The sequence below is a fragment of the Saccopteryx bilineata genome, chromosome 6, assembly GCF_036850765.1.
Source record: "Saccopteryx bilineata isolate mSacBil1 chromosome 6, mSacBil1_pri_phased_curated, whole genome shotgun sequence".
In the NCBI taxonomy this organism is placed as follows: Eukaryota; Metazoa; Chordata; class Mammalia; order Chiroptera; family Emballonuridae; genus Saccopteryx; species Saccopteryx bilineata.
This window is the reverse complement of record NC_089495.1, coordinates 206,984,500-207,119,282: the sequence shown is the minus strand read 5'-3', so window position 1 is coordinate 207,119,282 and position 134,783 is coordinate 206,984,500. Positions and strand designations below refer to the sequence as shown.

The 134,783-nt window shown below is 47.4% G+C and overlaps 5 protein-coding genes and 2 long non-coding RNA genes across 12 annotated transcripts in view; 5 read left to right on the top strand and 2 right to left on the bottom strand.

Annotated features, from left to right (window-relative positions):
* The first annotated feature begins 27,933 nt into the window (after nucleotides 1–27,933).
* On the top strand, nucleotides 27,934–113,293 carry LOC136309451 (zinc finger protein 343-like). Its single transcript, XM_066237590.1, has 7 exons — nucleotides 27,934–28,106; nucleotides 28,539–28,792; nucleotides 48,096–48,154; nucleotides 51,567–51,693; nucleotides 110,818–110,955; nucleotides 111,136–111,194; nucleotides 113,255–113,293. Exons 2-7 carry the CDS (start codon nucleotides 28,690–28,692, stop codon nucleotides 113,291–113,293), a joined length of 525 nt encoding a protein of 174 aa, XP_066093687.1. The 5' UTR covers nucleotides 27,934–28,106; nucleotides 28,539–28,689.
* LOC136308221 (zinc finger protein 343-like) lies at nucleotides 29,732–37,210 on the top strand. The gene is made up of 3 exons (XM_066235483.1): nucleotides 29,732–29,800; nucleotides 31,594–31,720; nucleotides 35,565–37,210. Exons 1-3 carry the CDS (start codon nucleotides 29,735–29,737, stop codon nucleotides 36,932–36,934), a joined length of 1,563 nt encoding a protein of 520 aa, XP_066091580.1. The 5' UTR covers nucleotides 29,732–29,734; the 3' UTR covers nucleotides 36,935–37,210.
* Nucleotides 67,201–76,682, bottom strand: LOC136308218 (zinc finger protein 343-like). 3 transcript variants are annotated; one of them, XM_066235473.1, is made up of 6 exons: nucleotides 76,621–76,682; nucleotides 75,719–75,973; nucleotides 75,483–75,541; nucleotides 72,047–72,173; nucleotides 67,855–68,979; nucleotides 67,201–67,774 (listed from the first exon to the last, which is right to left on the bottom strand). In XM_066235473.1, the coding sequence occupies exons 2-6, from the start codon at nucleotides 75,819–75,821 to the stop codon at nucleotides 67,479–67,481; spliced, it is 1,710 nt and encodes a 569-aa protein (XP_066091570.1). In that variant the 5' UTR covers nucleotides 75,822–75,973; nucleotides 76,621–76,682; the 3' UTR covers nucleotides 67,201–67,478. The 3 variants fall into 3 exon arrangements, with proteins under 3 accessions (XP_066091570.1, XP_066091568.1, XP_066091569.1); XM_066235471.1 differs by having other exon boundaries at nucleotides 67,201–68,979; XM_066235472.1 differs by lacking the exon at nucleotides 76,621–76,682 and adding an exon at nucleotides 76,405–76,480 and having other exon boundaries at nucleotides 67,201–68,979.
* Nucleotides 67,856–69,953, top strand: LOC136308233 (uncharacterized). Its single transcript, XR_010726076.1, has 3 exons — nucleotides 67,856–67,915; nucleotides 68,814–69,044; nucleotides 69,142–69,953. It is a non-coding gene; the product is annotated as an uncharacterized lncRNA (long non-coding RNA).
* Nucleotides 79,159–92,966, bottom strand: LOC136308225 (zinc finger protein 343-like). Of its 4 annotated transcripts, none has more exons than XM_066235493.1 (6): nucleotides 92,882–92,966; nucleotides 91,987–92,238; nucleotides 91,750–91,808; nucleotides 88,265–88,391; nucleotides 82,811–82,996; nucleotides 79,159–82,302 (listed from the first exon to the last, which is right to left on the bottom strand). In XM_066235493.1, the coding sequence occupies exons 2-6, from the start codon at nucleotides 92,018–92,020 to the stop codon at nucleotides 82,289–82,291; spliced, it is 420 nt and encodes a 139-aa protein (XP_066091590.1). In that variant the 5' UTR covers nucleotides 92,021–92,238; nucleotides 92,882–92,966; the 3' UTR covers nucleotides 79,159–82,288. The 4 variants fall into 4 exon arrangements, with proteins under 4 accessions (XP_066091590.1, XP_066091591.1, XP_066091589.1 ...); XM_066235494.1 differs by having other exon boundaries at nucleotides 79,159–81,966; XM_066235492.1 differs by having other exon boundaries at nucleotides 79,159–81,966; nucleotides 82,879–82,996.
* LOC136309141 (uncharacterized) lies at nucleotides 100,989–103,027 on the top strand. Its single transcript, XR_010726238.1, has 2 exons — nucleotides 100,989–102,688; nucleotides 102,791–103,027. It is a non-coding gene; the product is annotated as an uncharacterized lncRNA (long non-coding RNA).
* Nucleotides 113,294–128,934: 15,641 nt separating the features above from the next.
* LOC136308217 (zinc finger protein 343-like) overlaps nucleotides 128,935–134,783 on the top strand; it is a 15,801-nt gene continuing 9,952 nt past the window's right edge. The window contains exons 1-3 of the mRNA XM_066235470.1: nucleotides 128,935–129,030; nucleotides 132,002–132,067; nucleotides 133,494–133,593. The gene's annotated coding sequence lies outside the window, so the exon portion shown is untranslated. The remainder of the gene's footprint in view (nucleotides 129,031–132,001; nucleotides 132,068–133,493; nucleotides 133,594–134,783) is intronic.

Here is a 134,783-nt window from a genome sequence, read left to right as displayed (position 1 = left end):
ATTTCTCCTCTACCTTCCAAGAGGACTTTTTTTTTTTTTTTTTACAGGAACAGAGTCAGACGGATAGACAGGGACAGACAGACAAGAATGGAGAGAGATGAGAATAGTTGTTCATTGATTGCTTTCTCATATGTGACTTGACCACGATCCTTCAGCAGACTGAGTAACCCCTTGCTCGAGCCAGCGACCTTGGGTCCAAACTGGTGAGCTTTTGCTCAAACCAGATGAGCCCGCTGTCAAGCTGATGACCTCAGTGTCTCGAACCTGGGTCCGCTGCATCCCAGGCCGACGCTCTGTCTACTGCACCGCCACCTGGTCAGGCCATGAGGACATTCTTGATCCCAGGAATCACTATCTCAGTTGTCAGTCACCTTTGAGGGGCTTTCAGAAGTCTTGAGCCCTCCCCCCTCCTCTGTGTGAGAGTGAGGATGACACTAACTGCTAAATAGACATTTCTTTATTTTTTTACTCTTTCTAAATGGAATAAAGAAATAAAGTTTTATTTAAGTCACCTAAGAATGACCACTTTTATATTTGTGTCGGGTAAACAGATGTATTTAGGTTGCTCCTTTGTGTTGGGGCAGCGCCCTGTGTGTGTAGTGTATGGAAGGATGCAGGTGCTGCCCTCAGGGAAGGAGATTGCAAACTGGATTGCCTTCCTCCTTGGGAGGGGCGATTGTTTTTTGTTCTTTGCTGGAGAATTTTTTTTCCCCCAGACTGTTTTTGGTGGAGAGTGCATAGGGAGAGAGGGAGTGGTGAGGTGGGGGCCCAGGAATCCTGAAAATCCTGAGAATGAGTCTGGGTTTGGGAGCCTTGAGTGAGAGGGAAGGGGTCTCCACTTCCTGTTTGCTCTTCTGCATTTTAAGATTAATAAACAGAGTGGCCCACCATTTCCTGTCTCCACTGTTCTTTACCTTCTGCGGGAATCCAATGTGAACCTGCATCTCCATGGCCATGTTCGGGGCCACCAGCTTTACAATTTTCATACACAGTTCATCCTCATGTCTTCTTGTCCTTCTGTTCCAGTAAACTCTTTCCTAAACTCAGTCTGTGCCCCTTAGTCACACATGCATCTGGAAAAGAGTTCACATTCACAGCCCAGGTTTCCTGCATGAATCCAATCCCTGAGAAATAAGTCCCAAATAAATTTAGTAGACTTGTTGGGGAATCTTGAGGCTTTTCATGGAGAATGTGATCGAGGTTCCAGAGAGGAGGGACTTCCCAGGTCACCAAGGCCTGGATGGCTGCGGCTGCTTCTCCTAAATGATGACTCCCATTGGCTGCAGTGAAGGCTCCTTCGCCTGGGTTTTCTTCCTCCTAATCTCTACTTAGGTCTCTGCTGAATACCTCTCATCCCCATCAAGACATCACTGTCCATTAACAGTATTTTCAAGTTCGGCAGTTTCACCGACATTTTATATTCTATATTCTAAGTGCAGGTCTTTTAACCGTGACCACTCTTCCCATCACGAATCATTGCTTTGTGTCCGTTAGGTCCTCATGGGTTTAAAGACCCATCAATGCAGCTGCAATGCCAAGTCACCTCAGCTCTCCAATCCACAGTTCTTGCTAAGAGATGTCATCCTACTAATTTATCCAAAACAGCTTCGTCACACCCCAGCTGTTGTTCCTTAGTCCCTGGTCTGGTGCTTTAGCCGCTCCCTTTCCTACTCCTCCTTCCCTGAGCCCATGGAGCCCAAAGGGACAGTTCCAAATATGAGAAAAATCTATAAACAACTGAGGTACTGGAATAAAGAATTGATGCTTCTCATCTCTGAAAGGAAGGAATTAACCCTGAGATCTGGAGCTGTGAGGTGCAGTGAGCACGAACAAGTCTGCAGCCTGGAATTAACATTATGACACACAAGGTGGCCATTTCAGGGGAGAAGCCCTGTGTTTGCAGGCAGTGTGGGCGAGGCTTCACACTTAAGTCACACCTCCTCAGACACCCTGAAGTGCACTTGTCGATGGAGAATCCTTCCCTGTGTGATGAGTGTGGCCAAAGATTTGGTGATAAATGTAAAGTCACGATACAGTAGCGAACTCACCCGAGGGAGAAGCCCTTCGTGTCTGTTGATTGTGGAGGAGGATTTGGTTACAACTAACACCTCAGGAGACACCAGAGAGCTTTACGTGTGTGGTAGGTGTGGACGAGGATTTTGTTATGTCAGACCTCAGGAGACACCAGAGGACTCACTTGGGGAAGAAGCCTTACCTGTGCGGTGAGTGTGGGTGCCGCTTTGTCCGGAAGTCATCCCTCATCTTGCACCAGAGGAAACACTCACAGGACATGCACACTTTCAGGGAGTGTGGGCAGAGCTTCAGACGTAGGTCAGACCGCATTCGGACTCAGTGCTCTCACTTAGAAGAGAAGCCCTAATTGGGTTTGGAGTGTGGACGAGAATTTCCATATAAATCACACCTCAAGAGACAACAGGTGACTCACTCAGGGGAGAAGCTCTACATGTGCCCAGTGTGTAGATGAAGATTTTGTGATAACTCACAGCTCAGGAGACACCAGATGTCTCACTCAGGGGTGAAGCCCTACATGTGCCCAAAGTACAGATGAGGACTTTGTGATAATCCAGGCCTCAGGAGACACCTGAGGACTCACTCAGGGTAGAATCCTTTTATGTGTGGTGAGTGTGGATGAGGCTTTAGCTGGAAAGGAGCACTCCTTAATTAGAGAACATATCGAAGGACAAGTATGATATTTGCAGGGAATGTGGGTGATGCTTTATTTACACGTCAGGTGTCATCGGACACCTGATAACAGAAGGAGGGGGAAAGGTTTGCGTATGCAGGGATCACGGTCAAGACTTCAGTAATCAGTGAGACCTCATCTTACACCAGAGAGGCACCAAACCATCTGTGTGTGTGTGTGTGTGTGTGTGTGTGTGTAGTGAACCTGCAGAGGTGTGTCAGATGTCATCAGGCACCAAGGACACATTCACCACAGCAGTCACATGCATGCATCATGGAGGTAGCTCTAGCCATAAGTCCTCCCCCATTGTACAAGCTGAAGGCACTTAGGCAGGAAGCGTGTGTGCAGGAACTGTGGGTGAGGCATTAGCAGTACTTCAACATTGACCAAACAGTCAGCGGCCAACCGGCAAGCACATGAGGGCATACTCAGGGAGGGGCCGTGTGTTTGCAGGGATTGTGGACAGGGATCCTGTGATCATGCATCTTTGTTCTCATGCCTTGGGGAGATCCTTCATGGAGGATGTTCTGGAGCTCTGCCCAGATCACCTGATCAGGACCCACACCCCTACAGCTACCGATGACTAACTACTGTTGATGAGCATGGTGATGAATTCTTTTATAGGACTTGCTCTCAGCCACAGAGAACGGCCTCCTCACATAAGGTTTTTCCTGGTCAATGGCTAATTGAAATGGGGAGACAAAACCTCACCCCTTGACTCTTTTGGCTTCAGAGGGTCATCCTGAATCTGAAAATGCCCGTGAGATGTCAGTTGTGAACCCATTGAAGGTCAGCTACTTCCTCTGCCCACTCCAGCACTCATTCATCAATAAACTACTCAACTCTCCATCTATTGTCTCTCCATGGACTCCACTGTGAGACACATTAAGTGTATAAGGAGTATAGACATGACTGGCCATGAAGCACCCTGAACACAGTGCGGCATATACATTCTGTGTTTGGGCAGAATGGGCAGTGATTTGGGAAAAGCTCAGCTCAGGATACATCATAGAACAGCTACATTAGGAGAAACTTTACAAGTCTTTGGTTTCATTTCTTTCACCCTGCCAGTAAGTCTCGTTTCACGGTTTGTGGCAGATGATCAACCACAAAGGAATGTCTGATGTCACAAGCCAAGAAGCCCTGGATGATTGAAAACTGCTAGAAGTTAAACATACTCAAACTTCCATAAAAGACCATCCTTTGTCCAGCAGCCTATCGGCTAAATGCCCCACGACCCTTCCTACTCCCCCTCCCCTAAACCCTTAAAAAGCTCGACCTAGCCTGTGCCTGGCGTGACTCTTCCTTACAAGTGTGCCCTGGAGACTTCCTTTCTTTTTTTTAATAAAGCTTGTTTCACTGGTCTTTTCGGACTCCGATGGATTCTAACATTTTGAGCCAAAACCTGGGACAGGGTACCGGATGCCTGGACAATTCTCTTCACCAGCCCAATTTACTACCAGGGAAGCAGTGGGCAGCGGCAGCTCGTCCCGTACTTACTCCCTGATTTTGTTTGGCTGTGTGAACATAGGTTGATTGGCCGGCTACCCAACCCTGTCTCAAACCCCTGCCCGGACCAGAGGTAAGGAATTTCTGCTCTTTCCCAATCTCCAGTAGGATCCTCTCCTTCCCTCACCCTCATTCTACTCTTCTGATGTTCAGTTTTGGAGGCGTCTACTCCAAGCACCCTGCTTCTATGGACTTCCTCAAAAGTCAAGGTGCCTAGCCTGACCTGTGGTGGCGCAGTGGGATAAAGCGTCGACCTGGAACACTGAGGTTGCCGGTTCGAAACCTTGGGCTTGCCCGGTCAAGGCACATATGGGAGTTGATGCTTCCTGCTCCTCCCTCCCCTTCTCTCTCTCTCTCTCCTCTCTCTCTAAAAATTAATAAATAAAATAAAAGAAAATAAAAAAAAGTCAAGGTGCCTAGGCAGGTTGCTTTCACTTCCCTGGAACTGCGGTCTCCGGTGACGATCGGTTTCCTCACATCCCGCACACTCTACTCTACTCTACTCAGAATAATTGAAAGAGTTTGAGAACGCTCTTCTCTTTCTTTATTCTCAGCCTAACACGGGCTCCTCCCAATCTCAGGCCTCAGAGACTCCTCCTTCAGGACTCCTCCTTCAGGATGCCTCTTAAAAAAATCTCATCAAACTTGGCCCCGTGGACGGTGTGGCCTCAATATAAACACTATTTTCAATTATAGTACACTCAGAGATCTCAATCATTTCTGCCACCAGACTGGAAAGGCCTCAGAAATTCCTTACATGCAGGCGTTCTCCTACCTTCAGTCTCGCTTTTCGCTCTGGGTTTCCAGGCTCTGCCTTTCTCCTCCTCGCCCAATCCCCCTCCTCGCAGGCTCTAATCTTTTCGACTCCTCTGACCACGTGGCGCCACCACCAGCACTTCAACCTCCTCCTCTTCCTCCCCCTGCAGATTCTGACCCTCCTTCTTTCCATCCAGCTGTTCACGCTGTCCATCCGTCTGCTTTCTCTCTTCCTCCCCTCTATGCTGACAACTCCCTGCCATCTCCAAAAGCTTTAAAAGGCAGAGTTGTCCATAAAGCTGTGTGAGTAAGTGATCTGTTTTGTCTCTCTGTTTGTCAGAAAATATCTCTAGTATAATTTTAATTGAAACAAGTAAAGCCCACTTATTTAAATCTCTTAATTTATCATTTATATGTGAAATCTTTCTTTAATGTGTGACTGTGTCTGTTTCTAAAGCCTTAAACCAATAATTACCCAGCTCTTAAATCAAGGCTTACTTCTCCCCATGAATTCTCCCTGCAATACCCGCATCCTTCCTGTTCAAAATTTTCAAGGGCTTATCTCATACAAGACATACGCCTAATCAATGAGGGGTAGTTCTCCTCCATCCAGTAGTCCCTAATCTCTACAGGTTACTGTCACACATTCCCTCAAACACCACTCACTTCACAGTCCTAGACTGTGCCTCAGGAATGCCTTCTTTACCATTCCTCTACACCCTGACCCTTACTTTCTGTTTGCCTTTACTGGGACTGACCCAGACACTAATGCAGCACAGCAACTTATGTGGACTGTCTTACCCCAGGTGTTCAGAGACAGCCCACACCTGTTTGGGCAGGCACTAACTCAGGATTTAACGGCATGCAGTCACAAAACTAGTACTCCCTTACAATATGTAAATAACATACTCCTCTGCAACTTCTCCCTGCCTGCCTCAAGGAGACATACTGCCAGCCTTCTTAACTTACTCGCCATGAATTGATATCGCATCTTTACTTCTAAGGCTCAACGTCGCTCTTAGTTTGTAGTCTATCTGGGCATCACCTTAACGCCCACTACCTGAGGTCTCTGCCTAAATCAAACTCAGACCCTCCGCAGTCTCCAACCACCTACCACTGCAAATCAAATTCTTTCTTTCCTCAGTCTAATAGGCTTCTTTAGACACTGGATTCCCAATTTTGCTCTCTTAGTCAAGCCCCTCAGTGAGATCTTCTGAGTATGGCTTTTAAGGTCTGTAATGGCCAAGAGAGTAACAGAAAAGGAAAATAAGGCCCAAAAGAGGTCAGGAATACCAGCCTTTGGCATACGCTCTTAAAGGCTTCAGCACCCAGAATGGGCTTCATAGGATTCCATCAGGGCCCTGTTTCAAGAGTAAAAAGAAAGGTCATTGAAATGAAGCCTGCCAGGCTTCTCGACCCCACCAAGGGACACATCTTTTCTGTGGAAAGAGGAACATGAGAAGGTAAGCTGCCCCCTTGCTCCATGGAGGGAGGGTTCAGTCTCTTCTATCCTGCTCCAGCTACCTGTGACCTGACATTGCCCAGCATGCTGGGAATTGCCACTGAAGGCTCAAGGACATCATTCACAAGCCTAAAGTATTTCTTCCAATTAGCAGATAAACTGATCTCATTTCCTGTGAACACGAAGGCCATCTACTATGCCTTGCTTGAATATTTGAGTTTTATTTATCCCTCGAAGATCTCTACTGTGGGTATTAATAGTCTGATTTTGTTGCTTAATTTAATGTATAGTGTTTCTTTTATTCCTTTTGTCTCAATGTCCCATGCCTGTTGTAGGCTGGAACCTGCTGCTAATTGCAGGAAGAAGCAGTGGTCACTAGGACTTATACTTTAGCTGCAAAGTGTAGAAATGTGACCACAACTTCGATGCCTTGTGGACTTTTCTGAATATGTGTAACTCTTGTTCTTTAGGATGTTTCTCAAACTTAGTGAAATTATATTAACATGTTAAGAAATTGCTTGCCCATTCTAGTATTAATTAGAAACTAATTTTTTTTTTGTATTTTTCTGAAGCTGGAAATGGGGAGAGACAGTCAGACAGACTCCCGCATGCGCCCAACCGGGATTCACCCGGCACGCCCACCAGGGGCGACACTCTGCCCACCAGGGGGTGATGCTCTGCCCCTCTGGGGCGTTGCTCTGCTGAGACCAGAGCCACTCTAGCGCCTGGGGCAGAGGCCAAGGAGCCATCCCCAGCGCCCGGGCCATCCTTGCTCCAATGGAGCCTTGGCTGCGGGAGGGGAAGAGAGAGACAGAAAGGAAGGAGGGGTGGGGGTGGAGAAGCAAATGGGCGCTTCTCCCATGTGCCCTGGCCGGGAATCGAACCTGGGTCCCCTGCATGCCAGGCTGATGCTCTACCGCTGAGCCAACCGGCCAGGGCCAATTAGAAACTAATTTGAAGTTACATTGTGCCCACAGGTACTAAAAAATCCAGGAAAATAAATTACATGAATCAAATAGTAAAAGAAACGTAACCACCCTTTCCCTGAGTACTTTCAGGATTTACAGGTTACTCAGAAAACTGTTCAAAGACTGTCCAAGAGACGCTTCCAGCATTACATCACCCAAAGACTGACTTTCACGTGGACAGGTCCACACACTCTGATCTTGACAACTTCCACTGCTGCTAAAGTAGAAAAACAGCATGCCTTACTCAAACCACAAACCAGAAGCTCATTGGTCTGCATATGGTGAGTATATAAAGAAACTAAAGACTCTTTTAGTCAGGTTTTGGGAAAAGGAAAACTAGGATAAAAAGAAATTCAACTTAATTGTCACTAAAGGTTAAAGATTTTTAAATCAAGAGTTCTGACTAGAAAAGAATTGTATGGTTTTGATAATAGAAGGTATAGGGCATGGAAATACTTTTGAAAAAAAAGGAAAAAGCAAGTTGTTAGGAGAGCCAGTTATTTCTGGATAAGAAAGTTCATTAAAGCTGAGGGTTTATGTAAGTCGTAGACGGTTTGTGCAGGTTGTAGGAGGTTCGTACAGAAAAAAAAAAGAATTTGAACAGTCAGAAAACTGGTTTTTGAAGAATGTTTAATTAGTCACCCTAGCTAACAATCCTCTACTCTCCACACTTATTGGGGCAGCTCTTTCCTGCACCCTGACAGTCTGGAGCTCAGAAACAGAAAAACAAAACTGACTCCTTGTTCTTCTATTCTCTATTCACCTCTCAGCTTGTCTCACCCAATCAGGGGCTTTCTATTTGTGTGGAACGAAGACCTATATGTGTCTCCCTACTTATTTGACAGAAACCTGTACCCTAGTCTATCTCCTCCCAAATATCAACCTAATCCTACCCCCTGAGCCTCTTCCAGTTCCTAGTACACTACCCATCAATCTAAAGACCAAACAAGCTATACAGGTAATTTCTTTTCTTGTTGCTTTAAACATTTCTATGATAATAGGTCTAGGGGCAGAGGGACTGACACTGCCCTGTCTTATCCCCCCCCTTTCTGAAGCCCAGCAAATTCATAAAAAAAACCCAAATCAAGTCATGGAATCAGTGGTTTTGCCCAAACTGGGTGTCTTGTCTATTGCTTTTCATTGGCCCAATCACTCTTTTACTTATTTTTCTAATTTTTGGACCTTACCTCTTACATTTTTTTCACTAGTTTCTTACAGAATGGCATGCAGACCTTCACCAATCAGAAAATTGGAAAAATCTACCTAATCCTACACACCAATCCTGAAACCTGCCCTCGTGAAACAAAATATTTAGGATCCTATAAATACACTCCTACCCGACAAGAAGCAATCACTGCATCTCTCTGCCCCTCAATAAGAGTGATCCTTAGAGAGGTCATAACCCTTTATCACCCCTACTTAGCAGGAAGAAGTTACAGAAGATAATGACCTCCGTCCCTTTCACTTTAGGCCTCTCTATGAACCACTATCATTCCTTTATATATATATATATATATATATATATACACACACACACACACACATATATCAAATAGTCGGGAAACTTAAGTTTCATTTCTTTCACCCTGCCAGCAAGTCTCATTTGAGGGCTTGTGGCAGATGAACAACCGCAAAGGAATGTCTGATGTCATAAGGCGAGAAGTCCTGGATGATTGAAAACTGCTAGAAGTTAAACATACTCAAACTACCATAAAGGACCATCCTTTGTCCAGCAGCCAATTGGCTAAATGCCCCACAAACCTTCCTACTCCCCCTCCCCTAAACCTTTAAAAAGCTCGTCCTAGCCTGTGCTAGGCACGACACTTCCTTACAAGTCAACCCAGCAGTGTTCCTTTCTTCCTTTCAATAAAGCAAACATGGGTGAGTGTAAAGGTGGAACATTCTCGAGAAATACTGGCTGGATATATTAGTGGTTTTAAGATGGAAACACCCAGAAAGGAGTAAGAGAAAGGGAGCACGGGAATAAACATTCAGGAGAGCACAGCTACTCACAATGCCCATGGCTGTCTCCCAGCAAGAACCCCAGTTATGTCAGTAGTGTGCATGCATTGCCAGGAGAAACTCTCATTTTAGCTCGAAGAGTTATAATAATTGAAGAGAATCCAGTGATTGATGTTCTTGATCGCCTTTATTAGAAAGTTGGAATAGAAGATAGAGATGTGGGGTTGGGAGGAACAGGGATAGTCTGACTGTTTCTGTAGGAACAACAATTAAAGCCACCATCTGCTACAATATTACCACCTCATCTCTGCCCCGCCCCAGAACATTGAGCCATCCCCCAACAGAAGGTGGCAATTGGCTGAAGTCCTTGAGTCTTTTCCATGAAGTTATCTTTCATGCATCCACCATCCATCTATCCATCTATCATCCATCCATGCAATCATTAATTTTTCTGAGAAAAATATTTTCAAGGATTATTCTGAACATATAAGTCAGCAGTGACACAGTTCAGTGGTAGTCAACCTGGCCCCTACTAGCCACTAGTGGGCGTTCCAGCTTTCATGGTGGGTGGTAGAGGAGAAACCAAAGTATAAATAAAAAGATACATTTAACTATAGTAAGTTGTTTTATAAAGATTTATTCTGCCAAATTTAGCAAAAATCCGACATAAAGTACTTCATATTTATTATTATATGCTTTAACTTGCCATAACTCTGCTGTATAAATTTTATAAAGTAAAGTTACTTCCATACTTTATAAATCACCACTACTGTGGAAACAGTGGGTGGTTAGAAATTTTTACTAACAAAGATACAAAAGTGGGTGGTAGGTATTGTAAGGTCAGTGAATAATGGAGGATGGTCACGTGGGGAACCCAGACCCGTGAACTTTGGCTAGGACCACCCATAACAAAGCACACCAAAAGAAGCTTCACGGGAACCCTTTGGAAAAAAGCGACCATCTGCCAGCCAGTGAGATTTCACCACGTCATATTAGCTCGACTTCCCTAGAGGGGCCCTTTAAATATCTTCCATGCGGTTTAATCCTTGCGACTTCCCTGGCCTCCATCTCCTCCATCTTTCTTTCTTCGGGGCCAGGGAACCTTGCCAGGCGGGATGCGCTGTACTCAATAAAGCCTTTTGTTATTTCACACTTGGTAGCTCTGGCCCCTTCCTTCCTTCTCAGTGGGGAAAAATACCTTACATTTTGGTGCTGAAACCCGGGAGGAGTTGAAATCCACAAGGACCGCTCCTCTTCCTCATCCCCTCCGAGAAAGAACCAGGATCTCCGTCCTTCCACCCACTTTGGCGCACGGTGTGGTAAGTCCCCTGCCTCCAGCCACCCTTGAGTTCTTTCTGCCGAGACTCCCTGTTCGACACCGTAGCTACGTCAGGGAAGTCTTTTCCGTTCTGAATGAGTGTGTGCTTGTGGAGACGTCCTGAGCATATCCACTTTACCTTTTACATCCGTGGCCAAAGCTTGAGTTTTAGGATGCTAATACTCATATCTGACCACTCAGAGGACTGAGGGCGTCTTTGGGGGCACGGGAATTTTCCTCCATAAAGAAGAAGAAACTGTTCTTCTTCTCCACTGTGGCCAGGCCACAGAACCCACTGAATTAGTCTCCTGAAGGGACTTTCGGTTTTAACACCCTCACCAATTTAACTATCGCCAAAAAAGCTGGGAACTGATTGGAGATCTCTTACATTTACGGCTTCTAATTATTCGCGCACTTGTCCTTAATCTCTATGCCGCCCGTTCCACCGTACAGGTCTTTTTCTGGTCAGAGAAACCTCACCTAAAACCTCCACTCCTGATCTTTCCTTTTCCATGGACTCCCAACTCTCTCTCCCTTCTGTCTGATCCCCATGGGCGCCCCTCTGTTGGGACTTTTCTCTGGTCCCTCTGAGGACTTCTTTTGTGGTCGGGTCTCTTCCTTCTGAGAGCCCCCTCCCCTCCCTTCTCAAAAACCTGTTTCTTATTCACCACTACCACTCTCTCTCTTCTCCTGTGCTGGCCAGGGGCCCCTTCCTTCTCCACTGTATTTTTAAGCCTCTCCTCCATCAGGCCATTCTCAGCCTGGCATTGGCTCTTACACCAGTTTTCAGGACATCCAACCCTAATTTTCTTGCAAGAAGTTCTGGCCCTGTCTTGCCTTTGGCTCCAGCATTTCCTGCAGGATCTGGGTGCCGGGCTCCCCACGAGCCCTCCTCCTCTTATTCCCAATCCCCAAAACCCCTATCCAGAACCTGTGAACATGGCATTTAAAGTTTTTAATGGTCCCAACTAGTAGAAACAGGCCAAGGTTGTTTGGCAAGCCCACATGCAGCAGAAAGTAATGCTCCAAACCCCAGCTCTTGTGGCAACTCTGAGACCAGCAAAGCCACCAGCAGCTTGCTTTAAGTGTGGCAAGCAGGTTCGTTGGTCCCAGCAGGGCTCCTGCCCATAACTGCCCACTGAGCCCTGCCCTGAGTGCAAGCAGCCCAGTCACTGGTGGAGCAATTGCCCCTTTGGGCAACAGGCTTTTCCTTGGCACCTCTACATGGAGGACAAGCCACCCAAATGGGAGGCCAATCCAGCCAGGTGGGTGTATCGCTCGAACTCCTAGGACACAGCCTGGACTCGGAGAACCCAGGGTATGCTGCAAGTAGTGGGTAAGTCCATCTCACTTCTTGTGGACATGGGGGCTACCTTCTCTGTTTTGCCATCACACTCTGGACCTCTAGTTCCCTCACAGGTCTAGGTTATGGGAATGGATGGTACCCCTTCCTTTCCTCTTTTTATGCCACTCCTGACATGCAGTTTTGCCTCAAGCTTGCCTCCTTACAGGACCACTGGCAGTCGGAACCACTGGACCCCATTCATCTCCAGCTCACCAAAAGGCTGGACCCTACAAATCCCCCTATTACTCCTCTTTTTTTTTAAATCCTCACAGGACCGCATCCGTGAAGTTTCTCCAATCACGGCCACACAGATGTTCCTCCTGACACCCCTCAAAGCCATGACCTTCCAATCTCCCCCTCCCCACGATTCCCCTAATCAGCAGGAAGTAGCCAGACAAATAAACAGCACCCCTTTTCTATTTAACACAAAAGGTCAGAATGTAAGGTCGGTGAATAATGGGGGATGGTCACGTGGGGAACCCAGACCCGCGAACTTTGGCTAGGACCACCCACAACCCAAGCACGCCAAAAGAAGCTTCGCAGGAACCCTTTGGAAAAAAGCGACCGTCTGCTAGCCAGTGAGATTTCACCACGTCATATTAGCTCGACTTCCCTAGAGGGGCCCTTTAAATATCTCCCACGTGGTTTAATCCTTGCGACTTCCCTGGCCTCCATCTCCTCCATCTTTCTTTCTTCAGGGCCAGGGAACCTTGCCAGGCGGGATGCGCTGTACTCAATAAAGCCTTTTGTTATTTCACATTTGGTGGCTCTGGCCCCTTCCTTCCTTCTTGGCGGGGAAAAATACCTTACAGGTATAAAAAGGTTGACTACTCCTGCTGTAGATAGTGCATTTTTCAGAAAGGACACAGTCTCATAACTGACAGCTCTGAACAGACGAGGACAGATTAGAACGGCAAGAGCTCTGGGAATAGTTCACTGGGGATCAAGAAAATTTATATCAGACAATGGGCTCAGAGGAGACTTCCTGGAGGCAAAGAAACCTGAGCCTACACCTCAGGGAGGCTGAGTCCACTAAGTAAACATGGGGAGAAGGCTGGAGAGAGAGAGGCAGGGAGGGGTTTACCTCGAGGAGAAAATGCGAGGTCTAGGAGGGTGGAACTGTCTACTGGAGTAACGAGGAAGACAGAGATGAGGATGGAGCGGTAAACAAGGGCCAGGTCCAGTCACCTCCATGCTTAGACCCTCCTTAGAGCTTCCCTGTTCATCTAAGGAAACACTTCATGTGTCTCTGTCATGTGGAAGGAGGAGTAGGAGAGAGGAGCCTCATGATAATTTGGGGGAACCTGGCTTCCCCACGTCCCCATTCAGTTTCTACATCGTGTCCTGTACTCTGTTGTTAAGCCACAAGCTGCCTTGGAGAGAGGAAATCGATTGCACAGCATCCACAGTGGGGTGAGCGATTTGCATTCCTTCCATGGTTTTTCTGCTAGAAACATAGGCTGCCCGCAGGGGTGGGCCAGTAGCATGGAGCCACACTCACAAGGTAGGCAGAGAAGGAGGCATGTGTGCTAGTTAGCTTAGACACAGTGAATTACCCTGGGTCACGAGAAGAGAAACACATGCAAAATACAAGAAGAGCCTCGCAGCCTGCGTGCTAGACAAAGGGGACTCGGAAACCCTGAAAGGCTTTATCTGAATAGAACACTGGAGAGAACTGTCTGGATTGGAAAAAAACGTCAGGAGAGACTGCCACAGAGACCTCTGGGAATTGTAGGCTTACCTTTAAAACCCTGGTAAACCCAGATTTCTTTCCAGAAATATTGTATGTTTTATACTCGAGTATCTTAAGAAAAGAGATGGGTAGACCTGGCCCATTTGTTCAGTTGGTTAGAGCATCGTGGAATATGCAAAAAGATTGTAGTTTTCATCTCCAGTCAGGTTACATACAAGAATCACCAAGGAATGCAAAGATAAGTGGGACAAGTTATCCATGTTTCTCTCTCTCTGTCTTTCTGAGTTCCACTCTCTCTCTCTCTCTTTCTCTAAATCAAAAGATGAAAGGGTTGAAAAACGGGTCTGATGTCACTAGAGTATACAATGTTCAGGTATATTAAACTCTTGGTTTAAGTTCTCTCTGTTGTGGCCAGTGAGAGGCAGAGCCTCCAGGGTTTCTGGGAATTGTAGTTCTTTCACAAATGATCAGGGAGACCACATGGACCTCTGTCTGTAGGTCTGGTAAGCATGGGCTGCGGGGATGACTACCGTGCCGGAAGGAGGGACGAGAGAGGCAGTTCGTAAGGTTAGGAGCGGTGCTGGGGAGCTGGTGGATTGGCCCAGGTGGATTGAAGGCTGGCGTGCAGTAGATGGAATGGGAAATGGTGGGAGGTTTCAATCTGGAAGCCAGGACACCGCCCCAGATGTTTATTTAAGAACGGGTGAGTGGGTTATGACTCATCTTCATTGGAGTTTCTTCTTCTTTTTTTTTTTTTTTTACAGGGACAGAGAGAGGTTTAGATAGGGACAGACAGACAGGAATGGAGAGAGATGAGAAGCATCAATCATCAGTTTTCCGTTGAGACACTTTACGTGTTTATTGATTGCTTTCTCATATGTGCCTTGACTGCAGACCTTCAGCAGACCGAGTAAACCCATGGTCGAGCCAGCGACCTTGGGTTCAAGCTGGCGAACTTTTTTTTTTTTACTCAAACCAGATGAGCCTGCGCTCAAACTGGAGACCTCGGGGTCTCAAACCTGGGTCCTCCACATTCCAGTTCGATGCTCTATCCACTGTGCCACCGCCTGGTCAGGCTTCATTGGAGTTTCTGAGTAGTGGGGCTCTTCCAAGGTCTTTCCGTCTCCTGCTGAGGCTGGTGAGCAAAAACTCACATATAATTTTATATATATATATATATATATATATATATATATATATATATATATATATATATACTGACAGAGAGTCACAGGGAGGGGTATATATGGACAGACAGACAGTAAGAGAGAGATGAGAAGCATCAATTTTTAGTGACGGCACTAGTTGTTCATTGACTGCTTTCTCATATGTGCCTTGACCGGAGGGGTGGGTTGGAGGGGGGCACTACAGCAGGCTGAGTGACTCCTTATTCTAGCCAGCAACTTTGCTTCCAAGCTGGTGAGCTTTGCTCAAAGTAGATGAGCCCATGCTTAAGCTGGCGACCTTGTTGTTTTTTATCAGGGTCCTATGGTGTCCCAGTCCTTCGCTGTATGCACTTTGCCACGGCCTGGTCTGGCTCATATAATTTTTTGGAGGAGCTGGGATGATTCTGGGACATACAATTTCCATAGGGAGATGGTTGCAGAGGTGAATCTTGGATGGTTAATTTGTGCTTTGGGCACATGAGTTCAGCCAGAGCTAAATAGACAGGCATTCCCTGTGGTGGGTGGGGGAGCAGAGCTGACCACATAGCCACCCTGCTTTTGACAAGTGAACACCTACTAGGTGATAAATATATGAATTTACCAAAAATTCCAACTGCCCTTTGGTTGTTCTGCCTGACTGCCTGACCTCACCCTTACTTACCGGATAATCAACCCTGAGGCAGAAGAGTTCCAAGAAGCTGGTCGACCACCCTAAAGAGGAGCATTCCAGAAAGCTGGAACCTTAAATCTGCAGGAGTCGACATACCAGAACTTCTGACTCAGTACGTCTTCAGGCTCTCCCAAACCCGATAAAAACTCGCCCCCTAGTCTGTACCGGTGACCTTCTCCTTGGAGAATTGCCCGGTAGAGTTCCTTTCTTTTTTTTCAGTAAAGCCTGTTACAATGGTCTTTTTGGACTCCCATGGATTCCAACATTTAGTGCCAAAACCCAGGACAGGGTACTAACTTCCTGGACGATCCCTCTTTGCTGTCCCAATGAAGCCTGGACAAGCAATTGTAGTTTGATTGGCCAGCAGTCTAACATTGTCCTGAACCCCTGCCGGACCAGAAGGTAAGGAGTTTCTCCCTTCCCCTTTCCTGGTCTTCTTCTCTTCTCCACAGATTTTTCTCTCGTCAGACTGTTCTTTCTGACACACCTCAGCTTTTGAGGTGTTGGACTTTCAGTCTCAGTAGACTGCACGAAAAAACTAGGTGCCTAGCAAAACCTCCCCACTCTTTCTCTCTCTCTCTCTCTCTCTCTCTCAGCTCCCTGACAGGTGGTGACAACTCCCCCACATGAAGATTTTCTCCTCCTGGGACGGTGACAAAATGTGGAGAAGCCCCTCTTGCTCACCTGTCTCCACTATGGGCTCTTCAGGGTCTAAGCCTTCTGACCAGACCCCTCTAGGATGTCTCACAAAAAACCTCACTAAGTTGGGCCTCTCTGACCTTAAGCCAAAAAAACTCATTTTGTTGTTGTGAGTTGGGGGCGCAGAGAGAGAGATCAGCAGACGAAATTCATCATGGACTAGCAAAGGACCACCGCTCGCTCAGGCAAATGGCCCCGAGTTTGTGCTGTGTCCTACTTTTATTCACAAGACTTCAAAAAGCTCGTTTACTGAGAAATTGGCATAACATCAAGCGTAACTTTTACTTAAAGATACACAGAGTACACCTGTATGATAGCTTAATAACAATATAATATAAAGAAGCATTAATTGCTATTGCTTCTATGGTTCCCACAACATTTCTCTCTTTATTTCAAGGGATAACCTTGAAAGGAACAGATATATTATGAGAATGTTTTACTGAGAAAAAAGTCCAGCAACTGCCTTCAGTCACATAGACCTGTTTCAGTGACCCACCTTGAAGTCACAAAACAGTTCTCTTGGCAAAACATTCTTTTCTTATTGGCTGTGTTCCCATCCAAGGCCATGCAATGGATTATTCCACTACATCATTTTCTTTTGTAATGGCATGGCCACAATAAAAATTAGACAATGACTCCCATTGGCCGGAAAACGCGACATTTGATTACAATATTCTGAGGGACCTAAATAATTTTTGCCACCGGATTGGAAAGGTCTCAAAGATTCCTTACATGCAGGCTTTCTTCTCCCTTCACTCCTGTCCTTAATTTCAGTGCCACTTGTTCTACACGCAGGCCGTTCTTAGTCAGAGAAACCTCACCTAAAACCTCCGCTCCTAATCTTTCCTTCCTCATGGACTCCCCACTCTCTTCTCCACCTGCCTGACCCCCAGGGGGCACACCTCTTTTGAGACCCCTCTCTGGTCCCTTGGCAAATCTCTGCCACTTGAGTTTCTACCCTCCAGAAAGCCCCCTCCCCTCGCTTCTCTGAATCCTGTTTCTCATTCACTTGCAAATACCAGTCTCTCTTTCGCCTCCCCTGCCGGCCAGGGCCCCTCCCTTCTCCACTGTGTTCTTGAACCCCTCCTCCAACCTCACAGAAGCGCAGCTCTGTCTCTTTTTCTTCTTTGACCCATTTTCCCCTTCCCACCTGCTTCGGCTTCAGCTATGCCCTTCTTTTCCTCATTCTCTCTCCTCTCTTCAGAGCTCTAAATTTTATTTACTCCTCTGACCACATGGCACCACCACCAGCACTTTAACCTCCTCCTCCTCCTCCTCCTGCAGATTCTGACCCTCCTTCTTTCCATCCAGCTGTTCACACTGTCCATCCATCTGTTTTCTCTCTTCCTCCCTTCTATGCTGACAACTCCCTGCCATCTCGAAAAACTTAAAAAAGCAGAATTGTCTATTAAGCTATGTGAGTAAGTAATCCATCTTATCTCTTTGTTGGTTAGAAAATATCTCTAGTATAATTTAATTGAAACAAGTAAAGCATGCTCATTAAATTCCTTAATTCATTATTTCTATGACTGTGTCTGTTTCTAAGGCCTTAAACCAATAATTACCAACCTCTTAAATCAAGGCATACTCATCCCCATGGATTATCCTTGAAATACCCCCATCCTTCCTGTTCAAAAGCCTTCAGGGGTTACCTCATCAGGCAGTGGTGCAGTGGATAGAGCGTAGGGCTGGGATACAGAGGACCCTGGTTCAAGACCCTGAGGTGGCCAGCTTGAGCACAAGCTCATCTGGTTTGAGCAAAGCTCACCAGCTTGAAACCAAGGTCGCTGGATCAAGCAAAGGGTTACTTGGTCTGAGGAAGGCCCATGGTCAAGGCACATGTTAGAAGACAATCCATGAACAACTAAGGTGTCGTAACAAAAAACTGATGTTTGATGCTTCTCATCTCTCTACGTTCCTGTCTGTCGGTCCTTATCTATTTCTCTCACCGACTCTCTTTCTATCTCTGTAAAAAAAAAAAAAAAAGAAAGAAAGAAAGAAAAATGAGTAATATGCTGATAATTAGAGGAGAACCTAGGATAGGGGTAACTCAGGTGAGGATGGGTGACTGTCATCAGGAGTTAAGCGGGTTGTAGGAGGAGAAATTCTTGTGAACTTTTCTTCCATCAGGCAAGTCTTATTGAACATCATTGCTTCCTGCTTTAACTCACTCTAGCAGCAGGTTCCCGGTGGGAGGGACGGGAGCAACAGGAGGATCTGCAGGGCCCAATCTTTTAGTGAGTCAGAGACGGGTAGGGCCCAGTGGTTCCGACTGCCGGCGGTCCTGCATGGGGGCAGCTTGAGGCGAGAGGCATGGTGCCAAGGAGTTCGCCCAGGAGCTTGGCTGCAGTAGGAGTAGTCACATTACCGTATGGGGGCCAGATGGGAACTGGGAGGAGCTTGGCTGCAGTAGGAGTAGTCACATTACCGTATGGGGGCCAGATGGGAACTGGGAGGAGCTTGGCTGCAGTAGGAGTAGTCACATTACCGTATGGGGGCCAGATGGGAACTGGGAGGAGCTTGGCTGCAGTGGGAGTAGTCACATTACCGTATGGGGGCCAGATGGGAACTGGGAGGAGCTTGGCTGCAGTAGGAGCAGTCACATTACCGTATGGGGGCCAGATGGGAACTGGGAGGAGCTTGGCTGCAGTAGGAGCAGTCACATTACCGTATGGGGGCCAGATGGGAACTGGGAGGAGCTTGGCTGCAGTAGGAGTAGTCACATTACCGTATGGGGCCAGATGGGAACTGGGAGGAGCTTGGCTGCAGTAGGAGTAGTCACATTACCGTATGGGGGCCAGATGGGAACTGGGAGGAGCTTGGCTGCAGTGGGAGTAGTCACATTACCGTATGGGGGCCCGATGGGAACTGGGAGGAGCTTGGCTGCAGTAGGAGTAGTCACATTACCGTATGGGGGCCAGATGGGAACTGGGAGGAGCTTGGCTGCAGTAGGAGTAGTCACATTACCGTATGGGGGCCAGATGGGAACTGGGAGGAGCTTGGCTGCAGTAGGAGTAGTCACATTACCGTATGGGGGCCAGATGGGAACTGGGAGGAGCTTGGCTGCAGTGGGAGTAGTCACATTACCGTATGGGGGCCAGATGGGAACTGGGAGGAGCTTGGCTGCAGTGGGAGTAGTCACATTACCGTATGGGGGCCAGATGGGAACTGGGAGGAGCTTGGCTGCAGTGGGAGTAGTCACATTACCGTATGGGGGCCAGATGGGAACTGGGAGGAGCTTGGCTGCAGTAGGAGTAGTCACATTACCGTATGGGGGCCAGATGGGAACTGGGAGGGATTCTTCAAGCGGATGTGAACGGGTGGGTGGTAGGCAGCTACTACAGGGGTAGAAGTGTCCCAGACTTGAGGGTGACAATATCTGGTGGAATAGGGGTGTGACCGGGTTAGGGTGATCTGTGGTAGTGGGAGAGCCTTCAGTCAGCAGTGGTAGAAGTAAGTGAGAAGATGTTGTCAGCTGGATAGTGGATTCGAGACTTTGTAGAATGTCCTGACACAGAAGGGGTACAGGGCATGAGGGCATAACTAAGAAGGAGTGCGAAAGGAGATTTCATCTAAACTTCATGTCAGGGGTGGCATGCAAAGGGGAAAAGAAGGGGCCCCATCCACTCCCATAACCGAGACCTGTGAAGAAACTAGAGGTCCAGAGTGTGATGGCAAACAGAGAAGGTAGTCTTTGTGTTTACAAGAAATGAGATGGTCTTACCCGCTACCTGTAGCATTATCTGGGGCGGGGTGAGGGTGATTTATAGGGTCAGTAGGGTGATGATGAGTTAATATGATTTGATGAAATTTCATTGGCTGACAGTCTTTTTTTAAAAAGTACTTCTGGGAAGTTTCTTTGGGCGGGCATGGGTGTGGGCAGTTCCAGCCAAAGTCCCGGACCCGGTTTCTCACATGACCTTCCCCTATTTCCAACCGACCTCACAAACAGTATTTAAAAAATATGTGAATTTGAACTCAATTGAACATGGGACATAAGGGTCACAAAAAAAGAAATGGTTGAGGGAATGACCTAGTTATTGACTCTGGGTTGAGAGGTCCTGCCCTAGCATCCCCTAAACTGGGAAGGATGTTCTTAATCACTTCATTGCCTGCCTAGTTAATTATTCTGAATGTAGTGACCTTTCTTTGTTTCTAGAAGCTATGCAGGAAAAGCCCTCATAAAAAAGCCTCCAGCCAAACTCTTCCCATAAAAACTGGTAGGGCTCAGACACACCTGAATGGGCCGTTCTCTCTAGAGGACTCTTCCTTATAAATACGCATGGTGGGAGGCCCATTTTGCAGCCCTGGGTAAAACTTTCTGCTCTGGTTATGTGTTCTTCCAGGTTTTGGTGTATTTGTACAATCTTATAATGCTATTTTTACTTTCTTTTTTAGTTTATTGTTTTAAATATCTATTACTTCACCTGACCAGGCAGTGGCAAAATGCATAGAGTGTTGGACTGAGATGCAGAGGACCCACGTTCAAGACCCCGAGGTCACCAGCTTGAGCGCAGGCCCATCGGTTTGAGCAAAGCTCACCAGCTTGGACCCAAGGTCATTGGCTTGAGCAAGGGGTCACTCAGTCTGTTGTAGCCCCACAGTCAAGGCACATATGAGAAAGCAGTCAATGAACAACTAAAGTGCCGCAATGAAAAACTAATGATTGATACTTCTCATTTCTCTCTCTTTTCCTGTCTGTGTGTTTCTATCTATCCCTCTCTCTGACTCTCTCTGTCTCTGTAAAAAAAAATAGCAGGTGTGGCAGGAGGGCACTTGTTTTCATGAGACCAGGAGTGACTGCCCTGCAGCCCTGTTGTGGCTTCTCTTACCAAACTTTCTTTCTCCAGCAGAATTGACACCAAAAATGGACCCCCACTGCTTCCAACTTTCTACCTTGTCCCAGAGCCACCGCCCAGCCAGCAGGTGCTTCCCATGTGCTGGGTCATGTGTGCCGTATATCTGGGGGATTTAGGCCTGTGGCGTCAGGAGCGGACATCTTATTTTCAAAGTTGCCGGAGAGAAAACACAGAAGGTGAAGGCACAGAAGGAAGCTTGAGACATTTTCTTGTGGAGACTGAGAATGGGGAAACCTTAGGTGCGTTCCATAGTTCACCTAGAGGACCTTCTAGGGAAGGTGGTGCAGTGCTAGAAATAGAGCCCAGCTCAGCCTAAGGGGTAAGCCCTGTGCAAACAGAAAAAAGGAGAAAGGAATTAGAAACCCCGATATCCAGATCTGTAAGTTGTAGTGAGAATGAACCAGACTGCTCTGTGGAGTCAAACGTTATGGCAGACAGGGTGAACCCTCAGGGGAGAAGCCCTACATTTCCAGGCAGGGTGGGCGAGGCTGCACACTCAAATCACACCTCATTGGACACACATGGGTGCACTTATTGACAATGAATCCTTTCTTGTGTAATGAGTGTGGCCAAAGATTCGGTGATAAATCAAAAGCCACGATATACCAATGGACTCATTTAGGAGAGAAGCCATTTGTGTGCCTGGAGTGTGGATGAGGATTTAGTGCTAAGCCAAACCTTAGGGTACACAAGAGGACTCACTCAGGGGAGAAGCCATACCCGTACTGTTAGTGTGGGCAACTCTTTGTCCACAAGTCATCTCTTCAGTTTCACCAGAAGAACACTCATAGTATATGCAAGCTTTCAGGGAGTTCAGACTGCATTCAATCACAGAGATCTCCCTGGGTAAAGCAGCCCTACCTATGCCAGAGTGTGGACAAGAATTTGGTCTTAAGTCACACCTCAGGAGACACCAGATGACTCACTCGGAGGAGAAATCCTTTGTGTACCCAGAGTGCTGATGTGGATTTGTTGATAAATCAGACCTTGAGGAACACCAGTGGACTCACTTGGCAAAGAAGCCCTACCTGTATCCAGAATGTGGATGAGAATTTGGTGATAAGTCTGTCCTCAAAATCACCAGAGGGCTCTCTCAGGGAAGAATCCTTACATGTATGGTGGGTGTGGATGTGGCTTTAGCCAGAAAGCACCACTCCTTAATCACCAGAGGACGTATTGAAGGAGAAGCATGATATTTGAAGGGAATGTGGGTGAAGCTGTAGCTACAAGTCAGATGTCATCAGACACCTGAGGACACACGGAGGGGGGAAACCTTACATATGCAGGGATCTTAGTCAAGACTTCAGCAAACTGTGAGACCTCATCTTACACAAGAGAGACACCAGACTATCTATGTGTGATTGTGTAGTATTGAACCTGTAGAGATGTGTCACTTATCATGCATGAAGGACAAATTCACCAGAGGAATTGCATGTATGCATCATGTGGGTAACTCTAGCCATAAGTCAGCCCCCATTACACCAGGAAAATGCTCTTAGGGAGGAAGCGTGTGGGCAGGGAATGTGATTGAGGCGTTAGCAATGAGTCAACACTGACTGGACACCAGTGGCCTACAGGTAGGCGCGTGATGGCATACTCAGGGAGGGACCGTGTGTTTGCAGGGATTTTGGAGAAGTGTCTTGTCATGAAGGTTTTTTTCTCAAGCCATCTGGAAATCCTTCTCTGGGGACGTTGTGGAGCTCTGCCCAGATAACCTTATTGCAGGACTCACACCCCTGCAGCTGCTGATAACTGCTGCTAATGGCCATGGTGAGAAATTCTTCTCTAAAACCTGCTCTCAGCCACAGGGAACAGACCCTTTAATCGGGGTAGCTCCTGGCCAATGACTGATTGAGATGGGCACAAGCTTACAACATTTGTTTAGGGGATACACAAAAACATTAAGACTTTCAAGGGCAACACAATCTAAGACATTTACAATCTTTCAGGGTTCATCATTCCTCCCTTGCCTAGAGTTATGTTACTCTCAAGATTCCAGGAAGGGGGAAGAAACTACAATCAATGCAAGGTGGTATGTAAATTCTGCCTCCCATTGAAAGAGAAGTTTCTCAGTTAACCTTTATTTTAGGTTTAAAACTAAATGACACATTGTTCTTGCAAGCCAGAAACTTCTACATTCTTCTCCCTCCTCCCCAAAGAAAGGATGGGACAGGAAAGCCTGACCTTTTCTCCGTAGAATATCAATATTAATTTTGCAGCTTTTTGGTATAAAGTAATGCACCCCAGATTCGGAAAGGCACCATACCTCACTTCATCGAGTTCATGTAGAGACACCCAGTTCAGATAAATTTTGAAGGGTTTTATTAAAGGAGGATATTTTAGGGCCTGACCTATGGTGGCACAATGGGATAAAGCATCGACCTGGAACACTGAGGTTGCCGGTTCGAAACCTTGGGCTTGCCTGGTCAAGGCACATATGGGAGTTGATGCTTCCTGCTCCTCCTCCTTCTCTCTCTCTAAAAATCAATAAATAAAATATTTAAAGGAGGATATTTTAAATATGCCAGATACATATGGCTGACATGGGGCATTTTCAGGCTCAAATTGTGCAGTCACCAATATAGATAAGGGGCTGGTTTATATACCCTTGATCACGCACAGGCAGGCGAGAGCATGACATTATGACACAATCATTAACAAGATTATAATATTTGTCTAGGGGATATACAGAAATATTAAGACTTTCAAGGTAACACTTTCAAGGATATTTTCAAATGTTTCACAGTTCCTCTTCCCTCACTACCCTAGAGGTATTTTACTCACGAGATTTCAGGAAACAGAGGAACTACAATCAATGCAAGGTGGTGTGTGAATTCTGCCTCCTATTGAAGGAGAAGTTTCTCTGTAAACCTTTATTTTAGATTTAAAAGTAAATGATCCATTGTTCTTGCAAGCCAGAAACTTATACATTCTCCTCCCTCCCCTTCCTAAAGGAGGGATGGGACAGGAAAGCCTGACCTTTCCTCCCAGAATATCAATATTAATTTGCAGCTTCTTGGTACCTTACAACAACTACAATATTTTAGTCTTTCAAGCATCTGAAAAGGACTTCACATTCACAGCCCAGGTTTTCTGCCTGAATCCAACCCATGAGAAAATACAATCTCAAAAAAATCTAGTAGATTTTTGGGGAAATCAGAACCTTTCTATAGAGACAATGATCGAGTTTCCAGAAGGGAAGAAATTCCTAGGTCACCAAGTCCTGGATCATTGCTTCTCCTAAATGATTACTCCCATTGGCTGCTGTGAAGGCTCCATCCCCTGGGGTTTTTTTCTCCTAATCTCTACTCAGGTCTCTGCTGAATACCTCTCATCTTCATCAAGACATCACTGTTCTTTAACAGTCTGTTCAAGCCTTGAATTTTTCATGGAGGCTTCATAGGCATACTCCCTTCAGGGTGTTGTATTCTATTTTATTTATTTATTTTTTTACAGAGAAAGAGAGAGTCAGAGAGATGGATTGATAGGGACAGACAGACAGGAACGGAGAGAGATGAGAAGCATCAATCATTAGTTTTTCGTTGCGACACCTTAGTTGCTCATTGATTGCTTTCTCATATGTGCCTTGACCATGGGGCTATAGCAGACCGAGTAACCCCTTGCTCAAGCCAGTGACCTTGGGTCCAAGCTGGTGAGCTTTGCTCAAACCGATGGGCCTGCGCTCAAGCTGGTGACCTCGGGGTCTTGAACGTGGGTCCTCTGCATCTCAGTCCAACACTCTATGCATTTTGCCACTGCCTGGTCAGGCCAGGGTGTTGTATTATAGATGCAAGTCCCTTAGCTATGACCTGTGTTCCAGCCATGAATTATTGACTTGGGCCTGTTAGGTATGCATAGATTTAAAGACTCATAAATAAACCTTCAATATTGAGTCCCCTTATTTTTCCAATCCAAGGATGCTGCTTGTATACATTATCCTGCTAATTGGTCCAGGATAGCTCATTCTTACACCAGGTGTTGTTTTTTAGCCCAAAGGTCTGGTACTTTGGCCCTTTCCTACTCTCTCTTCCTCTTAGCTCACATGGTCCAATTTGACAGTTCAACAATTGACAAAGCAATTAATGAAAAATTAAGGTGCAGAAGAAAGAATTGATTCTTCTTATTTCTCCATTCCTCTCTCTCTGTCTCTGTCTCTCTGTCTCTGTCTCTCTGTCACTGTGACACACAAAAGTTGTTTTTTGAGACTGTAATAAGAACTTAATTCTCTTTACAGAAAAATGTACAGAAGAATATACACGGAAGGTCCTGCATTCCACTTTTAGGAGTACTTATTCATGATTTCCATGGAGAGAACCTTAGTTAGGCTTTCATTGAAGTTTACAGGTAAACAGGGAATAAAGTCAGGTGATACCAGGTTGATGAACAAAGCAGAGGTTTAGGTGAAACCCAGAAAACATGGTTGAGTGTAAAAGTGAATTTTTTCTGGTAAATACTGGCTTGAGATTTTGGTGGCTTCAACATGGAAACACCGAGAAAGGGGTAACAGGAAGGGAGTGCAAGAATAAACATTTCAGGGGAGCACAGCTACTCACAATGCCCATGGCTGTCTCCCAGAAAGATCCCTGGGCATGTGAGCAGAGTGCAAAGGTGGCAGGAGATACTCTTATTAAAGCCCGAAGAAGCCTGACCAAGCAGTGGCGCAGTGAATAGAGTGTTGGACTGGGATGTCGAGGACCCAAGTTTAAGACCCCAAAGTCATCAGTTTGAGTGCAGGCTCATCTGGTTTGAGCAAATGCTCTCCCGTTTGGACCCAAGGCTGCTAGCTTGAGCAAGGGGTTACTCAGTTTGCTAAGGCCCACAGTCAAGGCACATATGAGAAACAATCAATGAACAACTAAGGTGTCGCAATGTGCAACAAAAAACTAATGATTGATGCTTCTCATCTCTCCATTCCTGTCTGTCTGTCCCTGTCTATCCCTCTCTCAGACTCTCTCTCTCTCTCTCTCTATCCCTGTCTCTGTAAGAAAAAAAAAAGCCCGAAGAGTTGTAGTAATTGAACAGAGTCCAGTGAGTAATGTTCTTGATCATCTCTTCATTGGAAATCTGGAAAAGAGGTTGGAGACGTGGGGATGGAAGGAAGAGGGTTGGTACAAATGTTTCTATAGGAACAACAAAAGCACCATTCCATTCAAACTTGCCACCTCATCTCCATTCTGGCCCTGAACTAATTGCCACCCTCCAACAGAAGGTAACAATTGGCTGAAATGCTTGAGTCTTTTATATAAAGTTATCTTCCATCCATTCATCACCCATCGTCCATCCAGCAAATCATTAATTTTTTCAAGACTATTTTCAGTGACTACTCTGAACATATAAGGCAGCAATGCCACAGTAGATGGTGCATTCCTCAGAAAGATTAGTCTCCTAAGTGACAGCTATGAACAAAATAGGACAGAATAGAATAAGTACTTTGTGAAATTTTCTCTGAGAATCAAAGAAATACCTATCAGACAAAGGGACTAGAAGAGATTTCCTGGAGGCAAAGAAATTTGAGCCTACAGCTCAGGGAGGATTAGTCCTCTAACCAAACATGGGGAGAAGGCTGGAGAGAGAGGGAGGGAAAAGTTTACCTCGAGAAGGAAATGCGAGGTCTAGGAAGGTGGAACTGTCTACTGGAGTAGGAGGGAAACTAGAGATGAGTCTGGAGCGGTGAGCAAGGGCCCGGTCCAGTCACCTCCATGCTCAGAACCTCCTTAGAGCTTCCCTGTCCATCTCAGGAAACACTTCATGTAGCCCTATCACATGGAAAGAGGAGTAGGAGAGAGGAGTCTCATAATTTGCGGGAACCTGACTTCCCCACGTCCCATTTCAGTTTTCACATCGTGTCCTGTACTGTGTTGTTAAGCCGTCCTGCATTTCTCTGCCACCAGCTGACTTGGAGAGAGGAAATCGAGTGCACAGCATCCACAGTGGGGTGACCCCTTTGCCATTTGTGGTTGTCCGACTAGTAACGTGGTGCTGCCCACAGGGGCGGGCCCTTAGCACGGAGCCACACTTAGTAGAGGCTCACGGAAGGAAGCATGTTTGCTTTCCTGCTTAAACTCTGAATTTCGCTGCGCCATGAGCAGGGAAAAACATGGCAAAGCGCAGAACAGCCCCGGAGGTTGCGCACTAGAGTTACTGGACTTTCCAAGCGGAAATGCCTTCTCCGCATAGAACCCAGGAGAGGACTGCTGTACAGGAGAAACTTCAGGAGACGCTCCGCAGAGTCTTCTGGGAACTGTAGTCTTTCCGGCGATTGGAACCGAGAGAAAAGACTTCATTTGGGAATCATTGTCTGTTTTATACGTGGGTATCTTAAGAAAAGAGATGGGTAGAGCTGGCTGGTTTTTTTAGGTAGTTGAAGCATCGTGGGAAATTCCAAGATTGCAGTATTAACCTCAGTCAGGATTCATACAAGAATCAACCAATGGATGCATAAATAAGTGGGACAAATCCATGTTTCTTTCTCTCTCACTCACTCTCTTTCTGCCTTCCATTATTTCTCTCTAAAATGAATCAACAAATATTGGATACACAGGTCGGCTGTCGCTACAGTATATAATGTTCAGGTATTTTAAACTCGTGCTTCAGAGGTCGTTGTGTTGCAGCCAATGGAAGACAAAAAAAAAAAAAAACCTCTAGGAATTCTGGGAATCGTAGTTCTTACTCAGATGAGCCGGGAGACCACGTGTACCTCTGCTGCTGGTTCCAGTGAGCGCGGGTTGCCGTGGTGACTACCGATCTGGGAGGAGGGACGGGAGAGGCGGTGCGTAGTGTTAGGAGCCCTTGTGGCAGCTGTTGGTTTGGACACGGGATGAGTGAGGCTGGTGTGCGGTAGAAAAAAACGGGAAATGCGGAAGGTTTCATTTTTGGACCCGGGACGCGGCCCCAGAGTTGTATTTAGGGGCGGGGAAGTGGAGTGAGACTCAGTTTGTTCGGAGTCCCTGAATTGCGGGGTGCACCTGGGGTTCTATCTTCTCCCACTGTAGCGGGTGAGCAGGAACTCTCATATCATTTTTTGGGAAGAAGTTGGGATGATTCTGGTCCGTTTAATTCACATATGGAGGTGGCTGTAGACGTGCATTCCCGAGTTTACTTGGGCTCTGGGCACACGAGTTCAGTCAGAGCTAAATAGACAGGCGTTCTTGTGGTGGATGGGGGTGCAGAGCCGACCACATAGCCCCCCTGCTTTTGGCAAGGGATCACCTACTTGAGTCAAGCGTGTGTGAATGGTTGTGGGAACCCTGGACTGAGTGTGAATATCGAGTTCTGGTTTTTTGGGCTTGTTTTGTTGGGGCTCAGTATGGCCCAAGTCTGTGCGTGATTGGAGATACAGTTGGGGTGGGAGCTCTCAGGAACTAACTGCAGTGCCTGATTTGTACAGTAAGGAGTGTGGAAACGTCACATTGCTGCTCCACCCGCAGGTGCTGGCTTCATGTAAACACGGTGGGCTTTCACAAGGACGGTTCGGAGAAGTCACCTGGGGCAGATGCAGAAATTGATCCTGTGATGAAATAATGTTTACGTGGCTAGGTGGTAGCATTTCAGGGGAAACGGTGGTCTGACTTCGATGCCATGAGGTTGCCTGATCCTTCCACCTTGGGAGAGCAGGACCAGGAGGAGAACAGGGAAGACGTGGAGACCATGAAGAATCTGACCCTAAATCATGAGGCTAAAGGTGAGAGTTGTTGAGAGTCTGGAGAGGTGAGGAGGAGGAGTAAGGCTCTGGGCTTAGCTGAGAGCACTGTAGTGACCCCGGCTGAGTAAAGGGACTGCTCCCTCTGTCCTGGGCTCCGAGGAGCTGCTCCCCGGGGCATTCTGGGAGGCCTGCACCCTCAGAGCTGTGTTCTTCCCCTAGGTCTGCCTTCCAGCTGCACTGACTCGCTCCAAGAAAAGGAGGGAAAGCCCAAAACACTGGTGAGTCGAGGTTACATTTTTTTCTTTTTCTCTGAAATGCTGGCTCATTTTCCAGGGAATAGGCAAAAGGGATATTCTTTTTCTTGGGAAGGGAAAAAGCAATCAACATTAGACACTTCATGCCTGTGTCAGGCAGCATGTTTTAGAATGACTACTGCATTTATGTGTTTTATTTTCTTTGTTGGAAAATCTACACATGATGTGTAAAACCTAGGAAAGTGCCAAATATAAGGCATATTTTTGAAGAACTGAGATGATTAAAATTTTAAATGTAGTATTTAATTTTACTTCACACTACTAAGATACTGTCTTTTGCAGTGAACATCTTTTTACTTTTTAAATTTTTGAAAAATCAGTGAAGCAGAGCATAGTATTTAAAAAATATGTCAACTTGTACTCAATTAAACATGAACAGTAAGGGTCACAAAAAAAGTTATTTTTTCAGGAATGACTGAGTTATTGACTCTGGATTGAGAGGTCCTGCTGTTGTTTCCCCTAAACTGGGAAGGATGTTCTTAATCACTTGATTGCAGGCCTAGTTAATTATTCTTAATGCGGTGACCTTTTTTGTTTTTAGAGGCTATGCAGGAAGGACCGTCATGGAATAGCCTCCAGCCAAACTTTCCCATAAACACTGGTAGGGGCTTAGACAGGCCTGAATGGACGGTTCTCTGTAGAGGACTCTTACTTACAAATGCACACGATGGGAGTCCCAACTGCAGCCCTGGCTGAAGCTTCCTGGTCTGGTTCTGTGTTCTTCCAGGGTTTGGTGAGATTTGTACATACTTACAATTTTTTTCTTTCTTTTTTAACCTGTTTTTTAAACAAGGTATTACTTTGAGACTCAGGCTGATGGTTTTGTTTTGTTCTTTGTCTGATGATGTGTACAGCTACAACCCAGTCGGATGTTTTTTGGTGTGGTAATTGTTTCATTGATTCTTTTTCATTTTATTTTATTTAAAGTTACATAAGTGGTTCTGTGAGAATAGCCAGGAGAGCCCTGCTATAAAGAGTGTTATTTCTGGAGGGGGAGGGTCAGCATGACTGTGCTGTCCAGGCCTCTCCTCCTGATTAGCCACATATTCGGGGGCAGTAGCCTTTACTGAACTCGCCAAGAGGAGTCAGAAAACATGAACAAGTGAGGAGAGCCAGAGCCTGAGAGGGAGCTGGGTTGGTCTCCAGAGTTCCTACAATGTCTTGCCTAAAATGCTCAGTATATAGCAAAAAAGAAAGAGTATTGAAGGGGAGAGATGCAGAGTGAGAAAGAAAATAAGATAGAACATACAAATATAAGAATGAGAGGAAGTCTATTCTTTTTTTTTTTTAACAGAGACAGAGAGAGTCAGAGAGAGGAACAGACAGACAGGAACGGAGAGATGAGAAGCATCAATCATTAGTTTTTTGTTGCGCGTTGCGACTTCTTAGTTGTTCATTGATTGCTTTCTCATATGTGCCTTGACCACGGGCCTTCAGCAGACTGAGTAACCCCTTGCTGGAGCCAGCGACCCTGGGTCCAAGCTGGTGAGCTTCGCTCAAGCTAGATGAGCCCGCGCTCAAGCTGGTGACCTCGAGGTCTCGAACCTGGGTCCTTCCACATCCCAGTCCAACACTCTATACACTGTGCCACCACCTGGTCAGGCAAGAATGAGAGGAAGTCTAAATTAATTTTTCTGTTATGTAAAATGAAGACAACTTTTCAATTCTATGCTGAGTTACAATCTCCTTGGAATGTACATTCATCCTTCCCTTACTGGTTATGAGTTCTGTGTTGGGCAATTTGTTGTGGACACCAAGTCCCTTTCAAATTGGAACTTTTCTGCCTATCTAGAACTCTTTCATCTCAGTATTCCTCCATAGTGTGTCCTCACGGTCACCTTCCTGAGCACTGCTTCAGGTTTCAATTTCTTTTTTCTTTTTTTTTTTTTGACACAGGTGGAGAGTCAGAGAAGGACATATAGGGACAGACAGGAAGAGAGAGAGATAAGAAGCATCAATTCTTCATTGCAGCACCTTAGTGTTCAATCATTGCTTCCTCACTTGTGCTTTGAGGTGGGAGGTACAGCAGAGCAAGTGACCCCTTACTCAAGCCAGTGACTTTGAGCTCAGAGCAGCGACCATGGGGTCATATCTATGAACCCATGCTCAAGCCAGTGTCCCCATACTCAGGCTTTGGAGCCCATGCTCCAGCTGGATGAGCCTGCTCTCAAGATGGCGATATTAGGGTTTCAGACCTGGGTCCTCCGCATCCTAGTCCCACGCTCTATCCACTGTGCCCCTGCCTGGTCAGGCCAGGTTTCAAGTTGATTCATAAATCACTTCTCCAAAGAAATCATAAATGTCCAGGGCCCAGGAACCGGGTGTATGTGTTGACTCTGTGCCCCTTCGATTTCAATACAAAGTCATGGACGTGGGCAGTAGAATTTGGTACATAGAACTGTGTACTTGGAAACAAACTGGACCAAGTTTTTGTAGATCCAAACCCTCCAGGGTGACGATATTTACTCATCATGCTTGAAAAATTGATGGTGACTTGCTGTTTATTAACGAATTGCTTCTTATTAGGTACCGATCAGGTTCAGGGATGTGGCCGTGGTCTTCACAGAGGAGGAATGGAGGATGCTGAGCCCTGCGCAGAGGAGCCTGTACAAGGAAGTGATGCTGGAGAACATCAGGAACCTGCTCTCGCTGGGTGAGGCTGTGTTCTGTCCTTCCTTACTGCGGTAGCGGGATGGACCACCTACCGTGGGCCAGAAGATGTTCTAGACACTTAGAGCCTCACAGAAGTGAAGGAATAGCAGCCCCGCCAATGGAAGCTTACTTTTCATGATATATTGAGACAAATAAGAATAAAGTAGCCTCCCGAGCAGGGATAAGATGGTACGTTAGACAGTGATAAGCATTCCTAGTCAAAAATAATGATTAAATGAAGAGGGATAAAGGAGTTTCGATTGTGACAGAGCGGCAGGCTAAATTTGAAATCAGTGAGGAGATAACGTGAACAGGGACGTAATGTGGTGATGGAGTTAGACTCTCTGTGAAAGGAAATAGCATTTCAGGAAGAGATGTGTTGGTGCTTCGGCCTCAAGGAAGGGATGTCCCTTCCGGGGTAAATAATTGTAAGGAGCCTGACCAGGTGGTGGCACAGGATAGAGCATCGGACTGAGATGCTGAGGACCCAGGTTCGAGACCCCGACGTCGCCAGCTTGAGCGCAGGCTCAGTTGGTTTGAGCAAAAGCTCACCAGCTTGGACCCAAGGTCATTGGCTCAAGCAAGGGGTTACTCGGTCTGCTGAAGGCCCTCGGTCAAGGCACATATGAGAAAGTAATCAATGAACAACTAAGGTGTCACAATGAAAAACTGATGATTGATGCTTCTCATCTCTCTTCATTACTGTCTGTCCCTGTCTATCCCTCTCTCTGACTCTCTCTCTGTCTCTGTAAAAAAAAAAAAAAAAAGAATTATAAAGAGGCTGGTGGGACTGGAAGAGCTGTTTGCAAGTGGCAAAGTAGTGAGAAACGCCTTCAGCAATCATCAGAGGTTTGTGTTTTATACACTGTTTTTTGTCTTATTTAGAAATTTACCCTGGCCGGTTGGCTCAGCGGTAGAGCGTCGGCCTAGTGTGCGGAGGACCGGGGTTCGATTCCCGGCCAGGGCACACAGGAGAAGCGCCCATTTGCTTCTCCACCCCTCCGCCGCGCTTTCCTCTCTGTCTCTCTCTTCCCCTCCCGCAGCCAAAGCTCCATTGGAGCAAAGATGGCCCGGGCGCTGGGCATGGCTCTGTGGCCTCTGCCTCAGGCGCTAGAGTGGCTCTGGTCGCAACATGGTGACGCCCCGGAGGGGCAGAGCATCGCCCCCTGGTGGGCAGAGCGTTGCCCCTGGTGGGCGTGCTGGGTGGATCCCAGTCGGGCGCATGCGGGAGTCTGTCTGACTGTCTCTCCCTGTTTCCAGCTTCAGAAAAATGAAAAAAAAAAAAAAAAAAGAAATTTACATTGATTCTTTAATCCTAGGTTGATAAATATTTTCTATTACAACATTACCCTGTGTCAGCCATTGTCCACTTTTCCTGTAAAGGGCCAAAGAATAGCTATTTTAGGTGTTTTGTGGGCGATGCGATCTCTAACTGCTCTGAACTCTCCCTGTTTCGCTAAAGTAGACAGGACGCTACGTGGATAAATAAGTATGATTTTGTCTCAGGAAGACTTTTTCTTTGGACATCAGAGTTTGAATTCTATATCAGTTTTATGTGCTATATACTATTATTCTTATGACTTGTTTTCATCATCTTAACAATTTAAAACTGTCCTGAGCCTGTCAACTGTACAGAGAGAGAGGGGAGGATGAAATAGGTCTCAAGCTCTATTTCTCCCACCCCTTGTTCTAGGTCAGTGCTGTGCCGTGCAAATACAGTGTGAGCCACAGGGATGATTAAAAGTTTTCTAGTAACTACATTTTTTAAATGGTAGACATAAAACGGTAAAATTCACAATCTTATGTCATACAATATTTCCAAATATTTCACACATATTGAAAATATTTAAAAAATTTTTAAAGGTTTGTTTGTTTGTTTGTTTGTTTTGTATTTTTCTGAAGCTGGAAACGGGGAGAGACAGTCAGACAGACTCCCGCATGCGCCCGACCGGGATCCACCCGGCACACCCACCAGGGGGAGATGCTCTGCCCCTCCGGGGCATCGCTCTGCCACGACCAGAGCCACTCTAGCGCCTGGGGCAGAGGCCAAAGAGCCATCCCCAGCGCCCAGGCCATCTTTGCTCCAATGGAGCCTTGGCTGCGGGAGGGGAAGAGAGAGACAGAGAGGAAGGAGGGGGGGGTGGAGAAGCAAATGGGTGCTTCTCCTATGTGCCCTGGCCGGGAATCGAACCCGAGTCCCCCGCATGCCAGGCCGACGCTCTACCGCTGAGCCAACCGGCCAGGGCCTAAAGTTTTTTTTTTTAAGTGAGAAGCAGTGAGTCAGTGGGAGAGATTCCCAATGGGGCCCTGAATTGGATCAACCTTCAAGGCCTGTACCAAGTGATGCTCTGCCCCTCTGGGGCCATTGCTTTGTTGCCAAGCAACAGAGGTACTTTAGCGCTAGAGGCAAGGCCATGGAGCCATTTTCAGCCTCTGGGTCCCAGTTCCTTCAACTGAGTCATGGCTACAGGAGATGAAGAGAGAGATAGAGAAAGAGAAGGGAGATGGAAAGGTGTGGAGAAGCAGATGGTCGCTTCTCCTGTTGCCCTGACCAGAAATCATACCCGGGACACCTACATGCTAGGCCGACGCTCTAGCACTGAGAGGATGGGCCAGGGCCAAATGTTCATGTCTTCTGTTGCCTCTTGTTCAGCACTGTTAGTTTTGGAATCTTAGAAAAGACCTCCCTCTATTTTGGTCTGGTATTTTTATGTGTGTATGACAGAGAAGGGGGGGGACAGATAGGGACAGACTGACAGAAAGAGAGAGAGAAATGAGAAGTAGCAATTCTTTGTTGTTGCACCTTAGTTGTTCATTGATTTGTCATATATGCCTTGATTGGGGGGGCGGTGACAGTAGAGTGAGTGACTTCTTGCTCAAGCCAGTGACCTTGGGCACAAGCCAATGAACCTTGTACGAAGCAGATGAGCCCGTGCTCAAGCTGGCAACCTTGGGGTTTTGAACCTGGGTTCTCTGCATCCCAGTCTGACTATCCACTGCGCCAGCGCCTGGTCAGGCTGGGTCTGGTATTCTTAAAGAAGAAGGGGGAATGAAGTAATGAGGAAACCACATTGTGGCTTTTAAAAACCTGTTTCAAAGTTGCAGTAACTTTTCACCAATCTCTGTTGGCCCAAGGAAATTCTGTTGGCAAGTGTGATGTCAGTGTGATGAGATTGGTCTGGGTGCAGGGTTCCAAAATCCTGAAACATGGACCGTATCTTTCTTGTCCATGGCAGAAGTCACAGTAGTACCTAATAGAGAATTTAGTACTTAGAAATTATTTCTTCTAAGTATTTGTTTGCAGATGGGCAACCTGAAATTCAGATTCAGTTGTTATAAACTCTGTTCAACCGCTGTGTAATGTACCGTTTCATTTGTTTGGAAGTCCTCCTGATCAAGTAACTATTCCTGTGTTGAGTTTTTTATTGTTTTGATTTTTTTAAATAAGTACACTCATGAAAAATATTTCCACATAGATCATAGAGACTGTCACCTCCAAGTACAACAGAAGTGTAAACAGGGCACAAGTGGGAGTGTCATGGCTTGGCTGACTTACTAGAAAGAAACAGCTGGTGGTATTGAAGGTATTTACAGGGCAGATTGCTTACCTGGAAGCCGCCTAGTCTGAGTGACATGTAGAAGATGTTTCTGGGATGGTTCCACTGGATTGCCATAGAAAAGGGACTGTGTAGAAACAGAACCTAAAGAAATCATTAGTGGAAACAAATGATGTTGTACAGCTATGATTAAAACAGGAGTGGCAGGAGGGCCCTAGTTTACCTAAAAGAAGGAGGGACTCCCTGCAGTCATTTGGGGGCTTCTCTGACCGAACTTTCTTTCTCCAGCAGAATCAAAGCCAGAAACAAACCCCTGCTCCTCCTGCCTTCTGGGTTTCTCCCGGGAGCCACTGCCCAGCCAGCCGGTGCTTCCCATGTGCTCAAATATGTGTGACTTCTATCCAGGGGATTCGGGCCTGTGGCGTCAGGAGCAGATGTCTTTTTCTCCAAGTTGCTGGAGGGAAATCACAGAAGGTGAAGGCAGAGAAGATGGCTGGAGACTTTGGTTTGTGCAGACGGAGGAAAGGGAAACCTCAGGCGCATTCCGCAGCCCACCCCGAGGACCTTCCAGAGAAGGAAATGAGGTGCTAGAGCCCAGCTCAGTCCAAAGGGTAAGCCCTGTGCAGACAGACAAGGGGAGGAAGGAATTAGAAATCCCGAGATCCGGAGCTGTGAGGTGTAATGAGCTTGATCTTGACTGCAGCCTGGAATCAAACGTTATGACAGACAGGGTGACCCTCTCAGGGGAGAAGCCCTACGTTTGCAGGCAGTGTGGGCGGGGCTTCACGTTTCAGTCACACCTCCTCACACACCCTGAAATGCACTTGTCCATGGAGAATCCTTTCCTGTGTGAGGAGTGTGGCCAAAGTTTTGATGATAAATCAAATGTCACAATTCAGCAGCAGACTCACTCGGGGAAGAAGCCCTTCTTGTGCCCAGAGTGTGGACGAGGATTCAGTGATAAGTCAAACCTCAGGAGACACCAGAGGACACACTTGGTGGAGAAGCCCTTCGTGTGCCCGGAGTGTGGACGAGGATTTGGTTGTAAGTTAGACCTCAGGAGACACCAGATATCTCACTCGGGGGAGAAGCCCTTTGTGTGCCCTGAGTGTGGACGAAGGTTTCGTGATAAGTCATACCTCAAGACACACCAGAGGACTCACTCGGGCGAGATACCTTACTTGTGTGATCAGTGTGGGCGATGCTTTGTTTACAAATCATCCTTTCAGTATCACCAGAGGAAACACTCACAGGACACGCACGCTTTCAGGGAGTGTGGGCAGAGCTTCAGACATAACTCAGACCCCATTCGGTCGCAGCTAACTGAGTTGGGGGAGAAGCCCTTCGTGTGCCTGGAGTGTGGACGACAATTTAGAGTTAGTTCAAAACTCAGGAGGCACAAGTGGACTCACTCGGGGGAGAAGCCCTTTGGGTGCCTGGAGTGTGGACGAGGATTTCGTGATAAGTCAGACCTCAAGACACACCAGAGGACTCACTCGGGGGAGAAGCCCTACTTGTGCCCTGAGTGTGGACGAGCATTTGGTGATAAGTCAGGCCTCAGGAAACACCGGAAGACTCACTCAGGGAAGAAGCCTACATGTGCCCTGAGTAGTGCAAACAAGGATTTCCTGATAATCCAGCCCTCAGGAGACACCTGAGGACTCACTCAGGGTAAAACTCTTTTATGTGTGGTGAGTGTGGATGAGGCTTTAGCTGGAGAGCAGCACTCCTGAATCAGCAGAGGACATATCGAAGGACAAGTGTGATATTTGCAGAGAATGTGGGTGAAGCTTTAAGTACACATCAAGGCCTGACCTGTGGTGGCGCAGTGGATAAAGCGTCGACCTGGAACGCTGAGGTCGCTGGTTCAAAACCCTGGGCTTGCCTAGTCAAGGCACATATGGAAGTTGATGCTTCCTGCTCCTCCCTCCCCATTCTCTCTCTCTCTCTCCTCTCTAAAAATTAATAAAAGAAAAAATTAAATATTAAAACATTTTTTAAAAAATAAATACTCATCAAATGTCATCAGACACCTTAGGACACAAGGAGGGGGGAAGGTTTGTGTATGCAGGGACCTCGGTCAGGACTTCAGCAATCAGTGAGTCCTCATCTTACACCAGAGACACCACCATCTGTGTGTGTGTGTGTGTGTGTGTGTGTGTGTGTGTGTGTGTGTATAGTAGCATGCAGGTAGCTCTAGTTGTAGGTCAGCACCCATTGCACAAGGAGGAGGCACTCAGGCAGGAAGCGTGTGTGCAGGGACTGAGGGTCAGGTGTTAGCAATAAGTCAGCATTGATCGAACAGCCAGTGACCAACAGGCAGGCCCATGAGGGCATACTCAGGGAGGGAGTTTGCAGGGATTGTGGAGAAGGATCCTGTGATCATGCGTCCTTGTTCTCATGCCGTGGGGAGATCCTTCAGTGAGGATGTTCCCGAGCTCTGCCCAGATCATCTTATCAGGACCCACACCCCTGCTGCTGCTGATAGCTGCTGCTGATGGGCACAGTGATGAATTCTTCTATAGGAACTCCTCTTAGCCACAGAGAATGGCCTCTTCTCACATGGTGTTTTCTGGGCCACGACTGATTGAGATGGGGAGATAAAACCTCACCCCTTGACTCTTGGGTTCAGAGGCTCATCCTGGATCCGAAGATGCTTGTGAGCTGTCATTTGTGAACACACTGCCGGTCAGCTTTTCTCTCTGCCCATTCCAGCACTCATCCACCAATAAACCACTGTAACTCCAGTACTCATCCACCAATAAACCACTGTAACTCCAGCGCTCATCCACCAATAAACCACTGTAACTCCAGCGCTCATCCACCAATAAACCACTGTAACTCCAGCGCTCATCCACCAATAAACCACTGTAACTCCAGCGCTCATCCACCAATAAACCACTGTAACTCCAGCGCTCATCCACCAATAAACCACTGTAACTCCAGCGCTCATCCACCAATAAACCACTGTAACTCCAGCGCTCATCCACCAATAAACCACTGTAACTCCAGCGCTCATCCACCAATAAACCACTGTAACTCCAGCGCTCATCCACCAATAAACCACTGTAACTCCAGCGCTCATCCACCAATAAACCACTGTAACTCCAGTGGCCCCGGCCACCATCACAGCAGCCTGGCCAATGCAGGTTCGCATTGGATTCGGATAGTCCGTAAAGAAACAACAGAGCCAAAAACTGGTGGGCCGTCATCTTTAATCCTAGCTTGCACCCGGAAAGGAAGTAAAAACACACACTGGGCTCCAAAACCAACTCATTCAGTGCTCACAAAGCTACTGACTTATCCGAGTTTCCTAGAATTAAAGGTTTCTAGCTCACCAGACTTATTCACCTCTGTTCCCCATCTCCCTCTCTCTGTACAAACTCTGCACAAACTGGCTTCTCACTTAGCACTCCACCATCTTGGCTGCTTCTCCTGGCCTCCTTTACGTGGCCTTTCTCTGCGCTCTCCTCTAATGCTAATCTCAGGAACCGACAGAGCAAGCTCCTGGTCTGCCCCACTGTATAGTGCAGAAATCAAAACCTTTTAAACCAATATACAAAATAGGGAAGTCTGCAATACAAAGTCACTTATCTGAGACATGATGGGATTGTACCACCCCACATCAAAAAGGCTGGGAAAGGCTTAATCCCAAAACCAAGCCCCAGGCTACCAGGATCCTGCCTGCCCACAGCCCACCCCCAACACACATTAATATCACCTAGGCGACGGCTTCCATGTGGGCAGCACCATCTTTAACAAAGTGAGCATAATATATTTTACCTGCCTAACACCCATACTAGCCCCATCTTCACATCAGCACAAAGGCCCTTATTCATTCATTCTTTCCCCTTAAAACCGGATCTTCCTCCCCTGTAATCCTGTTGCCTTTGTTCTTGTAAAGAACAGGCCTCTCCCTCTTCCCCTTGCAGTCAGTTTGTGCCTGGAGTAGGTTTTTTCACTGCGACGCTGAATGTTAGCAGTTCTGGTTGGGCTGCACTACTACACTAAGTTTGGAGAAACTTTAGGTGGCCTGGGAGGGGTTCTGTGAGAGGCTTTAACAGTCACACCTCATAGGGCACCAGGGGACACTCGGGGCAAAGACAGACGTGAGCAGGGTTTGTGGGTTGAGCTTTATTCTGTTGTTTCTCCTCAACCTTGCAAGAGGACATTCTTTTTTAATTTTATTTTTTAAATTATTCCTATTATTTATTTATTCATGTCAAAGAGACAGAGAGCGATAGTGGGGATAAACAGGAAACATCAATTTCCATATGTGCCTTGACCGGGGAAGCCCAGAGCTTCAAACCAGTGACATCAGCACTCCAGGTCGAAACTTTATCCACTGTGCCACCACAAGTCAGGCCAAAAGGACATTCTTGTTCCCAGGAATCACTACCTCAGTTATCAGTCACCTTTGAGGGGCTTTCTGAAGTCTTCACCCCAACCTCCTCCTCTGTGAGAGGGAGGATGGAACTAGCTACTACATAGACATGTTTATTTTTTCACTTTTTGTAATTGGAATAAAGAAATAAAAGGTTTCATTTAAGGAACATAGAATGTCCATATCTATGTCTCTGTCAGGTAAACAAATGTTTTTAGATTTGCTCCTTTGTATTCGGGCAGCGCCCTGTGTGTATAGTGTATGGAAGGATGTAGGTGCTTCCGTCAGGAAAGTAAATTGCAAACTGAGTTGACTTTCTGCTTGGGAGGGAGGAGTGTGTCCTATTGTTTGCTGTAGAAAGGTTTATTTCCTCTAGCCTGCTTAGCTACAGACTATATAGGGAGAGAGAGTGCTCAGTGCTTAGGAGCCCTGCTGAGTTTTGGAGGGGGGGGCAGGACTCCTGTAGAGCCTGAGAATGAGTCTGGGTTTTGGAGCCTTCAGTGAGAGGAAAGCAGTCTCCCCTGCCTGTTTGCTCTTCTCTGTTGAGACTAATAAACAGAATGGCCCACCATTTCCTGTCTCTACTCTTCTTTACCTTCTGCAGGAATCTAATGTGAACCTGCATCTGCAAGGCCATGTCCGGGGTCACCAGCTTTACAATTTTCATACACAGTTCATCCTCATGTTTTCTTGTCCTTCTGTTCCAGTAAAGTCTTTCATGAGCTCACTCTGTGCCTCTTAGTCACACATGCATCTGGAAAAGAGTTCACATTCACAGCCCAGGTTTCCTGCATGAATCCAACCCCTGAGAAATAAATAAGTCTCAAATAAATCTGGTAGATTTGTTGGGGAATCTGAGCTTTTGCATGAAGAGGATGATGGAGTTCCCAGAATGGAGGAACTTTCCAGGTCACCAAGACCTGGATTGCTGCTTCTCCTAAATGATGACTCCCATTGGCTGCAGTGAAGGCTTCATTGCCTGGGTTTTCTTCTCCCAATCTCTACTCAGGTGTCTGCTGAATACCTGTCATTCCCATCAAGACATCACTGTTCCTTAAAGTCTGTTCTAGTCCTCCTTTTTCTCGGACCCTTTATTGGTACACTCTCTTTAGACTTCCACATTCTAAGGGCAGAGCCTTTATCTGTGACTTCTCTTCCCATCATGAATCATTGCTTTGGGCCTCTTAGCTTCTCATGGGTTTAGACACCCATAAATACAGCTTCAATGACAAGTCACCTCAGTTCTCCAATCCAAGGGTCCTGCTTAGACACATCATCGTACTAATTTGTCTACGACAGGTTTGTCATACCCAAGGTGTTATGTGTTAGTCCAAAGGCCTGGCGTTTTGGGCACAGCCTTTTCTACTGCCCCTTCTTCTGAGACCAAGTAACCCAATTTGACAGTTCTACATATGAGAAATCAATTGATGAACAACTGAGGTTTGGGAATGAAGAATTGATGTCGGTTGGCAATGGGAAAAAGTCACGTGAGGAACCAGGTCCAGGAACTTTGGCTGGAACCGCCCACACCCATGCGCGCCAAAAGAAACTTCCCAGAAGCCCTTTGAAAAAGAATGACCATCAGTCAGCCAATGAAATTTTTCCACATCATATCAACCCAACCACCCTACCGACCATATAAATTACTCCCTTGTGGATGAATCCACGTGACTTCTCTGGCCCATTTTGCGGATCAGAGAACCTCGTCCGTGATGCGCTCTACTAATTAAAGCTTTTACTATTCCACACTTCATGGCTATGCCTTTCTTTCTTCCTCGGCAAGGAAAATACCTTACATTTGGTGCTGAAACCTGGGAGGAGCTTGAAGCCCACTGGGGCCACTCCTCTCCTCTTCCCTTCCGAGGAAGAACCAGGACCTCCAACCTCCCACCCACTTTAGCACATGGTGCGGTAAGTCACCTGCCTTCAGCCTCCCTTCAATTCTTTTATATATTTTTTTATTTTATTTTATTGTATTTTTCTGAAGTTGGAAATGGGGAGGCAGTCAGATAGACTCCTGCATGCTCCTGACCGGGATCCACCCGGCACGCCCACCAGGGCCGATGCTCTGCCCATCTGGGGCGTTGCTCTGCTGCAACCAGAGCCACTCTAGCGCCTGAGGCAGAGGCCACAGAGCCATCCTCAGTGCCCGGGCCAACTTTGCTCCAATGGAGCCCAGGCTGCGGGAGGGGAAGAAAGAGACAGAGAGGAAGGAGAGGGGGAGGGGTGGAGAAGCAGATGGGCACTTCTCCTGTGTGCCCTGGCCGGGAATCAAACCCAGGACTCCTGCACACCAGGCCGACACTACCACTGAGCCAACTGGCCAGGGCCACCTTCAATTCTTTTCGCTGAAACTCCCTGTTTATAATCGCAGCTGTGTCAGGAACCTCTTTTCCATTCCGAGTGTGTGTGTGCTTGTGGAAATGTCTCAGACACACCCACTTTACCTAACTGTCCAGTGGCCAGAGCTTGAGTTGTGGGACGCCAGTTCTCATCTCTGAACACTTCGAGGCTGAGGGTGGCCCTGGGGCCACAGGAATCTAAACCTGACTCAAAAACACTCCTGGAGTTGCCTTATTCGAATCTCTCCCTCCCTAAAGAAGAAGAAACTGATCTTCTTCTCCACTGTGGCCGGGTCACTATGCTCACTGGATAATCAAACCAGGTGGCCTCTTGAAGGGACTTTCAATTTTAATACCCTCACCAATTTAACTAATTGCCAAAGAATTGGGAAATGGTTGGAGATCCCTTACATTCAGGGCTTCTAGTATTTGCACTCTCGTCGTAATCTCTGTGCCGCCTGCTCTACAGCGCAGGTCTTTTTTGGCCAGAGAAACCTCTGCTCCTAATCTTTCCTCCTTCACTTTCCCCCTTGAGAAACTCTCTCCCCCTCCTGCCTGACCCCCGGGAGTGACCCTCTCTCAGGACCCCTCTGTGGTCCCTCTGCGGACCTCTTCCTTAAAGGAAGCCCACCCTCCCCTGCTAGCCAGAAGCCCCTCCCTTTGCTGTGTTCTTAAGCCCCTCCCCTGTCAGGCCCTCCTCTGCCAGCCATTGGCCCTCAGATGGGTTTGCAGGGCTTCTGACCCCATGGCCCAGCTCCAGTTTTCTTGCAGGAAGGCCTGGTCCTATTCAGCCTCTGGCTCTGGCATTTCTGGGTGGATCTGGGTGCTGGGCTCCTCAGGAGCCCCCCTCCTCTTATTCTCACCCCCAAACCCCTATCCGAGACCTAATGAACACGACGTATAAAGTTTTTAATGGTCATAACTAGTAGAGAAAGTCTGAGGCTGCTTGCCAGGCCCACATGCGGCAAAAGGTAAGTCTCCAAACCCAGGCTCTTGTGGCAGCCCTGAGGCTGGCAGAGCACCAGGGGGTAGGCATAGGAGCTGCCCCACCCAAGTCCCTACCGCAAAGAGGAACCCCATCAGAAGTTTGCATTAAATGTGTCAAGGAAGGTCACTGGTCCCAGTAGTGAGTGCCCCTGCCTGAGGCCACCCACTAAGCCCTACTCTAACTGCAAGCAGCCTGGTCACTGGCAGAGCGATTGCCCCCTTTGGGCAACAGATTCTTCCTCAGCACCTCTACATGGAAGACAAGCCACCAAATAGGAGGCCAAGCCACCCAGGCAGGCCCATTGCTCAAACTCCTCAACCTCATGGACAACTGACGTGGCCCAGACTTGGAGACCCCCATCACCCTCACCAAGCCCCGGGTAACGCTACAGGTAGCGGGTAAGACCTTCTCACTTCTTGTGGACATGGGGGCTACCTTCTCTGTTTTGCCATCGCACTCTAGACCTCTAGTTCCCTCACAGGTCTCGATTATGGGGGTGGATGGGACCCCATACGGTAATGTGACTACTCCTACTGCAGCCAAGCTCCTCCCAGTTCCCATCTGGACCCCATACGGTAATGTGACTACTCCTACTGCAGCCAAGCTCCTCCCAGTTCCCATCTGGCCCCCATACGGTAATGTGACTACTCCTACTGCAGCCAAGCTCCTCCCAGTTCCCATCTGGCCCCCATACGGTAATGTGACTACTCCCACTGCAGCCAAGCTCCTCCCAGTTCCCATCTGGCCCCCATACGGTAATATGACTACTCCTACTGCAGCCAAGCTCCTCCCAGTTCCCATCTGGCCCCCATACGGTAATGTGACTACTCCTACTGCAGCCAAGCTCCTCCCAGTTCCCATCTGGCCCCCATACGGTAATGTGACTACTCCCACTGCAGCCAAGCTCCTCCCAGTTCCCATCTGGCCCCCATACGGTAATGTGACTACTCCTACTGCAGCCAAGCTCCTGGGCGAACTCCTTGGTACCATGTCTCTCGCCTCAAGCTGCCCCCATGCAGGACCGCCGGCAGTCGGAACCACTGGGCCCTACCCATCTCCGGCTCACTGAAAGGTTGGGCCCTACAGACCCTCCTTTGGCTCCTGTCCTTCCCACCGGGAACCTGCATTCAGAGTGAGGTGAAGCAGGAAGCAATGCTGTTCAATGAGACTGGCCTGATGGGAGAAAGCATCAATATCCTCAACTGTCTGCAAGAGAAACTGCTCAAGGGCCTCTCTTCCTACAACCCGTTTAACTCTTGATGGCAGTCACCCATCTTCACCTGGGCTGTCCCTATCCTAGGTCCTCTTCTAATTATCAGCATATTACTCATATTCACTCCTCTTTTTAAAATTCTTACAGAATCGCAACTGCGAGGTTTCTCAAACCAAATTTTCCTACACCCATATACACAACTCCCATCAGAGCCACCACCTTCTGACCTCCCCTACCCACAATGCCTCTAACCAGCAGGAAGTAGCCAGATGAATACCGGCACCCTTATCTAACATAAAAGGTCAGAATGTGAGGTCGGTTGGCAATGTGGGAAGGTCATGTGAGGAACCAAGCCCAGGAACTTTGGCTGGAACAGCCCACATTCACGCATGCCAAAAGAAACTTCCCAGAAGCCCTTTGAAAATAATGACAGTCTGTCAGCCAATGAAATTTTGCCACGTTATATCAACCCAACCACCCTACCGATCCTATAAATTACCCCCCAGTGGAAGAATCCGCGTGGCTTCTCTGGCCCCCTTTCATGGAACAGAGAACCTTGTCCGGGATGCGCTCTACTAAATAAAGCTTTGACTATAAAACTTATAATGCTCCTTGCAGAAAAATGTACAGATGCATCTACATGCAAGGTACTATATTTAACCTTTGGGAGTATTGCTTTCTTCATGATTTCCAGAAAAAGATACTTAGGCACTCACTGAAATTTGCAGATAAACTGGTAATAACTTCAAGCGATAGCAGATTGACAAACCAAGCAGAGAGAGGTGTAGGTGGACCCAGCAAACGTGGGTGAGTGTAAAGTGGAATGTTCCCGAGAAATACTGGCTGGACATTTTAGTGGCTTCAACATGGAAACACCAAGAAAGTTGTAATAAGAAGGGAGAGCAGGAATAAACATTTCAGGAGAGCACAGCTACTCACAATGCCCACGTCTGTCTCCTAGCAAGAACTCCGGGTAAGTCAGCAGTGTGCAGGGGTTCCCAGGAGATACTCTCGTTTCAGGCTGAAAAGTTGTAATAATTGAACAGAGTCCAGTGATTGATGTTCTTGATCGTCTCCACTGGAAAGCTGGAACAAAAGATGGAGATGTAGGTTTGGGAGGAACAAGGATGGTCCAACTGTTTCTGTAGGAACAACAATAAAGCCACCATCTGCTACAACCTTGCCACCTCATCTCTGTCCTGCCCCTGAACAGAGAGCCATCCCCCCACAGAAGGTGGCAAATGGCTGAAGTCTTTCCATCATTTCCATGAAGTTATCTTCATGCATCCATTTATCCATCATCCATCCAATCATTTTTTTTTTCAGAGAATAATGTTTTCAGGGTTTATTCAGGACATATAAGGCAGCGCTGCCAGAGTAGATAGTGCATTCTTCAGAAAGATAACAGTCCCTTAAGTGACAGCTCCGAACAGACTAGCACAGAATAGAATGGTAAGAGCTCTGGGAAACATTCTCTGGGGATCAAGGATATTTCATATCGGACAATGGGGCTAAAGGAGCCTTCCTGGAGCAAAGAAATCTGAGCCTACAGCGCAGGGAGGATGAGTCCACTAATCAAACATGAGGGGAGGGGGGAGCGAGAGTCATGGAGAAATTTATTTCTAGGAGGAAATGCGAGGTCTAGGAGGGTGGAACTGTCTACTGGAGTAGGGGGGAAGCCAGAGATGAGGATGGAGGTGTGGGCAAGGGCCAGGTCCAGTTATCTCAGTGCTCAGACCCTCCTTAGAGCTTCCCTGTCCATCTCAGGAAAGAATTCATGAAGCTCTATCACGTGGAAGGAGGGGTAGCGGACAGAAGCCTCATTATAATTTGGGGGAACCTGGCTTCCCCACGTCCGATTTCGGTTTTCACATCGTGTGCTGTACTCTGTTGTTAAGCCATCCTGCATTTCTCTGCCACCAGCTGACTTGGAGAGAGGAAATCGAGTGCACAGCATCCACAGTGGGGTGACCGCTTTGCATTCCCTGAATTTCCTGCTAGTAACGTGGGGCTGCCCGCGGGGGCGGGCCAGTAGCGCGGAGCCACACTTAGATGGCGCTTAGGGAAAGAGGCGTGTGTGCTATTCAGCTTAAACGCAGTGAGCTACCCTGAGTCACGGGAAGGGAAAAACTTGGCAAAGCGTAGAACAGCCCCGCAGCCTGTGCGCTAGACAAGCTGGACTCGGAAACCAGATACGGCTTCTCCGCATAGAACCCGGGAGAGGACCGTGGAAGACCGGATAAATCTCAGGAGATGCTGCCGCGGAGACTTCTGGGAACTGTAGTCTTTCCGATTGAAACCCTGAGAACAGACTTCTTTCCCAAAATATTGTCTGTTTTATACATGGATATTTAAGGGAAAAGATGGGTATAGCTGGCCGGTTCGTTCAGTTTGTTAGAGCATCGGGAATGTGCAATAAGAATGCAGGTTTGATTCCCAGTCTGGGTACATGCAAGAATCAACCAATGAATGCATAAATTAGTGGAACAAGAAATCCATGTTTCTCTCTCTTTCCCTCTCTGTCTCTCTGCCTTCTACTCTCTCACTCTAAAATCAATAAATAAAAAATAGGAAAAACAGGTCGGCTGTCACTACAGTATGTAGTGTTCAGGTATGTTATACTCGTGGGTAGGAGGTCATTGTGTTGCTGCAGTCGAAGCCTCCGGGGATTCTGGGAATCGTAGTTCTTGCGCAGATCACCCGGGAGGTCACGTGGACCTCTGCTGCAGGTTGCGGTGAGCGGGGGCTGCGGGTTGACTACCGAGCTGGAAGGAGGGATGAGAGTGGCGGTGCGTAGGGTTAGGAGCCGTGGTGGCAGCTGGAGGGTTGGACCCGGGATGAGTGAGGCTGGTGTGCAGTAGATGGAACGGGAAATGCGGCAGGTTTCATTTTTGGAGCAGGAACGGGGCCCAGACGTGTATTTTCGGGGGGAAATTGGGATGAGACTCAGCTTCGTCGGAGTGTCTGAGTTGCGAGGCGCTACCGGGGTCTTTCCGACTACGCTGGGGCTCGTGAGCAGAAACTCTCATATCCTTTTTTTTTTTTTTTTTTTTAAGTTGGGTTGATTCTGGGCCATACAATTCACATAAGGAAGTGGCTGTAGGCGTGCATCTCCGAGGTTTATTTTAAGGACTCTGGGGACACGAGTTCAGCCAGAGCTAAATCGACAGGCGTTCCCTGTGGTGTTTGAGGGTGAGAGGCCGACTATATAAGACCCCCTGCTTTTGGCAAGGAAGCACCTACCTGGGTCATCCGTGTGTGAATGAATGGTTGTGGGAACCCCGGACTGATTGTGAATATCGAATTCTCGGTATTTTGGCTTGTTTTTCTGGGGGTGACTCTGGCCCCACTCGTTGAGTGAGTGGGGATGCGGTTAGGTGGGTGGGAGCTCTCAGGACCTGCAGTGCCTGATTTGTACAGTAAGGAGTGTGGAAACGTCACGTTGCTGCTCCACCCGCAGGTGCTGGCTTTCTGGAAACACGGTGGCTTTCACAAGGAGGTTCGGAGAAGTGACCCGGGGCAGGAGCAGAAGTCAATCTTGCAATGAAATAAGGTCTACCTGGCCGGGTGATAGAATTTCAGGGCAAACACTGGTCTGCACCCGAGGCCTTGACGTTGCCTGATCCTTTGGCCTTGGGAGAGCAGGTTCTGGAGGAGAACATGGAAGACTTGAAGACCATGGAGAATCTGACCCTAAATCATGAGGCTGAAGGTGAGAGTTGTTGAGAGTCTGGAGAGGTGAGGAGGAGGAGTAAGGCTCTGGGCTTAGCTGAGAGCACTGTAGTGACCCCGGCTGAGTAAAGGGACTGCTCCCTCTGTCCTGGGCTCCGAGGAGCTGCTCCCCGGGGCATTCTGGGAGGCCTGCACCCTCAGAGCTGTGTTCTTCCCCTAGGTCTGCCTTCCAACTGCACTGACTCGCTCCAAGAAAAGGAGGGAAAGCCCAAAGCACTGGTGAGTTGGGGTTATTTTTTCCCCGTTTTTTCTGAAATGCTGCCTCATTTTCCAGAGAATAGACAAACTGGATATTCTCTTTTCTTAGGAAGGGAAAAAGCAATCAACATTAGATAGTTTATTCCTGTTTCAGGCACCGTGTTGGTCAGTTTAGAATGACTTCTGCATTTGTGTGTTTTATTTTCCTTGTTAGGAAATATATCCACAAAGAAAACCAGATAGAAGTTGGCAGAAGACAATTTGACTTTGGGTGATGAGTATGCAACTTAATTAAATGTCAAAATAACCTGGAGATGTTTTTCCTGAATTATGTACCCTGATTTATTAATGTCATCTCATTAAAATTAATTTTAAAAAAAGAAAATATACCTGAGAGTATAAGAACCTAGGAAAGTGTAAATTATAAGGAATATTTAAAAAATACTGAGATAATTAAGAATTTTAAATGTATTCAATTTCATTTCACATCACACTAGCTAAAGATAGTTTTTTTTGCAGTGGACATCTTTTTACTTTTTTACTATTGAAATTTTTTTTTTTTTTACAGAGACAGAGTCAGAGAGACGGATAGATAGGGACAGACAGACAGGAACAGAGAGATGAGAAGCATGAATCATTAGTTTTTCGTTGCGACACCTTAGTTATTCATTGATTGCTTTCTCATATGTGCCTTGACCGTGGGGCTACAGCAGACCGAGTAACCCCTTGCTGGAGCCAGCGACCTTGGGTCCAAGCTGGTGAGCTTTTGTTCAAACCAGATGAGCCCGCACTCAACCTGGCAACCTTGGGATCTCAAACCTGGGTCCTCAGCATCCCAGCCCAATGCACTATCCACTGCGCCACAGCCTGGTCAGGCACTATTGAAATTTTTGAACGAGAAGCAGAGCATGGTGTGAAGGAACAGTATTTAAAAAATATGTGAATTTGAACTCAACTGAGTATGAACAGTAAGGATCACAAAAAAAGGAATGGTTTTAGGAATGACTGAGATATTGACTCTGGCTGAGAGGTCTTGCTGTAGTTTTTTCTAAACTGGGAAGGATGTTCTTAATCACTTGATTGCCAGCCTAGTTAATTATCCTGAATGTGATGACCTCTTTCATTCCTTGAGGCTGTGCAGGAAGGTCCCTCATGCTATAGCCTTCAGCCAAACTCTTTCCATAAAAACTAGTAGTGTCTCAGGTACACCTGAATGTACATTTCTCTCTAGAGGACACTTCCTTGCAAATGCGCAGGGTGGGAGGCCCGTTCTGCAGTCCTAGGTGAAGCTTCCTGGTCTCCTTATGTGTTCTTCTATGGTTGGTGATATTTGTACATACTTATAATTCTCTTTCTTTCTTTCTTTCTTTCTTTCTTTCTTAGTCTATTGTTTTAACTAGCTATTACTATAAGACCCAGGCTGATGTTGTTTTCATCTAGTGTTGTTGCATAGCTCATCCTTGTGTTGATTCTTTTTTTTTTTTTAGTACTTAAGTTTACAGAAGTAGATCAGGCAGAACTGCCAAGTGAGCCCTGCTAAAAAGACAGTCATTTCTGGAGTGGGAGGTGTAAGGTATTTTTCCCCGCCGAGAAGAAAGGAAGGGTCCAGATCCACAAAGTGTGGAATAATAAAAGGCTTTATTGCGTACGGAGTGCATCCCGCCCCACGAGGTGTCCTAGCCCCGGGGACACAGGCTAGGCAAGTCTCAAGGGGTGACCCATGTGAGAGATATTTAAAGAGTTCCTAGGGTGGTCGAGCTAATATGACGTGGTGAAATCTCACTGGCTGACGGAGGTGTCACTCTTTTTCCAAAGGGCTCTTGGGAAGTTTCTTTTGGCACACTTGGTTGTGGGCGGTCCGAGCCAAAGTGCCCCCATTATCCACCGACCTAACTAACAGGAGGGTCAGCGTGATTGTGTATGCCCAGGCCTCTCCTGCTCATTAGCCACATATTCGGGGGCAATAGTCTTTACTGAACTCACCAAGACAAGTCAGAAAACACGAACAAGTAACGAGAGCCAGAGCCTGAAGCGGAACTTAGGTTGGTCTCCAGAGTTGGTATAATGTTTTACCTAAAATGTGCAGTGTTTAACAAAGACAGTGTTTTGAAGGGGGAAACACAGGATGAGAAAGGGAGGAAGGGAGGGAGGGAGGGAAGGAGGGAGGGAGGGAGAATGGAAATACGAATATGAGAAAGAGGAAGTCAAAATAAATTTCCTGTTATGTAATGTGAAAATAGCTTTTCAGTTCTGAGCTGAGTTACAATGTCCCTTGACGATACATTTATCCTTCCCTTATAGGTTATGAATTGTGTGTTTGATGATACATGGTGGACAGCAAGTCCCCTTCAAAATAAAACTTTTATGCCTATCTGTAACTCTTGCATCTCAAAATTTTTTGATAGTGCATCCTCAAGGTCATGTTCCTTTTTTTTTAGGGTGACAGAGAGTCAGAGAGAGGAATAAATAGGGACAGACAGACAGGAATGGAGAGAGATGAAAAGCATCAATCATCAGTTTTTTGTTGCAATACCTTAGTTCATTGATTGCTTTCTCATATGCGCCTTGACCGCGGGCATCCAGCAGACCAAGTAACCCCTTGCTTGAGCCAGCGACCTTGGGTCCAAGCTGGTGAGCTTTGCTCAAACCGGATGAGCCCGCGCTCAAGCTGGCGACCTCTGGGTTTCAAACCTGGGTCCTCTGCATCCCAGTTGAACGCTCTGTCCACTCTGCCTCCACCTAGTCAGGCTCAAGGTCACGTTCCTGTTTCAGGTTTCAATTTTTTCTTTACACAGACAGAGAGAGAGAGTCTGAAAGAGGAACTGATAGGGACAGACAGGAAGGGAGAAAGATGAAAAGCATCAATTCTTCATTGTAGCACATCAGTGTTCATTCATTGCTTACTCACTTATGTTTTGAGGTGGGAGGTTTTTAGCAGAGCGAGTGACCTGTTGCTTAAGCCAGTGACCTTGGGCTGAAGCCAATGACCAGGGGGTCAAATCTCTGATTGCACACTCAAGCCAGTGAACCCGCACTCATGCTGTTGACCCACGCTCCTGCTGGATGAGCGTGAGCTCAAGACAGCGACATTGGGGTTTTCAAACCTGGGTCACTGTGTCTCAGTCTGATGCTCTATCCACTGTGCCCTTACCTGGTCAGGCCAGGTGTCTAACTTATTGACAAAACACTTCTCCAAGGAAATGATAATTGTCCAAGGCGCAGTAATGGAATGTATGTGTCGGCTCTGCACCCCTTAGATTTTAATACAAAGCCATAGTTGTGGCCAGAAGAATTTGGTACAAAGAACTGTGTACTAGGGAAAGAACTGGACCAACTTTTGTAGATCCAGACCCTCCAGGGCCACAAGATTTGTTCATCGTGCTTGGAAAATTGATGGTGACTTGCTCTTCATTAATGAATTGTTTCTTAATAGGTACTGATCACATTTAGGGATGTGGCCGTGGTCTTCACAGAGGAGGAATGGAGGATGCTGAGCCCTGCACAGAGGAGCCTGTACAAGGAAGTGATGCTGGAGAACTACAGGAACCTGCTCTCGCTGGGTGAGGTTGTGTTCTGTCCTTCCTTACTGCGGTAGTGGGATGGACCACCTACCGTGGGACAGAAGATGTTCTAGACACTTAGAGCCTCACAGAAGTGAGGGAATAGCAGCCCCTGCCCATCAGGGCTTACTTTTCCCATTTTTTTGAGACAGTTAAGAAACTAGAAGCATCCCGTGCAGGGATAGGATGGTATATTAGATGGTGATAAGCACTTCCTTGTCAAAAATAGTTATCAAATGAAATAGGATAAAGGAAATCTGTTGTGACAGGGTGGCGAGCTGAATTTGAAATCAATTATGAGGTAACAGGTGACCAAAATCATAATGTGGTGATGGAGTTAGACTCTGTGTGTCTAAGGCAAGCACATTTCAGCTGGAGACGAGTTGGCGCTAAGGCATTAAGGGAGGGGTGTCCCTCCCAGGGGTAGGGAATTGTAAGGAGGCCGGTGGGAGTGTATGTGCCGTTTGCACATGGGAGAGTAGCGAGAAAGACCTTCTGAAAGTTTCAGAGATTTGCCTTTCAGAAGCTCTTTTTTTCTCTTTTATTTAGAAATGTACATTGGTTCTTTAGTCCTAGGTTGATAAATACTTTCAACAGCAACATAACTGTCAGTCAGTTATTGGCCAATTTTTATGCAGAGGGCCAGAGAATAGCTAATTTATGTGTTTTGTGGGCGATGCGACCTCTAAATGCTTTGAACTCTCTGCCTGTCGCTCAGAAGTAGCCAGGACGGTACGTAGATGAGTGAGTATGATTGTGTCTCAGGAAGACTTTTTTTGTGGACACCAAAGTTTGATTTACATATTATTTTTATGTGTCATGAAGTATTATTTCTTTGTCTTGTTTCCATCTTGTTAACAAGTTAAAAACCATCCTGAGGTTGTCGACGGTACAAAGAGAGAGGGAAGGATGAAATAGGTCACAAGCTGTATTGTTCTCACTAATTGTTCTAGATCAGTGCTGTGTTGAACAAATATAAAGTGAGCTGTAGGGATATTTTAAATTCTTTTGTAACCATATTTCAAAAAAAGTTTTCAAAACCCTGGGCTTGCCTGGTCAAGGCACATATGGGAGTTGATGCTTCCAGCTCCTCCCCCCTTTCTCTCTGTCTGTCTCTCCTCTCTCTCTCTCTCCCTCCGTCTCTCCCTCTCCTCTCTAAAAAAAAAAAAAAAAGTTGACATAAATGGGTGAAATTAACAATCCTATATTATCCAATATATCAAAATATTTCAACACATAATGAAAATATTTTTAAAAGTTTTTAAAAAGTTTTTCTTAAGTGAATAGCAGAAAGTCAAAGAGAAAGACTCCCGCATGGGTCCCAACTGGGATCCACCCGCGAGTCCTCTGCAGGGAGATGCTCTCCTCACCTGGGGAAATTGCTTTGTTGTTTGGCAACAGATATATATCTGTGCCTGAGGCGAGGCCATGAAGCATCCTCAGCACCTGGAATCCAACCCGGGACACCTACGTGCTAGGCCGGTGCTCTCCACTGAGCCGACAGGCCAGGGCCGGATGTTCATGTCTTGTATTGCCTCTTGGTCAGCTCTGTTGGTTCTGGAATCCAGGGAAAAGAACCTGCCTCTGTGTGTGGGATTCTTAAAGAGGAAGGGGAAAGACAGCAATCAGGAAACCACAGTGTGCCTTTTCAAAATGTGTTTCAATGTGGCACTAAGTTTTTTTTTTTTTTTTTGATATTTTATTTATTAATTTTTAGAGAGAGAGGAGAGAGAGAGAGAGAGAAGGGGAGGGAGGAGCAGGAAGCATCAACTCCCATATGTGCCTTGACCGGGCAAGCCCAAGGTTTCGAACCGGCAACCTCAGTGTTCCAGGTCGACGCTTTATCCCACTGCGCCACCACAGGTCAGGCTTGGCACTAAGTTTTCACCAGTCACCGTTAGCTCAGGGAATCCTGTGGACAAGTGTGATGTCAGTGTGATGAGATTGCTCTGGGCGCCGGGTACCAGAATCCTGAAACATGGACCGCGTCATTCTTGTCCATGGCGGAAGTCATAGTACCTAATAGAAAACTTGGAAGTTAGAAATTATTTCTTATAAGTGTTTGCGGATAAACCTGAAATTCAGATTCAGTTGTTATACACTCTGTTTAACCACTGTGTAATGTACTGTTTCCTGTGTTTGGAAGCCGTCCTGATTAAGTAACTTTATGTGTTCAGTATTTTTTTTTTTTTTTTGGAATAAGTGATGTCAGGAATGAGATTTCCTCGTGGGTCATAGAGACTGTCACCACCAAGTACAACAGGCGTAAAAAAGGCACCAGTGGGAGTGTCGTGGCTTCTCTGACTTACAAGAAAGAAACAGCTGGTGTACTGAAGGGATTTACATGGTAGAATGCATACCTGGAAGGCTCCCAGGCTGAGAAGATGTTTCTGGGATGGTCCCCCTAGATTGCCATAGAAAAGGGACTGTGTAGAAATGAACATAAAGAAATAATTGGTAGAAACAAATGATGTTGCACACATAGTATTAATAGCAGGTGTGGCAGGAGGGCCCTAGTTTTCATGAGACCAGGGGGCAACTCCCTGCAGCCCTGCTCGGGCTTCTCTGACCGAACTTTCTTTCTCCAGCAGAATCAACACCAGAAATGGACCCCAACTTCTCCCAACTTTCCACCTTATCCGAGGAGCCACTGCCCAGCCTGCAGATGCTTCCCATGTGCTCAGACATGTGTGACTTCTATTCGGGGCATTCTAGCCTGTGGCATCAGGAGCAGACATCTTTTTTTCAAAGTTGCCAGAAGGAAAACACAGAAGGTGAAGGCAAAGAAGGCGACTTGAGACATTTTTTTGTGATGACAGAGGAGGGGGAAACCACACGTGCATTTCATAGTTCACCCAGAGGACCTTCCGGGGAAGGTCATGCGGTGCTAGAAATAGAGCCCAGCTCAGCCCAAAGGGTCACCTCTGTGCAGATAGACCAGGGGAGGAAGGAATTAGAAACCCCAATATCCGGAGCTGTGAGCTGTAGTGAGCTCGAACCAGACTGCAGCCTGGAATCTAACGTTATGACAGACAGGGTGACTCTCTCAGGGGAGAGTCCCTACATTTGCAGGCAGTGTGGGCGGGGCTTCACACTTAAGTCACACCTCCTCATACACCCTGAAGTGCACTCGTCGATGTTGAATCATTTCCTGTGTGATCACTGCGGCCAAGGACTTGGTGATAAAACAAATGTCACAATACAGCAGTGGACTCACTTGGGGGAGAAGCCCTTCTTGTGCCCAGAGTGTGGACGAGGATTCGGTGTTAAGTCAAACCTCAGGACACACCAGAGGATTCACTCTGGCGATAAGCCCTTTGTATGCCAGGAGTGTGGACAAAGATTTGCTTTTAAGTCAAAACTCAAGCTACACCAGAGGATTCACTCTGGGGAGAAGCCCTATGTGTGCTCTGAGTGTGGACGAGGATTTGCTTTGAAGTCAACACTCAAGATGCACCAGAGGATTCACTCCGGGGAGAAGCCCTTTGTGTGCCCAGAGTGTGGACGAGGATTTGCTTTTAAGTCAAAACTCAAGACACACCAGAGGATTCACTCAGGGGAGAAGCCCTATGTTTGCCCTGATTGTGGTCGAGGATTTTGTGTTAACTCACACCTCAGAAGACACCAGTTGACTCACTCAGGGGAGAAGCCCTACATGTGCCCAGAGTGTGGACGAGGATTTCGTGTTAACTCACACCTCAGGAGACACCAGATGACTCACTCAGGGGAGAAGCCCTACATGTGCCCAGAGTGTGGACGAGGATTTTGTGATAACTCAGATCTCAGGAAGCACCAGAAAACTCACTCAGGGGAGAAGCCCTACGTGTGCCTAGAATGTGGACGAGGATTTTGTTTTAACTCACACCTCAGGAGACACCAGATGACTCACTCAGGAGAGAAGCCCTATGTGTGCCCAGAGTGTGGACGAAGATTTTGTGATAACTCACACCTCAGGACACACCAGAAGACTCACTCAGGGGAGAAACCCTTTGTGTTCCCGGAGTGTGGACAAGGATTGTTTTCACGATTTATTCAAGACATATAATGCAGCAGTGTCACGGTAGATGGTGCCATTCTCAGAAAGATCACAGTCACCTGAATGAGAGATCTGATCAGGCTAAGATTGAGTAGAAAGTTAATTCTCTGGGCAATTTTCTCTGGTGATCATAAAAATTCTTATCAGACTGTGGGCCAAGAGGAGACTTCCTGGAGGCAAAGAAATCTGAGCCTACACCCTGGGGAGAATGAGTCCACTAATCAAACATGGAAGAAGGGTGGAAAGAGAGGAATAGAGCAATTTACCTCCAGGGGAAATGCGAGGTCTAGGAGGGTGGAACTGTCTACTAGAGTAGGGGGGAGACAGGGAAGAAGATGGAACTGTTGGCAACGGCCACGTCCAGTCATCTCTGTGCATAGACCCTCCTTAGAGCTTCCCTGTCCATCTCAGGGAAGACTTCGTGCAGCTCTATCACGTGGAAGGAGGGGTAGGAGAGAGGAGCCTCATTATACTTTGGAGGAACCTGGCTTCCCCACGTCCAATTTCAGTTTTCACATTGTGCCCTGTACTGTGTTGTTAAGCCGTCCTGCATTTCTCTGCCACCAGCTGACTTGGAGAGAGGAAATCGAGTGCACAGCATCCACAATGGGGTGACCGCTTTGCATTCCCTGAATTTCCTGCTAGTAACGTGGGGCTGCCCGCAGGGTCGGGCCAGTAGCTCGGAGCCACACGTAGATGGCGCTCACGGAAGGAGGCGTGTGTGCTATTCAGCTTAAACGCAGCGAGTATCTCTGTATCACTTGAAGGGAAAAACATGCCAAAGCGCAGAACAGCCTCGCAGCCTGCGCGGTACACAACTTGGACTCAGAAACCAGAAATGCCTTCTCCCATAGAACCTGGGAGAGAACTGTGGGAACCCGATAAAATTCTGGCGATGCTGCCGCAGGGTTTTCTGGAAACAGTAGTCTTTCTGATTGACACCGTGGGAACAGACTTCTTTCCAGAATTACTATTTTATATTGTGCATCTTAAGAGAAGAGATGGGTAGTGCTGGCCGTTTTGTTCAGTTGGTTAGAGCATCGTGGGATATGCCAAGTTTGCAGTTTTGATGCCCAGTCAGGGTACGTACAAGAATCAACCAATGCATGCACAAATAAGTGGGTCATGAAATCTGTTTCTCGCTTTCTCTCTTTCTTACACTTTTTCTGTCTCTGTCTGTCTTCCTGCCTTCCACTCTCTCTCTCTCTCTCTCTCTTTAAAATTAATAAATAAAAAATTTAGAAAAGTGGCCTGCTGTCATTGCAGAAAGCAATGTGCAAAATATATTGAATTCGTGGTTTGGAGGCCATTGTGTTCTAGCCAATGGGATGCGAAGCCTCCAGGGATTCTGGGAATCGTAGTTTTCGGTCAGATGAGCCGGGAAACCACGTGGACCTCTGCTGGTTCCGGTGAGCGCAGCGGCCTGGACAAACTACTTATCTGGAAGTAGGGGTGAGAGCTTCGGTGAGTGGAATTAGGAGCTGTGGTGGGAGCTGGTGGGTTGGACCCGGGATGAGTGAGGCTGGTGTGCAGTAGATGGAACGGGAAGTGCGGGAGGTTTCGTTTTTGGAGCCGGGACGCGGACCCAGACGTGTATTTTAAAGCGAGGAAATGAGTTGAGGACAGGTCCTGAGTCCCTGAGTTGCGAGCCGCTACCGAGGTCCCTCCTCTCCCTCTGGAGCAGGTGCGCAGGAACTCTTATTTTTTGGAGGAATTGGGCTGCTTCTGGCCACACAATTTACATAGGGAGGTGGCTGCAGAAGTGCTTTCCTGAGGTTTACTTGGGCTCCCGGCACGTGGGTTCAGCCAGAGCTAAATAGGCGTTCCCTGTGGTGGGTGGGGGTGCAGAGCTGACCATATACCCCCCTGCAAGGGGGCAAAGGGACACGTACCTGGGTCATGCGTGTGTGAATGGTTGTGGAAACCCTGGACTGAGTGTGAATATAGAGTTCTGGGTGTTGGGGCTTGTTTTGAGTGGGGCTCAGTATGGCTCAAGACGGTCAGCACGTAGGGATGCGGTTGGGGTGGGAGCTCTCAGGACCTGCAGTGCCTGATTTGTACAGTAAGGAGTGTGGAAACGTCACATTGCTGCTCCACTCGCAGGTTCGTGGAAACACGGGGGCTTTCACAAGGAGGTTCGGAGAAGTGACCCCGGGGCAGGAGCAGATATCGATCTTGTGCTGAAATAACGTCTATGCCAGACTAGTCAACCTTTTTATACCTACTGCCCACTTTTCTACCTGTTAGTTGTAAACTATTCTCACCACCCACTGGTTCCTCAGTCATGGTGATTTATAAAGTAGGGAAGTAACTTTACTTTATAAAATGTATAAAGCAGAGTTACAGCAAGTTAAAGCATATCATAATAATTACTTACCAAGTACTTTATGTCAGATTTTTGCTAAGTTACTCTATTAGTATGTAATCGCGGCGCCTTTTGATTGCTCTGCTATAGCCCACCATGAATTCTGGAACGCCCACTGGTGTTCAGTAAGGACCAGGTTGACTACCACTGGTCTGCGCAGCCGGGATGTAGAATTTCAGGGAAACACTGGTCTGACCCCAGGGCAGTAACATTGCCTGATCCTTCGGCCCTGGGAGAGCAGGACTGGGAGGAGAACAGGGAAGACGTGGAGACCATGAAGAATCTGACCCGAAATCATGAGGTTAAAGGTGAGAGTTGTTGAGAGTCTGGAGAGGTGAGGAGGAGGAGTAAGGTGCTAGGTTTAGCTGAGAGCACTGTAGTGACCCCAGCTGAGTAAAGGGACTGCTCCCTCTGTCCTGGGCTCCGAGGAGCTGCTCCCCGGGGCATTCTGGGAGGCCTGCACCCTCAGAGCTGTGTTCTTCCCCTAGGTCTGCCTTCCAACTGCACTGACTCGCTCCAAGAAAAGGAGGGAAAGCCCAGAATACTGGTGAGCCGGGGTTACTTTTGTTCATTTTTCATTATGAAATGCCGGCTCATTTTCCAGAGAATAGACAAACAGGATATTCTCTTTTCTTGGGAAGGGAATAAGCAAGCAACATTAGACAGTTCATGCCTGTGTCAGGCACCATATTGATCAATTTAGAATGACTCTTATATTTGTCTGTTTTATTTTCCTTGTTATGAAGTCTACACAGGTTTTGTAGACTTTTGAGCCCAGGAAAGTGCAAAATATAAGGAATGTTTTTGAAAAACTGAGATTATATAAAATTTGATAATATATTTAATTTCACTTCACATCACACTAGCTAAAAATACTGTCTTTTGCAGTGGACATCTTTTTACTTTTTTACTATTGAAAGTTTTGAGTCAGTGGAGAAGCAGAGCATAGTGTGGAGAACAGTGTAAGGTATTTTCCCTGCCGAGGAAGAAAGAAGGACTTAGCCACGAAGTGTGGAATACCAAAGCTTTATTCAGAGTGCATCCTGGATGAGGTCCTCTGGTCTGTGAGACGGGTACCAGAGAAGTCGGGCTGATTGTTCCATGCAAGTGTCAGGGGTGATTTATAGGGTCGGTAGCGTGATGGTGAGTTAATATGACATGTCAAAATTTCATTGGCTGACAGACAGTCGTTCTTTATCAAAGAGCTTCTGAGAAGTTTCTTTTGGCCGGCATGGATGTGGGCGGTTCCAGCCAAAATCCAGGACCTGGTTTGTCACGGGACCTTCTCCCATTGTTAACCGACCTCACATTCTGACCTTTTATGTGAGATAGGGGTGCCGGTATTCTTCTGGCTACTTCCTGCTGGCTAGGGGCGTCGTGGGGAAGGGAGGTCGGAAGGGGGTGGCTCTGAGGGGAGTTGCGTATATGGATGTAGGAGCATCTGGTTAACCGTGACTTGAGAAACCTCGTGGACGCGGCCCTGTAAGAATCTAAGGAAGAGGAGCAAATATGAGTAATATGCTGATAATTAGAGGAGGACCTAGGATAGGGGCAGCCCAGGTGAGGATGGGTGACAGCCATCAGGAGTTAAGCGGGTTGTAGGAGGAGAGATACTTGAGCAGTTTCTCTTGCAGTTGGTTGAGGACATTGATGTTTTCTTCCATCAGGAGAGTCTCATTGAACAACATTGCTTTCTACTTTAACTCATTCTGGTGACAGGTTTCCGGTGGGAGGGACGGGAGCAACAGGAGGATCTGCAGGGCCCAACCTTTTAGTGAGTCAGAGACGGGTAGGGCCCAGTGGTTCCGACTGCCAGCGGTCCTGCATGGGGGCAGCTTGAGGCGAGAGACATGGTGCCAAGGAGTTCGCCCAGGAGGTTGGCTGCAGGAGGAGTAGTCACATTACCGTATGGGGTCCAGATGGGAACTGGGAGGAGCTTGGCTGCAGTAGGAGTAGTCACATTACCGTATGGGGGCCAGATGGGAACTGGGAGGAGCTTGGCTGCAGTAGGAGTAGTCACATTACCGTATGGGGGCCAGATGGGAACTGGGAGGGATTCTTCAAGCGGATGTGAACGGGTGGGTGGTAGGCAGCTACTACAGGGGTAGAAGTGTCCCAGACTTGAGGGTGACAATATCTGGTGGAATAGGGGTGTGACCGGGTTAGGGTGATCTGTGGTAGTGGGAGAGCCTTCAGTCAGCAGTGGTAGGAGTAGGTGGGAAGATGCTGTCAGCTGGATAGTGGTTTTGAGACTTTGTAGAATGTCCTGACCCAGGAGGGGTACAGGGCATGAGGGCATAACTAAGAAGGAGTGCAAAAAGGGGAATCCGTTCAAACTGCATGTCAGGAGTGGCACGCAAAGGGGGAAAGAAGGGGCCCCATCCACTCCCATAACCGAGACCTGTGAGGTCCAGAGTGAGATGGCAGAACAGAGAAGGTTGTCACATGTCCACAAGAAATGTGATGGTCTTACCCACTACCTGTAGCATTACCCGGGGCTTGGCGAGGGTGATGGGGGTCTTTGAGTCCAGGCTGCGTCAGTCGTTCATGAGGCCGAGGAGTTTGAGTGGTGGGCCTGCCTAGCTGGTTTGGCCTCCCATTTGGGTGGCTTCTCCTCCACGTAGAGGCACTGGTGAAAAGGCTGTTGTCCAAAGGGGGAATCGCTCCACCAGTGACCGTACTGCTTGCAGTTAGGGCAGGGTTTAGTGGCCATGATAAGTAGATCATGGAGAATGACCACGGGAGTCCAGTCAAAAGGACTGTCATTCTGGAGGGGGAGGGTCAGCGGGATTGTGCATGTCGAAGGCCTCTCCTGCTGATTAGACACATCATTGGGGGCAATAGACTTTACTGAATGTCCAAGACGAGTCAGAAAACATGAAGAAGTGAGAGGAGCCACAGCCTGAGCAGGGAGCTGGGTTGGTCTCCAGAGTTGCTACAAGGTTTTACTTAAAATATCCAGTATTTAACAAAGAAAGTGAATTGAAGTGAAGAGACACAGGGTGAGAAAAAAAAAGAACATTCAAATAATATAGGAGTGAGAGAAATTTTAAATAAATTTTCCTGTTATGTAAAATGAAAACTTTCCAGTTCTGTTGCTGGAGAGAAAACACAGAAGGTTGTCGTGGTTCAGCCACAACAAGTATATACCGGGGTCCTAAACAGGAAAAGGTATGGAATTGAAATAAATTATAGACAGTGCCATATATATATATATATAGGTTTGGGAGGATGCCACGGCAAACAGTCTCTACTATTTCTTAGCTGTAACCCCACACTCCTAGAAGCACATTCACTTTTATTCATAGGAAAAAATGTGATGCATTAGCAATTCAGTTAAGTTTCCAAGGCTACTCAAAGACAACCCCCACCAAACCATCCAAATCTACTTTATACTAATAAAAAAACTAGCTTCCAGCCTCCTCCGGAGAACATGGGTGAGACAAATGAGAATGAGGTATAGCTCTTTGCTAACTAGGCAAATGAGGTGGGGTTTGGGCCCAGCACCTCTGCCCAGATTGCAAAAATACTCTATTTATTTGATCCCCAACATATTCCCCCCCCCCTCTATGTGTGTGTGTGTGTGTGTGTGTGTGTGTGTGTGTGTGTATTTAAACTTCAATTCATGTGCTGTGATTTATACTCATCTGAATTCCCATGTTCCGATTTGGAGGCAGACTGGAAAAATATAAAATGAATGACAAAATTGAAATAGCCAATGCTAACAGATACTATAACAAGTGTCCTAACACAATTTAGTGGTTAAGGCTTATTAGATTATCAAGCAGTCTCAACCAACACAAGAGGATCTACAAGAAAATTCTTACAGTCTTAAATGTCCTTAACACGTTAATGTAATTTCACCAAGTTCATGTTGACACCATCATCGCTTCATATTATTTGTAAATGTAACCCAACCCCACTTCAGTCTGAAAACTTTCCCAAGGAGCAGGAGTCACACACATTCAGGGAAAACCCACAAGGCACTAGAGTTGTGGTCACATTTCCACACTTTGCAGCTTGAGTCCAAGTCCCAATGACCACTGCTTCTAGCTGGTAATGGTTGAGATAGACTGGTAAAGCCATCTGCAGCATGTATAAAGATGGAGCTTCCATTTTTTTTTAAACTGGAGAGATGAACCCAGGGTGCCTTTTTCTCAAGCTCTGCAGCCGTGGCATGGTAAAGAGAACCTTTACCATGGGATAAAGTATGCTGGGTGGCAGAGGTAAATTCATCTAAATTAAGAGCAGGTCCCAGCCTAAAATAGGCATGGAACATTAAGGCAGGAGGAATAAAGGAAACACTATATATGAAAGCAGCAGAAAATAAGACAACACCCACAGAGAGATCTTTGAGGGATGAATAAAAATCCAAATATTCAAGGAAGGCATAGTAAGTGGCCCTTGTGTCCACAAGAAACAAAATCACCTGCTACTTGGAAGGAATACCTTAGGCTTGTCCACAGTGACGTGAGATGGGGCTGATGGTCCTGGACACCTTTAGCCTTCACTGGCAAGTCCCAGCAGGCTGGGCAAGGTCAGGTCACAGGTGGTTGGAGCATGGCTGGAAGAGACTGAACCCTCCCTTAGAGGAGTGAGGGGGCAGCTTACCTTCCAGTGTCCCTTTTTTTCCCACAGCAAAGGTATGTCCCTGGTAGGTGCAGAGAAGCCTGGCAGGCTTTAGCTCAATGATTTTTCTTTTCCACTCTTGAGCAGGGCCCTGATGAGTCCTATGAGGCCCCTCTGGGGTATTGGAGCCTTTGAGGGTGTATGCCAAGAGCTGGTATTTTGCCTGATCTCTTTTGGGCTTTGTCTGTCTTTTCTTTTCCTCTTGATCATTACAGACCTTAAAAGCCATGCTCAGAAGATCTCACTGAGGGTTTTGAGGGCCCACATCCACCTAGGTAAACTTTTTTTGTATATCTGTAACTATTTAGAAAAAGAGAAAACAGCATTACTAGCTAGATCAAATAAAAGGGGGTAGAAGTTTGCAAAAAAAAAAAAAAGTTTGCCGTCTCCTGAAGATCAGCATTCAAAAGAAATTTTTAAAAGTAAATAGATTTCAGGAGTTCCAGGACATGACTCCTCCCCCCTCTCTTTTTTTTTATATTATTTACAATTGACCCTTAAGCATTTGTTGAGTACACTCCACAACACCTTGACCTCAAAAACTGCAAGAAACACCCATCTCAATGCCAACCTCCAACAAAATACAGCAAATGCACTTTCAAGCAACATTTCCACACCCATCAAAACACTTCAACCCAGTCAATCCACAGGTAAGCAAATCCACCCTGCTTCAAGCTTTGCAGCTGCAGCAACTTCAGCTTGGAGCAGTTTGGCCAAATTAGGAAGTCTTCAGGATCTACATTTCATTTTATTTAAATTTTAATGAGCATGCTTTACTTGTTCTAATAAAAATTTTTTTTTTAATTTGTAGGGGTGATATTTTATTTTTACAATATTAGAGCCAGCATTTCCAATTTTTGCACGCATAAATTTAATTCAGGCCTTGAAGACAGACACATTTAGACATTAAACAAAGACTTCACATACAATTACACAAATCAAGAGTGAAGCCCAGAATTTTAGAGATTAGAATGTGGCCTGCTTGATCTTACATAGGGCCATTTTAATAGAAATGTGGTAAGGATAAATACTAAACAAATCTCTCGTGAAAAATCTCAAGTCGGCCATATGAGATTTTTGTTTAGGCATCTCCAAACAGGCTCCCCCTTCGCTCTCTTTCCAGGCACAGAACAGGAAAGAAATAAAATAATCTAGAACAGGGGTTGGGAACCTTTTTGCTGAGAGCGCCATGGACACCACATATTTTAATTTATTATTTTTTTTTACAGAGAGAGTCAGAGAGAGGGATAGACAGGGACAGACAGACAGGAATGGAGAGATAAGCATCAATCATTAGTTTTTTGTTGCGCATTGCAACACCTTGTTTATTTATTTATTTTTTTTCTATTCTATTTTTTTATTATTCATTTTAGAGAGGAGAGGGAGAGACAGAGAGGAGAGACAGAGAGAGAGAAGGGGGGAGGAGCTGGAAGCATCAACTCCCATATGTGCCTTGACCAGGCAAGCCCAGGGTTTCGAACTGGCAACCTCAGCATTTCCAGGTCGACGCTTTATCCACTGCACCACCACAGGTCAGGCAACACCTTGTTTATTGATTGCTCTCTCATATGTGCCTTGACTGCGGGCCTTCAGCAGACTGAGTAACCCCTTGCTCGGGCCAGCAACCTTGGGCTCAAGCTGGTGAGCTTTTCCTCAAACCAGATGAGCCCTCACTCAAGCTGGCAACCTTGGGGTCTCAAACCTGGGTCTTCCACATCCCAGTTCCACGCTCTACCGCTGAGCCAACCGGCCAGGGCCTAGGTTTCATTTCTTTAACCCTGTCGGCAGGAGTTCCAAGAGTTCGTTTCAGGGCTTGCAGATGACCAACCGCAAAGAAATGTCTGATGGCAGTATCCAAGAAGTCCTGGGTGACTGAAGACAATCCTTTGTGCAGCAGCCAATTGGCTAATGCCACACCTCCCTTCCCACTCCCCCTGCCCCAATCTTTAAAGCCGATGTTGGTCCGTACCCGGTGTTGGTCTGTACCCAGTGTTGGTCCGTACCCGGTGTTGGTCCGTACCCGGTGTTGGTCTGTACCCGGTGTTGGTCCGTACCCGGTGTTGGTCTGTACCTGACGCTGCTTTTCCCTCACGAGACAGCCCAGCAGGTTCCCTTTCAATAAAGCCTGCACACTGGTCTTTTCCGACTGCGATTAATTCCAACACTAAGCACTGAGCACTCTCTCTCTCCCTATTCACTCTGTAGCTAAATAGGCTGGAGGAAATAAACCTGTTCTACAGCAACAATAGGAAGCACTCCTCCCTCCCAAGCAGGAAGTCAACTCACAGTTTGCAATTTGCTGCCCTGAGGGCAAGCACCTGCAGCCTTCCATACACTATACACACAGGGCGCAACCTAAAAACATTTGTTTTCCCAACAAAGACATAAAAGTGGTCATTCTTAGGTTACTTAAATGAAACATTTTATTTCTTTATTCCAATTACAAAAACTGAAAAAAATAAACACAGGTCTATATAGTAGCTAGTTCCATCCTCCCTCTCATACAGAGGAGGGGAGGGTTCAGGACTGCTGAAAGCCCCTCAAAGGTGGTTCATAACTGAGGTAGTGATTCCTGGGAAGAATGTCCTCTTTGAATGTTGAGGAGAAACAACAGGATAAAGTTCCACCCACGAACCCTGCCACCATCCATCTTCTCCTCGAGTGTGCCCTGGTGCCCTAGGAGGTATAACTGATTGCTAAAACTCCTCACAGAGTCCTTTGCTGGCCACTTAAAGTTTGTCCTAATGTAGTGTATAGCTTTGCAGCCCAATCAGCACTACCAGTATCTGGCGTTGCCAGAGGGGGTGGGGACCTACTCAGGACACAAACTGATTGCAAGAAAAAGGAGAGGCCTGCAGGGACAGGCAATGAAGCCTTATCCATAGTAACTACACAGGTAACGATTCTGTCCCAAGTACATCCTCTGGTGTCTCCTAACTCATCATCAAATCCTCGTCCATGTTCTAAGCACACGTAGAACTTATCCCATGAATGAGTCCTCTGGTGTCTCCTGAGGGCTGACTCATCACCAAATCCTCGTCCACACTCAAGACACACAAAGGGTTTCTCCCCTGAGTGAGTCCTCTGGTGTCTCCTGAGGACTGACTTATCACGAAATCTTCGTCCACACTCAGGGCACATGTAGGGCTTCTCCCCTAAGTGAATCCTATGGTGTATCTTGAGCTTTGACTTACCACCAAATCCTAGTCCACACTCCAGGGACACGAAAGGTTTGTTGCCCGAGTGAGTCTTCTGGTGTGTCTAGAGCAGGGATCACCAAATCTTTACACAGTTCACTGTCCCTCAGACTGTTGGAGGGCCAGACTATAAAAAAAACTATGAACAAATCCCTATGCACACTGCACGTATCTTATTTTAAAGTAAAAAAAACAAAACGAGAACAAATACAATATTTAAAATAAAGAACAAGTAAATTTAAATCAACAAACTGACCAGTATTTCAATGGGAACTATGCTCCTCTCACTGACCACCAATGAAAGAGGTGCCCCTTCCGGAAGTGCGGTGGGGGCTGGATAAATGGCCTCAGGGGGCCGCATGCGGTCCGCGGGCCGGAGTTTGGGGACCCCTGGTCTAGAGGACTGACATCACCAAATGCTCATCCACACTCTGGGCATACGCAGGGCTACTCCCCCAAATGACTCATCTGGTGTCTCCTGAGGAGTGACTTAGGAACAAATGCTCGTCCACACTGAAGACACATGAAGGGTTTCTCCCTTGAGTGAGTCCAACTGTGCCTCCTGAGGACTGACTTATCATCAAATCCTCGTCCACACTCCAGGCACAGGAAGGGCTTCTCCCCCAGGAGAGTCAACCGGTGTCTCCTGAGGAGTGATTTATGAACAAATGCCTGTCCACACTGAAGACACACAAAGGGCTTCTCCCTCGAGTGAGTCCAGTTTTGCCTCCTGAGGACTAACTTATCACCAAATCCTCATTTACACACCAGGTACACAAAGGGCTTCTCCCCCGAGTGAGTCCACTGCTGTATCTTGACTTGATTTTATCACCAAATCTTTGGCCACACTCATCACACAGGAAAGGATTCTCCATCAACGAGTGTACTTCAAGGTGTCTGAGGAGGTGTGACTTAAGTGTGAAGCCCCGCCCACACTGCCTGCAAACATAGGGCTGGTCCCCTGAGAGAGTCACCCTGTCTGCCATAACGTTTGATTCCAGGCTGCAGTCTGGTTTGAGCTCAGTACAGCTCACAGCTCCAGATTTCGGGGTTGCTTATTCCTTCTTCCCCTTGTCGGTCTGCACAGGGCTTTCGACTTGGACTGAGCTGGGCTCTATTTCTAGCACCTCATGACCTTCTCTGGAAGATCCTCGGGGTGGGCTGCAAAATACGCCTGAGGTTTCCCCCCTCCTCCGTCTACACAAACGAAAGTCTCAAGCCATCTTCTCTGCCTTCACCTTCTGTGTGTTCCCTCCAGCAACTTTCAAAAAAGATATCTGCTTCTGACACCACAGGCCTGAATCCCCTGAACAGAAGTCACATGTGTCCGAGCACATGGGAAGCACCTGCTGGCTGGGCAGTGGCTCCCGGGAGAAAGCCAGAGGGCAAAGGAGTGATGGTTTGTTTTCTGGCTTTGATTCTGCTGGAGAAAGAAAGTTTGGTAAGAGAAGCCCCAACATGACTGCGGGGAAATCCTCATCCACACTCCAGGCACACGGAGGGCTTCTCCCAAGCGAGTCATCTGGTGTCCCCTGAGGACTGACTTATGACTAAATCCTCAAAAACACTCAGGGCACACAAAGGGTTTCTCCCCTGAGTGAGTCTGCTGGTGTCTCCTGAGGTGAGATTTATATGCAAATCCTCGTCCACACTCCAGGCACACATAGGGCTTCTCCCCTGTGTGAGTTGTCTGGTGTCCTCTGAAGAGTGACTCACGACTAAATCCTCGAAAACACTCAGGGTACATGAAGGGCTTCTTCCCAGAATGAGTCTGCTGATGTCTCCTGAGGTGTGATTTATTTGCAAATCCTCGTCCACACTCCAAACACAGGTAGGGCTTCTCCCCCAAGTGAGACCACTGTGGCTGAATGCGGTCTGACCTACGTCTGAAGCTCTGCCACACTCCTTGAAAGCGTGCATGTCCCGTGAGTGTTTCCTCTGGTGCAAGAGGAGGGATGACTTCCGGACAAAGCGGCAATCACACTCACCGCACACGTAAGGCTTCTCCCCAGAGTGAATCATCTGGTGTGTTCTGAAGGTTGACTTATAACCAAATCCTCGTCCACACTCAGGACACACGTAGGGCTTCTCCCCTGAGTGAATCCTCTGGTGTCTCCTGAGGTCTAACTTACAAGCAAATCCTCGTCCACACTCAGGGCACATGTAAGGCTTCTCCCCTGAGTGAGTCCTCTGGTGTCTCCTAAGGTGTGAGTTATCATAAAATCCTCGCCCACACTCACGGCACACAAAGGGCTTCTCCCCCGAGTGAGTCATCTGGTGTCTCCTGAGGTGTGAGTTGTAACCAAATCCTCGTCCACACTCACCACACAAGTAAGGCTTCTCCCCCGAGTGAGTCCTCTGGTGCTGCCTAAGGTCTGACTTATAAACATATCCTCGTCCACACTCTGGGCACAAAAAGGGCTTTTCCCCCGAGTGAGTCTGCTGCTGTATCGTGACTTTTGATTTATCACCAAATCTTTGGACACACTCATCACAAAGAAAAGGATTCTCCATCGACAAGTGCATTTCAGGGTGTGTGAGGAGGTGTGACTTAAGTGTGAAGCTTCGCCCACACTGCCTGCAAACGTAGGGCTTCTCCTCTGAGAGGGTCACCCTGTCTGCCATGACGTTAGATTCCAGGCTGCAGTCTGGTTTGTGGTCACTACGGCTCACAGCCCCGGATCTCGGGGTTTCGAATTCCTTCCTCCCCTTGTCGGTCTGCACAGGGGTCACCCCTTGATCTGAGCTGGGCTCTATTTCTAGCACCGCATGACCTTCTCTGGAAGATCCTCTGGGTGGGCTGTAGAATGCGCCTGAGGTTTCCTCCTCCTCCGTCTGCACAACTGAAAGTCTTAAGCCATCTTCTCTGACTTCACCTGTGTTTTCTGTCCAGGACCTTTGAGAAAAAGATGTCTGCTCCTGATTCCACAGGGCCGAATCCCCTGGATAGAAGTCACACATGTCCGAGCACATGGGAAGCACCTGCTGGCTGGGCAGTGGCTCCCGGGGGAAGGTCGAATGGCAGAAAAAGCGGGGGTCTGTTTCTGGCTGTGATTCTGCTGGAGAAAGAAAGTTCAGTCAGAGAAGCCCCAACAGGGCTGCAGTGAGTCCCCCCTTCTCTCAGGTAAACGAGGGCCCTCCTGCCACACCTGTTATTAATCATATGTGTTCAACATCCTTTGTTTCCACTAATGATTTCCTTATGTTCCGTTTCTACACAGTCCCTTTTCTACGGAAATCCAGAGAACCATCCCAGAAACATCTCCACATCACTCAGACTGGCAGCATTCCAGGAAAGCAATCTGCCCTGTAAATAGCTTCAATACCACCAGCTGGTTCTTTCTAGTAAGTCAGTCAAGCCATGACCCTCCCACTGGTGCCCTGTTTACACTTCTGTTGTTCTTGGAGGTGACAGTCTCTATGACCTATGTGGAAATCTGCTTCATGACTTTACTTATTAAAAAAAAAAAACTGAACACATAAAAAGTTACTTGATCAGGAGGGCTTCCAAACACAGGAAACGGTGCATTACACAGTGTTTAAACAGAGTGTATAACAACTGAATCTGAACTTCAGGATGCCCATCTTTATAATTTTTTTTTTAATTTTTATTTATTTTTTACAGAGACAGAGAGTGAGTCAGAGAGAGGGATAGACAGGGACAGACAGACAGGAACAGAGAGAGACGAGAAGCATCAATCATTAGTTTTTCATTGCGTGTTGCAACACCTTAGTTGTTCATTGACTGCTTTCTCATATGTGCCTTGACCGTGGGCCTTCAGCAGACCGAGTAACCCCTTGTTGGACCCAGCGACCTTGGGTTCAAGCTGGTGAGCTTTGCTCAAACCAGATGAGCCCGCGCTCAAGCTGGCGACCTCGGGGTCTCGAACCTGGGTCCTCTGCATCCCAGTTCGACGCTCTATCCACTGCGCCACCACAGGTCAGGCTGGATGCCCATCTTTCAACACATACTTAGAAAATAATTTCTAAGTACTAAGTTCTCTATTAGGTACTGTGACTCCCACCAGAGACAAGAAAGATGCTGTTCATTGTTTCAGGATTTTGGAACCCTGCGCCCAGACCAATCTCATCACACTAAACATCACACTTGCCAACAGGATTTGCTTGGGCCAACAGAGATTGGTGAAAAGTTACTGCCACTTGGAAACACGTTTTTAAAAGCCACAATGTGTTTTCCTCATTGCTGCTTTCCCCTTTCTTTTTGAAGAATACCAGACCCAGCCCGACAGGGCGCTGGCGCAGTGTATAGTCAGACTGGAATGCGGAAGACCCAGGTTCGAAACCCCAACGTTGCCAGCTGGAGCGCAGGCTTATCTGCTTTGCACAAGTTCACTGGCTTGTGCACAAGGTCACAGGTTTGAGCAGGAAGTCAGTAACTCTACTATCACCACCCCCCTAGGTGAAGGAATATATGACAAAGAAATCAATGAACAACTAAGATGCAGCAACAAAGAATTGATGCTTCTCATCTCTCTCTTTTCCTGCCTGTCTGTCCATATCAGTCTCTCTCTCTCTGTTTCTCTCTCTCTCTGTCACACACACAAAAAATTCCAGACCCAAATGGAGGCAGGCTTTTTCTAGAATTCCAGAACTGAAAGAGGTGAACAAGAGGCAACAGAAGACATGAGCATTTGGCCCTGGCCTGTCCTCTCTGTGCTAGAGCGCTGGCCTGGCATGTAGGTGCCCCAGTGTTGACTCCTGCTCAGGGCAACAGGAGAAGTGAGCAGCTGCTTCACCACCCCTCCCCATATCCCTTCTACTTCTCTATCTCTCTCTTCTTCTCCTGCAGCCATGACTCAGTTGGAGGAAGTGAAATCCAGACACTGAGGATGGCTTCATGGCTTTACCTCAAGCGCTAACATAGCTTTGTTGCCAAGCAACAAAGCCATGGCCCCAGGGGGCCAGAGCATCATCACCTGGTACAGGCCTTGCGGGTTGATCCAATTGGGGGCCTAAGCAGGAGTCTTTCTCACTACTCACTACTTCTAACTTAAGATTTAAAAACTTTTTTTATATTTTCATTACGTGTGAAATATTTTGAAAGATTGGATGACATAAGATTGTGAATTTTACCCATTCATATCTACTTTTTTAAAAATGTAGTTATTAAAAAAGTTTAAATCATCCCTGTGGCTCACACTGTATTTGCACGGCACAGCACTGACCTAGAACAAGGGGTGGGAGAAATAGAGCTTGAGACCTATTTCATCCTCCCCTCTCTCTCTGTACAGTTGACAGGCTCAGGACAGTGTTTAAATTGTTACCAAGATGAAAACAAGTAAAAAGAATGATAGTTCATGACACATAAAACTGATATAAAATTCAAACTTTGGTGACCAAAGAAAAAGTCTTCCTGGGACACAATCGTACTCATTCATCCACATACTGGCTACTTAGGATGACAGGGAGACTTCAGAGAAGTTAGAGATCACATCGCCCACAAAACACTTAAAATAGCTATTCTCTGGCCCTTTGCATAAAGACTGGCCAATGGCTGACTCAGGATAATGTTACAATGGAAAGTATTTATCAACCTAGGATTAAAGAATCAATGTACATTTCTAAATAAGATAATAAACATAGTGTATAAAGCACAAACCTCTGACTGTGGCAGAGGGCATGTCTCACTACTCTCCCACATGCAAACAGCTCTTCCAATCCCACCGGCCTCCTTACAATTCTTTACCCCGGAAGGGACATCCCTTCCTTGAGGCCGAAGCACCAACACATCTCTTCTTGAAATGCTATTTCCTTTCACAGAGAGTCTAACTCCGTCACCACATTATGTCTTTGGTCACATTACCTCCTCATTGATTTCAAATTCAGCCCACTGCCATGTCACAATCGATACTCCTTTATCCTGCTTCATTTAATCATTATTTTTTACTAGAAAGTGCTTAGTAACATCTAACGTACCATCCTATCCCTGCATGGGAAGCTTCTTCTTTCTTATTTGTCTCAACACATTGGGAAAAGTAAGCCCCCATGGGCAGGGGCTGCTATTCCTTCACTTCTGTGTGGCTTTAAGTGTCAAGAATATTTTCTGGGCCACGGTAGGTGGTCCATCCCGCTACCGCAGTAAGGAAGGACAGAACACAGCCTCACCCAGCGAGAGCAGGTTCCTGTAGTTCTCCAGCATCACTTCCTTGTACAGGCTCCTCTGCGCAGGGCTCAGCATCCTCCATTCCTCCTCTGTGAAGACCACGGCCACATCCCTGAATGTGATCGGTACCTATAAATAAGCAATCCATTAACGAATAGCAAGTCACCATCAGTTTTCCAAGCGCAATGAATAAATATCGTTACCCTATGGTGTAGACCTACAAAAACTTGGTCCAGTTCTTTCCCAAGTACACAGTTCTATGTACCAAATTCTAGTGGCCACGACCATAACTTTCTGTTAAAGTCAAAGGGGCACAGAGCCGACACATACACCCATTCCTGGGCCCTAGACATTTATCATTTCCTTGGAGAAGTGATTTATGAATCAAGTTGAAACCTGGCCTGACCAGGCAGGGGCACAGTGGATAGAGCGTGGGACTAGGACACGGAAGAGCCAGGTTCAAAACCCCAATATCACCATCTTGAGAGCAGGCTCATCCAGCTGAAGTGTGGGTTCAACAGTATGAGTGTGGGGACACTGGCTTGAGCATGGGTTCATAAATACGACTCCATGGTCTCTGGCTTGAGCACAAAGTCACTGGCTTGAGCAAGGGGTCACTCGCTCTGCTGTACCTCCCACGTCAAAGCACAAGTGAGGAAGCAATGATTGAACACTAAGGTGCTGCAATGAAGAATTGAAGCTTCTTATCTCTTTCCCTTCCTGTCTTTCCCAATTAGTCCCTCTCTGACTCTCCCTCTGTGTCAAAAAAAAAGAAAAGAAAATTAAAACCTGAAGCACTTCTCAGAAAGGTGACCTTGAGGACACACTATGGAGGAATACTGAGATGAAAGAGTTCTAGATGGGCAGATAAGTTCCAATTTGAAAGGGACTCGGTGTCCACAGTGTATCGTCCAACACAGAACTCATAACCAATAAGGGAAGGATGAATGTACATCCAGGGAGATTGTAACTCAGCACAGAATTGAAAAGTTGTATTCATTTTACATAACAGGAAAATTTATTTAGACTTCCTCTTATTCTCATATTCGTATGTTCTTTCTTATTTTCTTTTTTTTAATGTTTTTATTTATTCATTTTAGAAAGGAGAGAGAAAGGGGGGAGCAGGAAGCATCAACTCCCATATATATGCCTTGACAAGACAAGTGCAGGGTTTTGAACCGGCGACCTCAGTGTTCCCAGGTCGACACTTTATCCACTGCACCACCACAGGTCAGGCTCTTTCTTATTGTCTTTCTCACTCTGCATCTCTCCCCTTCAATACAGTCTCTTTGTTAAATACTGAGCATTTTAGGCAAAACACTGTAGCAATTCTGGAGACCAACCCAACTCCTTCCTCAGGCTGTGGCTCTTGTCCCTTGTTCATGTTTACTGATTTGTCTTGGTGAGTTCAATAAATGCTATTGCCTGGAAGTCATGGCTAATCAGCAGGAGGGGCCTAGACATGCACAATCACGCTGACCCTCCCCCTGCAAAAATGACAGTCCTTTTATAGGGCTCACTAGGCTGTTCTCCCTGAACAACTTACGTGAGCTTAACTAGAATACAAAAAAAAAAAAAAAAAGAATCAATGCAATGATGAGCTACACAGCATTACCAGATGAAGAAAACATTCACCTGGGCTATACACAACATCAACAGACAAAAATAAATAAAAAAATAAATCAGCCTGAGTCTTAGAGTAAGAGCTAGTTAAAACAGACTAAGAAAGAAAGAAAAAATTATATGTATGTACAAATTTCACCAAACACTGTAAGGACACACAATCAGACCAGGAAGCTTCAGCCAGGGCTGGGAAATGTGCCTCCCACGGTGCACAGGTGCAGACTCTTCCAATGAAGAGTCCTCCACAGAGAACTGCCCATTCAGAGGTGTCAGAGCCCCTACCAGTGTTTATGGGAAAAGTTTGGCTGGAGGCTATTGCAGGAGGGCTCTTCCTCCAGAGCCTCTAGAACAGGGGTCCCCAAACTTTTTACATAGGAGGCCAGTTCACTGTCCCTCAGACCGTTGGAGAGCCGGACTATAAAAAAAACTATGAACAGCCTGACCAGGCGGTGGCGCAGTGGATAGAGCATCGGACTGGGATACAGAGGACCCAGGATCGAGACCCCCAGGTCGCCAGCTTGAGCGCGGGCTCATCTGGTTTGAGCAAAGCCCACCAGCTTGGACCCAAGGTCGCTGGCTCCAGCAAGGGGTTACTCGGTCTGCTGAAGGCCCGCGGTCAAGGCACATGAGAAAGCAATCAATGAACAACTAAGGTGTTGTAATGCGCAATGAAAAACTAATAATAGATGCTTCTCATCTCTCTCTGTTCCTGTCTGTCTGTCCCTGTCTATCCCTCTCTCTGACTCATTGTCTCTGTAAAAAAACATACACACACAAAGAAACTATGAACAAATCCCTATGCACGCTGCACATATCTTATTTTAAAGTAAAAAAACAAAACGGGAACAAATACAATATTTAAAATAAAAAACAAGTAAATTTAAACCAACAAACTGACCAGTATTTCAATGGGAACTATGAGCCTGCCTTTGGCTAATGAGATGGTCCATGTCCGGTTCCACATTTGTCACTGCTAGCCATACAAGTGATATGACGTGCTTCCGGAAGTAGTCCCGCATCACCGGAAGTAGGACTGTACCTGAGCGACACCACGCTTGCGATGCCACCACATACAGTACTCCAGGAGCACAAGATGCATCTGCTGACCACCAATGAAAGAAGTGCCCCTCCCGGAAGTGCGGCGGGGGACGCATAAATGGCCTCAGGGGGCCACATGTGGCCCACAGGCCCGTAGTTTGAGGACCCCTGCTCTAGAAACAAAAAAGGTCACTGCATTCAGAATAATTAACTAGGCAGGCAATCAAGTGATTAGGAACATCCTTCCCAGTTTAGGGGAAACTAGAGCAGGATCTCTCAAACCAGAGTCAATAACTCAGTGATTTCTGCAAAATTTCCTTTTTTGCGATCTTTTCTGTCCATGTGCATTTGAGTTGAAATTCTCTTATTATTTAAATACTGTTCATCCACACTCTGCTCTGCTTCTCTAATTGTTCAAAATTTTCAAAAGTAAGAAAGTATAAAAAGTCCGCTACAAAAGACAGTTTAACTACTATGACATGAGATAAAATTAAATACTATATTTAAAATTTTAAATAATTTCAGTTCTTCAAAATTATCCCTTATACTTTGCACTTTCATGGGATCTACAAATCTTGGGTAGATTTTCCAACAAAAAAAAATAAAACAGAGAAATGCAGAAGTCATTGTAAAACATGCTGCCTGACACAGGCATGAATTGTCTGATGTTGTTTACTTTATCCCTTCCCGAGAAAAGAGAATATTCAGTTTGCCTATTCTCTGGAAAATGAGCCAGCATTTCATAATGAAGAATGAAAAAATGTAACCCCAACTCACCAGTGTTTCGGGCTTTCCCCACTTTTCTTGGAGCGAGTCAGTGCAGCTGGAAGGCAGACCTAGGGGAAGAACACAGCTCTGAGGGTGCAGGCCTCCCAGAATGCCCCGGGGAGCAGCTCCTCGGAGCCCAGGACAGAGGGAGCAGTCCCTTTACTCAGCTGGGGTCACTATAGTGCTCTCAGCTAAGCTTGGAGCCTTACTCCTCCTCCTCACCTCTCCAGACTCTCAACTCTCACCTTTAGCCTCATGATTTGGGGTCAGATTCTTCATGGTCTCCATGTCTTCCCTGTTCTCCTCCCGGTCCTGCTCTCCCAAGGCCGATGGATCACACAACCTCATGGCCCCCGGAGTAAGACCACTCTTTGTCCTGAAATGCTACCTCCCGGCCACATAGACGTTATTTCATCTCAAGACTGACTTCTGCTGCTGCCATAGATGACTTCTCCGAACCGTCCTTGTAAAAGCCCAGTGTATTTCCAGAAAGTCAGCACCTGCAGAGGGGAGCAGCAATGTGACGTTTCCACACTCCTTACTGTACAAATCAGGCACTGCAGGCCCTGAGAGCTCCCACCCCAACCGCATCCCCACTCACTCACCGACTTGGGACATACTCAGCCCCACAAAACAAGTCCAAAAACCCAGAACTCTATATTCACAGACAATATGGGGTGCCCAGAACTACTCACACACGCATGACCCCAGTACATGTTCCCTTGCTAAATGCAGGGGGGCTATATGGTCGGCTCTGCACCCCACCCAGCACAGGGAATGCCTGTCTATTTAGCTCTGGCTGAACTCGTGTGCCCAGAGCCCAAATTAACCTCGGGGATGCATGCCTACAGCCACTCCCCTATGTGAATTACACGGCGCAGAATCATCCCAACTTCTTTAAAAAAAAAATTATATGAGAGCTCCTGCTCACCCGCTCCAGCGGGAGAAGAAAGGACCCCGGGAGCGCAGCGGAACTCAGGGACTCCGAGCAAGCGTAGTCTCACCCCATTTCCCCGCCCCTAAATACACATCTGGTGCCCCGCCCCGGCTCCAAAAATGAAACCTCCCGCACTTCCCGTTCCATCTACTGCACACCAGCCTCACTCATCCCGGGTCCAACCCACCAGCTCCCACCACGGCTCCTAACCTCACTCGCTGCCTCTCTCATCCCTCCTTCCAGCGCGTTTGACTAGGACGCCTCGCTAACCGGAACCAGTAGCGGAGATCCACGTAGCCTACCGGCTCATCTGAGTAAGGACTACGATTCCCAGAATCCCTAGAGGCTTCGTCTCCTGCAACACAATGACCTGTAAATCACAAATTTAATACACCTGAACGTTATATAGTGTAGTGACATCCGTTCCGTTTATCCAATTTATTATTGATTGATTTTAGAGAGAAAAAGTGAATGGCAGAAAAAGAGACAGTGAGGGAGAAAGAAACATGGATTTGTGCATCCACTGATTGATTCTTGTATTCATCCTGACTGAGATTAATACTGCAATCTTGGCATATCCCACGATGCTTCAACTACCTAAAAAAGCCGGCCAGCTCTACCCATCTGTTTTCTTAAGATACCCAAGTATAAAACAGACAATGATATCTGACTGAAGTCTTTTGGCCCGGTTCCAATCGTGGGAAAGACTACAGTTCCCAGAAGCCTTTGCGCAGCATCTCCTGAGGTTTTCCGGTAGGACAGTCCTCTCCCGGGTTCTATGCCGAGAAGGCATTTCCGGTTGGACGGTCTAGTAACTCTAGTGCAGAGGCTGCGGAGCTGTTCTGCGCTTTGGCATGTTTTTCCCTTTTCATGGCCCAGGGAAATACACTGAGAAAAGGCAGGAAAGCAAACATGCCTCATTCCGTGCTCCTCTACTAAGTGTGGCTCCATCCTATGGGCCCGCCCCTGTGGGCAGCACCATAGCCGACAACCACGAATGGAAAAGCGGTCTCCCCACTGTGGATGCTGTGCAGTCGATTTCCTCTCTCCAGGTCAGCTGGTGGCAGAGAAATGCAGGACGGCTTCACAACAGAGTAGAGCACATGATGTGAAAACTGAAATGCAACATGGGAAAGCCAGGTTCCCTTGAATTATAATAAGTCTCCTTTCTCCTTCCACTTGATAGAGTTGAATGAAGTGTCTCCAGAGATGCACAGAGAAGCTCTAAGGAGGGACTAAGCACGGAGGTGACTGGACCGGGCCCTTGCCCACCATTCCATCCTCACTTCTGTCTCCTCCCTACTCCAGTAGACAGTTCCACCCTCCTAGACCTCGCATTTCCCATGGAGGTAAATTACTCTATACCTCTCTTTCCACCCTTCTTCCATGATAGATTAGTGGACTCATCCTCCCTGAGGTGTACACTCAGACTTCTTTGCCTCCAGGAAGTCTCCTCTGGGCCCATGGTCTGATAGGAAATTTTCTGACCACCAGATAAAATTGCCCAGAGAATTAACATTCTATTCAATCCTAGCCTGTTCGGACCTCTTATTTAGGAGACTGTGATCTTTCTGAAAATGGCACAATCTACTGTGTCACCGCTGCCTTATATGTCCTGAATAAACCGTGAAAACATTCTAAGAGATAATGATTGGATTAATGGATGGATAATGAATGGATGGATGGAAGATCATTTCATGAAAAAGACTCAAGGACTTCAGCCTATTGCCAACTTCTGTTGTTAAAATACTGGACTTGAACATACCATTAAAAAACAGTGATGTCTTAATCAGGATGACAGGTTTCCAGCAGACACCTGAGTAGAGATTGGGAGGAAGAAAACCCAGGAGATGGAGCCTTCACTGCAGCCAATAGGAGTAAACCTTTAGGAGAAGCAGCAATCCAGGCCTTGGCGACCTGGGAAGCCCCTCCCCTCTGGAACCTCAATCATCCTCTCCATGCAAAGGCTCAGATTCCCCAACAAATGTACTAGATTTATTTGGGACTTATTTATTTCTCAGGGGTTGGATTCATGCAGGAATCCTGGGCTGTGAATGTGAACTCTTTCCCAGATGCATGTGTCACTAACGGGCACAGACTGAGCTTATGAAAGACTTTACTGGAACAGAAGGACAAGAAAACATGAGGATGAACTGTGTATGAAAATTGTAAAGCTGGTGGCCCTGGACACGGCCATGCAGATGCACATTCACATTGGATTCAGGCAGAAGGTAAAGGAACAGTGGAGACAGAAAATGATGGGTCATTCTGTTTATTAACCTTGTAACACAGAAGAGCAAACAGGCAGGGGAGACTGCTTCCCTCTCACTCAAGGCTCCAAAACCCAGACTCATTCTCAGGCTTTTTGGGAGTCCTGGGCCCCCCACAAAACTCAGCAGGGCTCCCAAATACCTCAACACTCCCTCTCTCCCTATGCACTCTCCAGAAAAAACAGTCTGGGAGAAAAAAACCATTCTCCAGCAAACAATAGGAAACCATCGCCCTTCCCAAGGAGGAAGGCAATCCAGTTTGCAATCTCCTTCCCTGAGGGCAGCACCTGCATCCTTCCATACACTATACACACAGGGCGCTGCCCCAACACAAAGCAGCAACCTAAAAACATTTGTTTACCTGACACAAATATAAAAGTGGTCATTCTTAGGTTACTTAAATCAAACCTTTTATTTTATTCCTTTTTAAAAAAGTGAAAAAATAAAGACATGTCAATTGAGTAACTAGTGCCATCCTCCCTCTCACACAGAGCAGGAGGGAGGGTTCAAGACTTCTGAAAGCCCCTCAAAGGTGACTCATAACTGAGGTAGTGATTCCTGGGATCAAGAATGTCCTCTTGGAAGGTAGAAGAGAAACAACAGGATAAAGTTCCACCCAGAAACCCTGCTCACGTCTCTCTTCTCCCTGAGTGTCCCCTGGTGCACTGTGAGGTGTAACTGATTGCTAAAGCTTCACACAGAGTCCCTCCCAGGCCACCTAAAGTGTCTCCTAACGTAGTGTAGTAGTGCAGCCCAGTCAGAACTACCAACATCCAACCTCACGGTGAAAACACCTACTCAAGACACAAACAGACTGCAAGAGGAAGAGGGAGAGGCCTGCGGGGACAGGCAATGAAGACCTTCAGAATTCTGGGGTTTTTTAAATTAAATTTGTTTACATAGATTCTAGTGTTTCCCCGAATGCATCCCCCCTCCATTGTATTCCCCTCAACATCTCCCTAGCCCCTCTCTACATAATGCTCTTCCCCCTTCTCTTCAGGCTTATCTCTTCCTATCATCCCCTTTCCCTCTGTCCTCTTTTCCTCTGGTCCCTTTGATCTCTCCTCTGACTCAACTCCATTTCTTTGTTACCATTGTTCTTTGGATTCCTCAAATGAGTGAGGTCATATGACATTTTTCTTTTTCTGCCTTGCTTATTTCTCTTAACTTAATAGTTTCCAGGTCTATCCATGTTGTCGCAAAAGGTAAGATTTCTTTCTTTTTCATGGTCCCATAATATTCCATTGTGTATATGTACCACTGCTTTTTAATCCACTCGTCCACTGACGGACACTTGGGCTGTTTCCAGATCTTCACTATTGTGAACAATGCTGCCATAAACAAGGGGGGTGCATTTCTCCTTTTGAAACAGTGCAATGGTGTCCCTGGGGTAAATTCCTAAAAGTGGGATACTTGCATCAAAAGGCAGTTCGATTTTTCTCACAGCTTTTATTCAGCAGAGGACAAAACTTCTTTACAAGAACAAAGGCAACAGGATTACAGGGGAGAAAGATCAGGTGATAAGGGGAAAGTGAATGAATAAGAGCCTTTTTTGCTAAGGTGAAGAAAGGGCTAGTATGGGTCACAAATTACTTTTTCTTTTACTAATTAACAAGTAAAAGGGTAGGGAAAATCTACCCTGTGACTATTTTAAAGCCCCTTCAGGAGCATTTCTCTGTGTCAGCACAAAGATCACTCAGAGTGTTGGGGTTGCATCCAAAACACATTCACTAAGGGCTGTTAACTGGTTTCCCAATCAGGTCATACAGGGTTCAAAGTTAGATGGCCGGTTGCCTACAATGCAGCTGTTCTATGATGCATCCTGAGGTGAGCTTTTCCCTGGTCTGTGCCCATTCATGTCATACACAAAGAACGTATACGCTGGCATTTGTGAGGGTGGTTTATGGCCACAGCTGTGACTATTCTCCTTATACACTTAAGATGTCTCCTGAGAGTGGAGTCCCTGGAGAGACAATGGATGGAGAATTGAGTGGTTTATTGGTGACTGAGGGCTGGACTGGGCAGAGGAAGGAGCTGACCTGCAGTGTGTTCACAGCTGAGATCTCATGGGCACTCCTGACCCAGGATGACCTCTGAACCCAACAGAGTCAAGGGGTGAGGTTTTGTCTCTCTGTCTCAATCAGTCATGGGCCAGGAGCCACCCTCTGTGAGGAGGCCATTTCCTGTTGCTGACAGCAGGTCTTACAGAAGAATTCATCACTGTGCCCATCAGCAGTTAGCAGCAGCAGGGGTGTGGGTCCTGATAAGGTTATCTGGGCAGAGCTCCGGAACATCCTCACTGAAGGACCTCCCCAAAGCATGAGAACAAGGATGCATGATCACAAGATTCCTGTACACAATCCCTGCAAACACATGATTCCTCCCTGAGTATGCCCTCATGGTATGACTGCTGGACACTGGCTGTTCGGTCAATGTTGCCTTACTGCTAACGCCTCACCCACAGTCCCTGCACACACGCTTCCTGTCTAAGTGCATCCTCCTTGTGCAATGGGGGCTGACGTATGGCTAGGGCTACCTGCATTCTGCATGCATGTGACTCCTCTGGTGAATGTGTCCTTGGTGCCTGATGACAGCTGACACACCTGTGAAGGTTCACTATTACTACCACTACAACTACTACTACTACTACTACACACACACACACACACACACACAGATGGTCTAGTGTCTGGTGTAAGATGAGGACTCACTGATTGCTGAAGTCTTGACCGTAATCCCTGCATATGCAAACCTTCACCCCTCCTTCTGTCCTCAGGTGTCCAATGACATCTGAGTTATATCTAAAGCTTCACCCACATTCCCTGCAAATGCCACGCTTGTCGTTCAATATGGCCTCTGTTAATTCAAGAGTGCTGCTTTCCAGCTGAAGTCTCATCCACACTCACCACACATAAAAGGATTCTACCCCAAGTGAGTCCTTTGGTGTCTCCTGAGGTTGGACGTTACACAAAATCCTTGTCCACATTCTGGACACATGAAGGGCTTCTCCCCCGAGTGAGTTGTCTGGTGTATCCTAAAAAGTGACTTATAATCAAATGTTTGTCCACACTAACGACACACAAAAGGCTTATTGCCCGAGTGAGTCCTCTGGTGTTTCCTGAGGTATGACTTATCACCAAATCCTTGTCCACACATTGGGCACATGAAAGGCTTCTCCCCCGAGTGAGTCCTCTGGTGTCTCCTGAGGTTGGACATTACACCAAATCCTCGTCCACACTCGGGGCACATGTAGGGCTTCTCCCCCGAGTGAGTCATCTGGTGTATCCTAAAAAGTGATTTATAATCAAATGCTCGTCCACACTCAAGACACACAAAAGGATTGTTGCCCGAGTGAGTCCTCTGGTGTCTCCTGAGGTCTGATTTATCACCAAATCCTCGTCCACACTCCGGGCACACATAGGGCTTCTCCCCCAAGTGAGTCATCTGGTGTCTCCTGAAAACTGACTTATAATCAAATGTTCATCCACACTCAAGACACACAAAGGGATTGTCACCCGAGTGAGTCCTCTGGTGTCTCTTGAGGGCTGACTCATCACCAAATCCTCGTCCACACTCCGGGCACACGTAGGGCTTCTCCCCCAAGTGAGTCATCTGGTGTCTCCTGAAAAGTGACTTATAATCAAATGCTCGTCCACACTCAAGACACACAAATGGCTTGTCCCCTGTGTGAGTCCGTTGGTGCATTGTGACATTTGATTTGTCACCACATCTTTGGCCACACTCATCACACAGAAAAGGCCTCTCTGTGGATGAGTGCGCCCCTGGGTTTTCGAGGAGGTGTGACTTAAGTGTGAAGCCTCGCCCACACTGCCTGCAAACGTAGGGCTTCTGCCCTGAGAGGGTCACCCTGTCTGCCATAACGTTTGATTCCAGGCTGCAGTCTGGTTCATGTTTGCTACAGCTCACAGATCCGGATATTGGGCTTTCTAATTCCTTCCTCTCCTTGTCTGTCTGCACAGGGCTTACCCTTTGGGCTGAGCTGGGCTCTATTTCTAGCACCGCATGACCTTCCCTGGAAGGTCCTTTGGGTGGGCTGTGGAATGCAACTGAGGTTTCCTTCTCCTTCGTCCTCACTAACAAGGGTCTCAAGCCATCTTCTCTGCTTTTACCTTCTGTGTTTTCTCTCCAGCAACTCTGAGAAAAAGATGTCTGGCCCTGATGCCACAGGCCCGAATACCTCATATAGAAGTCACACGTGTCCGAGCACATGGGAAGCACCTGCTGGCTGGGCAGTGGCTCCCGGGAGAGGTCCAGATGGTGGGAGGAGCAAGAGACCTTTTCTGGCTTTGATTCTGCTGGAGAAAGAAAGTTTAGTCAGAGAAGCAACAACAGGGCTGCAGGGAGACCCTCCAGGTCTCAAACAAACCAGTGCCCTCCTGCCACACCGGTTATTAATCATCTGTGTCCAACATCATTTGTTTTCACCAATGATTTCTTTAGGATCCATTTCTACACAGTCCTGTTTTAAAGAAAATACAGGAGAATTATCCCAGAAACATCTTCTACATGTCACTCAGACTAGGCACCTTCCAGGTAAGCAATCTGCCTTGTAAATACCTTCAATACACCAGCTGTTTCTTTCTTGTAAGTCAGCCAAGCCATGACACTCCCACTGATGCCCTGCTTACATTTCTGTTAAACTTGGAGGTGACACCTCTATGACCTACGTGGAAATCTTCTTCATTGCTTGAGTTATTACAAAACAAAACAAAAAAAAAGCTGGAATACATAAAAAGTTACTTGATCAGGAGGGCTTCCAAACACAGAAAATGGTACGTTAGGCCCTGGCCGGTTGGCTCAGCGGTAGAGCATCGGCCTGGCGTGCGGGGAACCCGGGTTCGATTCCCGGCCAGGGCACATAGGAGAAGCGCCCATTTGCTTCTCCACCCCCCCCCTCCTTCCTCTCTGTCTCTCTCTTCCCCTCCCGCAGCCAAGGCTCCATTGGAGCAAAGATGGCCCGGGAGCTGGGGATGGCTCCTTGGCCTCTGCCTCAGGCGCTAGAGTGGCTCTGGTCACGGCAGAGCGACGCCCCGGAGGGGCAGAGCATCACCCCCTGGTGGGCAGAGCGTCGCCCCTGGTGGGCATGCCAGGTGGATCCCGGTCGGGTGCATGCGGGAGTCTGTCTGTCTCTCCCCGTTTCCAGCTTCAGAAAAATACAAAAAAAAAAAAAGAAAATGGTACGTTACACAGTGGTTGAACAGAGCATATAAGAAATGAATCTGAATTTCAGATTGCCCATCTACAAACAAGTACTTAAAAGAAATCATTTCTACGTACTAAGTTCTCTATTTACGGTGACTTCCTCCATGGACAAGACAGACGTGGTCCATGTTTCAGGATTCTGGTAACTTGTGCCCAGACCAATCCCATCACACTTGGCAATAGGATTTCCTTGGGCCAATGGACATTGGTGTAGAGTTAGTGCCACTTTCAAACACATTTTTAAAAGCCACAATGTGGTCTGCTCATTATTGCTTTCCCCCTCCTTCTTTGAGAATACCAGACCCAACCTAACCTGTGGTGGCGCAGTAGATAGAGAGTTAGTTAGACTGGAATGGGGAGGACCCAGATTCGAAACCCCGAGGGTGCCAGCTTGAGCAAGGGGTCACTGGCTTGAGCAAGGGGTCACTTTTGTCTGCTCTTGTCCCTGGGTCAAGACACATATGAGAAAGCAATCAATGAGAAATTAAGGTGCCACAACGAAGAACTGATGTTTCCCATCTCTTTCCCTTCCAGTCTGTATCGCTATCTGCCCATCAATCTCTCTCTCTATGTCTCCGTCACAAAGAAAGAATACCAGACACAGACAGAGGAAGGTCTTTTTAACAATATTTCAGAACCGACAGAGCTGAACCAGAAAGCAGTATAAGACATAAATGTTTGGCCCTGGCCTGTCGGCTCAGTGCTAAAGCATCAGCCTAGCATGCAGGTGTCCCGGGTGAGATTCTTGGTCAGGGCAACAAGGGAAGCGACCATCTGCTTCTCTACCCCTCCCATTGAAATTTCTCTTTCTCTATCTCTCTTTTCTCCTCCTGCAGCCATGACTCATCAGAGGAACTTGACCCAGATGCCGAGGATGGCTCGATGCTCTTGCCTCAGGTGCTAAAATAGCTCTGTTGCCGAGCAACAAAGCAATGGGCCCAGGTGGGCAGAGCATCGCCTGGCAGAAGCCTTGCGGGTGGATCCCAGTTGGGGCCCACGTTAGAGTCTTTCTCTTTGACTCTCTGATTCTCACATAAAAATTTTTTAAATTTTGATCACACGTCAAAATATTTTGATAGACTGGATGACATAACATTGTTAATTTCACCCATTTATGTCAACTTTTTAAAAAAATATACTTACTAGAAAATTAAAATCATCCCTGTGGCTCACACTGTGTTTGCACAGCACTCACCTAGAACAAGCGGTGTGAACAATACAGCGTGTGACCTAATTAATCAGCCCCTCTCTCTGTACTGTCAGCAGGCTCATGGTGGTGTTTCAATTACGAAAGAGACAGAAACAAGACAAAAACTACTACTTCACAACACATAAATACAATATGTAACTCAAGCTTTGGTTTCCACAAAAAAAAAGCCTTCCTGGGACACAATCATACTCATTCATCCACGTACCGTCTTGGCTACTTTAGCGCGACAGGGAGAGAGTTCAGAGCAGTTAGAGATCACATCGCCCACAGAACACCTAAATTGGCTATTCTCTGGCCCCTTACATAAAAATTGGCCTATGCCTAACTCAGAGTAATGTTGCAATTGAAAGTAATTATCAACCTAGGATTAAAGAATCAATGTAAGTTTCTAAGGAAAAGAGAAAAATAATAGCTTATGAAACTCAAATCTCTGACGGTTGCAGAAGGCGTTTCTCACTACTCTGCCACATGCAAACTGCACTTCCAGTCCCACCGGCCTCCTTACAGTCCCTACCCTGCTGGGACATCCTTGAGGCCTTACCACCAACATGTCTTCACCTGAAATGTTCTTGCCTTAGACACACAGAGTCTAACTCCGTCACCCCATTATGACTTCGGTCACACGTTACCTCCCCACTGATTTCAAATTCAGCCCGCCACCCTGTCACACTCGATACTCCTTGGTCCTGCTTCATTCGATCATTATTTTTGAACTAGGAAGTGCTTAGTACCGTCTAACGTACCGCCACATTCCTGCACGGGAAGCTTCTTGTTTCTTAGACTGGGGAATAATTTTTTTTTTTCATATTCTGTTGCATGAGGTTTTAGAACTGTTTCTATATTTTTCTGCATCACTGATTCCAAATCTGAAATCTGTTTTTTGGTGCATGCTTTAGTTTTTATGCCATTTTTATTTCTTTCTGTTACACTTAATGGCATGCATTGGTTTTTAAATTGGAGTTAAAGGGCAACGACTTTTGGATTGAACATAACCACAAGGCAATTAATGTTTTACAAACATCACTTTTACATAATTGTGGTTGTTTTTAAATGTAAAAAATTATTATCTGATAAAAACACCTTCTTATTTTGTTTTAAGATTGAATCATGGAGCCTGACCAGGTGGTGGCGCAGTGGATAGAGCGTCGGACTGGGATGCGGAAGGACCCAGGTTCAAGACCTCGAGGTTGCCAGCTTGAGCGCGGGCTCATCTGGCTTGAGCAAAGAGCTCACCAGCTTGGACCCAAGGTCACTGGCTCCGGCAGGGGGTTACTCGGTCTGCTGAAGGCCCGCAGTCAAGGCATATGTGAGAAAGCAATCAATAAACAACTAAGAAGTTGCAACGCGCAACGAGAAACTGATGATTGATGCTTCTCATCTCTCTCCGTTCCTGTCTGTCTGTCCCTGTCTATCTCTGCCTCTGTAAAAAAAAAAAAAAAAAAAAAAAAGATTGAATCATGGCTTCTTGGAGTAGGCGTAAATGTAAGAATAGTCCTGACACCTTCTGTTATATATGTGGCTGTTACACACTTCAACGTCAAAGACACAATATTTCATCATTTGTGACACATGCATATATTGCTTATTTTCAGCAGTTCCAATTGGTTATTCAACCCCTCAGTGAGATTATAATGACATAAAAATTGTCCTCGACTTTCTGAAGTATGAGGAGCATAACTGGATCATTTGTGTGGATCTTAAAATGGTAAATTTCCTGCGAGGACAACGGAGAGGTTTCACAAAGTATCTTTGCTTTCTGTGTTTATGGGACAGCTGAGCTCAGGAGAAACACTGGACACAGAATGAGTGGCTGAAACGTGAAGCTCTGGAAGTGGGGATGCAAAATATTGTGGATGAACCTGTAGTTCATCGAAACAGGATCATCTTTCCCCCACTTCACTTCAAACTTGACTTAATGAAGCAGTTTGTTCAGGCTTTGAATAGAGAAAGTGAATGCTTTCAACATATTATTTCTGCTTTTCCTGCTTATCTTTTGAGAAGACAAAAGCAGGTGTATTCGATGAACCTCAAATTCAAACCCTCATACGTGATGAAGAATTTACCAGGAAGATGAACAAGGAGGAGAAAGCAGCATGGCAGTCTTTTGTGGCAGTTACAAAGAACTTCCTTGGCAACAAAAAAGCAGAAAACTATGAACTTCTGGTTCAAAGGATGCTGTTGGCTTTCCGCGACATTGGATGTAACATGAGCATTAAGATTCACTTCCTGAACAGTCACCTTGATAAGTTTCCCGAAAATCTTGGAGCTGTTAGTGATGAGCAGACTATTGCTGGAGCATCAAACGAGACTGTCCTCAACAAGTACACAAACGCAAGAGCTACAAACGCAAATTTTTGCCTGAATAGAATTTAAATAAGTTTTGTGCAAATTTCATTATTAAAATAAGTGTTTCAATATGTTCTATTTTGAAATTGTAGACAAATTCTGATTCAATCATATCTTTTAGTGTATTAGTGTATTTACTGCATTATATAAATTATTATATTTTCACAAAGATGATGCCCAAGAAGACATTCTATTTCATTATGTTAAACTAAATGTTGAAAATTTTACAATAAGATGAAAACCTAAAATCTTGAATTGCAAAAAGAACTGTAGCTTACAGAGAAAAACTGATGTCCGATTTGAGATCAGCACACTCAAATTAGGTAAGAACAAGTGTTTCTGTGGATGCAAGAAAACTGCTGTCCCCAGTGGACGGGCGTGGTGTGTGTCAGCTGACAAGTGCTCCTTGCCCGTCCCACTCGGTTTATTTCAGGCCCTTTAAAAATGTCATAGGCCTGACCTGTGGTGGCGCAGTGGATAAAGCGTCGACCTGGAAATGCTGAGGTTGCCGGTTCGAAAACCTGGGCTTGCCTGGTCAAGGCACATATGGGAGTTGATGCTTCCAGCTCCTCCCCCTGTCTCTCTCTCTCCTCTCTCTCTTCTCTCTAAAAATGAATAAACTAAAAAAAATTAAATTAAAAATGTCATAGACTGTCTGCCTCAACAAATTGAGGAATTAAGCCCCCATGGGCAGGGGTTGCTATTCCTTGACTTCCGTGTGGCTCTAGTGTCTAGAATATCTTCTGGCCCACGGTAGGTGGTCCATCCCGCTACCGCAGTAAGGAAGGACAGAACACAGCCTCACCCAGCGAGAGCAGGTTCCTGTAGTTCTCCAGCATCACTTCCTTGTACAGCCTCCTCTTCGCACGGCTCAGCATCCTCCATTCCTCCTCTGTGAAGACCACAGCCACATCCCTGAATATGATCGGTACCTAATAAGAAGCAATTCGTTAATAAACAGCAAGTCACCATCAATTTTTCATGTGCGATGAGTAAATCTCATGACCCTTGAGGGTCTGGAGCTACAAAACTTTGTTCCAGTTCTTTCCCAAGTACACAGTTCTATGTACCAAATTGTTTTGGCCATGACCATGGCTTTGTATTAAAATCTAAAGGGCATAGAGCAGATGCATACAGCCAAGCCAATTCTTGGGCCTAGAATATTTGTTATTTTCTTGCAGAAGTAATTTGTCAATAACTTTGTAACCCAGCCTGACCAGGCAGTGGCACTGTGATTACAGCATTGAACTGGGATGCGGAAGACCCATGTACGAAAACCGATGTCGCCGTCATGAGCGCAGGCTCATCCGGCTGGACCGTGGGCTCAACAGCATGAGTGCAGGGTCTCTGGCTTGAGCGTGGGATCATAGATTTGACACCATGGTCACTGGCTTGAGCTCAAGGTCGCAGGCTTGAGCCCTAGGTCATAGGCATGAGCAAGGGGTCACTTGCTCTGCTGCACCTTCCACCACAAAACACAACTAAGGTGCTGCAATGAAGAATTGATGCTTCTCATCTCTCTCCTTTCTGTCTGTCCCTATTGGTCCCTCTCTCACATTTTCTCTATCTGTTCCAAAAAAAACCCATTAAAACCTGAAGCGGAACCTCCTGTGCCCTGGTGGAGGTTGTTGCACCGGGCTCTGGCCAGACGAAGGTCACTCTGGCGTACGGAGGGCCGCGCCTCCTTTCTTCTCCGATTTGGACTTGTTCTGGAGAACAACCAGTGTACGTACGATGCAGCCCCTCTCTGTTCCTGGCCAGAGTCAAGCCAACGGCACTCGGTAGTGACCTGCCTATGTTCCCTAATGAAGTGTTTCTCGGGGGTCAGTGTCCTGCAACCTCGGTGTCTCAAGGATTTTATGAGTTTCGCTACCATCCCGCTGATTGTAACATTAAGATGCAGGTGCTCCCAGGGGAACGTCTCCTTTATGTATCTGAAATCGTCTTTCGGTCCGTGTTCTCCCCTGTGGAAGCTTCGATACTGGTGGCCTGTGCTCTCCCCCACCACCCAGCTCCTGTAGGAATGAGCCTAAAAAAATGACACAAACAAACAAGGTGGCCCCCAGAGAAGACCAGGAATGGCAAGTTTATACTTTGGAGAGACCATCAGCCAGAAAGGGCAATGATGGGTTTTGCTACTTAAAAACGTCCCGTGGAGTGTCTTCCTGCCCCTGAGAATTCAGAAGCGGGTAACATCCCTGCGGCTGTGACTGTGGGAGGACTGGGTGTTACAAGCTGGACTGCGGTCTGAGGATCGCAGTTATCTTCAATTTTTGATGTTTTTAGATGATTTGATTCTTAACAGAGTGATCCTTTGTAGTTTTTTGCAAAGGTTCTTTATTGAGAAGGGTCTGCCTCTGTTTTTAACTTCATAAGGAATTATAATAAAATAAATTTTCTTTAAATAAATAAATAAATAAATAAAACCGGAAGCGGTGCTCAGGAAGGTAACTGTGAGGACGCACTGTGGAGGAATACTGAGATGAAAGAGTTCTAGATGGCAGAAAGGTTCCACTTTGAAAGGGACTTGGTGTCCATAGTGTATCGTCCAACACAGAACTCATAACCAGTAAGAAAAGGATGAATGTACCGTCCAGGAAGTTTATAACTCAGCACAGAACTGGAAAATTGTCTTCATTTTACATAATAGGGAACTTGATTTAGAATTCCTCTCATTCTCATATTTGTATGTTCTTCCTTTATTTTTCACCCTGCGTCTCTTCACTTCAATTCACTTTCTTTGTTAAATACTGGACATTTTAGAAAAAACACTGTAGCAACTCTGGAGACCAACCCAGCTGCCTCCTCAGGCTGTGGCTCCTCTCACTTCTTCATGTTTTCTGACCCATCTTGGACATTCAGTAAAGTCTATTGCCCCCGATGATGTGTCTAATCAGCAGGAGAGGCCTTGGACAGGCACAATCCCGCTGACCCTCCCCCTCCAGAATGACAGTCCTTTCGAATGGACTCTCGTGGTCATTCTCCCTGATCTACTTATGTAACTTTAAGTACAATAAACATAAAGAATCAACACAATGATGAGCTACACAAGTTCACCAGATAAATAGAACATCACCCTGCTTAAGGTAATAGCTAGTTAAAACAATAAACTAAGAATGAATAAATAGAATTCTATGTATGTACAAATTTCACCAAAACCTGGAAGAACACATAACCAGAGCAGGAAGCTTCTGCCAGGACTGAAAAATGGGCCTCCCACCGTGCGATTTCCAATGAAGAGTCCTCTAGAGAGAATGGCCCATTCAGGGGTGTCTGAGACCCTTCCAGTTTTTATGGGAAGAGTTCGGTAGGGGGACCCTTCCTGCACAGCCTCTAGAAACAAAGAGAGGTCACCGCATTCAGAATAATTAACTAGGTCTGCATTGCAGTGATTAGGAACATCCTTTCCAGTTTAGGGGAAACTAGAGCAGGACCTCTCACCCAGAGTCAATAACTCAGTCATTCCTGCAACCATTTCTTTTTTTTGTGACCCTTACAGTTCATGTTCAATTGAGTTCAAATTCACATATTTTTAAATACTGTTTGTGAGATCAGTTGGCAATGGGGGAAGGTCACGTGAAGAACCAGGTCCGGGATTTTGGCTGGAACAGCCCATACTTGTGCTCGCCAAAAGAAACTTCCCAGAAGCACTTTGAAAAATAACGTCTGTCGGCCAATTAAATTTCGCCATGTCATATTAACTCGCCATCACCCTACCGACTGTATAAATTACCCCCCCTTCGCATGGGAGAATCTGTGCGACTTCTCTGGCCCTCGTCTCACAAACCAGAGAAACTCATCCGGGATGCGCTCTGAATAAAGCTTTGGTATTCCACACTTCGTGGCTAAGTTTTTCTTTTTTCCTTGGCAGGGAAAATACCTTACACTGTTCTCCACACTATGCTCTACTTCTCCAGCAGCTCATAACTTTCAATAGTAAAAAAATGTCTGCTGGAAAAGACAGTATCTTTAGCTAGTGTGATGTGAAGTGAAATTAAATATGTATAAAATTTTTAATAACCTCAGCTTTTCAAAAATATCCCTTATATTTTGCACTTTCCTGAGCTCTACAAAACCAGGGTCGACTTCATAACAAGGAAAATAAAATAAAAAAAAACAAATGCAAGAGTTATTATAAATTGATCAGTATGGTGCCTGAAACAGGCATGAACTGTCTAATGTTGCCTGCTTTTTCCTTTCCCAAGAAAAGAGAATATTCCGTTTGCCTATTCTCTGGAAAATGAGCCAGCATTTCATAATGAAAAATGAAAAAATGTAACCCCAACTCACCAGTGTTCTGGGCTTTCCCTCCTTTTCTTGGAGCGAGTCAGTGCAGTTGGAAGGCAGACCTAGGGAATAACAAGCTCTGAGGGTGCAGGCCTCCCAGAATGCCCCGGGGAGCAGCTCCTCGGAGCCCAGGACAGAGGGAGCAGTCCATTTACTCAGCTGGGGTCACTACAGTGCTCTCAGCTAAGCCTGGAGCCTTACTCCTCCTCCTCACCTCTCCAGACTCACAACAACTCTCACCTTTAGCTTCATGATTTAGGGTCAGATTCTCCATGGTCTCCACGTCTTCCCTGTTCTCCTCCTGGTCCTGCTCTCCCAAGGCCGAAAGATCAGGCAATGTCACTGCCCCGGGGTCAGACCAGCGTTTGCCCTGAAATTCTACCACCAGGACGCATAGACGTTATTTCAGCACAAGACTGATTTCTGCTCCTGCCCCAGGTGACTTCTCCAAACCTCCTTGTGAAAGCCCACCGTGTTTCCACGAAGCAGCACCTGCGAGTGGAGCAGCAATGTGACGTTTCCACACTCCTTACTGTACAAATCAGGCACTGCAGCTCCTGAGAGCTCCCACCCCAACCGCATCCCCACTCACCGCCTTGGGCCACAGTCAGCCCCACAAAAACAAGCCCCAAACCCAGAACTCTATATTCACACTCAGTCCGGGGTCCCCACAACCATTCACACACGCATGACCCAGGGACATGTCCCCTTGCCAAAACCAGGGGGGCTATATGGTCGGCTCTGCACCCCCACCCACCACAGGGAATGCCTGTCTATTTAGCTCTGGCTGAACTCGTGTGCCCAGAGCCCAAATAAACCTCGGAAATGCACGTCTGCAGCCACGTCCCTATGTAAATTGTATGGAAAGAATCAGCCTAATTTTCCAAAAAATGATAGGAGGGTTCCTGCGCACCTGCTCCAGGGGGAAGAGGAAGGACCTCGGTAGCAACCTGCAACTCAGGGACTCAGGACAACCTGTCTCACCTCATTTCCCCGCCTTAAAATACAGGTCTGATGCCGCGTCCGGCTCCAAAAATGAAACCTCCCGCACCTCCTGTTCCGTCTACTGCACACCAGCCTCACTCATCCCGGGTCAAACCCAGCAGCTCCAACCACAGCTCCTAACACTACGCACCACCTCTCTCCTCTTTCCAGCTCAGCAGTTTGTCCAGGCAGCAGCGCTCAAGGGAACCAGCACAGAGGTCCACGTGGTTTCCCGGCTCATCTTGCCAAAAACTACGATTCCCAGAATCCTTGGAGGCTTCGCCTCCCATTGGCTGGAACACAACGGGTTCTAAACCACGAATTCAAAACATTTTGCAAATTGCCTTCTGTACTGATTGCAGACCACTTTTCTAAATTTTTTCTTTATTGATTTCAGAGAGAGAAAGAGACAGTGGAAGGCAGGAAGACAGACAGAGACAGACAGAGACAGAGAGAGGGTTAGAAAGAGAGAAAGGAGAAATATAGATTTCATGTCCCACTTATTACTGCATTCATTGGATGATTTTTGTACATACCTTGTCTGGGGATCAAAACTGCAATCTTGGCATATCCCATGATGCTCTAACCAACTGAACAAACCAGCCAGCTCTACCAATCTTTTATCTTAAGACTAGAAAGCCCGGCAGTCATATGAAATGACCGCTGTTCTAGATATTATAAATTGTAATTAAAATGATTTGTGCAAAGGTGTCTGCTAATTCAAACTGAATTACCTGGGGCAGGCGGTGAGGACGCCCCTTTGCTTAGTGCCCCACGGGGTTTCCCCCTTCTACTTGCTTAATTGCTTAAAGTAGAGTGCAATGAAGGAAACCACTGGCAGTACATTTCTTAAGAGCCACGGCTAGCTCAATAAATAAAGGTGATTTAAATAATAAAATATTAATTCACATGTCAAAGATCTCTTTGTACACAACATTTCTTGTGTAGATCTTTCCATCATTTTTAAGCTCGCCTTGCAGAGGACCATCAATTATTTTTAATTTTACATCCATTCTTTCACAAACTCTTGAACAGGCAACATAAAGTTGACTGTGTCCAAATGCAGGCTCAGGTAAAAAAAAAAAGCCAACACACTTAAGCGTTTGGCCCTGAAACTTATTGATGGTCATAGCAAAGGCAAGTTTTACAGGAAATTGTCTATGTCTCAATTGAAACGGCAACCCTGTTTGAGATGGAGCCAAATCAATTCTTGGAATGACATGTATTTCACCTTTAGAAGAGCCAGTCAAAGACTTAGCTATTATGGCATTATTTTTCAATTTGAGAACCTCTAGTCTTGTACCATTGCAAAGACCCCTTCTGGTATTAAGATTTCTTAACAGCATAATAATTGCTCCAATCTTTAACCTCAATTTGTGAGGTGGCATGCCAGAAGGCAACAGTCTATTTAAAAATTCTGTTGGAAAGTTGTTGGCACTCGCTTTATTATCAGCTACAACGGAATCAATGCTTAAATATGTAGTGTTGTTCCCTTCTATGATATTTAAGACATTATCATTTAGTTTGTCTACATCAGAATTTTTTGCATTTCGGTCAGCATTACTCTGTCGGGTTTTTTTTGTTTGTTTGTTTTGTTTTGCATTTCTCTCCTGCCTTTGTTCAAGGGACTCATTTTGTTGAGACAGGTTTTTTTGTCTTGCATCTGAGGCAAGCCTTGTTTCTCTATGCTCATCAGTCTCATTTTGCCGAGAAAGACGCATTTGCTCTGCGACTGAAGCAAGCCTTGTCTTTCTCTGCTCAGTGGTTTCTTTTTGTCGCGAAAGCCGTTTTTGTGCAGCTTTAGCTCCTTTTCTCTCCTCTTCAGTGCTGTATTTTCTAGGAGGTATTCTTAAAATAAATTACGTTAAGATGTAGTTTTTATGTAAAACAGATGATTGCCAATGCAAACAAATGTTCACCTTCCCCCTGACCCGCTCAATTTGCCTTCAGCCATGGCAACTTCACCCCATTGGCTAGTACAGTTACGCAAGCAACCAATAAGCTATCGGCGACAAACAGACACTTAAGCCGCATATAATAAAGATGCTGCACAAGTATAAAACAGACAATAATTCTGGAAAGAAGTCTTTTCCCACGGTGTCAATCAGAAAGACTACAGTTGTTTATTGGTGAATGAGTACTGGAATGGGCAGAGACAGGAGCTGACCTGCAGTGAGTTCAGAACTAAGATCTCATGGGCATCTCCAGATCCAGGATTACCCTATGATCCCAATAGAGTCAAGGGGTAAGGTTTTATCTCTTCATATTTATCAGTCATGGCCCAGAAAACACCCTGTGTGAAGAGGCCATTCTCTGTGGGTAAGAAAAGGTCCTATAGAAGAATTCATCACCATGCCCATCAGCAGCAGTTATTAGCAGCTGCAGGGTGTGGATCCTGATAAGGTGATCTGGGCAGAGCTCTGGAACATCCTCACTGAAAGAGCTCCCCAGGGCACGAGAACAAGAACGCCTGATCACAGGATCCTGGTACACTATTTTTGACAACACACGGCCCTGCCCTGAGTATGCCTTCATTGGCCTGCTTGTTGGCCACTGGCTGTTCGGTCAATGTTGACTTATTGCTAATGCCTCACCCACACTCCCTGCACACACGCTTCCTTTCTAAGTGCATCCTCCTTGTGCAATGGGGGCTGACATTCGGCTAAAGCTAGCTGCATTCTGCATGCGTGTGAATCTTCTGGTGAATGTGTCCTTGGTGCCTGATGACAGGCGACACATCTCTGTGATAGGTATGTGTATTCCAAACTGTCCTCTTGATGTTCCGCTTATCTGTCAGACCTCACCCTAACTGGACTATCGCCCCTGAGACAGAGGAATTCCAAAAAGCTGATAAACTGCCCCAAGGAGGGGCTCTGGACATACCAGGACTTTTGATTCAACACCCATATGCTCGAAGCCCCCCAAGGAGGAGCATTCCGGACATACCAGGACTTTTGCCTCAGTATCCCCTCAGGCTCTCCCAAACACTATATAACTCTCCCCTAGTCTGTAACCCGGTGCACTTCTCCTGGAGGAGTGCCCGGCAGGGCTCCTTTCTTCCTTTCTTTTTTTTTTTTTTTTTTTTTATATATATTTTATTTATTCATTTTTAGAGAGGAGAGAGAGAGAGACAGAGAGAAAGAAGGGGGGAGGAGCTGGAAGCATCAACTCCCATATGTGCCTTGACCAGGTAAGCCCAGGGTTTCGAACCGGCGACCTCAGCATTTCCAGGTCGACGCTTTATCCACTGCGCCACCACAGGTCAGGCGTTTCTTCCTTTCAATAAAGCCTGTTACTCTGGTCTTTCGGACTCCCATGGATTCCAACACTCTGCAGGTTCACTCCTCCTCCTCCTCCTCCTCCTCCTCCTCCTCCTCCTCCTAGACACACACAAACACACAAACACACACACACACACACACACACACACACGGTCTGGTGCCTCTCTGGTGTAAGATGAGGTCTCACTGAATGCTGCTTTTTTTTTTTTTTGGTGACAGAGCCAGAGCCAGAGAGAGGACTGTAAGGACAGATACATAGGAAGGGAGAGAGATGAGAGGCACCAATTCTTCATTGTGGCACCTTAGTTGTTCATGGATAGCTTTTTTATATGTGCTTTGAGCGGGGGGCTACAGCAGACCAAGTAACCCCTTGCTTGAGCCAGCAACCTTGTACTTAGCTGGTGAGCCTTGCGCACACCAGATGAGCCTTTGCTCAAGCTGGTGTCCTCAAGATTTCAAACGTGGGTCCTCGGTGTCCCAGTCCGACGCTGTATCCACTGCGCCACCACGTGGTCAGGCGATTGCTAAGGTTTTGACCGACGTCCCTGCATACGCAAACCTTTTCCCATCCTTGTGTCCTCAGGTTTCCGATGATATCTGATGTGTAGCTAAAGCTTCACCCACATTCCCTGCAAATATCACACTTGGCCTCTGATATGTCCACTGCTGATTAAGGAGTTCTGCTTTCCAGCTAAAGCCTCATCCACACTCACCACACAAAAAAGGGTTCTACCCCGAGTGAGGCCTCAGGTGTGTCCTGAGGGTTGATTTATCACCAAATCCTCATCCACACTCCGGGCACATGAAGAGCTTCTCCCTCGAGTGAGTCCACTCATGCCTCTTGAGTTTTGAATTAACACTACATCCTCGTACACACTCTGGGCACATGAAGGACTTGTCCCCTGAGTGAGACCTCTGGTGTGTCCTGAGGGTTGATTTATAACAAAATCCTCGTCCACACTCTGGGCACATGTAGGGCTTGTCTCCTTAGTGAGACATCTGGTGTCTCCTGAGGTGTGAGTTAACACAAAATCCTTGTCTAGGCCTGACCTGTGGTGGTGCAGTGGATAAAGCATCGACCTGGAAATGCTGAGGTCGCCGGTTCGAAACCCTGGGCTTGCCTGGTCAAGGCACATATGGGAGTTGATGCTTCCAGCTCCTCCCCCTTCTCTCTCTCTGTCTCTCCCTCTCCTCTCTAAAATGAATAAATAAATAAATAATTTTTTTAATTATAAATTATATAAAAAAAAATCCTTGTCTACACTCTGGGCACATGAAGGGCTTCTTCCCTGAGTGAGTCACCTGGTGTCTCCTGAGAAGTGACTTACGACTACATCCTAGAAAACACTCGGGGCACACGTAGGGCTTCTCCCCTGAGTTAATCCTCTGGTGTCTCTTGAGTTTTGACTTAAAAGCAAACCCTCATCCACACTCTGGGCACGCAAAGGCCTTGTCCCCAGAGTGAGTCCTCTGAGGTGTCCTGAAGATTGACTTATCACCAAATTCTCATCCACACTTTGAGCACAAGAAGGGCTTCTCCCCTGAGTGAGTCCGCTGCTGTATAGTGACTTTTGATTTATCACCAATCTTTGGGCACACTGATCAGAAAAAAAAAAAAAAAAAAGGATTCTGCATCAAAGAGTGCACTTCAGGGTGTGTGAGGAGGTGGGATTGAAGTGTGAAGCCTCGCCCACACTGTCTGCCAACATAGGGCTTCTCCCCCGAGAGGGTCACCCTGTCTGCCATAACGTTTGATTCCAGGCTGCAGTCTGGTTTGAGCTCACTACACTTCACAGCTCCAGATCTCAGGGTTTCTAATTTCTTTCTCCCCTTGTCTGTCTGCACAGGGCTTACCCTTTGGGCTGAGCTGGGCTCTATTTTTATTTTTTATTATTATTATTTTTTTAAGTTTATTTATTTATTTTTTTACAGAGACAGAGAGAGTCAGAGAGAGAGATATATAGGGACAGACAGACAGGAACGGAGAGAGGTGAGAAGCATCAATCATTAGTTTTTTGTTGTGACACCTTAGTTGTTCATTGATTGCTTTCTCATATGTGCCTTGACCGTGGAGCTACAGCACATAGAGTAACTCCTTGCTGGAGCCAGTGACCTTGGTTCCAAGCTAGTGAACTTTTTGCTCAAACCAGATGAGCCCGCGCTCAAGCCAGCGACCTCGGGGTCTCGAACCTGAGTCCTCTGCATCCCAGTCTGACGCTGTATCCACTGCACCACCGCCTGGTCAGGCTTGGGCTCTATTTTTATTTTTTTTATTATTTTTGTTTTTATTTTTTTTTCTGTATTTTTCTGAAGCCGGAAAAGGGGAGAGACAGACAGACTCCCGCATGCGCCCGACCGGGATCCACCCGGCACGCCCACCAGGGGGCGATGCTCTGCCCCTCCAGGGCTTCGCTCTGTTGCGACCAGAGCCACTCTAGTGCCTGGGGCAGAGGCCAAGGAGCCATCCCCAGCGCCCGGGCCATCTTTGCTCCAGTGGAGCCTCAGCTGCGGGAAGGGAAGAGAGAGACAGAGAGGAAGGAGAGGGGGAAGGGTGGAGAAGCAGATGGGTGCTTCTCCTATGTGCCCTGGCCGGGAATCAAACCCGGGACTTCTGCACGCCAGGCTGACGCTCTACCACTGAGCAAACCGGCCAGGGCCTTGGGCTCTATTTTTAGCACTGCATGACCTTCTTTGGAAGGTCTTTGGGGTGGGTTGCAGAATGCGCCTGAAGTTTCTTCCTCCTTCGTCTGCACAAATGAAAGTCTCAAGCCACCTTCTCTGCCTTCAACCTCTGTCTTAACTCCAGCAACTCTGAGGAAAAGACATCTGCTCCTGATGCCACAGGCCCGAATCCCCCGGACAGAAGTCACACATGTCCGTGCACATGGGAAGCACCTCCTGGCTGGGTAGTTGCTCCTCGGAGAAGACCGGAAGGCAGGAGGAGCAGGGGTCTGTTTCTGGCTTTGATTCTGCTGGAGAAAGAAAGGTCGGTCAGAGAAGCCCCAATATACCTGCAGGGAGTCCCCCCTTGTCTCAGGTAAACTAGTGCCCTCCTGCCACACCTGTTATTAATCCTTTGTGTTGAACATCATTTGTTTCCACTAATGATTTCTTTACGTTCTGTTTCTACACAGTCCCTTTTCTTTTTTTTTCTCTTTCTTTTTTTTTTTTGGTATTTTTCTGAAGCTGGAAATGGGGAGAGACAGTCAGACAGACTTCCGCATGCGCCCAACCGGGATCCACCCGCACGCCCACCAGGGGGCGACGCTCTGCCCACCAAGGGGCGTCGCTCTGCCGCGACCAGAGCCACTCTAGCGCCTGGGGCAGAGGCCAAGGAGCCATCCCCAGCGCCCGGGCCAGCTTTGCTCCAATGGAGCCTCGCTGCGGGAGGGGAAGAGAAAGACAGAGAGGAAGGAGAGAGGGAGGGGTGGAGAAGCAGATGGGCGCCTCTCCTGTGTGCCCTGGCCGGGAATGGAACCTGGGACTTCTGCACGCCAGGCCCGACGCTCTACCACTGAGCCAACCGGCCAGGGCCCTACACAGTCCCTTTTCTATGGCAATCCAGTGGAACCATCCCAGAAACATGTTCTACACATCACTCATACTAGGCGCCTTCCAGGTAAGCAGTGAACAGAGAGCCATCCCCCCACAGAAGGTGGCAATTGGCTGAAGTCTTTGAGTCTTTTCCATGAAGTTATCTTTCATACATACATCATCCATCCATCCATCCAATCACTAATTCTTTTGAGAATAATGTTTTAAAGGTTTATTCCAGACATACAAGGCAGCGGTGACACAGTAGGTGGTGCCATCGTCAGAAAGATCACAGTCTCATAACTGACAGCTCTGAACAGAATAGGACAGAATAGAATGGTAAGAGCTCTGGGAAATGTTCTCTGGGGATCAAGGAAATTCATGTCAGACCATGGACCCAGAGGAGACTTCCTGGAGACAAAGAAATCTGAGCCTACACCTTAGGGAGGCTGAGTCCACTAATCAAACATGGAGGAAGGATGGAGAGAGAGACAGGGAGGAGTTTAACTCGAGGAGGAAACGTGAAGTCTAGGAGGGTGGAACTGTCTACTGGAGTAACTGCAAAGCAAGAGATGAGTCTGGAGCTGTGGGCAAGGGCCAGGTGCAGTCACCTCTGTGCTTAGACCCTCCTGAGAGTGTTAGATTCAGGGAGTACTGACATGCTGGGGCTGCCAAGAGTGTACAAGGTCCCTGTGACGCTGAGAACAAAGAGTTCAGCAACATCCTGCATTGAGTCAGAGACCCTTATCAGAAGTTTATGTTTGAAATTCTCCACTGAGTAATACCCCCCCCTGTAACTGCGCACGACCTCCCTAGCCAATGACTAACAGCCACATCAGCTTCTGTATGATGCTTGCTCATCCTAGATAGCCACCCTATAAAAAGGAGCCATTTTAGAAGCTCGTGGCTGCAGTGCTCCAGTCTCTTCGGAAGCGTGGGTTGCCTGCAATCCCTGCGCAGGTTTGGGGGGCTGCAGTGTTCCCCTGTGTGGGTTACCTGCATCCCTGCACAGGTTTGGGGGGCTGCAGTGCTCCCTTGCATGGGTTGCCTGCAGTCCCTGTGCAGGTCTGCAATAAAACGTATAAAATTTACTTTGTGTCTGCTGTGGTCTATCTCGCTAGGATGTAACAGATGGAGGCCCCAGCGAGATTGGCCGTGTAAGACCCCTCCTCATGGAGTGGGCTGCAGCAGACTTTGGTAGCTGGCCAGCCTCTGGCAGTTGCCATTTAGAAACTGAATTTGGCTGATTTGAAACCTTTGGAGTCTCGAGACTGTTTGGTAAGGAAGCTTCCTCTTTGAATATTTGGAAACAGAGCTCTGGTTAGAAAAGGGTGTAGTAGAGCAGGTGGGACGCCACCTGATTTCTCCCCACCCGGTTGGTCAGGGAATGCAGGATGCTGCCTTCTCCCTTTGGTTTTGGTTTGGTAAGGAAGCTTCCTCTTTGAATATTTGGAAACAGAGCTCTGGTTAGAAAAGGGTGTAGTGGAGCAGGCAGGACGCCACCTGATTTCTCCCCACCCAGTCAGTCGGGGAACGCAGGACGCTGCCTTCTCCCTTTGGTTTTGGTTTAGAAGTTTTGTTTGTTTTGTGTGCATATTTGGTTTGTTTGTCTGCTACTAGAATGGCCAATTTAAGAGCAGACTGGCCAAACCAAGGATTGCTAGACCCATAGAAAACATAGAGAGTCTAGTGTACTATCACCAGCACCCACCTGCAGGCAGGTGGCATGGTCAGTGTGCAGCCCAGTATAGCAGCAGAGGTAGAGAAAGAAAAGGCAGCCAGGCTGCAGCTGGCTGCAGGAGAAGCGGCAGGCTCCCCTCACAGTTTCAGGCACTTGTCCCTCCCCCTTGGGCACCGGCTCAAGGGCTGAGCCACTGCTTAGTCAGGCAAAAGATAACAGTGCAGTAAGCTAGAGGTTATCATCACCTTGCTACAGCCCCCTGCCCTCCTCTGCTTTAGCTCCGGGGAATCCCCGCCTCCTATCTGGAGCTAGACCTGAGGAGAAGATTTAGGGAATACGGCCCCTTCTAAACCCACTGCTTTAGCCATAATAGAATTGTATAGTCTGTCAAGTACAAAGACTTCCTTTTTGTACCAAGGATCTGTTGTTGTATTCCCAATTTTGCTCTCTTAGTCAAGCCCCTCAGTGAGATCTTCTGAGCATGGCTTTTAAGGTCTATAATAACAAAGGAAGTAACAGAAAAGGCAAATAAGGCCCAAAAGAAGTCAGGAAATACCAACTTTTGGCTTCAGCGCCCTAAGGGGCTTGCTTCATAGCTGTCATCAAGGCCCTGCTCCAGAGTGGAAAGAAAGGTCATTGAACTGAAGCCTGCCAGGCTTCCCGGCCCCATCAAGGGACACGTCTGTGCTGTGGAAAGAGGGACATAAGAAGGTAAGCTGCCCCCTTGCTCCATGGAGGGAGGGTTCAGTCTCTTCTAGCCCTGCTCCAGCTACCTGTGACCTGACCTTGCCCAGCGTGCTGGGAATTGCCACTGAAGGCCTAAGGACATCGTTCAGGAGCCTAAGGTATTTCTTCCAAGTAGCAGATAAGCTAATAACACAAAGGCCATCTACTATGCCTTGCTTGAATATTTAAGTTTTATTTATCCCTCAAAGATCTCTACTGTGGGTATTGACAGTCTGGTTTTATTGCTTTATGTTTAGTGTCTCCTTTATTTCTCTTATCTCAATGCCCCATGCCTATTATAGGCTGGGACCTGCTGCTAATTCCAGCTAGAAGCAGTGGTCACTAGGACTTAAACTCTAACTGCAAAGTGTAGAAATGTAACACCCTTTCCCTAAGTACTTACAGGTTTTATAGGTTACTCAGCAAACTGTTCAAAGACTGTCCAAGAGGCACTTCTAGCAGTACACCACCCAAGGACTGACTCCCACATAGACGGGTCCACACACCATGATCCTGACCACTCCCACTACTGCCAAGGTAGAAGGCATACTCGCCTGGGTCCACCACAGCCGGCTGAAGCTTGCAGTCCCAGTAGAGACACCTTTGTGGACAGCGAAGACTGACCCTGCCAACCCTTGTAAGCTGACCCTGAGAAGGACAGCATGCCCTGCTTCAGCCACAAACCAGAAGTTAACTGGTCCACGCATGGAGACTTTGGGGAGGGAGGGAAACTAAGGTAAAGGAAAGCCAAGTAAGTCATCTTAAGGTTTGATGCATGCACTGCTATGAGTCATACAGAAAGGGGTGTAAGTCCCTTGGCTGAGAGAGAAGCTATAAGGTAAATGAAAATTATGTATGTGCTCATAGCTACCACTATAGAATAATCTGTGAATATTGGTCATGTGTCCAATAGGCTACTTATGAAAGGGACACCTCCAAAAAGCAATCTTTAAAAGAGGATTACTTAGTACTAACTTAGTCTTTGCTGAAGGTTAAGGTTTTTAAAAATCAAGAGTTTTGACTAGAAAGGAATTGTATGGTTTTGATAATAGAAGGTATAAGGTGTAGAGGTACTTTTGAAAAGAAAAGGAAAAGCAAGTTGTTATGAAGGCCAGTTATTTCTGGATAAGAAAGTGCATAAAAGTTGAAAGTTTGTGTAAGTTGCAGAAGGTTTGTGTAAGTTGCAGAAGGTTTGTGCAAGTTGTAAGAAGTTAGTACAGAGAAGAAAAATGCAAGGCAGAAAGAAATTAGTCCATAAAGCTTGTAGTACTAAGGGCACACTATCAGCGTGCCAGCACATACTAGGGAGGACCCCTAACCTAATTAGCTTATAGCTACAGCTAAAGTAGAAAATTCTCATGAGCCCCAGCCTTATATCATTCTCCCCACTGATGAAGAATCAAGGATTTGATTTATGCCCAAAAGAGATGGGGGAATGTTAGATTCAGGGAGTACTGACATGCTGGGGCTGCCAAGAGTGTACAAGGTCCCTGTGACGCTGAGAACAAAGAGTTCAGCAACATCCTGCATTGAGTCAGAGACCCTTATCAGAAGTTTATGTTTGAAATTCTCCACTGAGTAATACCCCCCCCCGTAACTGCGCACGACCTCCCTAGCCAATGACTAACAGCCACATCAGCTTCTGTATGATGCTTGCTCATCCTAGATAGCCACCCTATAAAAAGGAGCCATTGTAGAAGCTCGTGGCTGCAGTGCTCCAGTCTCTTCGGAGGCGTGGGTTGCCTGCAGTCCCTGCGCAGGTTTGGGGGGGCTGCAGTGTTCCCCTGTGTGGGTTACCTGCAGTCCCTGCGCAGGTTTGGGGGGCTGCAGTGCTCCCTTGCATGGGTTGCCTGCAGTCCCTGTGCAGGTCTGCAATAAAACGTATAAAATTTACTTTGTGTCTGCTGTGGTCTATCTCGCTAGGATGTAACAAGAGCTTCCCTGTCCATCTCAGGAAACACTTCCTACAGCTCTATCACGTGGAAGGAGGGGTAGGAGAGAGGAGCCTCATTATACTTTGGAGGAACCTGGCTTCCCCACGTCCAATTTCAGTTTTCACATTGTGCCCTGTACTGTGTTGTTAAGCCGTCCTGCATTTCTCTGCCACCAGCTGACTTGGAGAGAGGAACTCCATTGCACAAGCATCCACAGTGGGGTGACCGCTTTGCCTTCCTTTCCTGGTTCTTGTGCTAGTGACGTGGGGCTGCCTGCAGGGGTGGGCCAGTAGCACCTCTTGGGTTTCATTTCTTTTCTTTTTTTTTTAGGTTTAATCTCATTAACCCTGCCAGTAAGTCTGTTTCAGGGCTTGAGGCAGATGACCAACCACAAAGGAATGTCTGATGTCACAATCCAGAAGTCCTGGATGATTGAAAACCCCAGAGCCCTCCCCTCTGCCCCTCCCCTAAGCCCTTAGAACCTAGGTCCCAGGCTGTGCCTGGCGCCTGACTCTCCCTTAGGAGTCAGCACGACAGGGTTCCTTTCTTCCTTTCCCTAAAGCCTGTTACTCTGGTCTTTTCGGACTCCCATGGATTCCAACAGCACGGAGCCACACTCTGAAGGCGCGCACAGAAGGAGGCGTGTGTGCTAGTCAGCTTAAACGCAGTGAGTTACCCTGGGTCAAGGGAAGAGAAAGACATGCAAAATACCAGAAGAGCCTCATAGCCAGCTCGCTAGACAAGCGGGACTTGGAAACCGGAAATGCCTTCTCGGATTAGAACCTTGGAGAGGACCGTCTGGACCGGAAACACCTCAGGAGAGACTGCCGCAGAGACTTCTGGGACGTGTAGTCTTACCATCTGAAACCCTGGTAACAGACTTCTTTGGAAATATTGTATGTTTTATACTTGAGTATCTTAAGAAATGAGATGGGAAGAGGTTTCTGGTTTGTTCACTTGTTAGAGCAGGGGTCCCCAAACTACGGCCCGCGGGCTGCATGTGGTCCCCTGAGGCCATTTATCCGGCCCCCGCTGCACTTCCGGAAGGGGCACCTCTTTCATTGGTGGTCAGTGAGAGGAACATAGTTCCCATTGAAATACTGGTCAGTTTGTTGATTTAAATTTACTTGTTCTTTATTTTAAATATTGTATTTGTTCCCGTTTTGTTTTTTTACTTTAAAATAAGATATGTGCAGTGTGCATAGGGATTTGTTCATAGTTTTTTTTATAGTCTGGCCCTCCAATGGTCTGAGGGACAGTAAACTGGCCCCCTGTGTAAAAAGTTTGTGGACCCCTGTGTTAGACCATCGTGGAAAGTACAAAAAGATTGCAGTTTTTATCCCCAGTCAGGTTACATACAAGAATCATCCAATGAATGCAAAAATAAGTGGGACAAGTTATCCATGTTTCTCTCTCTCCCTCTCTCTCTCTCTCTATCCTTCTAAGTTCCACTCTCTCTCTAAAGTCAATAAATGAAAAGTTTGAAAAACAGGTCGGCTGTCACTACAGTATACAATGTTCAGGTATATTAAACTCTTGGTTTAAGTTCTCTCTGTTGAGGCCAGTGAGCGGCGGAGCCTCCAGGGATTCTGGGAATTGTAGTTCTTTCACAAATGATCAGGGAGACCACGTGGACCTCTGACTGTAGTTCTGGTGAGCGCGGTTTGCGGAGGTGACTATTGTGCTGGAAGGAGGGACGGGAGAGTCAGTGTGTAAGGTTAGAAGCGGTGCTAGGGAGCTGGTGGATTGGAACCGCGTGGATTGAAGGCTGGTGTGCAGTTGATAGAACGGGAAGTGCGGGAGGTTTCAATCTGGAAGCCAGGACGCCGCCCCGGATGTGTATTTAGGGACGGGGAAGTGGGTAGAGACTCAGCTTGATTGGAGTTCTGAGTAGCGGGGCTCTTCCAGGGTCTTTCCGTCTCCCGCTGGGGCTGGTGAGCAGGAACTGTCATATAATTATTATTTTTTTTTATACTGACAGAGTCACCGGGAGGGGTAGATAGGGACAGACAGACAGTAAGAGAGATGAGAAGCATCAATTTTTTGTTACGGCACTTTAGTTGTTCATTGATTACTTTCTCAAATGTGCTTGACCCCAGGGAGGGGGGGCTGCTATAGCAGACCGAGTGACCCCTCGTTCCAGCCAGCGACTTTGCTTCCAAGGTGGTGACCTTTACTCAAACCAGATGAGCCCGCGCTCAAGCTGGCGACGTCGGTGTTTGGTATCAGTGTCCTCCGCGTTCCAGTCCTTCCTTGTATGCACTGCGCCACCGCGTGGTCAGGCTTATATCATTTTTTGGAGGAGTTGAGATGATTCTGGGACATAGAATTCCCATGGGGAGATGGCTGAAGACATGCATCTCCAAGGTTAATTTTGGCTCCGGGCACACGAGATCAGTCAGAGCTAAATAGGCGTTTTCTGTAGTGGGTGGGGGTGCAGAGCCGACCACATAGCCACCCTGCTTTTGGCAAGGGAACACCCACTAGCGTCAAGCAGTGTGAATGGTAGTGAAAACACCGGATTGATTGTGAATATACAATTCTGGGTTTTTGAACTTGTTTTGGTGGGGCTGAATATGGCCCAAGTCAGTGAGTGAGTGGGGATGCGGATGGGGTAGGAGCTCTCAGGAGCTGCAGTGCCTGATTTGTACAGTAAGGAGTGTGGAAACGTCACATTGCTGCTCCACCCGCAGGTGCTGGCTTCGTGAAAACACGATGGGCTTTCACAAGGAGGTTAGGAGAAGTGACCTCCTTCAGAAGCAGAAACTTATCTTAACTTCTATTTGGTCTGGAGGTAGCATTTCAGGGCAAACACATGTCTGATCCCGGGGCTGTGACGCCTGATCCTTCAGCCCTGGGAGAGCAGGACCAGGAGGAGAACAGGGAAGACATAGGAACCATGAAGAATCTGACCATAAATCACGAGGCTAAAGGTGAGAGTTGTTGAGAGTCTGGAGAGGTGAGGAGGAGGAGTAAGGCTCCAGGCTTAGCTGAGAGCACTGTAGTGACCCCAGCTGAGTAAAGGGACTGCTCCCTCTGTCCTGGGCTCCGAGGAGCTTCTCCCCGGGGCATTCTGGGAGGCCTGCACCCTCAGAGCTGTGTTCTTCCCCTAGATCTGCCTTCCAACTGCACTGACTCGCTCCAAGAAAAGGAGGGAAAGCCCAGAACACTGGTGAGTTGGGGTTACATTTTTTCCCTTTTTTTCTGAAATGCTGCCTTCTTTTCTGGAAAATAGGCAAACGGGATTTTTTTTTTTTCCTGGGGAAGGAAAAAAGCAAACAGTATTAGACAGTTCATATCTGTGTCAGGCACATTGTTGTCCAATTTAGAATGACTCCTGCATTTGTGTGTTTTATTTTCTTTGTTGGAAAATCTACCCAAGATTAGTAGATTCCAGAAATGTGCAAAGTATAAAGGATATTTTTAAAAACTGAGATTATTAAAATTTTTAAATATGTATTTAATTCACTTCACATCACACTAGCTAAGATTCTGTCATTTTTTACCTTTTTATATTGAAATTTTTGAACAAATAGAGAAGCAGAGGATAGAGTGGAGAAATAGTATTTAAAAATAGTGAATTCAAACTCAATTGAACATGAACAGTACATGTCACCAAAAAAATGAATTTTTGGCCTGACCAGGCGGTGGCACAGTGGATAGAGCGTCGGACTGGGATGCGGAGGACCCAGGTTTGAGACCCCGAGGTCACCAGCTTGAGCGCGGGCTCATCTGGTTTGAGCAAAGCTCACTAGCTTGGACCCAAGGTCGCTGGCTCGAGCAAGGGGGTTACTCGGTCTGCTGTAGCCCATGGTCAAGGCACATATGAGAAAGCAATCAATGAACAACTAAGGTGTCGCAACGAGAAACTAATGATGCTTCTCATCTCTCTCCATTTCTGTCTGTCCCTATCTGTCCCTCTCTCTGACTCTCTCTGTCTCTGTAAAAAAAAAAAAAAATGAATTTTTGTAGGAAAGCCTGAGTTACTGACTCTGGGTTCAGGGATCCTGCTCTAGTTTCCCCTAAACTGGGAAGGATGTTCTTAATCACTTGATTGCTGACCTAGTTAATTATTCTGAATGGGGTGGGGGTGACCTTTCTTGTTCCTAGAGGCTATGCTGGAAAGACCCTCATGGAATAGCCTCCAGCCAAACTTTTCCCATAAAAACTGATAGGAGCCCTGGCTGGTTGGCTCAGCGGTAGAGCGTTGGCCTGGTGTGCGGGGGACTGGGTTCGATTTCCAGCCAGGGCACATAGTAGAAGCGCCCATTTGCTTCTCCACCCCCCCTCCTCCTTCTCTGTCTCTCTCTTCCCCTCCCGCAGCCAAGGCTCCATTGGAGCAAAGATGGCCCGGGAGCTGGGGATGGCTCCTTGGCCTCTGCCCCAGGCGCTAGAGTGGCTCTGGTAGCGGCAGAGCGACGCCCCGGAGGGGCAGAGCATCGCTTCCTGGTGGGCAGAGCGTCACCCCTGGTGGGCGTGCCGGGTGGATCCCGGTCGGGCGCATGCGGGAGTCTGTCTGACTGTCTCTCCCCGTTTCCAGCTTCAGAAAAATACAACAACAAAAAACTGGTAGGGTCTCTGACACCCCTGAATGAGCAGGTCTCTCTAGAGCAGTGGTCCCCAATCTTTTTGGGGCCACAGACCGGTTTAATTTCAGAAAATATTTTCACAGACCGGCCTTTAGGGTGGGACGGATAAATGTATCACGTGACCGAGACAAGCGTCAAGAGTGAGTCTTAGACGGAGGAACAGAGGGAATCTGGTCATTTTTTAAAAAAATAAAACATCGTTCAGACTTAAATATAAATAAAACAGAAATAATGTAAGTTATTTATTCTTTCTCTGTGGACTGGTACCAAATGGCCCACTGATCAGTACTGGTCCGCGGCCCGGGGGTTGGAGACCACTGCTCTAGAGGACTCTTCATTGGAAGAGCCTGCACCTGTGCACGGTGGGAGGCCTATTTTGCAGTCCTGGCTGAAGCTTCCTGCTCTGGTTGTGTGTCCTTCCAGTGCTTGCTGAGATTGGTACATACTTACAATTCTTTTTTCGTCTGTTGTTTTAAGTAGGTATTATTGATACTTTAAGACTCAGGCTGACTTCTTTCTTTCTTTCTTTATTTTGGTCGGGTGATGTGTAGAGCTACAGCCCAGTGGGATATTTTTTGGTGTGGTAATCATTGCATTGATGTATTTTATTTTATGTAAGGTAACATAAGTAGTTCCGGGAGAAAGGCCAGGAGAGCCCTGCTAAGAGGACTGTCATTTCTAGAGGGGGAGGGTCAGCATGATTGTGCATGTCCAGGCCCCCCCTGCTGATTAGATACATATTCGGGGGCAATCGCCTTTACTGAACTCCCCAAGACGAGTCAGAAAACATGAACAAGTGACGAGAGCCAGAGCCTGAGCAGGGAGCTGGGTTGGTCTCCAGAGTTGCTACAATGTTTTACCTAAAATGTTCAGTATTTAACAAAGAAAGTGTATTGAAGGGGAGAGATGCAGGGTGAGAAAGAAAATAAGGGAGAACATACGAATATGAGAATGAGAGGAAGTCTGAATAAATTTTTCCGTTATGTAAAATGCAAACAGCTTTCCAGTTCTGTGCTGAGTTACAATGTCCTTGGACATTGTGTGTGTGTTGGACGATACGCTGTGGACAGCAAGTCCACCTCAAATTGGAACTTCTCTGCCCATTTAGAACTCTTCTGTCTCAAAATCCTCTATAGTGTGTCCTCACCATCACCTTCCTAAGCCCTGCTTCAGGTTTCAATTTTTTTTTTTTTTTTGACACAGATAGAGAGTCAGAAAGGGACTGATAGGGACAGACAGGAAGGGAGAGAGATGAGAAGCATCAATTCTTCATTGTAGCACCTTAGTGTTCAGTCATTGCTTCCTCACTTGTGTTTTGACGTGGGAGGTACAGCAGAGCGAGTGACCCCTTGCTCAAGCCAGTGACTGTGCTCAAGCCAGTGACCATGGGGTCATATCTATGATCCCAAGCTCAAGCCTGTGACCTTGCATTCATGCTATTGAGCCCACGCTCAACCCAGATGAGCCCACTCCCAAGACGGAGACGTCGGGGTTTCGAACCTGGTTCCTCCACATCCTAGTTCGATGCTCTATACACTGCTTGCTCAGGCCAGGTTTCAAATTGATTCACAAATAACTTCTCCAAAGAAATCATAAATATCCAGGGTCCAGGGATGGTATATGCATCAGATCTGTGCCCCTTAAATTTTAATACAAAGCCATGATCATAGCCATTAGAGTTTGGTACATAGAACTGTGTACTAGTGAAAGAACTGGAACAAAGTTTTGTAGCTCCAGGCCTTCGAGGGTCACAAGATTTACTCATTGCACTTGTGAAATTGATGGTGACTTGCTGGTCATTAACGGATTGCTTGTTAATAGGTACCAATCACGTTCAGGGATGTGGCTGTGGTCTTCACAAAGGCGGAGTGGAGGAGGCTGAGCCCTGCGCAGAGGAGCCTGTACAAGGAAGTGATGCTGGAGAACATCAGGAACCTGCTCTCGCTGGGTGAGGCTGTGTTCTGTCCTTCCTTACTGTGGTAGCGGGATGGACCACCTACCGTGGGCCAGAAAATGTTCTAGACACTTAGAGCCTCACAGAAGTGAGGGAATAGCAGCCCCTGCCCATGGGGGCTTACTTTTCCCAATGTGTTGAGACAAATAAGAAAGAAGAAGCTTCACATGCAGGGATAGGATGGTACGTTAAACAGTGATAAGCACTTCCTACTCTAAAATAATGTTCAAATGAAGCAGGATAAAGGAGTATCAGTTGTGACAGGGCGGCGGGCTGAATATGAAATCAATGATAAGGTAACATGTGACCAAAGACGTAATGTGGTGACCGGTGGCAGGAGAAAAAATCAATCTTGCGCTGACATAACGTCTATGCGACCTGGTGGTAGAATTTCAGGGCAAACACTGGTTTGACCCCGGAGTAGTGACGCTCGCTGATCCTTCGACCTTGGGAGAGCAGGACCGGGAGGAGAACAGGGAAGACGTGGAGACCATGAAGAATCTGACCCCAAATCATGAGGCTAAAGGTGAGAGTTGTTGAGAGTCTGGAGAGGTGAGGAGGAGGAGTAAGGCTCTGGGCTTAGCTGAGAGCACTGTAGTGACCCCAGCTGAGTAAAGGGACTGCTCCCTCTGTCCTGGGCTCCGAGGAGCTGCTCCCCGGGGCATTCTGGGAGGCCTGCACCCTCAGAGCTGTGTTCTTCCCCTAGGTCTGCCTTCCAACTGCACTGACTCGCTCCAAGAAAAGGAGAGAAAGCCCAAAACACTGGTGAGTTGGGGTTACATTTTTTCATTCTTCATTATGAAATGCTGGCCATTTTCCAGAGAATAGACAAACGGGATATTCTCTTTTCTTGGGAAAGGAATAAGCAGGTGACATTAGACAGTTCGTGCCTGTGTCAGGCACCATATTATTCTATTTCGAATAACTCCTGCATTTGTCTGTTTTATTTTATTTTTTACGAAGTCTACACAGGTTTTGTAGAGCCCAGGAATGTGCAAAGTATAAGGGATACTTTAGAAAAACAGACTATTAAAAATTGTATATATATTTAATTTCACTTCTCCTCACACTAGCTAAAGATACTGTCTTTTGCAGTGGGCATCTTTTTACTTTTTTACTATTGAAAGTTTTGAGTCAGTGGAGAAGCAGAGCATAGTGCGGAGAACAGTGTAAGGTATTTTCCCAGCCAAAGAAAAAAGAAGAACTTAGCCACGAAGTGTGGAATAGCAAAAGCTTTATTCTGAGTGCATCCCGGACAATGTTCTCTGGTCCGTGAGACGGGGGGGTGAGAGAATTCACACAGATTCTCTCGCGCTAGTGGGTGGTGGAGTAATTTATAGGGTCTGTAGCGTGATGGCGTGTTAATATGACATGGCGAAATTTTATAGCCTGACAGACAGTCGTTCTTTTTCAAAGTGCTTCTGGGAAATTTCTTTTGGCCGGCATGGGTGCGGGTGATTTCAGCCAAAATCCGGGACCTAGTTCCTCATGTGACCTTCCCCCAATGCCAACCGACCTCACATTCTGGACTTTTATGTGAGATAGGGGTGCTGGTATTCTTCTGGCTACTTCCTGCTGGCTAGGGGCGTCGTGGGGAAGGGAGGTCGGAAGGGGGTGGCTCTGAGGGGAGTTGCGTATATGGATGTAGGAGCATCTGGTTAACCGTGACTCGAGAAACCTCGTGGACGCGGCCCTGTAAGAATCTAAGGAAGAGGAGCAAATATGAGTAATATGCTGATAATTAGAGGAGGACCTAGGATAGGGGCAGCCCAGGTGAGGATGGGTGACTGCCATCAGGAGTTAAGCGGGTTGTAGGAGGAGAGATACTTGAGCAGTTTCTCTTGCAGTTGGTTGAGGACATTGATGTTTTCTTCCATCAGGAGAGTCTCATTGAACAACATTGCTTTCTGCTTTAACTCACTCTGGTGACAGGTTTCCGGTGGGAGGGACGGGAGCAACAGGAGGATCTGCAGGGCCCAACCTTTCAGTGAGTCAGAGACGGGTAGGGCCCAGTGGTTCCGACTGCCGACTGCCGGCGGTCCTGCATGGGGGCAGCTTGAGGCGAGAGGCATGGTGCCAAGGAGTTCGCCCAGGAGCTTGGCTGCAGTAGGAGTAGTCACATTACCGTATGGGGGCCAGATGGGAACTGGGAGGAGCTTGGCTGCAGTAGGAGTAGTCACATTACCGTATGGGGGCCAGATGGGAACTGGGAGGAGCTTGGCTGCAGTGGGAGTAGTCACATTACCGTATGGGGGCCAGATGGGAACTGGGAGGAGCTTGGCTGCAGTAGGAGTAGTCACATTACCGTATGGGGCCAGATGGGAACTGGGAGGAGCTTGGCTGCAGTAGGAGTAGTCATATTACCGTATGGGGGCCAGATGGGAACTGGGAGGGATTCTTCAAGCGGATGTGAACGGGTGGGTGGTAGGCAGCTACTACAGGGGTAGAAGTGTCCCAGACTTGAGGGTGACAATATCTGGTGGAATAGGGGTGTGACCGGGTTAGGGTGATCTGTGGTAGTGGGAGAGCCTTCAGTCAGCAGTGGTAGGAGTAGGTGGGAAGATGCTGTCAGCTGGATAGTGGTTTTGAGACTTTGTAGAATGTCCTGACCCAGGAGGGGTACAGGGCATGAGGGCATAACTAAGAAGGAGTGCAAAAAGGGGAATCCGTTCAAACTGCATGTCAGGAGTGGCATGCAAAGGGGGAAAGAAGGGGCCCCATCCACTCCCATAACCGAGACCTGTGAGGTCCAGAGTGAGATGGCAGAACAGAGAAGGTTGTCACATGTCCACAAGAAATGTGATGGTCTTACCCGCTACCTGTAGCATTACCCGGGGCTTGGCGAGGGTGATGGGGGTCTTTGAGCCCAGGCTGCGTCAGTCGTTCATGAGGCCGAGGAGTTTGAGCGGTGGGCCTGGCTGGCTGGCTTGGCCTCCCATTTGGGTGGCTCTTCCCCCGTGTAGAGGCACCGGGGAAAAGGTAGTTGCTTAAAGGGGTCAGTTGCTCCGCCAGTGACCGTGCTGCTTGCAGTTAGGGCAGGGCTTAGTGGGCGGCCTTGGGCAGGGGCACTGTCGGGCCCAGTGCTGCCACAAGAGCCTGGGTTTGGGGTGTCACCTTCTGCTGCATGTGGTCCTGGCGAGCAGCCTCAGCCTTTCCCTCCCGACCGTTAAAAACTTTAAATGCCATGTTCATCAGGTCTCCGATAGGGGTCTGGGGGCCCTCGGTATAGGCGATGGGATTAGAAGAGTAGGAGCCTAAACACTCTTCAATTGCAGACAGATCAGAGAGGAAGAAAGGAACAGGAAACTGAACAACTCCTTCCGCTCCCGCCACCTCGCAGAGAGGACAGAGAAGATTGTCTCCCTCTTGTGGCTCAGAACGGGATCTGGTGTGAGCATGACGGGAGGAGAGCGAGGGACTGGTATTTGCAGGCAAATGAGAAACAGGATCCGTTGAAGGGAGAGGAGGACCCCAATAGGATGGAGGGCGTCATGCAGGAGGGGTAGGGAGTTCCTCAGGGAGGTCGGCAAAGATCTGAAGTGGAGGGTTTAGCTGAGGTTTCTCTGGCAACAAGGACCTGCGCTGTGGAACAGGCGGCACAGAGATTAGGACGGGAGCGCAAATACCCAAATATCAGAAGCCCTGAGTGTAAGGGATCTCCGACCATTTCCCAGTTCTCTAGCAGTAGTTCTGTAAATTGGTGAGGATGGTAAAATAGAAAGTTCCTTCAGGAGGCCACCTGGTTTGATTATCCAGTGGGTTCTGTGGCCTGGGCACAGTGGAGAAGAACCGTTTCTTCTTCTGTAGGGAGGGAGAGATTCCAGATAAGGCGCCCAGGGGTGTCCCCGAGCCAGGTTTACATCCCTGTGCCCCCCATGGCCGCCCTCAGTCTCTGAGTGACCAGAGAAGAGAATTAGTGTCTTGTAACTCAACCCCTGTCCTCCAGATCGTTAGGTAGAGTGGGTGTGTCTGGGATGTCTCCATGGGCTCAAACGCACTCAGAACGGAAAAGAGGTCCCTGACGCAGCTGCGATTACGGACAGAGAGCCTCAGCAGAAAGAACTGAGGGGAGGCTGGAGGCAGGAGACTCACCGCGCCGTGTGCTGAAGTGGGTGGGAGGTCGGAGGTCCTGGTTCTTCCTCGGAAAGGAAGGGGAGAGGAGAGGTCCCAGCAGACTTCAAGATCCTCCCGGGTTTAGGCACGAAATGTAAGGTATTTTCCCCACCGAGGGAAAAAAAAAGACTTAGCCACAAAGTTTGGAATAGCAAAAGCTTTATTTAGAGCGCGTCCCGGGTGAGATTCTCTGGTCCGCGAGACAGGGGGCCAGAGAAGTCACGCAGATTCTCCTGTGCGGGGAAGGGGGTGGTGGTAACTTACAGCGTCGGAAGGGAGATGGTGAGTTAATATGTCGTGGCAAAATTTCATTGTCTGACACACAATCTTTCTTTTTCGAAGTGCTTCTGGGAAGTTTCTTTTGGCGGGCATGAGTATGGGTGGTTTTAGCCAAAGTCCTGGACCTGGTTCCTCACGTGACCTTCCCTTATTGCCAACCAATCTCACAAACAGTATTTTAAAAATATGTGGATTTGAACTCAATTGAACATGGGACGTAAGAGTCAACACACACACAAAAAAATGGTTGAAGGAATGACCGAGTTACTGACTCTGGGTCGAGAGGTCCTGCTCTAGTTTCCCCTAAACTGGAAAGGATGTTCCTAATCACTTCAATGCAGACCTAGTTAATTATTCTGAATGCGGTGACCTTTCTTTGTTTCTAGAGGCTGTGCAGGAAGGGTCCCCCTACCGAACTCTTCCCATAAAAACTGGAAGGGTCTCAGACACCCCTGAATGGGCAGGTCTCTCTAAAGGACTCTTCCTTGTTAATACGCACAGTGGGAGGCCTATATTGCAGCCCTGGTGAAGCTTGCTGCTCTGGATATGTGTCCTTCCAAGTTTTGGTGAAATTTGTACCTACTTATGATTCTATTTCTTCTTTCTTAGTTTATTGTTTTAATAAACTATTACCTTAAGAAGCAGGGTGATGTTTTATTCGTCTGGTGAAGTTGTGTCGCTCATGATTGCGTTTATTCTTTTTTTTTTTTTTTTTTCCCCATTTTTCTGAAGCTGGAAACAGGGAGAGACAGTCAGACAGACTCCCGCATGCCCCCGACCGGGATCCACCCGGCACGCCCACCAGGGGCGACACTCTGCCCACCAGGGGGCGATGCTCTGCCCCTCCTGGGCGTCACCATGTCGCGACCAGAGCCACTCTAGCGTCTGGGGCAGAGGCCAAGGAGCCATCCCCAGCTCCCGGGCCATCTTTGCTCCAATGGAGCCTTGGCTGCGGGAGGGGAAGAGAGAGACAGAGAGGAAAGCGCGGCGGAGGGGTGGAGAAGCGAATGGGCGCTTCTCCTGTGTGCCCTGGCCGGGAATCGAACCCGGGTCCTCCGCACGCTAGGCCGAGCGTTTATTCTTTTTGTTTATTCTATTTAAGGTTACATAAGTAGATCAGGGAGAATGACCACGGGAGCCCAGTCAAAAGGACTGTTATTCTGGATGGGGAGGGTCAGCGGGATTGTGCCTGTCCAAGGCCTCTCCTGCTGATTAGACACATCATCTGGGGCAATAGACTTTACTGAATGTCCGAAAACATGAAGAGTCAGAAAACATGAAGAAGTGAGAGGAGCCACAGCCTGAGGAGGGAGCTGGGTTGGTCTCCAGAGTTGCTACAAGGTTTTACCTAAAATATCCAGTATTTAACAAAGAAAGTGTATTGAAGTGGAGAGACGCAGGGTGAGGAAAAAAGAAAGAACATACAAATATGAGAATGAGAGGAATTCTAAATCAAGTTCCCTATTATGTAAAATGAAGACAACTTTCCAGTTCTGTGCTGAGTTACAAACTTCCTGGACTGAACATTCATCCTTCTGTTACTGGTTATGAGTTGTGTGTTGGACGATACACTGTGGACACCAAGTCCCTTTCAAATTGGAACTTCTCTGCCCATCTAGAACTCTTTCCATCTCAGTATTCCTCCACAGTGCATCCTCACAGTCATCTTCCTGAGCACCACTTCCGGTTTTAATGTTTCTTTGGAACAGATGGAGAGAGTCTGAGAGAGAGACCGATAGGGACAGACAGAAAGGTAGAGAGATGAGAAGCATCAATTCTTCATTGCAGCACCTTGGTGTTCAGTCATTGCTTCCTCACTTGTGCTTTGAGGTGGGAGGTACAGCAGAGCGAGTGACCCCTTCCTCAAGCCTGAGACCTTGGGCTCAAGCCAGCGACCATGGTGTCAAATCTATGATCCCACGCTCAAGCCAGAGACCCTGCACTCATGCTGTTGAGCCCACAAGTCAGCTGGATGAGCCTGTGCTCCTGACGGCGACATCGGTTTTCGTACATGGGTCTTCCGCATCCCAGTTCAATGCTGTAATCACAGTGCCACTGCCTGGTCAGGCTGGGTTTCAAAGTTATTGACAAATTACTTCTGCATGGAAATCACAAATATTCTGGGCCCAAGAATTGGCTGTATGCATCTGCTCCATGTCCTTTAGATTTTAATACAAAGCCATGGTTGTGGCCAAAACAGTTTGGTACATAGAACTGTGTACTTGGGAAAGAACTGGAACAAAGTTTTGTAGCTCCAGACCCTCAAGGGTCATGAGATATACTTATCGCGCTTGGAAAATTCATGGTGACTTGCTGTTCATTAATGAATTGCTTGTTAATAGGTACCGATCACGTTCAGGGATGTGGCCGTGGTCTTCACAAAGGCGGAATGGAGGAGGCTGAGCCCTGCGCAGAGGAGCCTGTACAAGGAGGTGATGCTGGAGAACATCAGGAACCTGCTCTCGCTGGGTGAGGCTGTGTTCTGTCCTTCCTTACTGCGGTAGCGGGATGGACCACCTACCGTGGGCCAGAAGATGTTCTAGACACTTAGAGCCACACAGAAGTGAGGGAATAGCAGCCCCTGTCCATGAGGGCTTACTTTTTACGATGTATTGAGACAAATAAGAAAGAAGAAGCTTCCCGTGCAGGGATAGGATGATACGTTAGACAGTGATAAGCAATTCTAGTAAAAAATAATGACCCAATGAAGCAGGATAAAGGACTATCGATTACTACATGGTGGCGGGCTAAATATGAAATCAATGAAAAGGTAACATGTGACCAAAGACATAATGTGGTGATGGAGTTAGACTCTGTGTGTGAAAGGAAGTAGCATTTCAGGTGGAGACGTGTTGACACTAAGACATTAAGGAAGGGATGGTCCCTCCCAGGGGTAGGGAATTGTAAGGAGGCCGGTGGGACTGGAAGTGCAGTTTGCACGTGGGAGAGTAGAGAGGAAGCCTTCTGCAACCGTCAGAGGTTTGTATTCTATACGCTACGTTTTTCTCTTATTTAGAAACTTACATTGATTCTTTAATCCTAGGTTGATAAATACTTTCGATTGCAACATTACCCTGAGTCAGCCGTTGTCCACTTTTTCAGTAAAGGGCCAGAGAATAGCTATTTTAGATGTTTTGTGTGTGATGCGATCTCTAACCGCTCTGAACTCTCTCCCTGTCCCGCTAAAGTAGCCAGGACAGTACGTGGATGAAAGAGTACGATTGTGTCCCAGGAAGGACTTCTTCTTTGGACACCAAAGTTTGAATTTTATATCAGTTTATGCTATTATTTTTTTACTTGTTTCTATCTTGTAAACAATTTAAAAATCATCCTGAGCCTGTGAACTATACAAAGAGAGGGGAGGATGAAATAGGTCTGAAGCTCTATTTCTCCCATCCCTTGTTCTAGGTCAGTGCTGTGCAAATACAGGGTGAGCCACGGGGATGATTTAAAATTTTCTAGTAGCCTGACCTGTGGTGGTGCAGTGGATAAAGCGTCGACCTGGAAATGCTGAGGTCGCCAGTTCGAAACCCTGGGCTTGCCTGGTCAAGGCACATATGGGAGTTGATGCTTCCAGCTCCTCCCCTACTTCTCTCTCTCTGTCTCTCTTTCCTCTGTCTCTCTCTCTCCTCTCTAAAAAAAAATTAATAAAAAAAAAAAAAATACTAGTCAGAAAAAAAAAGAAAAAAAAATTTTCTAGTAACTACATATTAAAAAAGGTAGACATGAATGGGTGAAATTCACAATCTTATGTCATCCAATCTTTCAAAATATTTGACATGTGCCTGACCAGGTGGTGGCGCAGTGGATAGAGCATCTGACTGGGATGCGGAAGGACCCAGGTTCGAGACCTCGAGGTTGCCAGCTTGAGCGCGGGCTCATCTGGCTTGAGCAAAGAGCTCACCAGCTTGGACCCAAGGTCACTGGCTCCAGCAGGGGGTTACTTGGTCTGCTGAAGGCCCACGGTCAAGGCACATTATGAGAAAGCAATCAATGAACAACTAAGAAGTCGCAACGCGCAACGAAAAACTAATGATTGATGCTTCTCATCTGTCTCCATTCCTGTCTGTCTGTCCCTGTCTATCCCTCTGACTCTCTCTCTGTCTCTGTAAAAAAATAAAAATAAAAAAAAATAACAGGTGTGGCAGGAGGGCCCTAGTTTACCTGAAAGAAGGGGGGACTCCCTGGAGGTATGTTGGGACTTCTCTGACCAAACTTTCTTTCTCCAGCAGAATCAAAGCCAGAAACAGACCCCTGCTCCTGCCAACTTTTGGATTTCTCCCGGGAGTCACTACCCAGCCAGCAGGTGATTCCCGTGCGCTCGGACATGTGTGACTTCTGTCCAGGGGATTCAGGTCAGAGGCATCAGGAGCGGACGTCTTTTTCTCAGAGTTGCTGGAGTGAAATCACAGAACGTGAAAGCAGAGAAGATGGCTTGAGACTTTCGTTTGTGAGGATGGAGGAGAGGGAAACCTCAGGCGCATTCCACAGCCCACCCCGAGGACCTTCCAGAGAAGGTCATGAGGTGCTGGAAATAGAGCCCAGCTCAGTCCAAGGGGTAAGCCCTGTGCAGACAGACAAAGAGAGGAAGGAATTAAAAACCCCAAGATCTGGAGCTGTGAGCTGTACTGAGCTCAAACCAGACTGCAGCCTGGAATCTAACGTTATGGCAGACAGGGTGACCCTCTCTGGGGAGAAGCCCTATGTTTGCAGGCAGTGTGGGCGAGGCTTCACACTTAAGTCACACCTCCTCACACACCCTGATGTGCACTCTTCAATGAAGAATCCTTTCCTGTGTGATGAGTGTGGCCAGAGATTTGGTGATAAATCAAATATCATGATACAACAGTGGACGCACTCGGGGGGAAAGCCCTTCTTGTGCCCAGAATGTGGACAAGGATTTACTTTTAAGTCACACCTCAAGATACACCAGAGGACTCACTCAGGGGAGAAGCCCATTGTGTGCCCAGATTGTGGACGAGGATTTGGTGATAAATCAGCTCTCAGGAAACACCAGAGGATTCACTCGGGGAAGAAGCCCTTTGTGTGCTCGGAGTGTGGAGGAGGATTTACTTTTAAGTCACACCTCAGGACACACCAGAGGACTCACTCTGGGGAGAAGCCCATTGTGTGCCCAGATTGTGGACGAGGATTTGGTGATAAATCAGCTCTCAGGAAACACCAGAGGACTCACTCTGGGGAGAAGCCCTTTGTGTGTCCAGAGTGTGGACGAGAATTTAGTCAAAAGACACACCTCAGGACACACCAGAGGACTCACTCTGGGGAGAAGCCCTTTGTGTGTCCAGAGTGTGGACGAGGATTTAGTCAAAAGATACACCTCAGGACACACCAGAGGACTCACTCTGGGGAGAAGCCCTTTGTGTGCCCAGAGTGTGAACGAGGATTTGGTCATGAGTCATCCTTCAGAAGACATCAGAAGACTCATTGGGGGGAGAAGCCCTTTGTGTGCCCTGAGTGCGGACGAGGATTTGGTGATAAGTCACACTTCCGGAGACACAAGAGGACTCACTCAGGTTGAATCCTTTTATGTGTGGTGAGTGTAGATGAGGCTTTAGCTAGAAAGCAGCCTGCTTAATCAGTGGAGGACATATCGAAGGACAAGTGTGATATTTGCAGGAAATGTGGGTGAAGCTTTATTTACACATCAGATGTCATCGGACGCCTGAGGACACAAGGAGTGTGTAAGGTTTGTGTATGCAGGGACCTCGGTCAAGACTTCAGTAATCAGTGAGACCTCATCTTACACCAGACAGACACCACACCGACTGTGTCTGTGTGTGTAGTAGTGAACCTGCAGAGATGTGTCATCAGGCACCAAGGACACATTCACCAGAGGAGTCGCATGCATGCAGCATGCAGGTAGCTCTAGCCGTACGTCTGCCCCCATTGCACAAGGAGGATGCACTTAGAAAGGAAACGTGTGTGCAGGGGCTGTGGGTGAGGTGTGAGCAATAAGTTAACATTGACCGAACAGCCAGTGTCCAGCAGTCATACCATGAGGGTATACTCAGGGAGGGGCCGTGTGTTTGCAGGGAGTGTGGTCAGGGATCCTGTGATCATGCGTCCTTGTTCTCATGCCATAAAGAGATCCTTCAGTGGGGATCCTTCAGTGGTTATCCTGCCCAGATCACCTTATCAGGACCCACACCCCTGCAGCTGCTGATAACTGCTGCTGATGGACATGGTGATGAATTCTTCTCTGGGACCTTCTCTCAGCCACAGGGAATGGCCCCTTTACACAGGGTGGCTTCTGGCCCATGACTGATTGAGATGGAGAAACAAAACCTCACCTCTTGACTCTGTTGGGTTCAGAGGGTCATCCTGGGTCAGGAGTGCCCATGAGATCTCAGCTGTGAACACACTGCAGGTCAGCTCCTTCCTCTGCCCAGTCCAGCCCTCAGTCACCAATAAACCACTCAATCCTCCACCCATTGTCTCTCCAGGGACTCCACTGTGAGACACCTTAAGTGTATAAGGAGTAAAGTCACAGCTGTGACCATATGCCACCCCTCACAAATGTCAGCGTACACACTCTATGTGTGTGAGATGAATGGGCACAGAGTAGGGAAAATCTCACCTCAGGATGCATCATAGAACAGCTGCATTGTAGGCAACCGGCCATCTAAATTTGAATTCTCTATGACATGATTGGGAAACTTTAGTTAACAGCCCTGAGTGTTTTGGATGCAACACCAAGACACTCAGTGAGTGAGTGATCTTTGTGCAGACAGAGAAATGCTCCTGAAGAGGCTTTAGAGGGGGTGGCATGAAGGGAGGGGCACAAAGAAAAACAGATAGAAGGTGACAGAAGACAATTTGACTTTGGGTGATGGGTATGCAACATAATCAAATGTTAAAATAACCTGGAGATGTTTTCTCTGAACATATGTACTCTGATTTATCAATGTCACCCAATTAAAATTAATTAAAAAGAAAGAAAAGTAGATTCTAGATTTCCCCTTCCCTTTTACTTGTTAATCAGGAAAACAAAAAGTATGTTGTGACAAATACTAGCCCTATCTTCACTCAGCACAAAGTCCCTTATTCATTCATTCTTTCCCCTTATTACCTGACCTTCCTCCCCTGAATCCTGTTGCCTTTGTTCTTGTAAAGAAGTTTTGTCCTCTGCTCAGTAAAAGCTGTGAGAATCAGGACTCCGGAGGTCTTCATTCCCTGTCCCCGCAGGCCTCTCCCTCTTCCCCTTGCAATCAGTTTGTGTCTTGAGTAGGTTTTTTCTCGGAGACTCTGGATGTTGGTAGTTCCAGTTGGGCTGCGCTACTACACTACATTTGGAGAAACTTTAGGTGGCCTGGGAGGGACTCTGTGAGAAGCTTTAGCAATCAGTTACACCTCATAGGGCACCAGGGGACACTCAGGGAGAAGAGAGAAGTGGGCAGGGTTTGTGGGTGGAGCTTTATCCTGTTGTTTCTCCTTAACCTTCCAAGAGGACATTCTTGATCCCAGGAATCACTACCTCAGTTGTCAGTCACCTTTGAGGGGCTTTCAGAAGCCTTGAGCCCTCCCTCCTGCTCTGTGTATGAGAGTGAGGATGGCACTAGCTACTCAATAGACATGTCTTTATTTTTTCAGTTTTTGTAAATGGAATAAAGAAAAGGTTTCATTGAAGTCACCTAAGAATGACCACTTTTATATTTGTATTGGGTAAACAGATGTTTCTAGGTTTGCTCCTTTGTGTTGGGGCAGCGCCCTGTGTGTATAGTGTATGGAAGGATGCAGGTGCTGCCCTCAGGGAAGGAGATTGCAAACTGGATTGCCTTCCTGCTTGGGAGGGGCAATTGTTTTTCTATTGTTTGCTAGAGAATGTTTTTTTCTCCCAGACTGTTTTTGCTGGAGAGTGCATAGGGAGAGAGAAAGTTGAAGTGCTGGGAGCCCTACTGAGTTTTGTGGGGGGGGCCCAGGACTCCTATAGAGCCTGAGAATGAGTCTGGGTTTTGGAGCCTTGAGTGAGACGGAAGTGGTCTCCACTGCCTGTTTGCTCTTCTGTTACAAGACTAATAAACAGAATGGCCCACCATTTCCTGTCTCCACTGTTCCTTTACCTTCTGCCGGAATCCAATGTGAACCTGCATCTGCATGGCCATGGCCGGGGCCACCAGCTTTACAATTTTCATACTCAGTTCATCCTCATGTTTTCTTGTCCTTCTGTTCCAGTAAAGTCTTTCATGAGCTCAATCTGTGCCCCTTAGTCACACATGCATCTGGAAAAGAGTTCACATTCACAGCCCAGGTTTCCTGCATGAATCCAACCCCTGAGAAATGAGTAAGTCCCAAATAAATCTAGTACATTTGTTGGGGAATCTGAGCCTTTGCATGGAAAGGATGATCAAGGTTCCAGAGGGGAGCGACTTCCCAGGTCGCCAAGGCCTGGATTGCTGCTTCTCCTAAAGGGTTACTCCCATTGGCTGCAGTGAAGGCTCCGTCTCCTGGGTTTACTTCCTCCCAATCTACTCAGGTGTCTGCTGAATACCTCTCATCCCCATCAAGACATCACTGTTTGTTAACGGTATTTTCAAGTCCAGCATTTTCACGGACAATTTATATTCCATATTATAAGTGCAGGTCCTTTAGGTAAGACCTGTCCTCCCATCATGAATCATTGCTTTGGGCCTATTAGCTACTCAAGAGTTTAAACACCCATAGAGCTGCAATGCAAAGTCACTTCAGGTCTCCAATCCATAGGTCCTGTTTAGACACATTGTTGGGCAGATAAAATATATTATGCTCACTTTGTTAAAGATGGCGCTGCCCACATGGAAGCCCATTGCCCAGGTGATATTAATGTGTGTAGGGGACGGGCTGTGGGCAGGCAGGATCCTTGTAGCCTGTGGCTTGGTTATACGACTAAGCCTTTCCCACCCTTTTTGATGTGGGGTGGTATAATCCCATCATGCCTCAGATAAGTGACTTTGTATTAGAGACTTCCCTATTTTGTATATTGGATTAAAAGGTTTTGATTTCTACACTATAAAATGGGGGCAGAACGGGAGCTTGCTCTCTTGGTTCCTGGGATTAGCATAGAGCAGAGAGAGGCCACGTGGAGGAGGCCAGGAGAAGCAGCCAAGATGGCGGAGTATTGAGTGAGAAGCCAGTTTGTGCAGGGAGAAGGAAGGAGATGGGGAACAGAGGTGAATAAGTCTGGTGAGCTAGAAACCTTAGATTCTAGGAAACTCGGATAAGTCAGTAGCTTTATGAGCACTGAATGAGTGGGGTTTGGAGCCCAGTGTGTGTTTTTACTTGCCTGCCAGGTGCAAGCTAGGATTAAAGATGATGGCCCATTAGTTTTTGGCTCCATTGTTTCTTTACCGACGGTCCGAATCCAATGCGAACCTGCATGGATCAGGCGGCTGTGGTGGTGTCCGTGGATACTGGCCTTATACACATCATCCTACTATTTTCTCCAAGACAGCTTTGTCATACCCCAGCTGTTATTTCTTAGTCCAAAGACCCGGTGCTTTGGCCAAGCCCTTTCTTACACCTGTTCCACCTGAGCCCATGGAGCCCAATTGGACAGTTCAAAATATGAGAAAAAAAGCCTGACCAGGCAGTGGTGCAGTGGATAGAGCGCCGTCTGGGATGCAGAAGACCCAGGTTTGAGACCCCGAGGTCGCCAGCTTGAGTGCGGGCTCATCTGGTTTGAGCAAAGCTCACCAGCTTAAACCCAAGGTCGCTGGCTCGAGCAAGGGGTTACTCGGTCTGCTGAAGGCCCGCAGTGAAGGCATATGAGAAAGCAATCATTGAACATGTAAGGTGTCGCAACGAGAAACTTGTTAGATTCAGGGAGTACTGACATGCTGGGGCTGCCTAGAGTGTACAAGGTCCCTGTGACGCTGAGAACAAAGAGTTCAGCAACATCCTGCATTGAGTCAGAGACCCTTATCAGAAGTTTATGTTTGAAATTCTCCACTGAGTAATACCCCCCCTGTAACTGCGCACGACCTCCCTAGCCAATAGCTAACAGCCACATCAGCTTCTGTATGATGCTTGCTCATCCTAGATAGCCACCCTATAAAAAGGAGCCATTGTAGAAGCTCGTGGCTGCAGTGCTCCAGTCTCTTCGGAGGCGTGGGTTGCCTGCAGTCCCTGCGCAGGTTTGGGGGGCTGCAGTGTTCCCCTGTGTGGGTTACCTGCATCCTGTGCAGGTTTGGGGGGCTGTAGTGCTCCCTTGCATGGGTTGCCTGCAGTCCCTGTGCAGGTCTGCAATAAAACGTATAAAATTTACTTTGTGTCTGCTGTGGTCTTTCTTGCTGGGATGTAACAAAACTGATGATAGATGCTTCTCATTTCTCTTTGTTCCTCTCTGTCTGTCCCTATCTATCCCTCTCTCTGACTCTCTGTCTCTGTAAAAAAAAAAAAAAAAGATTGTTAAATATGAGAAAATCAGTAAACAACTGAGGTGCTGGAATGAAGAACTGATGCTTCTCATCTCTCCCTGTCTGTCTGTCCCTTCCTGACCCTCTCTCTGTCTCCCTCACGGTAATAAAACTTTTTAGAGACTAAGAAAAACTGTCGTTTGTCCTTACAGAATAATGCACACATGCACGTACAAGTGAGGTCCTGTACTCAACTTTCAGGAGTATTTATTTATTTATTTATTTTTAAATTTTATTTATTCATTTAGTTTTTACAGAGACAGAGAGTGAGTCAGAGAGAGGGATAGACAGGGACAGACAGACAGGAATGGAGAGAGACGAGAAGCATCAACCATTAGTTCTTCATTGCGCGTTGCAACACCTCAGTTGTTCATTGACTGCCCACCCATATGTGCCTTGACTGCGGGCCTTCAGCAGACCGAGTAACCCCCTGCTGGAGCCAGCGACCTTGGGTTCAAGCTGGTGGGCTTTTTGCTCAAACCAGATGAGCCTGCGCTCAAGCTGGCGACCTCGGGGTCCTGAACCTGGGTCCTCCGCATCTCAGTCCGATGCTCTATCCACTGTGCCACCGCCCGGTCAGGCCAGGAGTATTTATTTATTCATGGTTTCCAGGGGGGAGATCCTTAGGATCTCACTGAAATCTATAGGTAAACTTGAAATAAATTCAAGTGAATGCAGATTGAGGAATGAAGCAGAAAGAGGTGTAGGTGGACCCAGGAAACATGGAAGCATGTGAAGGTAAAACCTTTATGAGAAATACTGGCTGGACAATTTAGTGACTTCAACATAGAAACACCCAGAAAGGGTTAACAGGAAGGGAGCGCAGGAATAAACATTTCAGGAGAGCACAGCTACTCAGAACGCACACAGCTGTCTCCCAGCAAGAACCTTGGGCATGTCAGCAGGGGGCACGGCTGCCCGGGAGACAGTGTCATCTCAAGGTGAAGAGTTGTAATAATTGATCAGAGTCCAGTGAGTGAAGTTCTTGATCGTCTCCATTGAAAAGCAGAAACAGAAGTTGGAGATGTGGGGTTTGGAGGAAATGGGATGGTCTGTTTCTGTAGGAACAACAATTGAAGCCACCATGTGATACAACCCTGCCACCTTATCTGTGCCCAGCTCTTAAACAAAGACCCATCCCCCAACAGAAGGTGGCAATAGGCTGACTCCTTGAGTCTTTTTCATGAAATGATCTTCCATCCCTCCATCCATCCATCCATCATCCACCCATTAATCCAATCATTTTCTCTTCTGAGAATAAAGTTTTCACAGTTTATTCAGGACATATAAGGCAGCAGTGACACAGTAGATGGTGCCATCCTCAGAAAGATCACAGTTGCCTAAATGAGAGATCCGATCAGGCTAGGATTGAATAGAATGTTAATTCTTTGGGCAATTTTCTCTGGTGATCAGAAAAAATCCTGTCAGACCATGGGCCCAGAGGAGACTTCCTGGAGGCACAGAAATCTGAGCCTACACCCCGGGGAGGATGAGTCCACTAATCTATCATGGAAGGAGGGTGGAGAGAGAGGAATAGAGCAATTTACCTCCACGGGAAATGCGAGGTCTACCAGGGTGGAACTGTCTACTAGAGTAGGGGGGAGACAGGGATGGGGATGGAATTGTGGGCAAGGGCCCAATCCAGTCACCTCTGTGCAAAGACCCTCCTTAGAGCTTCCTTGTCCATCTCAGGAAACACCTTGTTGGGCAGATAAAATATATTATGCTCACTTTGTTAAAGATGGCACTGCCCACATGGAGGCCCTTACCCAGGTGATAGTAATGTGTGTTGGGGGTGGGCTAAAGGCAGGCAGAATCCTTGTAGCCTGGGGCTTGGTTTTGGGATTAAGCCTTTCCCACCCTTTTTTATTTTTTTTATTTTTTATTTTTTTTTACAGGGACAGAGAGAGAGAGAGAGTCAGAGAGAGGGATAGATAGGGACAGACAGACAGGAACGGAGAGAGATGAGAAGCATCAATCATCAGTTTTTCGTTGCAACACTTTAGTTGTTCATTGATTGCTTTCTCATATGTGCCTTGACTGTGGGGCTACAGCAGACTGAGTAACTCCTTGCTTGAGCCAGCAACCTTGGGTCCAAGCCGTTGAGCTTTTTGCTCAAGTCAGATGAACCCACGCTCAAGCTGGAGATGTCGGGGTCTCGAACCTGGGTCCTCCGCATCCCAGTCCGAAGCTCTATCCACTGCGCCACCGCCTGGTCAGGCCTTTCCCACCCTTTTTGATGTGGGGTGGTACAATCCAATCATGCCTCAGAGAAGTGACTTTGTATTAGAGACTTCCCTGTTTTGTATATTGGATTAAAGGTTGTGAATCTACACTATAAAATGGGTGCAGAACAGGAGCTTGCGCTCTTGGTTCCTGAGATTATCATTAGAGGAGAGAGCAGAGAGAGGAGAGCAGAAAGAGGCCATGTGGCCAGGAGAAGCAGCCAAGATGGTGGAGTATTGAGTGAAAGGCCAGTTTGTGCAGTTTGACGCTGGAGAAGGAAGGAGATGGGGAACAGAGGTGAATAAGGCTGGTGAGCTAGAAACCTTTGATTCTAGGAAACTCGGATAAGTCAGCAGCTTTGTGAGCACTGAATGTGAGTGGGTTTTGGAGCCCAGTGTGTATTTTTACTTGCCTGCCGGGTGCAAGCTAGGATTAAAGCTAATGGCCCACCAGTTTTTGGCTCCGTTGTTTCTTTACCAACTGTCCGAATCCAATGCGAACCTGCATGGGCCAGGCAGCTGTGATAGTGGCCCTGGCTGCTGGCTTTACACACCTCATGCAGCTCTATCACGTGGGAGGAGGAGTAGGACAGAGGAGAGTTATTATAATTTGGGGGAACCTGGCTTCTCCACGTCCGATTTCAGTTTTCACATCGTGTGCTGTACTCTGTTGTTAAGCCGTCCTGCATTTCTCTGCCACCAGCTGACTTGGAGAGAGGAAATCGAGTGCACAGCATCCACAGTGGGGTGACCGCTTTGCATTCCCTGGTTTTCCTGCTAGTGACATGGGGTTGCCCGCAGGGGCGGGCCAGCAGCACGGGGCCACACTTAGATGGGGCTCACGGAAGGAGGCGTGTGTGTTATTCAGCTTAAACGCAGTGAGTATCGCTGTATCACGTGAAGGGGAAAACACGCAAAATACCAGAAGAGCCTTGCAGCCTGTGGGCTCGACAAACGGGACTCGGAAACCTGAAATACCTTCTCGGAATAGAACCCTGGAGAGGACCGTCTGGACCGGAATAACCTCAGGAGAGACTGCCGCAGAGACTTCTGGATTGTAGTCTTATTGTTTGAAACCCTGGTAACAGACTTCTTTCCGGAAATATTATGTTTTATACTTCAGTTTCTTAAGAAAAGAGAATGGAAGAGGTGGCCTGTTTGGTCAGATGGTTAGAGCATCGTGAAATATGCAAAAAGATTGTAGTTTTCATCCCCAGTCAGGATACATACAAGAATCATCCAATTGAATACAAACATAAGTGGGACAAGTTATCCATGTTTCTCTCTCTTTCTTTCTGAGTTCCATTCTCACTCTCGAAAATCAGTAAATGAAAAGTTTGAAAAACGGGTCGGCTGTCACTAGAGTATACAATGTTCAGGTAAATTAAACTCCTGATTTAAATTCTCTCTGTTGCGTACAGTGAGAGGCGGAGCCTCCAGGGATTCTGGGAATTGTAGTTCATTCACAAATGATCAGGGAGACCACGTGGACCTCTGACTAGTTCTTCTGGTGGCGCGGTTTGCGGGTTGACTACCGTGCTGGAAGGAGGGACGGGAGAGGCAGTGCGTAAGGTTAGGAGCGGTGCTGGGGAGCTGGTGGATTGGACCCGCGTGGATTGAAGGCTGGTGTGCAGTAGATGGCACGGGAAGTGCGGGAGGTTTCAATCTGGAAGCCAGGACGCCGCCCGGGACCTGTATTTAGGGACGGGGAAGTGGGTAGAGACTTATCCTCATTGGAGTTTCTGAGTCGCGGGGCTCTTCCAGGGTCTTTCCGTCTCCCGCTGGGGCTGGTGAGCAGGAAATCACATATAATTTTTCTTTTTTTTTCTTTTTTTTTTTTCTTTGTATACTGACAGAGAGTCACGGGGGGGGGGTAGACAGGGACAGACAGACAGTAAGAGAGATGAGAAGCATCACTTTTTGGTTACGGCACTTTAGTTCATTGACTGCTTTCTCATATGTGCCTTTAACGGGAGTGGGGGGTGGGGGATGTAGGAGGTTACTACAGCAGACTAAGTGACGCCTCCTTCCAGCCAGCGACCTTGCTTCCAAACTGGTGAGCTTTGCTCAAACGAAATGAGCCCGCGCTGAAGCTGGCGACCTCGGTGATTTGTGTCAGGGTCCTCCGCGTCTCAGTCCTTCGCTGTATGCACTGCGCCACCGCCTGGTCAGGTTCATATCATTTTTTGGAGGAGTTGAGATGATTCTGGGACATACAATTCGCATAGAGCAGTGGTCCCCAACCCCCGGGCCGTGGACCGGTACCGATCCGTGGGCCATTTGGTACCGGTCTGCAGAGAAAGAATAAATAAACTGAAGCATTGTCAAAATAACAAATTTAAATACAGTCTGAATAGTGAGGATATGCTCGTTCCTTCTTTAACTTAGCCCAATAAATATCGTAATGTCCTTTCCCCCTGCTGTCAGGAGGCCTCTCTCCTTATATATGATTCCGTGAACATGGGCGGTGGTGAATGCATACCGGCTGTCAGTATAGATGTTGGCAACTTTTCCCTCCGCTATCTGTAAGGCCCTGGTTAGTCCTATTAGCTCTGCCCTCTGTGCAGATGTCCCTGCGGGCAAGGCTTTCTGCCATAGGACCTTATCTCCCATGGTCACTGCTGCCCCTGCATACCGCTGTCCATCCTTGATAAAACTGCTCCTGTCAGTAAAGAGAGTCAGATCTGCCTTCCCGTAGGCCTGATTCCCTAAGTCTGGGCGGGAGCCAGTCGCCGTGTCAAGGATTTGCTTGCAATTGTGGGCCAAAGTGGAGTCCGGTATCGGCAACAGGGTGGCTGGGTTCAGGGTCGCAGTTTTTTTTTGTTTGTTTTTTAGCTTTTTTTTTCAATTTATTTATTTATTTATTCATTTTAGAGAGGAGAGAGAGAGGGAAATAGAGAGAGAGAGAGAGAGAGAGAGAGAGAGGAGAGACAGAGAGAGAGAAGGGGGAGGAGATGGAAGCATCAACTCCCATATGTGCCGTGACCAGGCAAGCCCAGGGTCTCGAACCAGCAACCTCAGCATTTCCAGGTCGACGCTTTATCCACTGTGCCACCACAGGTCAGGCAGGGTCGCAGTTTTGAGGAACTGAACAGAGGGAGGGTTCAGCAGCTGAGCCTGATACTGCGTTAGCCGCGCATTAGATAGCCACCTGTCAGGAGGAGCTCGCAGCACTTGCTCTACGTAGTGTTCCCCAATGACTTGGATGTCCTGCCCTAAAGTCAATTTACTAGCCTCCTTGACTAGTATGGCGGTGGCATCAAGTGCCCTCAGACATGTTGGCCATCCCAAGGCTACAGGATCAAGTTTCTAGGACAGGCGACGGGCCTCTTGCACGGCCCAAGTTCCTGGCTCAGTACCCCTAAAGCTACCCCTCCCTTTTCTACTATAAATAGCTGAAAGGGTTTGGCCAGATCTGGCAGGGCCAAAGCTGGGGCAGCTGCCAGGGCCTCTTTAAGTGCTTGGAATACTTGCTTCTCCTTATCTGTCCATGTGAACTGCTCTTCCTTACCCCTGGTTAGTTTGTGCAGAGGTTTAGCTGGTTCTGCAAAGCCTAATATCCACAGTCGGCAGTATCCTACTGCACCCAGGAATTCTCGTACCTGTCTCTTGCTAGTAGGTTCGGGGATCTGCAAGACCGTCTGAATTCTCTGGCTGGACAATGTCCTTTGCCCTCCCTGTAAGTTATACCCCAAATAACTTACAGTTTGCATCACAATCTGGGCCTTCTTGGCGGAGACTCGATACCCCATTCGCCCGAGATCTTGAAGCAGGTCCGAGGTAGCTTCCTCACACTCTCCTTCGTCCTTGGCAGCTATGAGGATGTCATCCACATACTGGAGCAGTACGATTGACGGATGGGAGGAGCGGAAAGCCTGCAGATCTTTGCTGAGGGCTTTATTAAAAATGGTGGGGGAATTCTTAAACCCTTGTGGTAGTCTGGTCCAAGTGAACTGCCCCACCAGTCCATTATCTGGGTCATTCCATTCAAAGGCAAAGATCTCTTGGCTCTGAGGTGCCAGGGGAATACAAAAGAAGGCATCCTTCAAATCCAGGACAGAATAATAGGTATGGGTTGGGGGCAATGAGCTCAGTAAGGTATACGGGTTAGGCACCGTGGGATGAATAGTCTCTACCTGCGCATTCACCTCCCGCAAGTCCTGGACCGGACAATAGTCTTGGCTCCCCGGTTTCTGGACGGGAAGCAGCGGGGTGTTCCAGGCTGATTGACACCTTCGGAGGATGCCTGCCTCCAGCAGGCATTGCAAGTGCCGGGCGACTCCTTGTCTAGCTCGGGCCGGGACCGGGTACTGCCTGATCCTAACCAGGCTAGCAGTGCTTAGCAGTTGCACCAGGACAGGCGGTTGGTGAACAGCCAAACCTGGGGGGTTGGTTTCCGCCCAAACCTCAGGTACCTGGGTACGCAGGGCGTCTGGGACCCCTTCTTTGCCCTCCTTACCTTCTAGGACGGTGGCAAGTAAGTGTTCTTCAGACAGTGGGACAGTTACTTCCATGCTGACCTCTGCCTCTTTGTTCCCCATAGGGCTTTCCTCCCGTTGGAAGGTTATGGTGGCCTGAAGTTTCTGCAATAAGTCCCCTCCAGCAGTGGGTAAGGGCAGTCTGGAATGACTAGGAAAGAGTGGGTGATGATGCCTCGGCCTAAGTCAGTAATTCTTACGGTGGCCCGTGGGTAGGCTTCTGCTTTGTCTGTTGCCCCCATTATCTTAGTAGTTGCCTTCTGCATCTGGCACTGTGGTTCCTTTAGGACTGAGTAGGTGGCTCTCGTGGCTACTAGGAAGTCTGTTGGCTTTCCTTCGACTGTCAAGGTGACCATGGGCTCCTGGGAGCTGACGGGAATGGAGCCCTGGCCCCGTCAGTCTGAGGTTTGGAGCAAGACCTCTGGGGCCTGTTTTGGCCTCTGGCTGTCGGCCCTCAACTTTGGGCACTCTCTCTTCCAGTGTCCTTTCTCCTTGCAGTAGACGCATTGATCCTTGTCTATTCGCTGTCCTTGGTCCTTTCTTTTGGGGGGAGGTTTCTGAGCAGCAATCAGGATCTTGGCTACCTCCTTTGCTCTGCCAACCTCCGGATCATCCCTGTTGATATATACTTTCTGGGCTATTTCTAATAGCTTACTCCTATTCTCTCCCTCGAACCCCTCAATCTTCTGAAGCTTTTTTCTTATATCAGAAGCGGCTTGAGTCACAAAGGCTATGTTTATTAGCCTCTTGTTTTCTTCCGCTTCTGGGTCTAAGGGGGTGTACACTCTATACGCCTTCATGAGTCTCTCTAAGAAAGCTACCGGGGATTCTTCCCTTCCCTGGATGACCTCACTTACCTTGCTAAAGTTGGTTGGCTTTCTAGCTGCTGCCTTGAGCCCCCTCAACAGAGCCCGGCGATACTGGAGGAGCGCGTCCCTTCCACCAGCGGTATTAGGGTCACAGGTAGGAGGTTGAGACGGGAGAACATCTTCTATTTCCCTTCTTCCCTCCCGAGTTTCCCTCTCCTCTCCCAATACCGCTTTAGCAGCTTCTCTCATTATTCTGTCCCTTTCTTCAGAAGTGAAGAGGGTTTGTAAAATCTGCTGACAATTATCCCACATGGGCTGATGGGTCCTAAAAATTGTCTCAAGGAGAGATATTAGTCCCTGAGGTTTCTCGGAAAATGGGGGATTCTGATGTTTCCAATTGTATAAATCACTAGTGGAAAAAGGCACATAGATGAGGCGAGGAAGTGCCGTGGGCCAGCATCTGGTGCCAGAGGCGCCTCCGGGAGATGCAAAATGGCTGTGCCTCCTGCACCATAGACCACCCCTCCTCAGGTGTGGGGCAGGCTCGAGAGCCCGCTCACGTCCTGCTGCGAGGAATCTGGTTCCTCCTGCCGCCGATAGGGTGGAGGGGAATTCACCGGGTCTAGGTGGTCCTCCAGTGGTCCAGGCAAAACAGGGTAAAGTCTGGACAGTTCACCAGGCCGTGTTGGGGTATAGGCTTCTCCCTTTTCCTTTTCTTTGACCCTCCCAACTTTCCCATTTCCCGTAGTGAGAAAAACTGGTCGCCTGCCTCGCTGGCTGTCCTTCAGACACTTTCTGATGTACCCAGGCCGCTCGGTGGCTATATCTACCCACACATCCATATACAGGTATTGGTCTGGGTGGGGTGCCCTATAGACCGTGGCTCTGACAGCAAATAAAGTTGGAAGGTCAAAAGTGCCCTCTGTGGGCCATCCCATATTAAATGCAGGTCATTCCAGCTGGTTCAAGGTCTGGAGGAAACCTGGACTCAGTGACGGACCTCCGTAGTCCTGAGCCCTCTTCTGGAAATCAGAAAAATTCTTCAACAGGCACTCGAGCTGGGATCCTGGCACAGACTCCTGTTGTCCCATCCTAGATGACTCAGGAATAATGAGAAAGGGTAGGATACAGGCAACACACAGTATTAACACAAGGAACACACTTGTCTCTCTCACACTCAACTCAGTCATTCGAGCTCAGACAAAACGCAGCGCAGCGCAAAAAGGTTTCCTAATGTGACCGGTCACTCCTAAAGTTAACAAATCCAAATATCCAAATTTCAGAGAGCGGCGTCCCACTTCTGAAAGCCCTGGGTAGGTTACTGGCAGCGTCCCATCTACTACCTCAGGAATGTGCGCTCTGGAGCCCAAAAGCCAAACCAAATGAGGATCCTCAGTGAATACTTACTCAGCTTGAGCTGTCCCTCCGGTCTCCAACCCAAAACTCCGCCGAGGGAGAATCCCGGACGAGCCCCCCAAAATGTTGCATCCACCGGGTGCGAGAACAAACGTCGGAGACTTTCAGGAGTGTAGATGGTACTTTATTGGCCAGTTTAACCTGCGCAGGGGTGAACGCTCAAGGCGTACGGAGACACAGTACCCACAAGGAGCTGCAAACGAGAGTCGTGCCTGGCGCTTACAACTAGGTCCTTATATATCCTAAGTGAGCGAACATTATACAGAAGCAGATGTGGCAGTTTAGCTATTCGCTAGGGAGGTCACACGCAGCATAGCAACAGGGGCGGGGTTTAGCTGAGTGGCGAATTTCAAACATAAACTTCTGATAAGGGTCTCTGACCAATAGAATGCAGGATGTCTGATCTCTTTGTTCTCAGCCTCACAGGAACCCTATCAGCACTTCCCTGTGCCTGCTCCTTCAATAGTTACACTCTGGGCCTGACCTGTGGTGGCGCAGTGGATAAAGCGTCGACCTGGAAATGCTGAGGTCACCGGTTTGAAACCCTGGGCTTGCCTGGTCAAGGCACATATGGGAGTTGATGCTTCCAGCTCCTCTCCCCTTCTCTCTCTGTCTCTGTCTC

Coding starts and splice junctions, on each gene's coding strand:
- LOC136309451 (XM_066237590.1), top strand. CDS start 28,690: ATGAGGTTGCCTGATCCTTCCACCTTGGGAGAGCAGGACCAGGAGGAG. Junction 48,155..51,566: donor AGGGAAAGCCCAAAGCACTG/GTGAGTTGGGGT, acceptor GTTTCTTAATAG/GTACTGATCACATTTAGGGA. Junction 51,694..110,817: donor CAGGAACCTGCTCTCGCTGG/GTGAGGTTGTGT, acceptor ACCTGGTGGTAG/AATTTCAGGGCAAACACTGG.
- LOC136308221 (XM_066235483.1), top strand. CDS start 29,735: ATGGGAGTCCCAACTGCAGCCCTGGCTGAAGCTTCCTGGTCTGGTTCT. Junction 29,801..31,593: donor CTGTGTTCTTCCAGGGTTTG/GTGAGATTTGTA, acceptor GCTTCTTATTAG/GTACCGATCAGGTTCAGGGA. Junction 31,721..35,564: donor CAGGAACCTGCTCTCGCTGG/GTGAGGCTGTGT, acceptor TTCTTTCTCCAG/CAGAATCAAAGCCAGAAACA.
- LOC136308218 (XM_066235471.1), bottom strand. CDS start 75,821: ATGAGGTTGTGTGATCCATCGGCCTTGGGAGAGCAGGACCGGGAGGAG. Junction 75,542..75,718: donor CCCAAATCATGAGGCTAAAG/GTGAGAGTTGAG, acceptor TTCTTCCCCTAG/GTCTGCCTTCCAGCTGCACT. Junction 72,174..75,482: donor GGGGAAAGCCCGAAACACTG/GTGAGTTGGGGT, acceptor GCTTATTTATAG/GTACCGATCACATTCAGGGA.
- LOC136308225 (XM_066235491.1), bottom strand. CDS start 92,020: ATGGAGAATCTGACCCTAAATCATGAAGCTAAAG. Junction 91,809..91,986: donor CCTAAATCATGAAGCTAAAG/GTGAGAGTTGTT, acceptor GTTATTCCCTAG/GTCTGCCTTCCAACTGCACT. Junction 82,997..88,264: donor CAGGAACCTGCTCTCGCTGG/GTGAGGCTGTGT, acceptor TTCTTTCTCCAG/CAGAATCAAAGCCAGAAAAG.